At 39.5% G+C, this 144,179-nt stretch overlaps 1 protein-coding gene and 2 long non-coding RNA genes across 5 annotated transcripts in view; 1 reads left to right on the top strand and 2 right to left on the bottom strand.

Moving 5' to 3' along the window:
* The window catches only part of atp2b1a (ATPase plasma membrane Ca2+ transporting 1a), a 73,144-nt gene extending 45,192 nt beyond the window's left edge, over positions 1 to 27,952 (bottom strand). For all 3 annotated transcript variants that reach the window (XM_062064890.1, XM_062064891.1, XM_062064892.1), the window contains exons 1-2: positions 27,802 to 27,952; positions 3,052 to 3,537 (exon numbers count right to left, since the gene is read on the bottom strand). In XM_062064890.1, coding sequence (XP_061920874.1) covers positions 3,052 to 3,244 — 193 coding nt within the window. In that variant the 5' untranslated portion in view covers positions 3,245 to 3,537; positions 27,802 to 27,952. The remainder of the gene's footprint in view (positions 1 to 3,051; positions 3,538 to 27,801) is intronic.
* Positions 27,953 to 52,729: 24,777 nt separating this feature from the next.
* On the bottom strand, positions 52,730 to 131,467 carry LOC133661591 (uncharacterized). The gene is made up of 3 exons (XR_009827964.1): positions 131,324 to 131,467; positions 82,478 to 82,529; positions 52,730 to 53,373 (listed from the first exon to the last, which is right to left on the bottom strand). It is a non-coding gene; the product is annotated as an uncharacterized LOC133661591 (long non-coding RNA).
* LOC133662708 (uncharacterized) lies at positions 89,465 to 90,762 on the top strand. The gene is made up of 4 exons (XR_009828140.1): positions 89,465 to 90,252; positions 90,385 to 90,455; positions 90,536 to 90,606; positions 90,690 to 90,762. It is a non-coding gene; the product is annotated as an uncharacterized LOC133662708 (long non-coding RNA).
* Positions 131,468 to 144,179: the final 12,712 nt, after the last annotated feature.

Raw genomic sequence — 144,179 nt, 5'->3', positions numbered from 1 at the left:
TTGAATTTAAAATCGTTTTGAATAGAGTATCGATTCTGAATCGAATCGTTACCGCCAAGAATCAAATCAAATCGTGCGGTGCCCAAAGATTAATTGCCCTAATGCACATAGTGAGCCCTCTCTTTTACACTGTTTTAAAGTGAGATACATAGAACACAAACACAAGGACATGGCAATTTATCGATGCCGGCAAAGTTATCCAGTTCCTTTTCATTTATTCAACGATGAAATGGTTTATTGACCCATTCATTGGTCCACACTGTCATGAAGACTGACAGGGCATTCCGCAGACATGCTTACCCTCCAATTTTTATATTGTCATTATCTTTTTTAAAGTGAGCCTGTGTCAGAAGTAGTAAGCGTGTGTAAAAGAGTACCGTATTTTCCGGACTATAAGGTACACTTAAAATCTTTTTTTTCCCTCAAAACTCCTTATGTATGGAATAATTCAGGTTTTGCTTACCGACCTCAAAGCAATTTTATTTGGTACATGGTGTAATGATAACTGTGAACAGTAGATGGCAGTCAAACATAAGAGATACGTGTAGACTGCACTATGATGGCAATACGACTCAAGTAAACAAGAACATTTTATATGTTCCATTGAAAATATAGAACATTACACATGGCGCTCAAAAATCTATCAAAATGTTTCAGTACGACTTTGGTAAGCTCTGAAGTCACACCGCTTGATTTGCTTCAATATTCGAGTATTATTATGGTGTGTGTATAAAGTAAGACATTATCTGGCGTTTTTTTTCGCAATATTATGCAAAAGCAACTTTTCTTACCTTCTGGTACCTGCTGATCTATATTTGGGATCTGCATAAATCCTGAAAAATTGCGCAGGTCCGCTTTTGTAGTCCGTGACGACACCATAGTCGATATGCTTCTTTTTGTCTATCTTCTTGTTATTGGACATTCATCTTCCGCTGTTGCCATTTCTAATATAAAGTAGTGTAAAGTTCTTACTTATATTGTCAGTAAACTCGCCATGAAAGCGCTAAAACATACCAGTGTAGTGAGTTTACATTATTCACTTTAGTTAGGAACTTTAGTTATTAGAGTTTATGTCGGACGTTTTTTTACGGGACACATTTTGGGTGTTGTTGTTTCCGGATGAGGAGATGCTGCTTCGTTATTGATTTAAGTAAAGTCTGAATGTCATTAAAACAGTTAGCTACATTTTTTGACACTTCTTCCACTCCCGTCCTTGCACGTTACACCAGTACAACAAAGATGACAGGGAGAACACGCTGCCGAAGGTGAGCCACGTAAATAAGACCGCCCACAAAACGGCGCATCCGGAAGCGACTGTCAGAAAGCGGCTTGAAGATGATCTGTAAAACATAATCTATGAAACATTTGACCAGAGAACCACCATTACATGTTATGTAGACCACAAGGAAGTGTTTTCAATTTAGAAAAAAATAATAATAATATAACTCCTTAAATGTGCCCTATAATCCGGTGGTGCATCTTATATATGAAAAAAGATCAAAAATAGACCATTCATTGGCAGTGCGCCTTATACTCCGGTGCGCCCTATGGTCCAGAAAATACGGTATGTGTTTGTGTGAGAGATCGTGTGTGAGTGTGTGTCTGTACCAGACTGTGTCCATTTTGTGTTGAGCGGTTTTAAAAAGCACAATGTTTAATAAAAATTTGCATAAAGCAAACAAATTGTACAGTTCCAAGTAAATGGTATTAAATCTTCGAAAAGGATTGTCTATCGTATACTTATTAAAGAGAAAAAAAAATGTTAAACTATCTGCGATTAATTGTTAACTATAGAAAAAAATGCAATTATTCACCTATACATATCAATCTTTTGGACAGCTATAATTCTGTGTCATTGCAGTAAGCGTTCTGCATGTAGTTTGTATGTATGGAGGAGCTGTTGCAACAGGAAAGTTGACAAAAACTTATTTGGGTGAAGAAAATGAGCTTGGAAATGTGGAGGATTAGGGAAGGATTGCCTTAAGAGGTTTTGAGACGTAACCGTCCAACTAATTAGAAATCCCTTTTCAATTGTCAAGCTCCTGTAATCCCGCGGCAATGACGAATGAGCTCATTGGAACTGTTAAATATCAAAGCTGGGCACTCGTCGTCGAACGCGCTCGGGATGTTTGGCAGCGCGGGGGAGAGGTGAAGCGAGTGCGCGCCTCGGTTCGTGTCACTCATGTTACAAAGCATGACAAGACTCTTTAAGCGCCGCCCGCCCCCAACATGACACGGTCACATACGTGTTAGAACAACTCACGCCTCTTCCAACAGTCAGCCATTCCTCCTCGCGGCTGCCACCATCGCGCACTGGCAGAAGAGCAGGAGATGGCACATCGCGCCTCGCACACTCATGTCGTTGAGGTAACCAGAGGTGATTCGTGCTGCCATGCAGCGGTGTATTTACGGCATTCCCTCTGGCGAGATGAAGCCGAAGGGAATTTTTTTTCTCCCCTCCTTGCTCTGAGACTCTGCATACAGAGGACTGTTGCTGCGACAGTGAATATGCGGTGCCGTTTTAATCTGGGATCAAACTGAAAATCCTCTCCCAAAAGAGTTCAGTCAAGGTCATACTGGCGATTACGCACTAGACTGTCTATGGAGAGATGCTGAAACACGGAGTCAAATAAACACCCGGCTGGTGAACAACATGGTGATAACAGACTAATTCAGGATCGCCTTCCTCGAAGATGAACTCACTCCTTCCACTACACGGTTGGGTCATGACTTGGGGACCTAAAAGCCTCCTGTTTTGCTGGCCCACAAGTGGGACATCAACCTGGCTGAGGCCTGGTGCTGTGCCCAGGCGGACAGCTGGTCTAAGACGCCCACACCAGAGACCCAGAGGTGAAACAGGAGAGAGGGAGGGTACAAGGGGGCCGTGGACAGGCCCTGTCTAACATATGAGTTTTCCAAGGAAGTGATGTCAAGGTGTCCGGTGATGTGTGCAACATGGCTTATGACACGCCTTCTAAACTATGAGCACACCACATTAGCATTTTGTCAACAAAACATCAGCTTGGAAGCACTAAACTAAGGTTACTTTACCATCTGTAGGTGAGGTTTTTAGCCGGTTGCAGAATCCTTGAACGTCCCCGTATGATTCCCCAATTTTGTTTATCCCCTCAGTGCCTCGCAGTTCCATGAGGGCGCGCAGTTCTTTGAGCGTGCAGCCAAACTCTCCATCATGGTTGGCCTCCACTACGGAGTTCTTCACCCCGCTGTAAGAGTTGTTTGCCATTGTCCCCGCTAGCTCTCCACGTTAATGCAAAGCTTTGAGGTAACAGAAGGGGTAAAAAAAAAGATATATAAAAATAAGTGTCCTGGAAAGGTTTAAATCCTCACGAGCGTGCACACAGAGGTAGCGCCCATAAAAAAGGCGACAAGGCCATCAGAGGCAGCTGGAGTCAGGTGGCAGCGGGTCGAAGGGCAGCGTTTCTACAAAACCAGCCATTTCCATTGGAGCGCTGAGTCTTCCTGGCCTTTCATGGCGTTGGAGAACTCAGAGAGCCAGAGATCACCATGCAGTCAGATCTAGAACGAGAAGAGCAATTATACTGTCAGCAGGCACCAAAGTAAACAGGATTCCACCAAAGAAGAAACCATTAAAATTTGATGCTCGGACAAAAAGTCCCACGTGTTTTCAGAGGCAGCAGTGGATTCTGCTAATGCGGACGAGCATTCACGCAGACGTGTTCTGTCATGCACGTACAGGTACATTGCTCTCTGGGAACACAATTCCCTTCTCTGCAGTCACACGGGCGGTGAGCTAGGACTCGCTGAATGATTACTTCAGGAAAAGCCTCGCGTCAAATCTAATTAAGACTATCTGCGGCATCGGGGAGCTCCGCAGCGCTCAACGCCAGTAGCCCATTGTAACCAGCGGCTGGCGCCCATTCAGCCTCAATATGACACAACTGGGATAGTTAATTCAGAGTTGGCTGGATCTGAACTCATTTATAGATTCCTGAGCAGACAAGAGGACATTAACAATGCTCATCTAAAAAGGTCAGCATCTCTGTGGGACGGGGCACCTTAAAGCTGTTAAGTTGGAAAAACAAGTAAAATCTCCAAATATACAAAACTGGGACACGGATGTTGCACAATAGCGCTTGCTGCACAAAATGAACGCTCGCAGCTTATTCCAGTGAGAATCTTGGAAACTATTCTGTCACATATTGGGATTCTACTTGGAGCCATCTGCTATGGAAAAAACAAGACAACATTTATTATTTATTATGCAGCGTAATTGCATATTTACCAGCCCAAGACTGCAAAGGTAGGTGACACCTACAGTTTATTTGGTTTTCCCTGGTTATTATTGCAGGCTTTAACAATTACTTCTCAGACTGTAAATTCCACAGCATCAACCACCAAAGGCAGCACATTGGTAAGTGTCAATAATGCCTAAGCCTGCTGTGAAGCTTAGACAGGTTTGTCAGCAGGGCACTATTAAAGGTCCACTGTGATGATCAGTTGATTGGCAACACTAAATTGGCCCTAGTGTGTGAATGTGAGTGTGAATGTTGTCTGTCTATCTTTGTTGGCCCTGTAATAGGCTTAGACCGATGTTTTTTTATTTGATTATTTTTACATTTTTTTATTTATTTGTTATTTTTTTTAATTTATTTATTTATTTTCCCCCAACACCCCTCCCCCCATTGTTTACCTGTATCTCACCTTTTTTGAAAGGGGCGCCGGAAGTTGGCAGAACCGTCAGCGATCCTGTTCTGTGTCCCTGTAATGTTTGTCTGATCTTGAATGGGATTGTGTTGAACATTTTAATTTCCCCTCGGGGATTAATAAATTATTTCTGATTCTGATTCTAATGAGGTGGCGACTTGTCCAGGGTGTACCCCGCCTTCCGCCCGAATGCAGCTGAGGTAGGCTCCAGCGACCCCCTGCGACCCCGAAAGGGACACGCGGTAGAAAACGGATGGATGGATGTGATGATGTTATTGTAACAAAGGGTGGTTCAGACACCCTCCTTAGAACCAGCGTCATCTGCAGTGGGCATAAAAGGACTAAAACATTTTTATGTGTAACTCAGACAAAATAGTCCACTGCAGAGGACACTGAATCTCAGGGGGTTATGCACTGCATCTAAACAATACATTTTTGGGATGTAACGATATGAAAATTTCATATGACAGTTGGCATTTTTATCATGTTATTGTTGAATGTAGGACTGCAACAATTAATAGAATACATCGATTAGAAAATGTTTGATTTATTTTCTGTTGCTTCGAATAATCGTTTAATGAAAATGTATCAAATCTGGACCGCAAAGGAGGTCCAAAACTTTGAATACGCAAACATATTTTCTGCACCACCGCTCCAAAAGAGCGCACATGAGAGCGGTGTGTTGAAGCTGCAGATTGTTTGTTTTTTTATTTATTTTTAATTAATACACATTATAAAAGTGCAATTTCATGTTGATGATATGCATTTATTGTAAAAAAAAAAAGAAGGTAATGGTAAGAAGAACATTTTGTGTTTACGGTATTTCAACTACGTTCTCTACAATATGCACTAAGGCTATAAAGTGAGTACCATACTTAATGGAACAAACAATTGATAGATTTTTGGATTAATAAATGTGCTCAAAAATATATACACACTTTGAAATCTTTTAACCAAGTTTTTTTTTTTGTCTTGTGTTTATGATCGCATTTGAGCAAGCTATTGATTAGTGCGATATTAAGCATGTTTATCTTTATACTGGTAATTTTAGTGTCCCTTTTATAAATTTATCACAGTTCCTTTCCTCCCTAGGATGCTAAAGGCACTCCGTGCTGCTGGTGGCTACCCACATGGTGCAAATGGGCCAATCATGAGTAATTAGGGGTTTGGTATCTTGCTCAAGGACACTTAGGGAAAGACTCCCTCTTGAAGCTGAAGATCAAACCAGTAACCATCCAATTAGCAGACAGCCAAAAGCAAAGGAAGGAACAGTAGGCTTTTTGTAGCATTCATTTCAAAAGCTGCACCTCCGCTGGATGCAATTCTTGTTTGCCTTCGGGCCACCATCGCGACACCCCAACCCCGCGGGGTGATGGTGGACGTGCCAACATTTGCTCCGCTGGGAGTTTCGGGTTGCCGAGCCGGTCACATGTCACAACTGCGGAAAATCATTGCCATTGGATCTCCGTGCCCGGCAGCTGGCGCGGTTTGGTTGAGTGACAGTGGCCGGGGTTAACTCTTTGCACGCCAACGCCAGGGAGACTTGACTACTCCAAGACATCCGAGGTTGCTACGACACATGCGGGTGGACATCTGCAGAAAGTGGAGACAATTAAAAGTAACGACGGCAAGCTTCTGCAGAATACAATTCATGCTAAAGAAACCCTCTGGCAGTTTGTACACCTCCGTGAGGCAACTACTCCAAGATAGCAATTCTCGGGATCCACTGCAATGAAGCCGCGTACCATGAGGGGTGGTGGTATTTTTAGCTCTTCCCCGGCCTGCCCCTCCCCCCGCCACTAGCCTCACGTCGAACTGGGTCAGGCCATGCAAATGTAGAGGGTACAAAGCAGAGACACCCGGCTTCTCCTCTCACAGCTGAGAGCTACTTCAGCGCGCACACTGGAAGCCCTACGAGGCTCTCCGACGCTGTCAGGCTGCCAAAAAGCGTACGGAGGCGCATTCAGGTGTCAGCAGTCAGCGCAGTTTTCATCTTCATCCTCTTCTACTGGGATCATGGGGACATTTGAACAAATCAAACATGCCTATTTTCAGGTAACACCTGTTTAATGGTCAGGGTTTCGTTTATTTGAAAGAATTCAACATATCTGAAGAGAATTAGGAAGAAGAAGAGTGTTTTTAATCTACCCCTTCTCGATGTGTACGCAGAATTACTGATGGTTTGGTCACTTTCTAAAAATACCTTAGTAAATGATAAATAACCTGGTTCTCAGCACACAGATTCTGCCATATACAGTGATACCTTGGTTTTTGTACGCCCAGTTTTTTGTCCACTGTGTCAGCTTAAGTATGGCCCACGTATTATTCTGCGGACTCGAGTACCCAAACAAAGAATCCCACACGTTGGTGACTCAGTTTATGTGCTCTTTTTCTTAATTTAAGTTTAACTGCAAAATTGTCCAACATGGGGCCAAAGAAGTTGCGAGGGCCAGCAATTTGATAATGAACGTGAGAAACACTACTGAATTCCTGAAAAAAGCTCAAAGTCTTACCCTAATTTACGAGCCTATTTCAGTTGCCTCTCTGTCAAACACATCAGCAGCAGCTTCTGTATATTTTCATGAATACATTTCTGCCGTTTGGATATTATTTTAATGTCCTTGGCAGACCTTATCGATTCCTTCTGCTTCGGTATGTTGAAGACTAGCAGTGCTACGTTCCAACTGCTTCACCAAGATAGCAAGGTACACATGCTGCCATGTTTTTGATGATTTCTTCCTTCAATTCAATGAATATCATCCACTTCTTCTCACCACTGTCCTCAACACTCACTTTCTTCCTTCCCATGCTTGGAAAAACAAAGTTATGTCCATCTCCAGCTTGGGATGGTAAGTATTTCCTAAAAACTATGTGGCGATAACGCCTACTGCGATAACCATATATATCACGATAATTGATTTAGTATATAAATGATGATAAAACCGTTTCAAAACAGGTTACCTGGTATTGTTACTGTCGATATTTGTATCGACCCACTCACCATTCAAGAGCTTCAGCTTGTGGTTAGCAATTAGCGTATCCTTCTACGGCATGTAGTGTAGCATGTTCAGCTAGTACTCATCCTCCAGTGATGATACTTGCAAGAAAAGTAGTTTATTTGCCACCATGGAAGTGAGAAGTGGCTTTGCACTGCGGAGGCACATTAGCCGCTAGCAAGAACGGTACATTACTTTGAGGACGTGTTTGCTAGATTGTCGGTGTGACATTTGTGGGACACAGCTAGAATGTGCCGTCAACATGCATTATTACGATACAACGATAGTATAAAAAGCTCTATTGTCGGACAAATTTATAATAAATCAACACTAAATCGGCCCGAGTCAGTGAATGTGAATGTTGTCTGTCTATCTGTATTGGCCCTGCGATGAGGTGTAGACTTGTCCAGCGTGCACCCTCTCTTGCACCCGAGTGCAGCTGGAATAGGCTGCAGCCCCCCTGAAACTCCGAGGGTCTAGTGTTACAAAATGGATGGATGGATAGTCTATATTGCACTACCCGCGTAAAACCGGATGTTTTCTGCGTATTTTATGGGGTTCATTCTGACATTCGCTACACCACCTAGTTGTGGGGAAGCTTGCAACTTGAATTTGCACTTGGATTGAATTTGAACTTAAAGTATAACAATTAGCCGAAAGACAACTTGTATCTGAAAACATTTGTATGTTGAGGTACAACTGTACGAAAAGTGACGTTCGCGCCTCTCTTTTTGCTCATTGACGTATTCAAGTTTTTGATAAAAAAGTAAAAGTGAAGTAATGTTAATTATTCAATGTCATTTTTAATTTATGTATTTCAAATTGTTTTCTGTGTATAAAACTACAATTATTCTCGATAAAATGTGCTTTTTGTCATTATTCGAATTCTTGCACATTCTCTTTTTAACTTTTGCATAGTTTTAAATGCTTACTTTACAATTTATTAACTGTAAGGTGTTAGGAATTAGGTTTAAACAACAAAAATAAAATGGACGACATAATGATAAAAATGCTACATTTTAAGTAAGATCTATTTAAAAATTATGTTAATGTGTTTCGTAAATAATAAGCAAATTCTCAGTTTGAATAATTGAGATGCAGTGTTTCCCACACATTCATTTATTTGTGGCGGCCCGCCACGAAAGAATTACGTCCGCCACAAATAGATTATTTTTTTGTCCTGTCCAGCGTCTCAGGCAAATCATATAGTTGATGTAGATGCCCATATAGAATATTCAGATTTACTTTACAAAAGAGAAGTGTAGGATACTTCTCTTGTTGCCTTATTTGCATTTGACCACGACTGTTCTGTTTATTTGTTACTGACTGTGGCAGGACACCTCTGCCTCTGTTTCACTTTATGTTGCTGGTAAATAATATGGTTGTAGTAGTAGGCTAAAGTTAAATTATTTAGTATGCACTAATTAAAGGGGCAGAGCTTTAAGAGACATTTTAGCTTTTATATTTTATAAGATATATTTTTTGTAAGAACCACAATTAATAAATATTTTTCAGTGAATAACTTATTGTTCAAATCTGTATATAAATATGTACATAAAGTGTTGTAATTATATTGTAAAATGGATGGATGGATGGATGGATGGATGGATGGATGGATGGATGGACGTTTAAAACAAAACTGTTATTAATTAGTAAGTATACATTTTTTGAGCCTTTTTAGAGAAAATCATATCATTGTAGTAAATTATGGAAATTACTCGATGATGTCATGGTGACTACGCCCATAGCCACGCCCCCACCGCCACAGGTATCTTGGCAGTTTATGGGAAACACTGAGATGTATTTATTTAAAAGCATTTAAGTTCTTCAGACGCTGCACTAAACTTTCAGCATTAATAGGATGTCCGGAAGGCATGTACGTGCACGTGTTAAGTGTGAAAACGTTACACTGCTTACAATGTTATGCAGCAGCTGCAGTGTTTTGGCGAGGCGGTCTTTCATCAGCGCCGCCTTTGAAGATGAAAAGTGCTTTATGTTTTTTATAACGTGCCGTTTCACGGGGCAGGTCAGAGCCCACAGCCCCCACGCCTGGTCAGACACAGTCTGCCTTTCCATCGGCGGCCTGACCCCGTCATCCCGGAGCTTCATACAACGGGGACACTGTGTACCATAGCCAACATTGTGACACTAGTACGAGTGAGTGGAAGTACAAGGGAATGATAACAAGAACTTGGAAGCTGGCTAAAGAATCAGCTGCACATCAGCTGTCAACCCCACACCGTGGTGTCTTCAAAGTGAACGTTGTTGTGGCAGTGATGTCCGTCCATCCATTCATTCATTCATTCAGGGTCGCGGGGGGGGGGGGGGGGGGGGGGGGGGCTGCAGTCTATCCTTGCTGCACTCAGGCGGAAGGCAGACCTTAAAAATACTGCGCTTGTTGGCATAGTGAATGTCAGTGAACCCCGTACGATCTGACCAAAACATCCAGTCTTACTCGCTGGCATATGCTTGTAGCTAGAGATAGACATAACTTTGTTTTGCCAAGCATGGGGGAAACTGCTAGTTTGCACCATACTGAAGCAGAATGAGTCGATAACACCAGCCAAGGACGTTAAAATAATATCTAAACAGTGGACATTTATCCATGAAAATATGGAGAAGCAGCTAATTGTGTGTTTAAAAGAGAAGAAACTGGAAGGAGATACCGTAGAAGTCCACTCTCCAAGGTAAATACTGTACACTATTGTTACATTACTTCATAAAACTATTGTAGTTGTTTGTACTACTTTATACTGTATTGTTTCTTTATACAATATTTCTTATCTAAAACGTTGTTTTTTAAAAAAAAACATGTTACATGTTAAAATTGTGATGTTTTGGAGTGACAACCATTGATTAAATAGATTTTAATTATTTTCAAAGGGCGACGCCGTTTCCAGTACAAGTTGTTGAGGTACGAGCTGCTATACAGAACCAAAGCTCTAAAGTTGAAGTACTACTAGTGTTGTCCTGATACCAATATTTTGGTATTAGGACCAAAATGTATCTTGATACTTTTCAAAATAAAGGGGACCACAAAAAATGTCATAATCGGCTTTTTTTTAATTTAATTTAGGTAGCCAGGGACTGCAGATGGAAATTAGCTGAACATATCTGTCTTTGAGCTTAATGTCTCTGTGCATTGTCCCTTCAAATAAAGACTAAACTAAACTATTTTAACAGAAAATATTATGATACATTGAACATATGTTTCTTATTGCAATCTGCAATCAAAGAACAGTTTTGGCATTATATAACATAATGAACATACTAGACAACTTTTATTTTAGTAGTAAATATGCAAACTGGGTTACAAAGCTCTTAATTTGGCGGCTGACGTATGCAGTAATGTATTGTGTCATTTTCGATTGTATTATTTTGTCAAAATTATGAGGGACAAGCGATAGAAAATGGATAGATGGATGGATGGATTATTAATCTACTTGTTTATTTACTGTTAATAACTGCTTACTTTCTGTTTTAACAAGTTTTAGCTAAACTCCTGTTAAAATGTAACCAGCACTTATTTTTCTGTTGTTCGGATACTTTACTTAAGTTTTGGGTGGTACTACAATATAAAAATGACAAAATATTTTGTAATCATAAAAATGTTGAGATAATCATTGTAATATGGAACATATACGACTCAGGTAGTTGGTATTGTTACAGTCGATATTTGTATAAATCCACCCATGTGTTTCAATTCAGGGGCGCTAGTTTGCTGTTAGCTATTGTATCCTCCTATGGTGTGTAATGAAGCATGTTTATCCATTCCTCATCCTGCAGGGATGATACGTGTAAGAACTGCAGTTTATGTCACCATGCAGGCGAGAATTAGTGATTTAGAAGTAGATAACACAGCGGAGACCCTTGATTGCTTTGTTTTGCAGAGCGGCACTTTAGTCACTATGTTTCCATGCACTAAATTAGTCTGATTTTAAAAATAGTTTGTTTTTTTGTATTTTCATGTGAAGTCCCAGTGTCTATGCACACTCTCTAATGCAACCATTGGTCATACGCTGTGTGCCTCCCGTACACTGGGGGTCACTTGTTTCCTTTTAGCGCGGATAAATGTAATGCAGGCATCTGTGGCTCCTTACAAATCAACATCTTATCTTTGTTGTACCTGATGTCTGCTGTAATACTGGCACAGATTACAAATAGTACGTCTCTAAAGGCTATGTTGATGTTAAATAGCAAACAACATCAAGAAATTATCTCATATTGCGCTACGTAAATGGCAATACTACCAAGAATATATTGGTGCGGATGCAGGTCCGAAGCAAAGAAAGACCGACGGGAGAGAGTTTTTTCAAAGGAATTTTTGGACGGAGAATCATGGAAACAAAACTTTGGAATGTCTCGGAGTTCAATTATAAGGCTCTGTAGACTGATGGAAGGAGTTTTATATCTGAAAGAAAAGACTGTTTGCGCCCCGGTTAATACTGTTCCAGATGAAGGTTGCTATTGTTCTGGACTATATTGCCAGTTGTGCAGAATACAGATTTATTGTTAATCAGTTTGGAGTGACAAATGCAGCGTGAAGATATGTGTACGCTATGTTATTCGCCTTTAATACACCTGCTTCATTCTCTTTCATCTAATTGGTTTTTGTTCGGGAGTCCGAATTAAGCGGGCATTTTACATTTCCTTAGCTACATTCCTAAATAAATCTCTTTCTTCTTTTCTACCATAGATGCACTTCAAAGTGTTCTGTACTTTCAATTTGTGAAGCATATTGACAGTCTCCTTTTCATTACAATTGTTGCTGATGTTTTGCTTGAACGGGATCTGCTTTCAGGCTATATCCCACGCGTTGAGACTGGTGCATGCGCGATATTAAGGGTTCCCTCAAACGGCACACATCTACTCGAGATATCTGGTTTTCAATTGCATAATCCAGGCGTGTTAGTTCCGATTTTTCAAAAACCGAATATGATTGGATTAAAGGGGAACTGCACTTTTTTGTGGAGTTTTGCCTTTCGTTCACAATCATTATGAAAGATATGATGACAGATGGATTTGATATTTTTAATGCATTCTAAATACTAAATAAATGTAAACAAAAGTCCACTTACAGCGGAGAGAATGGGAGATCCACTATTCCGCCCATAAATTCCGAAAAATAACCATTCAAAAAGCGCCAACAATACTTAATTTACATTGCGTGAAAAGAATATTAACAAAGTATTAGTGATATTATTATTATAAACGCTAAAGCAGACCAACTATTTAGAGCGGCGGGTGTGCCTATGTTTACATCATCAAGTAGTCTGCTGCATCCTTGCTTCCTTGCTCCCTGTAAGTTTATTGTAGATCATAAATCATGCCTCTCACATGAAAAATAAATGGCTGAAAATATAATCCGACAACTTGGGACACTTTGACAGCCATTTCAGACCTGGGACTGGCGAGGACGACACGAAAAGCACTTGTTCTTCTTCATGCCACCACACCACCCGACCCCGTTTCTTCGTGAGGAATTATGAGACATTTTTCCTCTGAATGGGAATATATGAACATCCTAACAGTCGGCATCCTAATGACAGCAGACATTATACAGTAAGTGGTGTTTAATTATGTTTGTTGGCTCTCAAAGTCTGCAGGGAGCATAAATCAGTGAAGAAAAAGAAAAATTTGAAATTAATGCGCCACGTATGCTTTAAATTATCAAAATACGTAAACATTAAATGTAATTATAAATGTGCCCGTGACTACATTAAATACATACTTACATCATGTATATAAAACCCTAATGGAGGTGTTTGGATGTTTTTTAGGGGCTCTATAGGCAGAATTGAACAGCTCCATTGTAAGTGGACTTACAATGGACTTACAAATGTATTTAATATTTCAAATACATTAAAAAAAACATCCAACCGTCGTCATGTTTTTTATAACGATTGTGATCGATAGGCAAAATTCCAAAAAAAGTGCAGTTCCCCTTTAAGGTGTTTCCATTGCTTATTTAGAACCAAGAGAAATTGGACTAATTTAGTGCATGGTCACATACTGAGTGTTTATAGTTTCACCTTTATCATACATTTTTAAACCAATATATGTCAATTCTCCCTCTTCTGTCTCCACCCTATTTCTGTATGTGTGTTGACTCACATGCGCCACAGCTCATATTACCAGCAATGTCACCATGGCCAGGGCTGTACGCTTACCTTTTTCAATAGTAGCACCGGTGCTACCATATGAAAAAAATGAGCAGCACAGAAAACTAAGCTAACCCATAAAAGGAAATATAGATGATTAAATATCTCCACCATGCCTTGATTTAAAAAAAATTGGGATTGATGGGGATCCCAAATACACAAAAACAGATACCAACAAGTAAGAAAAGTAGGTTTTGCATAATAGGATCCCGAGTTAAGAAAAAGCCTTGAAAAATTATAAGAAAAGTCAAATATAATCTCCATCTTCTTTTAAAAAAAAATTTTTTTATAATGAAAAATAAAACATTTTTGCTATGCTCAATTCTTCAGCAAACAAAAAAACAAAAGAACAAAATGTAAGTAAGGTGCCCTGGTTTAAGAGGACATGTTAAAACATCAACAGCAACATGAAAATAATTGACCTTTAATAATTGTGTTTTTATAGGTAAACAGTATTATAGGACATCACACAAAGATTTTAGCAAGGAACACCAACCTGCCAACTGCTTAATAATGCTTTGTGACAGGCTGTGTTCTGAAAACTACCTTTAAAAATGACTTCTGGTTACTCAGTACTTTACCAAAAAAGTAATCTAATTACTAACGGAATAACTCTCTAATGAATGTAATTAATTACTATAGAATGTAATTAACGTGTCACTTAAAAAAAAAAACTTTAAATATCTAGCATAATGCAGTTGATGCCCACTGCTCCCCAAGGGGATGGGTCAAATGCAGAGGACAAATTTCACCACATCTAGTGTGTGTGTGACAATCATTGGTACTTTAATCTTAATCTTGAAATATAAGTTTTTATATGGGAGCAGTGTGTGCGTCTGTGTGTTTGCCTTTAAAAGGCGGTGCCTGTTGCCTAGTGATTTGTGACGTCAGCGAGTCCATGTTCATGCTGCGTTCCATTTACCTCTGAAGTTGGAAGTCGGAGCTCGGAATGACGTCACAGCCGAGTTGTGAGCATTCCAGTTATGAGGTGAGAAATCAAGATGGCCACATGCACAGACTCTATTTTTCACTTGCCTTTTCTGAATATAAACAATTTATGGGAAAATATTGACTCTTACTACAAATTTCAAGCACGGTGGATGAAAGTGATTTTACCATATAAAAACGCCCAACAATACATTGTATATGGCTGATTTACTGCAACAAAAACTAATCAGAAATGCTAATAACGGATATTATAGAATAGGACATCATTGTTTACATCCAAAGCAACAATCTTTGAAAATAACTTGGGGGGTGGTGAGAATGCTTCCACTTTCTGAGTCGGAAATCTGATCTCAAGGGGCGTTCCAATTGAAATTCCAACTAAGAACTCTGAAATTCCGACTTCCTAGTTCAAATAGAACACACCGTAGGTCTGAGTCTCACAGGCATTTTAGTTTGAGTTACGTTTTTAGCTAAGCATGCTAGCAGCAGCAGCTCTTTCGAATCGTTCACTGGTTTTTGTTACCTCTGCATAATAAATACATTGAATGTGCTTTCAATGTGCAAGTTTGTCACTTCAATCATTGATTTGTTGTTCAATATTTCCTCTAACCCTCGTAGTTACTAGCGCGCAGTGCAAATTGTGTCAAGTTTTAAGGTGATGTAAAAAAACCTTGTCTTTTACTGACTAAGACCTTGTTTCTTCCATGTTGGAAGACTGAGTGTCTGAGCTACGGGCTACAGCCTCGCTTCTCTGTGTGTATGGCGCAGGTGGGATGGACACACAGCTTTTGCTGCGCACAAAGTGATCAGTGACACTTCTGCGTCAATCACGTGTCCATTTGGTTATGATTATGGTTTAAGTTTATTTCAAACATGCTATACAGACAGGCGAAACTTTTACTCTAGATTGAGCAAATGGTGATGCTTTTAGAAGCGAAATGCGATGAAACAGTTGAAATCCTTTTTTGCACATGTGCGACAAGTTTTTTTCCCCAAGTCGCACAGTCCATTTTTAGGCGCATTTGCGAGAACATTTTTCGCACTGTACAGCCCTGTTTTAAGTCACTTTGTTTTGACTAAGACTGCAAAATAAGTCACAATTGGACAAAAAATGTGTTGCAAGTGCCAGCAGGTGAGAAACACTATTGAATTCAAGAAAGAACAAACGACTTTGGAGCATGCGTGGCTCTCTCCTTGCGTCCTCCCTCTCCACTCATCGTGATCTTCACCAACTAAAGCCTCCATAATCTTTAATGTTTTTTGTATCCATTTAATTTGTGCACAACTAGAATTATTCTCCATGAAATGTGTTTTGTGTGAATATTTTCGGGTGTCTGGAATGAATTAATTGGATTCACGTTATTTCTTAAGAATACAATTTGGTCTTCGTCGGACCTTCTGGAACGGATTACTAACGACAACCGAGCTACAGTATTGTAATACATTTTTGATTCTCTTTATGGTGTTATAGTGTTTGCTAAGGCTGAAACGACGCGTCGACATAGTCGACGTCATCGGTTACGTAAATACGTCGACGCCGTTTTTGTGCATGGACGCGTCGCATATTTACGTCACACTACCGTCATGGCGGAGCGCAAAGCAGACGGTGCGAGCGAGGGGGGAAAAATCACGCCAAAAGTGTGGGAGTATTTCAATACACGGCCTAATAATGTTGTTGTATGCACACTGTGTCGAGCGGAAATGGCCTATTATAGCAGCACAACGGCTATGAACGAACATTTGAAAAGAAAACCATCAACCATCAACTAGTCAATCGTCCGCGTGAGCATACGTTGTCATCATTACACAAAAACATGAATGTGTCATTTGTATCTGCTAGGGGTGTAACGGTACGTGTTTTGTATTGAACCGTTTCGGTACGGGGCTTTCGGTTCGGTACGGGGGTGTACCGAACGAGTTTCTAAGCTAAAGCTAAAGTCTTAACAAGCTGCTTAGCTCCTTCTGCTTCTGTCTCAGCACGCAGCATTGTCCCACCCACACAACCATCTGATTGGTACACAGAAAGCGCTATCAGCCAATCAGCAGTGCGTATTGAAAACGTTAGCAGCCAATCAACAGTGCGTATTCAGAGCGCATGTAGTCAGCGCTTCAGCGTCGAGCAGATAGGTGTTTAGCAGGTGAGCATCAGGCAGCGGACTCTCCCCAAATGATAATAAACACCTCCCAGTCAACTACTAGTAACATCACTATGAGCCCGTTGACCTTCTAGAAACTTAAACTGCAGCTCAGCTCACTCGCAGTCCTGGCTTGAGGTGAAGGCTAATTACCTCTCAGTTCCAGCCACAACGACCCCTTCTGAGCGCCTATTTTCAGCTGCTGGGAATATTGTAAACAAGAAAAGAACCAGAGCATGTAGACATGCTAACCTTTCTTCATTACAACTGTTAGTCACTCACTGGAATGAGTAGGATTGGTTATTGTGTACTGTGTTGGACTGGATGTTTATTTTGCACATTTTAAAAGAAATACTTAATGTTTACAGTTCTCCAGAATATTTAGATTGGCACTTTTTTGTATTGGATGTTTGTCTTTATTTTTGCACATTTTAGCAAATAAGCAATACTTTCACTTTTGTTGAAATGTTTACACTGTTGTTACAGAATATTTCGTTTTGCACTTTTTTGTATTGGATGTTCATCTTTATTTTTGCACATTTTAAAGCAAAATAAGCAATACTTTTACTTTTGAAATGCTTATACTATTGCAGAATATTAAGATTTGCACTGGATTTTTACTTTTATATTTGCACATTAAAAAGCAAATAAGCTACTTTTAATTTTGTTAAATGTTAAAAGTTTTAAATGTTTACATTGTTACAGAATATTTTGTCGTGTTGTAGTCGATGTTGACTGAGTGGCCACTTCTTTTTTTTTGTAAATAAAAGCCATGCCTTTTGAAAAAACTGGCCTACATTTATTTTTTCATCTTCATTTTAAATAAAAAAATAATCGGTAAAAGGAAAAATAATCTATAGATTAATCGGAAAAAAAATCTATAGATTAACCGATTAATCGAAAAAAATAATCTATAGATTAATCGATAGAAACATAATCGTTAGCTGCAGCCTTAGTGTTTGCATTTCTCAGCTCTTTGTGTCGCACACAGACGGAGGAGCAATCACAATAGTTATATCCATCCATCCACCCATTTTCTACCGCTTGTTCCTTTCGGCATGTCGTATGAGTATGCCGTAGGTTTTGGCTTTACGCATTATTCTGGAGTCTTTCCCTCAATTTATTTCATAAAAGGTGATGTTATCATGTATAACTGGAGGGGAGCGATCATGTAACACTGAGATGCCTTTATTTAGATTTTTTCCGGAGATTCCTATACAGCTGACGCTCCGGGTCTAGTAAAGTTTTGATTGATACAACTTGTGGCTCATAATGCAAGCATAAAATGTAGCATAAACAAGTTGAGCCTGCATGTGTCTTACAGTTTACACAGCACACACGTCACTGAAGGTTACTGACATACAAGCTCTCATGCGCACATCATGAACTAGATACTGTACAACAAAAAGGTGCTTATTGACAACGACCAACATTTTTTTGGAACCCGGGACGCTCATAAGTTCCTGCAGAGCGCACAAGGCAGCTTTGAGCGAGACTGCGATGCCATGGAAGCACCCCCCCACAGGACAGTGTGTATTTTACATTAAGGGGAAATCAGCAGACGTGTGCTGCTGCTGCTGGCCTGTACAAAATATATCAAGTCCGGATTACAAATGTAAGTAGGGGACGGCGATCCAAATGTGCAGCGCGGCCAAGGAGTGTCAAATGTTAGGCGGCTGTGCCATAGAAGCACTGTCCAAAACAAGTGCCACAACTACCTACTAATATCCATTGTTCTGTTAGACATGCAGAACCGGCAATGCTGTCAGACTCAAGAGTCAGCAGCAATGATTATATGAGAGGCATCAATCTTTTTTTGTGTGTTTTTTGGGGTCAATCTTGAGTGACTGCAACAGCGCAAGTTCTAAGGCCTCAGGCAGAGCGAGACAATGTGTTACTGTTGGTTTACATAAATCATTAAACACGCTCTCTGCTGCTCTTAAGGCTGAAAGAGACAGCGAGCAAAAGAGCTTTAGGGGCACCATGATTGAAGAAAATAAGCATAACATTAAATATGGATGCTGATGCTGATAATTCATTGCTGAAGTAAATAAAAACATCCTCAACAGTCCTCATCTTAACACAGGTGCTTGCAAAATTCTCATTTAACCGTCATAAAGTTCTGTCTTGTTCTCATATTATTGAAACTTTTTTCCACTAATATTTTAAAACGTTATGTATTTTCTTGGGCAGCGCGGTACGACAGGGGTTAGTGCATCTGCCTCACAATACGAAGGTCCTGAGTAGTCCTGAGTTCTATCCCGGGCTCGGGATCTTTCTGTGTGGAGTTTGCATGCTCTCCCCGTGACTGCGTGGGTTCCCTACGGTTACTCCGGCTTCCTCCCACCTCCAAAGACATGCACCTGGGGATAAGTTGATTGGCAACACTAAATTGGCCCTAGTGTGTGAACGTGAGTGTGAATGTTGTCTGTCTATCTGTGTTGGCCCTGCGATGAGGTGGCTACTTGTCCAGGGTGTACCCCGCCTACTGCCCGAATGCAGCTGAGATAGGCTCCAGCGACCCCAAAAGGGACAAGCGGTAGAAAATGGATGGATGGATGTATTTTCTTGTATTACACATATTTTCTTTGTTGTTTTTTTTTAATGTATTTTATTTTGATAAAATGACAACATATCCCTTGTAATGTTACAAGCATATTCTATATATTATTTCATTATTTATTTGGACAAAATGTATATTATTACATTTTTATTTACAGTAGTATCTTATTCAAGACAGAAGTTTGCACTTTATTGATCTCAATGTTGGAGACTGTTTATTTGCAGGCAATGTGCAATGCTACATTTTTGTTAACAGAATTATTATTTTCAAGCAGAAGGATTGCTTCCCAAGGAAAGCTCTTAATTTAATTCAACGTATATCTGGCCTAAAAAGAACATTATATAAATTAGAATTTTGCTAAGAGTAAGACGCAGTGTATGCAGTGTCATTTCAAACTACGAGTTGTTGATTAAATAAAAGAAAAACTTTAGAATTTTCTCCGTCATTTGTAGAGGTGGGGGAAAAAATAAATGTTTAGAAGCATCGTAATTCGGACATGGACGATTATAGAATCGATTAGTAAACGTAAATAATCGATTTATTTCTTGTAAATAAAGTAATGCAGACAGTTCTAAAATTTGGCTGACTGCAGCGAGCAACCTCACCAAGAGATCTGACCAGCTCCTGTATTTTAGGGCTTTTATGTTCCAGTTTTGCACACATTTCCATTAATTTAATACATGTGGGAATTAATTTAACTGTTTCTTATTACAAATGCACTGGTTTTTTTTTTTTAAGTTTTACAAGTGATAAACGCTTATTTAGGGAAACGAAAAGAAAAGTAAAACTTCATTAAAAATATATTAAAGAATTCATTAATAATCGATTTTTAATCGAATCGTAGCTCCTAAATCATAATCGAATCGTGAGGTGCCCAAAGATTCCTACCTTTAGTCATTTGTATTCAATGGTATCTTTAAAAAGTAGGGGAAAAAAACTGAAAAAATGGTAAATCAAATTTTTTGTAAAATAAGATGGGATTTTATTTTTAGACCATATCGCCCAGGCCTACACCAACTCCGTTATCGTAGTACTGTGGTAGCTTGGTTTCTGTACATCCAACTTTGACAAAATAATTTGCTAACGTTAATTATAATTCCATGCTTTAGAGACTCTATTTGCAAAATAAGCCACTGTGAGTTCAATTAAATTTGTGAGTGCCAGCACTTTGATAAAGAAGAGAGAAACACTATTAATTACAGGTGTCCCAATCTGATATTGATATTGGTCTGATATCAGCAAAAACAAACGAATGATATTGAGTCCTGCAGCACATTTAAATGTACTCCAATGAGCACACAAGGTTGGTCTTTTCAGGTATTTTAGTCAAGTTATTTACAAAAGGTAAACATGGTATGCTACAGGCTACTCGGAGCAAGCAGCTGCACAACTGCTACGCACACAATAGCATACAAGGTAGACATTCGCAATAGGTGTCATTCATTGAATAATATTTAGTCTTAAACAGCAAATTTGTTTAAAATTGCATATTACTTACACATATAAAGTCTCCAAGGAAGAAGTCTATTAGAAAATGTGTCAGCATCATTCAACTTACTGCGTCATGAATAGGGTAATTTAGTACCGGTACCAAAATGTATATCGATACTTTGATACTTTTCCAAATAAAGGGAACTACGAATTTCAATATTGGCTTTATTTTAACAGAACATCTTACACTACATTAAACACTCACAGTCAAAGATCAATTTTACAAGGTTGAAATATAAATTAAAAGGCACTGAAATGGCATCGACCCTGAAGGGAATGTCTTCCCTGTGCTCCTTGACTACGGTCTGCACCGGACCGAACAGCAGGACAGGTGTAACAACTACATTGTTTTCTGTCACTTTTTATAACTCCTTGTGAAAATCTGAAAGATTATTAATTAAATGTTTACCTAAGTTTGAAGCAAAGGTGGTAATATTAATCGCCACATTTGGCGAGGCGTGTTTTAAAGCAGCTGTTGTAAGTGTAACGTATGGGAGTGTGTGCTCCTTTAAGAATGGCAGTTTTTGGGGTGAGTGACGTGAGTAAGTGAGTGGGCAAGTTGGAAGAGGTAGCGTTAGCATGTGCAGGAGTGTTATTAGTGGTTGTCCGGTTGTGGCCTGTGGAAATTATAAATAAAGTGACCAAGTTGTAACTTATCGACGGCCTCATCATTCCGGCCTAAGAGCGGACCCATCGTGAAGTTAAGGGTGTTATCCCCGACAATACATTGGTCCTGGAGGGAACGTCTTCCCTGCTCTCCTCGACCACGGTCTGGGAGTCGACAAGCAGGAAAGGTGTAAAACAACACTTGCAACGCGTCACCTATATTGTTAGTTTTGAAGCCCAAATACCTCCATATTGCGCTTCACACACCCTCTTTATTAACCAGTAGAATTGTAGTTATTTGCCATTTTTCCTCTCCAAGATGTTATTACTTGTATGCACTTTGTGTGTGCGTTTTGACACACTCAACATCATGCGCCTCGGCTCTGTAGTCACCGCCGCAAAGCGGCATTCAGAGGAAAGAACTGTACCATAACTTTTCAATGATGGTATAGTACCGATTTCAATTGATTAGTACCGCGATACTTTATTAGTACCGGTATATCGTACAACCCAAGTCATGAAGTTAACTTTATGAATTATTGTGACCACTAGGTGTTGCCAAAAAACAAATAACCACTCCACTTCAAATTCAAGACAGCATAAGTCTCTCATAAGGTTAGTGCTTTTACAGGTAGTTTTTAGTACCGATTCCTAATTGGGCCAGTCCTCCTGGACCGTGAAGCTTCTGAAGTGAAGAGTGAAGTGAATTATATTTATATAGCGCTTTTCTCCAGTGACTCAAAGCGCTTTACATACTGAAACCCATTATTTAAGTTACATTTAAACCAGTGTGGGTAGCACTGGGAGCAGGTGGGTAAACAATAATAATAATACCTGGGATTTATATAGCGCTTTTTTAAGTACCCAAAGTCGCTTTACATGTAGAAAGTAAAGTGTCCTGCTCAAGGACACAACGTTAGTGACTAGGATGGTGGAAGCAGGGATCGAACCTGGAACTCTCAAGTTGCTAGCAAGGCCGCTCTACCAACCGAGCCACGCCGCCCGGTTCGATTTCTGGACTAACGGTACAACTACCTGTATTTTTTTATCCACTTGACCGTCACAATTATGACACGCTGTGACATTCGGTTCAGCTGCCGCTGCATACACATAACAAATCAACTTATAATAATTACTAATAGGAAGCTACACCACACAAAAGTTTGTAACACTACAATTCATCATCAAAAGTCCCTCAAAGTCACACATGCGAATAAGAGTTATACAGTTTCAAGGGAACGCTGCATAACTCACGACCGCCTCTACCGCGTTTCATCAAACATCCTCATAGTGATCTATCAATCCAAAGGTTAAAAAAAATACACGCAAAAAAGTGAAAAATTAAAGTAATACAATAATCCATAAAGTTGCTTTGACGCAAGATAAAATCCGCTGGCAGGTCCGTAGTCGCTGCCTGACATCACTCCATCGCGGCATTAATAGACACCTTGTTAAAATGTGTTTCGGTTAGTTATGTCTCTTGACTCTACAACTGGACAATTGAGCATTACACTTGATCACTGAGTCTTTTCATTTTTATTGTTCACACAACATAGACACATACATAGGCCGGTAGCTGTCAACCTGACAAGGAATATCGATAAGGGTATTGTATCGATAAAATCTTAACGATATACTGTACATCCCTACATACCACTCTGAGTTATTTCACTTGATCAAGCCTTTTCTAATATTGTATGATTCCTGCTGATATCGGATTGTTATTGGTATCGGCCGATACTCAAAGCTCCAAACTTGGTATAATGTTGGAGATGAAAAAGTTGTATCAGGACAGCCCCTCTATTGAGTTCAAAAATAACTTTGTAATTATTAATCTTCCCTTTTACATTTTTGCCATCAATAGTTTTTTTTTTAATTAGGGTAAAAGTGATGTTAAAGTACCAGCATAATAGAAAAACAAGTTGACTTTATATTGAAGCAATTATCAAACTAAACCCAAAACCAGTGAAGTTGGCATGTTGTGTAAATGGTAAATAAAAACAGAATACAATGATTTGCAAATCCTTTTCAACTTATATTCAATTGAATGGACTGCAGAAACAAGATATTTAATGTTCGAACTGGGAAACATATTTTTTTTTGCAAATAATGATTAACTTAGAATTTCATGGCAGCAACACATTGCAAAAACGTTGGCACAGGGGCAATGTTACCACTGTGTTACATGGCCTTTCCTTTTAAAAACACTCAGTAAACATTTGGTAAGTGAGTAGACCAAAATTTTAAGATTTTCAGGTAGAATTCCTTCCCATTCTTGCTTGATGTACTGTTTAAGTTGTTTAACAGTCCAGGGTCTCTGTTGTGGTATTTTACGCTTCATAATGCGCCACGCATTTTCAATGGGAGACAGGTCTGGACTACAGGCAGTTATATTCAACTCACGACATGTAAATGGAGTATTATTGGCAGGTTTTGAATGGTTATTTAGAGGGCTTTGTCTGCGGAATAGAGGAGCCTCTATCGACTCCATGGGTAGCTCACTTTTGCAAACATTTATTTTCGATTAAAAATGCATTAAAAAATAGAAAAACGTGTGTTATTGTCTTACATAGGGATTGTGAATGATAAACAGCACATACCTTTCCCATGTTTGCATATTTCCAATATAACTGATCTGCTGTCTAAGGGCATAGAGCAGAGGACTTCCTACAATGACGTCATCAGATGTACGGAAATTGCAGATGTCTTTTGGGGCGAAATATTCAAAATGGCCGTTTGAAATTGTGGCGGTTTGTGGATATTTACACAATATTTTCACATACTTTGCAGTTTGGAAATATAATTAGATATAGTTCAACAGATAAAATTAAACAGTTCTGTACATAAAGTCACCTTAGTTTTCAATTATACTGGTACTTTAAATGTTTACTTATCCACTTTATTCCTAATTTACAATATATTGCGCTTGTACAGCTACAAATATCCTTTAAAACATTTTATTTGAGTTAATATTTTTGGGCGTCTAGGAACAAATAAAGTGTTGTGTTATTTCTTATAAGGAAACTTGCTTCGGTTTTCGTACGATCCGATCTTTGTCTGAACTTTTGGAACAGATTACTAGAAAAAATCAAGGTAAAGTGTGAAACATTGATCTGTAGATTTTTTGGGTAAAAAATGTTACAGTAAAATGTTTGTCTTTTTTATTTACTCAAAATTACTGCAAATGAAAACACTGTACCACTTTTATTTTTACAGCAAAATTCTGACTGAGCTGCCGTTTTTTTTTTACCATAAAAACTAGTTTACCACTAGGCCTAAGCCAATAAATGATTATTGTCAACGTTATTTTGAGACCAAATTAAACATTAATGTAATGATAATACATAATAATAATAATATAATTATACTGACTTGAATGTCTCGTATATTTTAACATTGTAGAATGTAAACGTTTAAATATCTAAGTTAAATAAAACAACCAAATAATACAAATAAAACTTGCTCTGTTAGCAAAATGTTGCACTTGAATAAAAATCACAACCAAAAGCAATGAAACAGGTTAAGGAAGAGGTGGGGATCCTCAAAAATACAAGACCAAAAGAAATATATAAAATGGCTAAATAATATTATTGTGACCGAGATTATCATGGTTATCCTTATTATTGCGATATTGTTAAATGTACTCAAGAAGTACTTATACACACAATAAAGTATTTTAACCAAGTTGTATGTTTTTAAATATCTAAAGCAAATAGACAATATACTTTCTTGGCAGAGGAAACATCAAATATTGTATTTTTGTATTTAAATGTGTTTATCTACTTCCATTTTAATTTGTTAAATTTTAGAATGTTTTTTTTAATAAATGCAAATTGGGTGATCACCTTGTTTTACTTCCGGTTTATGTGATGTCCAAAAGTTAATTTCCTGTTGAACAAACTTCTATTGGTTTTAACGCGATACTGTTGAATATATATCGATCACTTAGTGCAAACACAGCACAGCACTTATATTTAAGGTGAATACTGTATCTTAGTAGTTTAGACACTAGTATGTTTATACAAGTTTAGATTGGGGTATGACGTTTCTTAATAGGGAAAGACGTTGATGTCTCTTGTTTTCATGTTCACATTTAAGATAGCTAGCAAGCTAATGCTAGTCATCCCACATTTTTATCAACGTGTGGTTATCAATCATTTGCATCATTTTAATTTAATACTGTAATATTAACCGTTGGGAGTTTAACCGCGGGTATTATTATTTTACATTATTATATGCATGGAGTACAAACGCTCGAACCTGCTGAAACTGATACAAAGACTGACCGCTATTGCAGCCCCGAAACACCCATGCACAAAGCGATTATCAAGGCTGGCAAAGTTATCAAGTTTATTTTCATTCATCGTACGATAAATTGACTTATCGAATACCAGCCCAGTGTATTTTATTTTCAGAAAATTACAACATACCCCTTTTAACGTTACACGCATATCCTTGTAAAATTTTACAATCATGTAATGTGAACATTCTTCACGTAAAATGTATTTTATTGTACTACAATTTCCCTGTAAAACGACGACTTTATATTCTCAATACTGCTTTTCTGTACTCTTGGGAGTTATTATGAATCCCACATAGCATGCTGCAAACAATTATCGTATGTTTTAACTAGTGCTGGCAAATGATTACATTTTTTTGAATCAGATTAATCGTGATTAATCACATTCAATTGCTTTTGTGCATAATTTAAATGAACTTTGAAAAAATACCCCATTATTTTGACACAAATGTAATTGTATTGTCAGCATTTCAAAAAGAAACATTTCAAATGCTTTACTTGAATGTGTGTATTTTTTAAATCTTTTAAATACTGTTGGGGTGTGTTTTGAAGTGAAATTTGCCAGCGATAAAGTGAAGTCACTTTTCTAAACATTGCACCGACGTACGCATTGTCCATATAACAACCCTCAGGTAACCATCGGCGGTTAAGGTAAAGGAACGTGAACGGTCAAAATAAATTGCACGATTAATCTGTGTTTATACATGATTCATGTGATAATGTTTGGTAAACAATTGCGTGAGTTAACCCGTTAAGATTTACAATAGGGTTGTGAAAGTTAAGTTAAAAGCTGCACAATGGTGTGCACCTTTGCATGATTATGAAAATGCTTAGCTGTCATCACATTACATAATGCCTCACGATAATTGGACCATTGTACAGTGGCACACGTTGCATCACTGAATGGAAGTCAATTAGCCTCATTGTGTTTATATATTAGGACAATTATGCATTAGCAATGCAATTGCAAATGGCTGCATGGGAGCAGACGGCGTCCCTGTAGCAGAAGCAGCCCTGCACCGTTTAATTGGATAAGCAGTGATCCCTTCATCTCGACACCAAAAAGGGGCTCAGTGGCTCCAGAACCACACGAACCAGCAGGTAACGTGAAGGAATGCAAAAAGCGTTCCAACATCCATCACGGTCACGGGAAGAAGGAATTCCTGCAGACCGAGGCTGCAAAGGATGAGGGTATTTTGGACATTTCCACGTTTAGTAGGGAGGTTGGGGCGGGGGGGGGTGTTGCAAAAGTCATACTCGGGTTGACACCTCAGGTGGTCGGGGGAACTTGGATCCACAGCTCGGTCTAAACGTGGGGATCACAAGTTAGAATTTAAGGCTGAAATAACACCCAATGCAGACAACCAATGACAAGGAGTGGGCAACTATGCACTATACTTTCGTGTCATTTACCATAAATCATATTTCGCTGGAAATCTTCCTGACCGTTTTAAAAAAAAAACGTGCACGGTTAGCATATTAGCTGGCGGGCGTTAGCCTATGTTAATTGAAAAGAACACACAAACCCCGCAACACACAGATTGACAGCTCGGGGGTGGGGGGGAAGTCATCCAGGAGCAGAGAATAAGGGAAAGCAAACGAGGAAGGTGCATCGCAGATTTGGGAGCACGCCGGCTGATGAGCCACCATGGCTGGAAGACGAGCCGCCCAATGCCCGACCTCAGTGCCTTTACCCGGGATAGAGAACGTTAGCCACGCTAGCTTGATGAAGCTAACCACCAACTGCAGCGACCGAGCGGCGGCTTGCTCGTGTTCGGACATTGCCCGCCAAACGAGAGACTTCACGGCCGGTAGCTTGCCCTCCGAGGCGGCGAACGCAAGCAGCCCGAGGCAGACATGGACGTGTGGTTATGTCGAAGCGGGAAAGGTGGGCAGAATTAGGAGAAATACTTACTGCTTTCTCTGAGGAGCACCCGGAGTCCCTCCAGCCCTCTCTCTCTCTCTCTCTCTCCCCCTCACTCTCACAGACTCAGAGGCTCGCTCCCCTGGACTGGAGGTACTGGCCCCGCCTACCGTGACGTCACAGCCACAACCAAGCGCGTACACAGAGCGTCGAGAGCAGTCAAGAGAGTTGTGCCCCTCTTTGTCAAGAAAGCTCGCGTTAAAACTGAGGCCACGTGTGAAAAGAATGTACTGAATGTAATAATTAAACCATATTTAATGACGAAAAACATATTTGTATCATGTATCTGTTACAAATCATTTCACAAGATGTCGGCCACAACTGCCGTTATCTGGTTTGTAGGCAAAAGCGGAAGTGCTTGTTGTGCACATCTTGCGTCTCCGTGGTCCCTTTTTCCACAACTCCCCTCGCGTCACAGGAGGCGGGACCTAAGCGGCTGGTGTGGATTCCCATTGGCTCACCCTGCATATCAGTCGCCAATGGAAACGGTTACGTCATGACACATCCATCCCCTCCCTTTCTTAATACTCCCTCACTGCTCTCACGTCGCTGTTTAATAATTATAATAATAATTATTATTACATAATTCAATAGTTCACAGCATCTTTTAACACAGCATGCGAAAATCGCTCACCAATATCTCTTTGCTGTTTGACAGTCAGCACTGACTCCACCGAGGCTCCTCTCCGGGTCCTCCCCCTTGCACCTAATCAAACCTGACGTCATTCTTTCCATGACGTCGCGTTTCTTTCTTCTTCGCCTTCAGTAATCTTTGTGACTGTTTTAGTGATCTATTCAAGCACCGCTGAAATCCAACCAAGTGTATTTGCACAACAATGCAAACAGAGTGCACTTTTTTAAAGTTGTACTTTTTATTTGCACATTTTTGCACGTGTAATTTGTTATGATGCCAAAAAGATCACCGGGTTAAAATTCGTCATTAGTGGTTGTAGATGATAAACAGAGCAGGCGGGGTCATGCTTGGGGTCAAACCTCAGTGTGTAATATACTTGCTGCCTCGACATAATGAGACTTATCATTAACGCCTCAGAGTGCAGGAGTGCCTTCACCACACGGCCGCTCTGTAAACAAGGAGGTGGGGAGAGTTCGACAAGTTAATGCCAGTTTTTGACACTTTTCGGGAACTTCGCCGTTATTTCCAGGTCTGGTGGAAAGACAAAAGAAAAGAAAAGAGGAAGCTCATGAAGGAGGACAGCAAGTTTAGATTTCCTCAGGTTTGCTTGTGCAATCACCGTCAGTTAGATTTGTCAGTGGTAAGCAGTGTTGGGTTAGTTACTGAAAACTAGTAACTAGTTACAGTTACTTGTTACTTTATTTCAAAAGTAACTCAGTTACTTACACCAAAAAGTAATGCGTTACTGTGAAAAGTAACTATTTAGTTACTTTTTTTTTTTTCTTCTTTTTTTTAAAAAGCTCCCATTAATGCCCTTTTAGCCTTCATTTCAGTACTGTTATTGCACTGGAGAATAATACAATGTGTTGATCAACTTGACATGCATTTGCATCACTGAACTCTGCTAAGCAATGTGGTCTACATACAACACACAAAGACAAAGATGTTTTAAAGGGCCAATTTATTTCAGGCCAGAACAAATTGACAAAACTATTTTAAATAGCTGCAACATAACATACATAAGTAACAAACAGCATAATAACAACATAGCTGTAAACCTGGCTTCACCTAAGGAAGGCACACGTGACATACACAAAGCCTAAACAAGCAGATTTGAATTGTTGTTTTGGGCAGTAGATGGGATCTTTGATCCAAGACACAACTTACATTTAACTAAAATGTTCTTTTCTTTGTGCTCGACAAAAGAAAAGAAGGGAGAATATCTCATACTTGCCAACCCTCCCGAATTTCTCCCGATTTCCAGCCGGACTTAAGGCACGCCCCCTCCAGACCTGAGTGAGGACAGCCTGTCATCACGTCCGCTTGGCCAACCAAAAAGTAACCACAGAACAATAGTGTCCTGTGGTTACTTTTTGGTTGGCCAACAGTTTACGTTGTATTGCGCATTCGCCCCCCCCCCTCCCTCCCCCTCACCACACCCAGACACACACACAGAGCGCGCCTCCGGCTTGTGACACAAGAGATTCAGAAGGACGACACTACAGCGCTCCAATAAAACACACTCAGATCTTCTGTTTCTAGCCGATACTACATAAATAAATAACGTAAAATAACGCAGTAACGCATCATGTAGTAACGGTAACTGAGTTACAGAATATAAAAAATAACGCGCTAGATTACTAGTTACCGCCGAAACTAACGGCGTTACAGTAACGCGTTACTCTGTAACGCATTAGTCCCAACACTGTTGGTAAGTCATAAAACAGAAATAATTATACAACATTTATAAGTAGTGTGCGGTAAGCTTGCACCATAAACTTAAACCTACCGTGGAGGCTTAAGTAGCTCCCTCAGCACATTATATATTTAAATTATATCAGCAGTACTAATATGATGTAAATTAGCACTAGGTAGAATAATGACTTTTTTCAGTAAAAACACACATTTTCATTTTTTAATCAGTCCCTACAGGCTTTTTTTGTGTGATTGTTGCAACTTAAAATATCTGAGTTTGCTGCAGCTTTTTCAGAAAGTTGCAGCAAAAGTTGCAATGTTTTGACGTTTATTATTTTTTTCAATAACATTGAATCAACTTGTAATTATATGAGCTTGCTATCAATGTTTTACGTGTTCTGTGTAACCTTAACCTCAAAAAGCACAAATATTGGAAATAAATATTTCATATATGTTTTACTCGTTTTACACCACACGGGCTTGAAGAGGTCATTGTATTATTTTATTTTTTTTACATTTTAAAAAACTTCCTTGTGGTCTACATAACATGTAATGGTGGTTCCTTAGTCAAAATGTTGCATAGATTATATTTCTTCTGACTTTCGCTTTCTGACCTCTTCAGTATGCAACATTTTGTGGGTGGTCTTACATACATGCCTCCACTTCAACAGCATCGTCTTTCCGCCATCTTTGTCGTAGTTTTTAGTGCCTCCATAGCGAGTCTACTGACAGCTATAAGTTAGAACTGTATGCTACTTTGTATTAGAAATGGCAATAGTGGAGGATGCATGTGCATGTACGAGCCAGTCTGCCCCACAACAAGAGGATAGTGAAAAAGAAGGAGCTTATTGACTACAATGGCAGACCCGCAGACCAAAGCAGTTTGGGTAAATTTAAATCATATACGGATAATCAGATGATGTTAGAGATGGGAAAAACGTGCGAGAATATGAAGGCAGGCAAGATTGTTAACTAAATATATCCGCAATGCCTCCAAGGTTGGATTTCAAATTTACAGAACGTATGAAGATCCTAAATACACAACAGCAGGTACCAATAGATAAGAAAATAGGGCCCTTTTAAAAGTTGACACTAGGTGGCAGTAAATGCAAAAATTCAGAGCTCTTTGTCAAATTATTGTACTGTTTTATTATTCATAACAAATAATTAGGGATGTGCTGATTGGTATCGGATGATTTTCGTGAAAAAGTATGTGATCAGTTTTTGCCGATTTATGCCTTTTAATGGCATAACAACAAAGTGTTTTAACAAACGCTAATCCTCTCTGGCAGACAAGCGGCTAAAAGGTAATGATGTGGAGAGGCTCTCCTAAATTAATAATAATCACCTGTATTAAGGCAAATAAACTGCATTTCTTAGCAGCGTAAGAATCATTTTCATGTATTATTATCACTGGAGGACAAGGCTAAACATATTGCGCACTGAGAGAAATCCAAGAGCAGGCTTGCAAATAACCGCTTAGCTATTTTTAGATAACACAAGAAATCAGTGCTTAGTCAAATTTAAGAAGTGTAAATTCAAGCATGTTACAATAAAAAGTAAGAAGTTATTAACAGGAAATTAACAAGAAGATTATTTAAAAGTTACAGAGAGGATAATATAACAACGACTGTTGTATTAGCACTGTCACAGTCAGTACAGGACACGTAAAAGATCCATAAATTGGTGTTTGCGATATTAAGGGTCAACATTTTTATTTTCTCTATCATTTTTCGTTGTTTTTGTTCATGTTTACAAACTCAGGGAAAAAGTCATTAGACACAAAAATATGAGGGAAAAAAATCTAAGGATTTAAAAGAGGAGCACAGAGTAGTTTTTGCTTTTGTTTAGTTGTTGTTTACTATTAATTTTGTTTTGATTAAACAATTGTCTGCAAGGGAACATTACAAGGAACACGTTTGAATATTGTGTTGATATTGGTCAACTGTCAATAGTACTCACCATAAATACATAAAAAAGTGTACAGTAATACATGTGATTGTTATCAGTATTGGTATCGGCTGATGTCACTCATAAATGATCGGTATCAGAATCGGCAGTACAAAACTTAGAATTATTACTAATATTAGTAGGGACGTTCTGATCTAATTACAGAAAGAAACACCTCCAAAGGCTTCCTTATTGTCCGTTTTCTGCTATGTCATGTATGTTCTCCGTGTTTGTTTTACACTTTTCAAAGTGTTTGTTCATCTTAAACATTCATGTATGTTTCAACACATTTAGCCCCGCACAAATAAGAGCATTTGTGAACTAGTGAGGAGCAATCCATAGCGCTAGTTTTTGTTGGTAAATGAGAGATGATGAGTGATGATCATCACACTTCAACATCTCTAACATGTACAGTAAATGTTGCCTCTCTGGGTCAGCATTGGAAATGAGAATATGTTTTTAGTTGTCTTTACCCAAATTATTTATTCTTACATAAAAATAAAAATATACATAGACTAGGAAGTGAGGATGCCGGTGTGTTGTGTGTTTGTTTACTACATTACCCAGAAGGCTTGGCACTGTAAACAGGAACAGGAAATAGGTCTGAACTAACATTTGAGAGGCCTCACACTATTTGTGGAGATACGTTGAATTTGCATGAATTGGCCCAATCGTGACATCACAATTTTCTTTAGGGACTTATAAGTAGCTCCTTCAGCAACAGATAATTAGCACTGCAGGAAGGAGCTCAACCAGGTAGAACAATACTTTTTTTTTATGGCGATAGTATACGCTTTTCTTTTTAAAATACTGAATTTCATAAAAGATAATTTATCTCTTGTCATATAATAACCATAATCTCTGTAAATCATATTCTCGTAATTCAGCAATTATATTCCAGTAATCTGCGATGAGGTGGCGACTTGTCCAGGGTGTAACCCGCCTTCCGCCCGAATGCAGCTGAGATAGACTCCAGCACCTCCCGCTACCCCGAAAGGGACAAGCGGTAGAAAATAGATGGATGGATGGATTCCAGTAGTGTTATTAGCAACATATAGCATAATGCAAACAATTAGCTTACGTGTTAATATACATTAAACGCTACAGAAATGAATGAACAACATTCATAAAGTAATGTAGACTTGCAGCTTAAACTTGAACCTTGTATAACACAGATAAAACAAAGATAACAAGAAGAAGACACAGTCGAAGTGGAGGTGCGTAAATAAAACCGCCCACAAAACGGCGCTTCCTGAAGAGACGGTCAGAGTAGCTTGAAGATCGTCTGTAAAACATTATCTTTGCAACATTTTGAACAAAAGAACCACCATTACATGGTTATGTAGATGCCAAGAAAAAGACCCCTTTAACGGGCTTTATCTTATTACGCCTTTTGTATGTAAATCGACCTGAATAGACCTGAATAGGCCTTATCATCCGGTGCGCCCAATGGTACGGTCCACTGTTCCCTCGCCACTTTGTGGTTGACTTACTGCAGTCTCAGTGCACTGCAGATTTCAAACTACTGTTGAGTACATTTGAGCACCCATCAAAGTGTTCATGTTAAAAAGACATAGGTTTTACAGTTTATGATGTACTTTAAGAGGGAGTTTATAAGTGTGTGAAAAAGCTGTGTGGAGAATTTAAAGTATTTATTGAAAAAAAAAAAAAACTTGGTTGATTTCAATGTGTGTATAAGTACTTTTTGAGCACATTCAAGAATATTGTGACAAGAAGGAAAATCATGATTATTTTGGTCACAATTATTGTGCTAATGAATGTTCATAATGTTACATCCCTAACTGTATAATGTTCATACTTGAAGTCAATTTCACTTTACAATATGGCTATCCTAAACACATAGTCGTTCATCGAAATGTGTTACCGGAACTTTCCATGAAATTAACAAATTTGCACTTCAATTCTATCACACGCTTAACAGCCGCTGCAGGCTCTTTGGCGAGACGCACAATAACGACTGATCTTTTGATTTATCCCCCCCAAAATAAATAATATCCCATCCTTGATGCGGATGGAAATGTGATGTTTCACATTGGGGAGCTCAGTCCTTTAGCCCACAGCTGTTGTCTTGTTTGGTGGCTGGGTTGCCGGGTGGAAACTTGCCATATGCTCCGGAGCATCTCCTGAACTACAGTGAATGTCAAGTGCCATTAGTCCTTGTGCATGCTAATGAGTCGCCGCGTGCTTCGTCACTACTTCTCATTGCTCACACGGCGGCGTCATCATGAGTGACAGGGCGTGCCCGAAAAAAGTCTGAAAGGATGGAAAACAAAACCGCCTACTTTTACAGAGTTTCGGGAATTCAAAAAAAGTGGAAAAAGTATTTGTGGACAAACCAAATTAGCTGTGGTTTGGTGTGTGTGTGAGTGTGTGCGTATGTGTGTGTGTGTGTGTGTGTGTTTGTGTGTGTGTGCTCGTCCCAACATAGAACTTTAATTGCTGGGCCATGCGACAAGCCAGCTTGACTAATAATTAAAGGTTCAAGAGCAAGTGCCACAATGAGAACATGGTTGCTGCAGCTCTTCTTCTTAAATCCTATACCTAAATTGTAGGCTGCCATTTTTTTAAATGTAATTACATTTCATTTTCATTTTATTGGTATTATTATTCAAAACATCGAGTTTGGCTGTAATTCTGTCTGAAGGGATTTAGGAGCCGTTCCATTTCTAACTAGAAATCACTTGGCGAGCACAGACCTCTGCCAAGCCCTGTCTCCTAATAAACAAAAAGTCCTGAATCCGGACTGTAATCCGGATCAGCCCCAAAATGTAATCACATGTTTGTTTCGTAACCCATTTCTTGTCATACTCTGGTGGCTGTTATAGACGTGTGTTGTTGTTTTTTACCACGTGTGTGGTGTTTAAGTTCCTGTCCAGTGCTCTTAATTTGTAGTTTCACTTCCCCACTCAGTGCTGGCTCCCACACCTGTCCCTGATTGGAAACCCGGACACACCATGGCTCCCAATCAGGCTCTTTTATATGTCTGCCCTGCCTGTCTGTCAGGGTCGGATCATTGTTCCTTGTACACGGTTGCCTTTGTTAGCTTTTGAGAGTGTATGTTTTTTTCTACAAAAGTTTCGTGTCTTGTGCACTTCCCTTCTTTTGTTCATAAAATTTTCTCTTACTTTTGTTCTGCCTTCCGGCTGTCGTCGCTGCATCCCTGGTGTCATGCTGCTAACGCCGCTCGCTTCCCGCATCGTTACATTTCTGACACTTCCGAAAAGTTTCATCAAAATGTGACTATAACCTTTTGAGCTATCCATAGCAAAATAAAAGTCACCCACTAGCTTTGTCTCTGTGGGTGGGGCGGTGCCACGAGCATACAATGTTGCAAAAAGCATCCGGATCCACCTCAAAATCCAAACCAAAAATCCAAGAATTTGGGGAGGAAAATGTATGATTCTGGTTGCACAAAGTCCTTAACATGACCACAAATACGCCAGGAGTGAAACTTATTAGAATGGGAGCCATGTTTACTTCTGTAAACACACAACAGCGCATGCTGCAGTATATGACTTCACCTGCACATGCAGGTTACTTCAGGGACAGATTCCGTTCACATTAGTTTAGTTTTTTTTTGTCACGTGAACAGGTTTCACAAAATAATTTACATTAGTCCTTACACCAGGCTGTAGGTTTGTCAAAGGTATTCGTGGAAGTCTCTCAAGACGGCGGATTGGTTGCTTCCGGTTGGCCCTCGCTCATAAACAAATGATAATGGAAGTGTGTGTATGAGTGTAGCATAACTGTAGCTGTCGCGTAACTCCGCTTCACTACACATCTCTGCTTTGCCAGAGAATAAGACGTAGCAGAAATGATCTGTGATGCATTTTAGCCACTTTGTCACTGTATTTAAAGTTAAAGTTAAAGTACCACTAATAGTTAGTTAATTATTTCTTCGGTCAGTGGTCAACAAAATAAACAAACAGTTTTACATAAACAAACAGTTGTACATTCATAAATTGACAATGTTAGTCAATAGTCACACACACACCCACACACACTAGGTGTGGTGAAATTACCCTCTGCATTTGACCCATCCCCTTGTTCCACCCCCTGGGAGATGAGGGGAGCATTGAGCAGCTGCGGTGGCCGCAGCTCGGGAATCATTTTGGTGATTCCACCTCTTGATGCTGAGTGCCAAGCAGGGAGGTAACGGGTCCTATTTTTATAGTCTTTGGTATGACTCAGCCGGGATTTGAACTCACGACCTACCGATCTCAGGGCGGACACTCTAACCCAGTGGTTCTTAACCTGGGTTCGATCGAACCCAGGTGAGTCGGGCTCAGGGGTTCGGCGGAGGTCAAAACACACCCGACTCATCGTGTAAATAAAAACTTCTCCCTATCGGCGTATTACGGATACGGCAACAGCAGAAGTCACACTGATTTGCAGGTGTGTAATTTGTTGTGAGTTTATGCACTGTGTTGGTTTTGTTGTTTGAACAAGGTGATGTTCATGCACGGTTCATTTTGTGCACCAGTAAAAAAAACATGGTAACACTTTAGTATGGAGAACATATTCACCATTAATTAGTTGCTTATTAACATGCAAATTAGTAACATATTGGCTCTTAACTAGTCATTATTAAGTACATATTAATGCCTTATTCGGCATGGCCTTATTATAACCCTGGCCCTAACCCTCTAACCCTAACCCTAACCCGGGGGTCGGCAACCCGCGGCTCTAGAGCCGCATGCGGCTCTTTAGCGCCGCCCTAGTGGCTCTCTGGAGATTTTTCAAAAATGTATGAAGAATGGAAAAAGATGAGGGGGGAAAAAGTAAATTTTTTTGTTTTAGTATGGTTTCTGTAGGAGGACAAACATGACACAAACCTCCGTAATTGTTATAAATCACACTGTTTATATTAAATATGCTTCACTGATTCAAGTATTTGGCGAGCGCCGTTTTGTCCTACTTATTTTGGCGGTCCTTGACCTCACCGTATAGTCTGTTTACATGCATAACTTTCTCCGACTTTCTAGGACGTGTTTTATGCCACTTCTTTTTCTGTCTCATTTTGTCCACCACACTTTTAACGTTGTACATGAATGCACAAAGGTGAGTTTTGTTGATGTTATTGACTTGTGTGGAGTGCTAATCAGACATATTTGGTCACTGCATGACTGCAAGCTAATCGATGCTAACATGCTATTTAGGCTAGCTATATGTACATATTGCATCATTATGCCTAATTTGTAGCTATATTTGAGCTAATTTAGTTTCCTTTAAGTCCTCTTAATTAAATGTATATCTCATGACACATGTAATATGGCTTTTAATTTTTTGCGGCTCCAGACAGATTTGTTTTTGTTTTTTTTGGTCCAATATGGCTCTTTCAACATTTTGGGTTGCCGACCCCTGCCCTAACCAAATAACTCTAAATTAAGTCTTTGTTACTTAGAATATGTTTCCCTAGTGTCCAAAAAACTCTAAATTAAGTCTTTGTTACTTAGAATATGTTCCCCATACTAAAGTGTTACCAAAAATATATAACTTTGTCTTGAATTTGAAAAAAACAAAACATTTTATTTTTGACTAAAGAAGGGTTCGGTGAATGTGCATATGAAACTGGTGGGGTTAGGTACCTCCAACAAGGTTAAGAACCACTGCTCTAACCACAAGGCCACTGAGCAGGCTTAGCAAGTAGAGGTACATATTCAAAGTGAAAGAGAGGTGTATCTTGCGTGTATATCCGCTAATCAAATACAAGCGGTCACGGAAGTATTCATAGAGCATAGATCCGCCACCACAAGCCCAAACCGAGCATGCAGAAAAGCTCTAGAGGCGTGCAAGCCAACCTTTATCACTTCCGTAAGTGCTCAGAAAACAACGCTTAGAGACATTTTTATGTCGTTCAGCAACACTTTGAACACCACATCTTTACTCATTTCACCAGGACACTGAGCACTGACATTCTTACTAAAGAGGAGGATTAGAAGTCTCTTGGAGGACTTTGTCACAGTGACACATAGATTCTGTAACGGTAAGAATGATGTCATCATTGCTCTTATCACATGTTTAAATAGTTATCTAAACATGGAACAATGTCCCACTCAAACCTCCCGAGAAAATGGAAAAAGTCCATCAGCAATTTCCCCAAGACACATATTTCAAAAAGTGACTGGAAAGTGCCAGTGTTGCACTCGCTCAGTTGTTGTTCCTCTTTAGGTCAAAGGGAGCGAAAAAAAAAAAGAAAAGATTCTTCTTACTCAAGCGCCGCGTGAATATTGCTTCCTTTAGGTCATCTGATCTTTCTTACACGACTTTGTTGCTCGTCGCATTTTCCACTGGCTCAGCACTTTGGCACAGGGTGGATGTTCAGGGTTGAAGGGCGGGGGGAGAGCGAGGGGGTGGGCGCTTTTTAGGCTTCCTCCTTTTGAAGGGGAAAAAGAAGTGAGAGACTTATGATGTGTGAGGACTTTCCAAAAGGGCGGGTGAATAATACCTTAGTTCGGAAAGCATGTCACCCTGCGGGTCTTTTTATTGATCACGTTTGGGCTACAGGGGCGACGTCAGTCAGCTCTCTTGCAAATTGCAACAACAAACCTCTCTTGGCTAGCGTGTCATTAGTCTGCCGGAATGACTGTAATCACTTTTTGTCTCCAATTAGCGGATTAGCATGGTCAAAAGCGGGTGGCGGACACCAGCCATTGAAGGGACGAATGATACAGGTGTGCAAAGATCTGAAGGGTGACCTTGTAAGTCCGCCGCACAAAGCCTCGCTTGTGTGCAAGAGGTGGTGGTCGGCGGGAAAGGAAGGCGGAGGAGGTGTTGTTGGTTTAATCGTGAACTGGGCATGTTTGTGTTTCCAACCGCCTCAGGAATTTACTGCAGGCACTCGCGAGGGCAGCTGCGCGGCTACGTCTGCATGGCCGGCAGGACAAAGGCCAGACTTGTGCGCAGAGGGAGAATAAATAAAAAATGGGATGGACAAGGATTTATTGTGAAAGAAGATCAGAAGTAGGCTTGAAATACACCCATTGAATCAAACTAGAGGCCAAACCTCCCCACCCACAGGTGGCGCTATGACCCCTTTTAATCAAGTTTGTGTTACGGGTGTACAGGGGAAGAAGACGGCACAGACAGGAGGGACGACGTTTTAGCTCTATTTATTATATATATATATATATATATATATATATATATATATATATATATATATATATATATATATATATATATATATATATATATACAGAAGAAATTTAGTGTGAAACTACTCCAAATGTGTATCTGCTGTGTGTTACCAGAGTGTTGAGCGAGAGGCGGAAGTCCCGGAGGGGAAAGGCAGGCTCGAAGGTCCGTGAGACAGGCAGGTAGTCGGGGGCAATAGCGAGGCGTCAGAGTCCGTGTCCAGGCGGGAGGTCGAGATCCAAGAGGCAGCCAGGGAACCAGAGGGAATACGGGGAGACAAGACACACTGCTCGTAACGCGGGGAACGGAGGAAATGCTGCTGGAACGACACGGCACAGGATAGCGCACAATGAACACGGAGGGGGAGAAAACACAGAGAGAGAAATAATGCATAAAGCTTGACAGGTTTGGCTTACTGTACAGGACATGTAGCTATGTTCTGGCACTGGATGCAGGTTCGCACTGGCTTATGAAGGCAGATCCTCTCATCAGCGACAGGTATGTTGATTGCTGATGATTGACTGAATGTAGCTGCTTGCTGGAGCTGGAGTGACGCGCGCCGGCGCGCTCTTGGAGGTGCGCCCAGCGCAGCGCACAGATGAATGCCTACTGGTGTGCACCCGGGCCGTGACAGTTTGTACAGAATTCACAAAATCACAAAAGAAGCAGTTTTTCTTTACTTTTTTCATATCCTCATGAGAGTCCTCTACAGTGGATATTTGTGTTTTGTTAAAAAAAAAAAAAGGCTATATTGTAATTCTGACAAAATAAACAAACCAAAAAACAAATATCCATTACGTGGGTGCATCTCATTAAATTAAATACAGTATAAAATAATTGCCTTTGCCAAGAGGTTATGTATTTGATAGGGTTTGTCTGCTAGTTGATTTGATAGACTCAACATAACTCAAACAGTTATGGGTGAATTTTGAGGAAACGTTCAGTAAATATAATAATTAATAAGGAATAGGGATAAGGAACACATGATTTGATTTTGGGGGCAGTCCAGATAATTTCTACGGCGTTAACTTACAATTACGTCACGAGGCTGAACTCTTCTGTGTGGGTACAGTGTGTACGTTAGCGGCCCTACCTACACCCACAGAGACAAAAAGAGTGGATGATTCACTCCATTTATTTAAATCCACCCCTCCTCCTATCCTCAATATCACAACAGTAACTATGATATACTGTATCTACTTTTTTGTTTACTCCCTGTGTTGAGTATATTGTACACCACTCACAAGTTATGTCTGCCTTATAAAACTAACACCAACGTGTGCGCCACAAGAGATATGCACATATATTCTTATCAGTGACAAAACAGGAAAGAGTTTGGAATACCTTTGCAGTAAAGAAGCGACCTGTTATTCATTAATTTACTTTTTACATGCGCTTCTTTACGGCCCCCACGGATGGCAGGGGGATGCGCACAGCTCGTGATCTGCGTGCAGGGAGGGGTGGCCCTGCGCTTTTACATGAAATAGATATGGTCAATACAGACCGGGCTGAAAACATTGGGCTGTCCACAACTGATTACTACATGTAAGACAAACACTTATATATATTTGTGGTTAATGTAAGGGTAGTAACGTTGGGCGTGAGTTGGGAGAGTGGCCGTGCCAGCAACCTGAGGGTTCCTGGTTCGATCCCCCACCTTCTACCAAGTGTCCTTGAGCAAGACACTTCACCCTTGCTCCTTTTTTATTTTTTTTATTTTTTATTTTTTGTATTTTTTTAATGAATTTATTAACCAATCAACAAAACAATACACAACAATACCACAATAATGCAATCCAATTCCAAAACCAAACCCGTCCCAGCAACATTAAGAACAACAATAAACAGAGCAATTGAGGACACACAAACATGACACGGAACAATCCAAATGTAGTGAAACAAAAAGGAACATTATCGACAACAGCATCAATATTAGTAACAATTTCAAAATAGCAGTGATTAAAAAACCCTCATTGATATTATCATTAAACACATTAATAAAAAAAAAAAAAAAAAAATTGAAATTAACAATAGTGTCACGGTGGCTTACACTTGCATCACATCTCATAAGTTTGACAACACACTGTGTCCAATATTTTCCACAAAGATATAATAAGTCATATTTTGGTTCATTTAATAGTTGAAACAAATTTAAATAATGGACCCCATATTCCAATGCCCTTGAGCAAGACACTTCACCCTTGCTCCTGATGGGTCGTGGTTAGGGCCTTGCATGGCAGCTCCCGCCATCAGTGTGTGAATGTGTGTGTGAATGGGTGATTGTGGAAATAGTGTCAAAGCGCTTTGAGTACCTTGAAGGTAGAAAAGCGCTGTACAAATATAACCCATTTACCATATGTGTTTGAAATTATTCAAGCCTTTACCGTGTCTGAAAAAATGAAAGAGGTGACCATTTGTATTAATGAGATTGTAAAGGACTGTTATTTATCCGATATTGATGTGTTAAAACCTCTTTCTTGTTTAGAAGCTACTTACAATATTAACTGTTCTTTGTTCGTGCACATGATACATATTAATAATGTTTGGATGTATTTATTATTTGGTTGCCAAAAAGTGATTCAAAGTAATATTTTGGAAATGACACATCTATTCCCGTGTATAAATTACTAGCATACCCTTAGGAGATGCACAGATGAGATGTGTCAATACCAAATTATTACTTTGACTCACTTTTTGGCAACCACAAAGTTGTAGGTGGGGATTGATTTAATCTTTTTAAAGGATACATCAACATGTAAACAGTACAGTATGTGCTTAATTTTCATATATGTAAGTCCAGCTAGTCATTTATGCACAGATGAGATAAGTATTATGTTAGTGCCCAGGGACTGGCTAAATACATGGCGCTTGCTATTTTGCTCATTTAAGAGACAATCCTTAGCGCACAAGCCCACTAGATCAGCTTTGGGTGCTATCAAGTTTGCACATGTTTTAGTACACAGAAACATTCAGTAGATCAGACCCTAATGATACCGTGATGTTTTTGTTTTATTCCCCCCATGTAAAAACATCACTGCATGTACGCTATCTTTTTCTGTCAGGTCTGGTTTTGGTGGTACTTACCCTAATTTGATATTTCCTCCAGCATGATTTAATTAACAACAAGCTGGCCAAGTTTCCTTCCACTCAAAGACAATAAGTCACGTCAAGTGCAAACTGAGGCCTGTCAGGACGACGACCCATCCAGCCGAGTAAGTGCACGTGTGAGTGACAGAATAATAATACATAGGCACAGTTTCGTTAGAGCCACTGCTGCACCACCTCCATCTGTTTTCCGTCAGTAGCCTCCGTATTTGTGGGACAGCCAGCATCCAACACGTCACAGAACCCAGGGCACATAAATAGACGTGATTCGGTTATAGCAGAGGCTGAGAAACCACCTGAGATCCCGCATTTAGACCACGGGATGAAGAACTGGAGCGAAAGTGGAAAAAAAACCAAAAAAACACACAGCATACCAAAATATCAGGCAGAAGAAAAGTGGAAGCACAAACGAGCTCAGAGAGGAAAGACTGCCTGTGGCCAAGACGACTCTTGCTAAATTGGACGTACCAGACGGCAATTAAAAACTGTTTTCCTAACGTTTGGGTGTTCAATTGGTTACATTAAATTGAGTTGTCGTCCACAGGGATGCGGCCTGGCCTGCATTGGGCACAGATGGGGCAGAGTTGAGGGCAGATCCAATGGGAACTCGGCGCCCTTTACACCCCGTTTCATCTTTCTCGCATTGGAGCTTTACCCCCGGGAGGCAAGGAGGGCAAGAGGAGGAAGAGACGCAGGACATATGCTATTTAGAAGAAAAAACACATGCATGCATGCTAGGAATGCAACGGTTTATGAATAAATACATTATTTGGTTGACCTGACACGGTTCGGGGCACGTGTGTAGATCAGATTATGTTGTTTTTTTGTTTTTTTTACAACTCAGTTTAAAGTGTGTGTGAGTGTAGTTCTGATTACACGCATGCGGGTTGCGCAACATGAGGTGAAGGAGAAGCATTTGTGTTGGAGACATGATGAGCAGACTTTTTTTTAAACAAACAGATATAGAATTTGCATCCGTGGCATTGTTTAAGTGTGCTGTACAGGAGCATGTTGGCAGAGTCTCCAGAAGACTCCCGTATTTTGTCCCAAACACACATCTACAGCTCCAAATGTATCTTGCGGTGTACTCCAGAGATTAATACTGGGACCAAGATTGTTCAATCTCTTTATAAACATTTGTAAAGGTATACAAAAATTTAAAGTTAGTACTATTTACAGAAGACACGACCATACTTGCCAACCCTCCCGAATTTTCCGGGAGACTCACGAATTTCAGTGCCTCTCCCGAAAATCTCCCGGGACAACCATTCTCCCGAATTTCTCCCGATTTCCAGCCGGACTTAAGGCACGCCCCCTCCAGGTCCGTGCGGACCTGATTGAGGACAGCCTGTCGTCACGTCCGCCTGGCCAACCAAAAAGTAACTTTTTGGTTGGCCAACGGTTTACGTTGTATTGCGCACCCTGACGGCAAGTGTGGGAGTCGGTTCTGAAGTATGAAGTAAAGAGACGTAACTTCGTCATCTCGCCGGGTTATTGACACCCACCCAGAATATTACACTGCCCATACCTACGCTACTTCAAAGGCTGTGCTACTGACTGCAAAGCATTGCACTTTCAAATACAACAATGAGTACAGAGGAGTGTTATGTGTGTATATGTGTAAATAAATGAACACTGAAATTCAAGTATCTATTTTATTTATAAGTACAGTATATAATAATAAAAAAATAAATAAAATAAAATTAAAAAAAAAATATATATATATATATATATATATATATATATATATATATATATATATATATATATATATATATATATAGCTAGAATTCACTGAAAGTCAAGTATTTCTTTTATATATATATATATATATATATATATATATATATATATATATATATATATATATATATATATATATATATATATATATATATATATATATATATATATATATATATTGTTATAACTGTGTATAAATATACTCCTCCCCCCTTAACGCCACCCCCCTGCAAATCTCCCGAATTTGGAGGTCTCAAGGTTGGCAAGTATGGACACGACTGTGTTATGTTCAGGAGAGAACACACAGAAGCTAATACAAATAATAACAGAAAAAATTAATACATTCAAGAGATGTTTTGACAAAAACAGATTATCTTTAAATCTCAGTCAAATTAAAATGATGCCATTCAGTAACAGCAGAAGAGAAAGTACACACATACATATAGACGGTGTAGTCATTGACAGAGTAGAATAAATCACATTTTTGGATGTAATAAGATGATAAATAAACTGGAAATTTAATTCAAAATTTACAACATAAGGTGGCAAGAAACACTTCAATAATGAATAAAGCTGAATATGTTTTGGACCAAAAAATACTTCCTATTCTCTACTGCTCACTAGTGTTACCTGAGTCGAAATATGGGGAAATAACTGCAAAAATACACTTCATTCACTAACTGTTACAAAGGAGGTCAGTTAGAATAAACCACGATGTTGGATATAGAGAACATTCAAACAATTTGTTTATTGAATAAAAAATATTGATATTTAATGATTTAGTGCATTTGCAAACAGCAAAATGTATGCACAAAGCAAAATATAACCTGCAACTCAAGAATGTACAACAATTGTTCTCAACAAAAGAGTAGAACTATAACTTTAGAGAACATTTTTACTACAAACTTTTGTATGCACATACAATACTTAAAACCAGTATGTGACAATGAGTTATAAAATGGATTAATAAACAAAGTACTAATATGATCCAGTTTAAAGGCCTACTGAAATGACATTTTTTTATTTAAACGGGGATAGCAGATCCATTCTATGTGTCATACTTGATCATTTCGCGATATTGCCATATTTTTGCTGAAAGGATTTAGTAGAAAACATCGACGATAAAGTTCGCAACTTTTGATCGCTGATAAAAAAAGCCTTGCCTGTACCGGAAGTAGCGTGACGTCACAGGCTGAAGGGCTCCTCACATTTCCCCATTGTTTACAATGCAGCGAGAGTGATTCGGACCGAGAAAGCGACGATTACCCCATTAATTTGAGTGAGGATGAAAGATTCGTGGATGAGGAACATGAGAGTGAAGGACTGGAGTGCAGTGCAGGACGTATCTTTTTTCGCTCTGACCGTAACTTAGGTTCAAGGGTTCATTGGATTCCACACTTTCTCCTTTTTCTATTATGGATCACGGATTTGTATTTTAAACCACCTCGGATACTATATCCTCTTGAAAATGAGAGTCGAGAACGTGAAATGGACATTCACAGTGACTTTTATCTCCACGACAATACATCGGCGAAGCTCTTTAGCTACGGAGCTAATGTGATAGCATCGTGCTTAAATGCAGATAGAAAAAAATAAATAACCCCCTGACTGGAAGGATAGACAGAAAATCAACAATACTATTAAACCATGGACATGTAACTACACGGTTAATGCTTTCCAGCCTGGCAAAGCTTAACAATGCTGTTGCTAACGACACCATTGAAGCTAACTTAGCTACGGGACCTCGACAGAGCTATGCTAAAAACATTAGCTCTGCACCTACGCCAGCTCTCATCTGCTCATCACGACCCGTGCTCACCTGCGTTCCAGCGATCGACGACGCGACGAAGGACTTCACCCGATCACTGATGCGGTCGGTGGCCCGCAGACGGAGGAAGTCAAGGTGAGGACAGCGGTGCGGTGGCGGGCGTTGTAGCTTTCGACGACACCCCGGCCGCCATCAGAGTCGGCAAGAAACATATATTTCCCCAAAGTTATGTACGTGACATGCACATAGCGCCACGCACGTACGGGCAAGCGATCAAATGTTTGGAAGCCAAAGCTGTACTCACGGTAGCGCGTCTGCTATCCATCTCAAAGTCCTCCTGTTTGTGTTGCTGTAGTCCGCCGCTAATTCACCGATCCCACCTACAGCTTTCTTCTTTGCAGTCTTCATTGTTCATTAAACAAATTGCAAAAGATTCACCAACACAGATGTCCAGAATACTGTGGAATTTTTCGATGAAAACAGAGCTTTTTTGTATTGGATTCAATGGTGTCCGAATACTTCCGTTTAACTACTGACGTCACGCGCATACGTCATCATACATAGACGTTCTCAACCGGAAGTTTAGCGGGAAATTTAAAATGGCACTTTATAAGTTAACCCGGCCGTATTGGCATGTGTTGCAATGTTAAGATTTCATCATTGATATATAAACTATCAGACTGCGTGGTCGGTAGTAGTGGGTTTCAGTAGGCCTTTAAGAAACTAGTCAAACTCAAAGTGTTTACAAAGTACAAGGAAAAATAACCTTGATAAACATTTAGGAACCTTATTGATTAATGAAATAATCTTATTCATCTCATTATGTGAATCACAACCTTTAAACAACAATTTATTCATGATACATTTATTGATTGATTGATTGATTGAATTGTTTGTGTTACAGACTGAGCACAGGAAATAAACAAACGAGAGTGTTAGAAATTGTTTGAAATGGAAACAGGGAGAATAAATACAATAATATAACAATAATAATAATATCTGCTTCTTTCTATTCCTTTACTTCATTAAATGTTATAATGAGAAACTGTAAATATGTTGTATGCATGTTTAAAATAAACTAATACCATAATAACCATAACACAACTTGAATGGATATAAAGTATGGTAGTTTAGCTTTTGAAAGGGTACTTCAACTTGAACACATTCCAGCATGTACTTACCATATTGTAATTGTATGCATGTTTGAAATAAACTAGTACCATAAAAAACATAACCATAACACAATTTGAATGTATACTAAGTATTGTAGCTTTTGCTGTCAAAAGAATAACGAGGAGGTGGTCGATCAACAATCACTTTATTAAAACAATCCAAACAACATCTACAAGGGTCTCGCCAGAAGTGCCTACTTTATATCAATTGCTCATCCAATCTCCAGTCAGGACACATTCAATGACGAGCAAACTGTCGGCAAATACAACATTAAAAAAAAACACACATTTGGCGCTAAAAACACATTCACCAGCTGTTATGTGCATTTTGTCCAAGCCAGAAAAAGTGATGACTGGCACATAACACCTCTGTTTATCAATAGTGATAAATTAGATGCACAATGACGTGTATATTATCTCTAAAACAGTGCATAGGAGTTGTCTCACAGAGGAACATCTGCTGCAATCCATCCTGAAAGTCTCAACAGCAAAGAACTTTAACAAACATTGATAACGTCTTTAAGTATCGAGGGCATGCAAGGTAATCCACTGCATTGCAAACTCCAAATGTTGACAGCTCTGTAACTATAGATGACATAATTGATTTTAAGACATGGTAATAGTGAATTCGTAACCCAAAAAAACTATGTCTGCAAATGGTTCTCAGGAGGATATAAAACAATAGACACGTATGTTCCGTCACCATTACCACTGACAAACTGACAAACCCCTAAGCCTGAATTAGAGCGAGAGAAAGGAAGGAGAAATGCAAAGTGGGGGGGACACTATTACCCTACTGTAGCAGATGGATATGTCAGATATGCCTGTATGGCTTTATAGAGATGTTTATAGAGACGCTTAGCGGTAATGTAATGACCTGTGTGTGTGTTTTTGTGTATTGTGTTTGTGTGTGGCAACTACCCTTTTGGTCTGTCTGGGGAAAACTCACTTAGCTGCGGCAAAAACAGCAGGACAACTAAGCAAGCCAGTTTCGCTCACTTGGGTTGTCCAGTCTTCAATGATAGGATTTGTTTTAGCCTTTTGTCCCAATACATTTGACTTGGAGTTCTTAAGAACAGCAAAATCAGAGTTGGGGATAGTGTGGCCAGTAGGGGTGGGCGGTTTAGATATAGACTTGGACTTAGACTTCTTTTATCTTCATTCAAATTTGAACTTTACAGTACAGATAAGAACAACATTTTGTTGCATTTGATCCCAATACCGATCGATCGGGCACCAAACAGTGTCGGACGATTTCTGTGAAAAAAAAAAAAGATCAACCATTGCCGAGTAATGCCTTTCGATGCCGATCACACAAGCTTATACCCTTTGGCTGATATTTAATTATATTTGGTCCCATGGCTGGCAGAGACCGTTAGCATCGAACCGTGTATGTTCATACAGTGTGGATACGCTCCATGCACTAAGGTAATAATCATCACCTCCAATGCAGCAAATAAACTACATTTCTCACGAGTATACCATTATCACTGGAGGACAAGGCTAATCATGTTACACACCGAGTAAGAACAAGCGGGAGCAGACACAAGGGACTGCTCATTGCCAAGCTAGCCGCAAAACTAGCACGAAACAACAGAAGAAATAAGCGCTTAGTAAAATTTAAGTGCAGATGGAAGCATGTTACATCAGAAAGTAAGAAGCTATTAAAAGGAAATGAAGAAGTAGAAGTTAGAGAGAGGATAATGAAATTTTGTATTAAAAAAAAAATGTCTTGTTTAAATTTATGTTATATATTATGATATAGTTTACAAACTCAGGGTCATAGGACACAGGAGGGGGTTGGGGTCAAACGCCAAGGAATTTGAATGACAGGCAATACCGTAATTTCCGGACTATAAGCCGCACCTGACTATAAGCTGCACCAGCTAAATTTAGGGGAAAATACAGATTGCTCCATATATAAGCCGCACCCGACTATAAGCCGCAGGGTTTTGATGTGTAATTACCGTAGTATATAGGGGTTCCTGCTACCACGGAGGGGATTGTCGGGACAGAGATGACTGTTTGGGAACGCAAAGCGTCCCATTTATTAACTATAAATCTTTCAATCATTCAATCAAACTTTCACATCTTTGACATGGCGAACAGCATTCGTGCAGAGTACAAATAATACAACGGTGCAAAGTAATACAAAGTGCTCGCATGTACGTTATCAAAATAACCAGCCTACCGGTATATGAAAAGTCAGTCTTTAATCATTGTGTCATCGTCTTCCTCCTGCGTACTAAAACCCCCGAAATCCTCTTCGTCGGTGTCGGAGAAGAACAGGCCGTATATAAGCCGCACCGTTGTATAAGCCGCAGGGACCAGAACGAGAGGAAAAAGTAGCGGCTTATAGTCCGGAAATTACGGTAGTTGTTTTTGTTTAGATGACATCATCACAGCAAGAATCATACATACTTGTATTAGTTTGTAGTGTGGAATATTAGAAAAGGTTTGATCAATTGAAATTAGTCAAACAGAAACTAATGGTGGGTATGAAAAACAAACCTATTTTTTATTAATCATTTGGAATGGACTCATGCTGTCTTTAAGGTGAAGTGGAATGATAATTGTTTGTTTTTTTGTGAAACCTAGTGGCCACAATAATTCATGACGTTAAACTCATGATGCAAACACGTTTGTTACTGGATGCGCTTCTGCCTTGGAGACTTTGTGTGTGAACTATAATTATTTGATACTTGTTTATATTGACAAATGTGCTGTTTTTGACTGCAGTGTTCTTCAATCTAGCTTGTGTGCTATTGTGTGCTTGGCTGTTGTGTAGCTGCTAGCTCCTAGTAGCCTATCACCTATCATGTTTACCTTGTGTAAATGACTTGACTAAAATAGAAGAAAAGACCAATCTTGTGTGCTTATTGGCGGACATTTAGATGCGTTGCACAAGTAAACACTCTGCAGGACTGCTTGAATTGGACATATCACACATTTTACATGCAAGCCGATATCAACAGATACTTGTTTTTTGCTGATTTCAGACTGATATACGATATCAATATTGCATCGAGACACCCCTTCTAATAACCCTAAAGAGGACAAGCGGTATTGAAAATGGATGGACGTTGTGGACAACACAGCTTTTGGGTCCTCATAGGCCAGACCGCATGGTCCTTATAGCCTAGTTAATGACTACCCTACTTTCAGCTGTAGCCCAGTTCCAGAACCACCCAGAGGAGTCCAAATAAGTCAAAGCAACTGTGAGCTGACACGGGACACCTCGCCCTAAAATTGAGTTGTTGCAGTGCTCGCCTCGGACAGCCAACCTTTTCTTAATACGGCGATCTGCCTGCTGTGCCGAAACGCTGATGGTATGATCAAAATGCTGCGTCCAAGGTCTGGTTGGAGAACATTGGCCATGCTTGGTGATGTGCTCCAGGCTGAAAGAGAATCTTTCCAGTTTATTTCCCGATGTCAAACAGTAGATCGTCAAGTGCAGGAGGGGAGTGTGCGACCCAACACGAGAGGCATCTTGCTAAATAAGGCAAATAGAATGGAGGGAGTAGCTCAGAAGAGTCTGCAAGTTGTCATGCCTGAACTTCATAGTGCTGCACGGGGCCAGTTAAAGTCCACTCATCAGTTCTTTATTATCAAGTAGACTAATAAACACGATCCAACATTTCCATAATATTTTCATCCTGACGTTTACTCGCTTCCAATTTTCCGTTCGCCACCTCGAGACATTGTCCCCGCTCCTCGTTTATGTAGGTCACAACCCAGAAAGACGCCGGCGAGGCTCCAGGGCGGCGTTGAGCTTTTTCCGGGTGGTCGTGGTGCAAAGGGAGCGTCGTTTCTGCGGACTGTGCGGCATTGTACCTGCCTCATCCATTATAGATGTGGCCAGCAATAATGGATGAAACCGATGAGTAACCTGAGGATTCGGAGGGACACGGAGACTGGACTCACGGTCTCCTCTTCCTTCTTCTGCTTCTTCTCCTGTCGTCAGCCTAGCGGCCCCTCACAGAGAACATGACGCCGCCTTGGACACCAATAAACACGGGGACGTGCTAATAAATCTAAGAGCGTAAACAAGTTGCTTCGCATTGGTTAAGAGAGGGTTGACTTGTTCGACGCTATCAGAAAAAAAAACACGCTCAGAACTGTGCAGGTCAACTGAACGGTTTGGAGCATGTGTATTGTTCAGACTATATTTTTTTATTTGTGTTACTAATCAGTTTGGAGCACAGGGCCCTGTGATTTACGCATTAACAGATTTGCGGAATGGGCCAATACAAATATAATCTACTATTAAACGCGGAAACCAAAGACATGTAAGGGAAATCATCGTGAGGAGAAAACAACGTTTTGAGGAGATTGCAGGGTCGTCCCTGGCTAAATTGGGGCCCTATGCAGTATCTTATTTTGAGCTCCATGCCCCCTTTTTCAAACTTTTTTTTAATGTAAAAACAATTGTTAGATGTTTTTTATTATTAAACTTCAATTCACATTGAAGCATGTTTTATACTAAAACTAATTCATGTGAAATAAAATGGTTTAAAACATGTTTTTCTGCAAAACATCAATTTCAACAGATTAATAAATATCAATATATCAATATAATTGATACATTTCTGACTGAGATTATAATTTGGTACACACCTTTAGGGTATGTAGAGTTTAATGGGACAACATTAAATGATTAAATATGTCTTTATATACTTAAATTTATCATAAACTAATTATAATTGGAATCAACTAAATAAATATTTCATTAAATGTGTCATTAATGTATCTAATGGAAAAGTACATTTAATTATTTAACCATTTAATTAATTATTTCAATATTCAATTACTTATTTGCTAGGATGTTGATATATTCCCGTTTAGATGAAAAATAACTCACAATCCTCCCAAAGCAAAAAGGAGGGTGAAACCAAGCGTCTTTTTGTGTCTTTCCTGACATTTCCAGGTCTAAATTGGCTGCCAAAGTTGACCAACTTGTCGTATTATGTCCTCATCCTTCTACTATCGAGTTGAGTTATTATTTATGATTGAGAATAAACTTTCACCAGCTCCGAGGCGAGAAAGCAGCTTACCATCTGATGACATCAACATAGCCACACAAGCTAGTTAGCTCTCTCTGATCACTGCGCCACTAAAAAATAGTTTGTCTGCGTTAGCACTTATAATAACAATATCACTACAACTTGGTTAATTTTCAAGTCACAAAATGTAAATTGAGTATTGTTGCCGCTTTTTGGATGGTTTTATGGGCGGAATAAAGGACCTCTCATTGACTCCATTTTAGGTGGGTTTTTATGTACGTTTATTTACGGGATACAATGCATTAAAAAAATAGATTGTTAACAATAGGCAACAATTCCCCCCAAAAGAGTGCAGTTCTCCCTTAATTCATGACACATTTAAGTAATTATTTAAATATGTATTTTTTTTTTAAATTTTGTCCCACTGACCCTCCATATCACGGCACTGACAAGCATACTGTATATGTGTTAAGGATTGGTGGAAAAACATGACCGCCATCAAGCTAGGTATCTTTGCAAGGCTACAGACAGGAACTACTGTAATGGTCCATAATCATTAATTATTTGTCTAATGTTTATTCACATTTGAGGGTATCTGTGTTAGATATTTGATGTACGTATGTATTGTCCATGATGAGATGCTTAAAAGGGAACTGCACATTTTGCCCATCACAATACTTATGAGACAAGAAGACAAAAGGTTGTTGTTTATTTCGCTTTCTAACATATAAAAACTGTCTCGTTCTAGGTGGCAAGCAAATCCCTTCAGAAATGCATTCAAAAACGGTCAACGATACATCATTTATTCCGTGACCTGTATAATAACCAAACTGTAGCAACATTGTTATTGTATATGCGAACACAGAGAAATTATTTTTCTATCGTAGTAACACATCGGCGTGCTACTGTATTAGCTGTAAAAGCTAACTACGGCAAGAGATAAGCTAGCTTCTATGTCAGAACAAAACAGGTTTGAATTTGTAATGCGCAACACAATGCATACTGAATGAAAAACATGAAAAGTCATGACAGTATCTGTAAAGTATTAGCTCAGGTTTCATGTTTTGTTTGTACACAGCTAGCTCCACAGTGTATGTACTGTAGTGTACGGTGATGTGCTGCATGTATTATGAACAATAGTATAGTGACTCACTCCATGGACAGTTGTCCGTTGGGTCAAGCTGGCTGCAGACTTTTCTAGTTGATTGGGCAATCCATTAATTCGACATAGCTTGGCTCAAAAGTTCCAGATTTGCAGCGTGACCAAATCGTGCCGACCTCACTCTCTGGACTTCCGTTTGCTCCAACGTTTTACTTTCCTCTTCGTGCTTGCTTCTAAAAACAGAAGTTCATCCTCAGTTCATATATTCAGCTTCCAAAATATAAGGTTGTAAATCCTCATTTGTCCAAAAATAGTAATCTTTGTTGTCTGTTACCAAGTCTGCTATGATTACAACTAGGGATGTCCGATAATATCGGACTGCCGATATTATCGGCCGATAAATGCTTTAACATGTAATATCGGAAATTATCGGTATCGGCTTCAAAATCATCGGTATCGGTTTCAAAAAGTAAAATGTATGACTTTTTAAAACGCCACTGTGTACACGGACGTAGGGAGAAGTACAGAGCGCCAATAAACCTTAAAGGCACTTCCTTTAATCACATAATATCTACGGCTTTTCACACAGACAAGTGAATGCAAAGCATACTTGGTCAACAGCCATACAGGGCACACTGAGGGTGGACGTATAAACAACTTTAACACTGTTACAAATATGCGCCACACTGTGAACCCACACCAAACAAGAATGACAAACACATTTCGGGAGAACATCCGCACCGTAACACAACATAAACACAACAGAACAAATACCCAGAACCCCTTGCAGCACTAACTCTTCCGGGACGCTACAATATACACCCCCTGCTGCCCCCTCCCCAAAGAACCCCGACCCCCAACCCCACCCACCTCAACCTCCTCATGCTCTCTCACGGAGAGCATGTCCCAAATTCCAAGCTGCTGTTTTGAGGCATGTTAAAAAAAAAAAAAGCACTTTGTGTCTTCAATAATAAATATGGTAGTGCCATGTTGGCATTTTTTTCCATAACTTGAGTTGATTTATTTTGGAAAACCTTGTTACATTGTTTAATGCATCCAGCGGGGCATCACAACAAAATTAGGCATAATAATGTGTTAATCCCACGACTGTATATATCGGTATCGGTTGATATCGGAATCGGTAATTAAGAGTTGGACAATATCGGAATATCGGATATCGGCAAAAAAGTCATTATCGGACATCTCTAATTACAACACACTCACGTGTTTGTTTGCGTAAGTAGGGACACACAGTAGTAGAAATAAATGCCCCAGAGGAGGAAGTCCCGCTATTGATTAAAATGACCAAAATACTGTAAATATTGAACATATTACGTTTTGTTATGAACTTGTCTTTTACTACATTATATTAGTGTTGTCCCGATAACAATATTTTACAGGTACTTTTTAGAGGCGGTGTAGTACTGAATATGATTCATTAGTATCGCGGTACTATACTAATACCGGTATACTGACAACCCTACATTATATGTAGACTTGCAGCATTTTTTAAACCATCTTTTAACCCCCTCACCCTCCCCCCAAAAACATGCGTGTTCTTGTCTCTCATAACGATTGTGAACTATAGGCAAAATTTCCCCAAAAATGTGTTCCCCTTTAAAGGCAACCGGCTCGCCACAATGGAAGCGCTGGTTTGTGGCTGTAGTTTGAAACTCAATAGTGACGGGTTCAGCCCACCTTCTAGTAGCAATCAATGACCAGCACTTTTGACAGGTGACACTGCGCTTGGCTGAGTAGCGGGTGACAGATGGGGAGCGCGGAGACCAGTGTGTGTGTGTGTGTGTGTGTGGGAGGGCACTATCGAGTCTCATCACACTGACAACGGCACGCTTAGTCACACACCTGATGGACTGTGAGAATACATGTGTGTGTTTATCACAACACGAGCCAGACTTTGGGTCATTTCATTAGAACCTTCCTCTCTTCCAAGCAGTTTGAGTCCCACAATCAAGTTAGTGAGTGGGCAAAAACGAGATAATAGATAGATCGATAGTACTTTATTGATTCCTTCAGGAGAGTTCCCTTAGGAAAATTTAAATGAACCTTGAGGTGTTGCAGTCCAAAAGGATTTCCGGTGGGCTTACACTGCGAAGCTTGGGACAAATCACTGAGACAAATGGGCCAGAAAATGGATAACCGTGCGAGTATATGAATCAGTCGTGTGAGGAAATGTCTCATTGAACTTGTAACAATGTAAGTCTTTGCAGTGAAGAAGAGTTGAAACATGCACAAAAAAAAAGTACTTTGTTTTAAGAAGCAAAGTGTCCTGCACAAAGCTATTTATATAATTATAAATAGTGAAGTGAAGTGAATTACATTTTATATAGCGCTTTTTCTCAAGTGACTCAAAGCGCTTTACATTGTGAAACCCAATATCTAAGTTACATTTAAACCAGTGTGGGTGGCACTGGGAGCAGGTGGGTAAAGTGTCTTGCCCAAGGACACAACGGCAGTGACTAGGATGGCGGAAGCGGGAATTGAACCTGCAACCCTCAAGTTGCTGGCACGGCCGCTCTACCAACCGAGCTATACCGCCCCATATAATAATATAAATAGAAATGTATTGTCTGTCCTCCTAAAATTTGACTATTTTTATTTTTATTTTTTGCATATTTATGTTGCTCCTTATCCCACCTATACTTTACGTCAATTTCCTTAAAAAAACTAACACAATTTAGCTGAAATAATTTTTATTTAAAACTACTGCTGTCAAATGATTATTATTATTTTTTTTTTAATCAGAATAATCACATTTTGGAATTTGGATGATTTGTGATTAATCATGTTTAACCACTCGCTTGCATAATTGTAAATAGCTAAGAAAAATACCCCAATATTTGTACACAAATGCCACTTTATTGTTAGAATGTCACCCAGGGATGTTTTGAAACGTTTTTTTCTTAAATACAAGACTTTTATTTGCACAAAACGGGGTAACAGTTTTATCTACAGTTCTTTCATGCTGTTTTTTGGAGTGAAATTGGACCAGGCAGCGTCTCCTCACACATTTTTGTACTGACGTATGTAGGGCTGCAACTAACAACTAATTTGATAATCGATTGATATGTCGATTATTATTTCGATTAATCGATTAATAATCGGATAAAAGAGACAAACTACATTTATATCCTTTCCAGTATTTTATTTTTAAAAAAAACCCCAGCATACTGGCACCATACTTGTTTTGATTGTTGTTTCTCAGCTGTTTGTAAATGTTGGTTTACAAATAAATAAAAAAATTAAATAAAAAAAAAAGCCTTTGTGCATGCGCATAGCATAGATCCAACGAATCGATGACTAAATTAATCGCCAACTATTTTTATAATTGATTTTAATCGATTAGTTGTTGCAGCCCTAGACCTATGCATTGATCAGGTTTAGGTAAGAGAGAGTTTATACGGTCAAAATAAATTTAATGATTAACCTAAGTGTGTGTGGGAGGGTGTGCGGCTCAGATGGTAGAGCGTCTGGCCCGGTTCGATTACATCTAGTCACTGCCGTTGTGTCCTCTGGCAAGACACTTCATCCACGTTGCCAGCCACACTGGTGTAAATGTCGCTTAAATGTAGATCATGGGTTTCCTCATGTAATGCGCTGAGTCACTAGAGAAAAAAGTACTATATAAATATAAAGCGCTATATAAATATAATTCACTATAATTATAATTCATGATTAGTGCCATTCTTTTTGTGATTATCCACTCATTAATTTTGCAGCCCTTGTTAAAACACATGGAGTCACTCGGTTACATGTATCATTCACATCCAGGCCATAGTAAGTTAGTAAGTTAACTCACTAAGCTTTATTTTAGAAGTATAGCGAAGCCTGCTTTTTTTTTTTTTTTCTTCAATACCCACAGTATGTGGGTATAAACATATATAGACATATGTCCATGAGAGAGGAGGTTGTAAAATAAAATATATATATTTTTGTTTTTTCCACAAATTTTCAGCGACATTTTTTTCCCATTACAAATGAATGGACACTATTTCAAATTACATAATTTCTCAACCGATTCTAACATTCCACCGTCAACACATTCCACTCATCCTGGAATTTGAAACTAACAATTTTCTAACTATTCCCTTTTTTTGCTGCTAATTTTGTAGGTGTAAACCCCAGGGGCAGATGTGTTGGTGCTTAACGCATGCTAACTGTTAGCATGTAAGCATGCTAATTAACATGACGGCTATTTTTGAGCTAATTTTGCAGGTATACACCTCAAAGTTATATGTTTTGATAGTTGACACGTTTGGTGCGAGAACGCTAACGTTAAAATGGTCAAATTAGCTTGCTAGCTTTTTTTTGGCTAATATTGCAGGTGTACACCTCAATGTTATTTATTTTGATACTTGACACATGCTAACGCTAGTAGGTTAGCTTATTTTTTTTTTAGCTATTTTTGCAGATACACACCTCAGTGTCGTATATTTTGGCACATGACACATGCGTACCGTTAGCACGCTAGCTTTATTCTCTACATTTGCAGGTATACATCTCAGTGTCATATTTTGGTACTTGACACAAAAGCACCGTCAGCACGCTAGCCTTTTTAGCTATTTTTGCACGTATACACCTCAGTGTTATATATTTTGATATTTAGACTTAGACTTAGACAAACTTTATTGATCCACAAGTGGTAAAATGGGTTGTACTTGCATAGAGCTTTTCTACCTTTTTTAAAGGAACTCAAAAGCGCTTTGACACAAGGGAAATTGTTCCACACAGTAACTCAGTTACCAAGGATGGAAAGGGTAAGGATGGAAAGGATAATGCAGGTATAAAGTAAACTAAAAATGTACCATAGTAGCAATATAAAATATAACATATGTAATATTTACTTATTTTATATACAGTATATAATATATACAGATACATTATATTATTATATTATATTTTTATATAATATATAAAAAAATCCCAAATACCATGTACAATATACATAAACATATTTGACGAATAGTTACTGTTAGCATGCTAATGTTACCATGTTAGCTTTTTAACATATTTTTGCAGGCATACACTTCAATATTAGTACTTGACATGCTAGCTTTTTAAGCTACTTTTTGCAGGTATACACCTCAAAGTCATATATTTTGGTAATTAAAGCATGTTAATTGTTGGCATGCTAACATTTAATGCTAGTTTTTGTAGCTCATTTTGCAGGTTTACACCCAAGACTCCTACTTGTTGTTACCTGATGCTATCTGACTGGCATGCCAACTATTATTACTTCAGTTAAGCTTCAGTTTTTCGGCATTCGGATGCAATTTCTACCAAAGTCGCTTTTTATAGTTTGTGTATGACATCATCTTCAAAAGTAAGTATATGCACAAATCACAGTCGATCGTCGCTGTGATGGATTGAGAGAAGTCAAGATGTAAACGCATCAACATGGTATTCCCGCAATGCTCACTCAGTTCTCTGCAGGCTTTTTTGTTAATCATCCTCACACATAACAATGAAATTTTGAAAAAAACAAAAACATGTCCAAGTCCGATTGTGACACTGATAATGCTGCTAACTCTCACTTCCATTTGACACCTTCATTTTGCACATTCTGTGTCGCTTCGGGAGACTGTGGCGCGTGAATCCATTAGTCAAAGCGGGAAGCATGCACTCGCAGCTGAGGAACGTCACTGCATGACGGAAGTATGAAATATTGCACACAATTGAGCACATACACAAATCACTGCACATTCCAAGGTCACTTAATAACCACTTTGACTACTCTACTGGAAGTTTTTTTAATCTTACCCAGACAATACGTGGGTATGGAGAAGGTGGTGTCCAGGCAATGAAACATGGTACAGACGTGACATTGACAAGGTGTTTCTGATTGGATCTTTAATTACCGACAGTGACTGATGACTCATTAGTGCTGAGATAAATTGTTCGGAGGTGCGAATAGGACAGTCTGGATCAAATCTAGATGAAAGTCGGTTAAACAGTACAGTGCACAGGAGCATAAGTCCAAATGTTTAAGGGACATTCCGATGAATGCAATCAAAGGGCATGATAAAATTGACTGTAAAATACAATTTTATTGTCCCGTTATGTGAGGTAACCTTCACAACAGGTGATATTTTTTCTTTTTTAACTTAAATTCCTGTGCTCTAATCTAGTGGTTCCTTAACTTTTTTTTAAATTTTTTTACCAAGTACCACCTCAGAAAACATTGAGCACCACCATATTGACAAACATTAAGATACAGCAGCATAGCAGGCCTACATATTCATTAAAAACAAGAAAGAGGTTTTATTTAACAAGTATATATAATATTTTTGGCCACTGTAACATTACACACAGTTTGAACAGTAACACTGTGTTTAAATATAGGAAAATAAAACACTGTACTTTGATTAATAGATATTTTGGCTTACTGCTAGATGTAGCCCACATACATGCCGCAGTTTTGGAATCATTGCTCTAATCTAGGGGTGTCAAACGTACAGCCCGCGGGCCTAGGTTTTATCCGGACCGCGGGATGAGTTTGCTAAGTATTCAAAATGAGCCGAAATTTTTGTATGAGAGAAACTGCTGTTCTATATGTGTCCACTAGATGTCACAATAGCAATTCTTTGTACCTTTGTAGATTAAGCTATATATGTAAAAAAAAAAAAACCAAAAAAAACACGTGTTAGTGCACCAGTCGAGGAAAATGAGCAAACTACATAAATGACATCCTGTAATTTGATTTTGATATTTTTTTTTATCTTGATGGATTGAAAATTAACACCCATGAGTTGACTGATGAACATCATCACATAATTTATTCAGAAAGTATAAATAACGACAAATAAAGATAGAATACTATTAACCGCAACATGTAAGTGTAAAAAAAACAACAACAACATTACGATTTGTACATTTTCAGAATGTCCTTGTTCTATTTTTAAACAAAGAAAACAATCTGTTGTCTTTATTTTTAAGTTATTGTGCCGTGATTTTACCGATCTAAAATAATTTTGTCACCCCTGCTCTAATCATTGTTAACAAATGTTGCTCATTAAGTTGATAAGAAAAAGAAGGGAGTAGTTCATTTTTATAAAAATATTATCAAATAGTTATTGGTCTCGTTTTGTTTTGCTTTGATAAAATAAAACAAAATATTTGGAGTCCTTCTTACCTTCTACGGATTTTGTATGTGAAGTACATCAACTTTCTATCCTCCATGAAAATAATCACCTCCGTTTTGTCTGAAAGACCACTCCAGAGAAGTCTTTGATTTTGATTATATAACCCTCGATATTGGCAGTCACATTCATTCATTCTGTCATCCATTTATCCAGTAATCCAGTCATTCAATCAATCATTCAGCAAAGCATTAAAACAATGTCCTGGCATCTGTCAAAACCCCCCACCACAAATGCTGGCTTCCTCACTAATAAAACATGGTAGCCACATGCATCTGCTTGCTCACCATCGCCACCACTCTGCCCAGTGTGGCGATGGTGCAATTATTTTATTAAGCGTCCTCGGAATGTTGCAGAATTTCTTCAAGCAAGATGATCTCATTTGGATAGTTATTTTTTCAATGTTAACATTTTTTGAACTAGAAAAGACAAAACATAATTATTGACGCCAGTATAACGATTATAATGTAAAGTTAAAGACTAACAGTAAGCATATTATTTGCTGATGATACAGATGTGTTTTGTTCAGGGCGTGATCTCCAGTGCAGAAAAATCAATATAGAACTGGAGAAGATGACACTGTGGTTTGATGCAAACAAATTATCTTTATATTTGGGGGAAACAAAGTTTATAATGTTTGGAAATGTGAAAAACACGAGAAAGTTGAATTTAAGTTGTATGGCAAAACTATTGAAAGAGTAAGTAAAATATTTAGATGAACAAATTAACTGTGTGCAGAAAAGTCTCAAGAAGTATAGCAGTAGTAAGTCAGGAAAAGCAATTTTTTTTAGATAAAAAGTCATTACATACACTCTATTGCTCAATAATTTTGCCATATTTTACTTACTGAATGGAAGTGTGGGGGAATAATTACAGTATGACATTACGAGCACTTGTGAATCTTGCAGAAGAAAGCCATTCAGATAATACACAGAGCAGATTACAGAGATCACACAAACATATTTTTTGTAGAATCAATCTAGATCAGACATTGGCAAATTAAGGCCCGGGGGCCGCATGCGGCCCGTTAAGCTTTTCAATCTGGCGCGCCGGACATTCCCAAATAATTTTTTTAGATCTTTAAGATTGAAACTGTAGCTGCCATTATGATGTGCAGTGATGTTTTCAAATTACCGTAAGTCTTGAACTATACAAAGTATTTCAATGGTTGGAATCTGCGCTTTTGCATGATTTACTAGTTACTATGGTAATCTACGTCACAGCAGCTCAGACGAGGCACCAAGCAGTGTGGGTGGGGAGCGTTTCCACATAGTGTTTCCAGAGCGGCAGGTGTCAGGGACAGACGCGGAAGGAGATTTTTACTACAAAGTTCTAAAGCTTAGTGATATATCAGATATATCAGATCATAGGTGGGTTTATTTTGTACCCTTCACGTTCATCTTTGTTTGTTGCATTTTTGTTGCTCACTTGACTGTAAAATATGTCGATCGAGAGGGGGTGTGACGATCATATGCTGTCAATATTCAGTGTTTTATCGTTCATAGTTAATATTGTAAAATCCCACATTCTTTATTTTTATGTACATTCTGGGTTTCTCATTCAGTAAAAAAATATTAAAATTCCATTCCATTTTTTAAGGCAGTCTGTCATAACGTTTTTAGCATTCTATCAGACATTATTGTGAGGTATTAGTGTTCCTAAAAATAGATATACCGGCCCCCAGACACATTTTTTTCTCTAAATTTGGCCCCCCGGGTCAAAATAATTGCCCAGGCCTGATCTACATGGTTAAAGTTAAAGGATATTGTGGAATTCTTAACGCTACAAATTGTGTACAAGGCTAAAAATAACCAGTTACCTGTAAACATCCAAAGGCTATTTACAAAAAGGGATGGAGAACATAACAGTGAAGAGCAACTCAAAAAGTGTTTGTGTCTCTGTGCAGGGATGTAGAAATCTGGATTAAATTAGGACTGTGGTGGAAAGTGTACAAATTTCAACAAATTCAAATAAACTTTGAAGGAAAATACTTTTGAAATGTATAAATCTGAGGTTAGGGCATTTCTAAACCATTACTGTCATTGTATTGTTTTGAAATCTGAATGATTGTCACTTTATTGTGTACCACTGTAACCATTTAGGGTGAAACGACCATAGGGTTTTTTCTTTTTCCCCATTCCTTTTCAGGCTCATCCGGAGCAAAACAATGTTGGTTTTTGTGTGTTTAATATACGAAGAAGGTGTAAATGTGGATGTTGTACTTGTGTCGGAAATATTGTACACACTGTATCGACTCGGAATAAACAGTTAAATTAAATGAAATAAGCTCTTAAAACTATGGTGTGGCTCAGATGGTAGCGAGCAACTTGAGGGTTCCCTGTTTAAGTTAAAGTTAAAGTACCAATGATCGTCACACACAATCAGTGTTGGGTTAGTTACTGAAAACCAGTAATGAGTTATAGTTACTAGTTACTTCATTTCAAAAGTAACTCAGTTACTAACACCAAAAAGTAATGCGTTACTTTGAAAAGTAACTATTTAGTTACATCTTTTTTTCTTTTCTTTTTTTAAAAGCTCCCATTAATGCCCTTTAGCCTTCATTTCAGTACTGTTATTGCACTGGAGAATAATACAATGTGTTGATCAACTTGACATGCATTTACATCATTGAACTCTGCTAAGCAATGTGCTCTACATAAAACACACAAAGACAAAGATATGTTTCAAAGGCCAATTTGTTTCTGGCCAGAACAAATTGACAAAACTATTTGAAATAGCTGCAACATAATGGCACTTGAACTTGAACTTGAAGTAGATAGGATATTTGATCCAAGACACAACTTACATTTAACTAAAATGTTATTTTCTTTGTGCTCGACAAAAGAAAAGTATTGAGAATTTCTCCTTGTTAAAAAAATCGACTCTTGGCTTCGCCTTGATGTCTTGTTAGTTGTTATGATAGTAGCGTTTATGTGTGTGTGTGTGTGGCCCTTTAAGATATGACAGCATGTGGGTGAGGGACGTCAGTGAGTGAGTGGGCGAGAGGTGCTCTCTCTAGCTTGGTGGATGGCTGCGTCCAATAAAGTCACAAAGTTGCAACAAACCGCCGGCCTCGTCATTCACCCTCAGCTGTAAAGACCACTTCCGGGTAAAGTGAAGGTTGTTAGCCCCGAAGGAACGTCTCCCCTGCGCTCCTCAACTACGGTATGGGAGTCCCCCCCCCCCCCCCCTGCCCCCACCCACACAAAGCACGTACGCCTTTTCTTTTCCACCGCAGCGCTGCCACAAAACATACTCAGATCTTCAGTTTCTAGCCGAAACTACATAAAAAATAACGTAAAATAACGCAGTAACGCATCATGTAGTAACGGTAACTGAGTTACTGAATATAAAAAATAACGCGTTAGATTACTAGTTACCGCCGAAACTAACAGCGTTACAGTAACGCGTTACTTTGTAACGCGTTAGTCCCAACACTGCACACAATAGGTTAGCGAAATAATTCTCTGCATTTAACCCATCACCCTTGATCACCCCCTGGGAGGTGAGGGGAGCAGTGGGCAGCAGTGGGCAGCAGCGGTGGCCGCGCCCGGGAATCATTTTTGGTGATTTAACCCCCAATTCCAACCCTTAATGCTGAGTGCCAAGCAGGGAGGTAATGGGTCCCATTTTTATAGTCTTTGGTATGACTCAATTTTTAGCTTCCGCCATCCGAGTCACGGTCGTTGTGTCTTTGGGCGAGACACTTGGCCCAACTTGTTCCCAGTGCCGCTCACACTGGTGTATGAATGTGAATAAATATTTGGTTGTGGGGGGCCGTCGGGAACAGATTGGCAGCCATGCTTCCATCAGTCTACCCCAGGGCAGCTGTGGCTATACCACCATCAATTGTTAACATGGAGTGAATGAATGATGGGTTCTCAGGTCTTAGGTGTGGAAAAGCGCTATAGCAATCTAATCCATTATTAAACCATTAGAAATTGGGACATTTCTAGAAATAACATTTTAAATCTTGGCAAGTGGCGAATAATTTGCGGTGTGCCTGAAATGGACCAACACACATCTTATGAGTTCAATATGCGTAAAATGAGATTTAAAGTTAAAAAAAGACAGAAATTGAGGTTTATTTTGTGATAAGACAAGCAGAGTGGCACTGATTCAGTGGAATGTCCCCAAAGTTGTTGCAATCATTTGAAGGAAATCCATTCATTCTTCGGCATGAAGAGCTCCAAAGCACGTCCGTGTAATTTTTCACCACAGTTTTGACAAATGACCGTCTGTGAAATTTCCCCCCCCCAACGCCGCCTCTCCGAAAAAGGCCACAACTAAATGTGACGGCGTGACACATTGCTCGCGTCAGAAACTGGAAGATCTTTTTTTTCCCACCCTCTTTCCTGACCAAATCCAGCAGTTACTTTTAGTTTTCAATATCTAATAGTACATCCCCACGGGCTTTGGCTACACGTGCTAATCCAGCGTGATGTGATTGGCGAATATCTCAAAACAGTGACCTATTTTTTTTCCCCCAGGAGGTTAACACGGCTGACATGCCAGCGTGTGGCTTAACTGATCGTATCAAACCTATAAGATGATGCTCTCTTGTGCTGCAATAATGGCATTGGCTGACGGGCTCGCCGATTGTGTGTGCGTTGCATGTAAGACCGCTTGGAGGAGAGCGGGGCTTTTAGTGCGTCTGTTGTACACTATGGCAACACAACAGCGAAGCCCCCAGGGAGGACGTCTAATGGTGGTTCAAAGGCAGCATCATTCACAACTGTTAGCGTCTGCACCTGATCTTCCTGTGTATGTCGTCATGATGCGCCCTCGCGGGGGCACATGGACGAAACAGGATAGGGGGGGGGGGGGGGAATACTTGTACCCTTGAGCACAAAAACACTTTATAAATAACCGGGAGACACATGCATTAGCATTCCAATGCACAAGTTGGACATGCTCAGCTTTGTAGTCCCTGCGACGTGGCAATAATTAATAGTAATATGGAGGTTTTTTTGTCTTTCAGTTTTTTCTAATCACAGTAAGGCAATAGGCTTAGTTTTTAATGTTAGAAACCTTTCCAGATAACCCTCCAATAGTGTTGGGGCCCTGGCTGGGAATTGAACCCACGTCATTTGTATGTAAGGCAGCTGCATGTGTACTAGGACTGTGAATCTTTGGGTGTCCCATGATGCGATTCAATATCGATACTTGGGGTCACGATTCGATTCAAAATCGATTTTTTTTCAATTCAACACGATTCTCGATTCAAAAACGATTTTTCCCGATTCAAAACGATTCTCTATTCATTCAATACATAGGATTTCAGCAGGATCTACCCCAGTCTGCTGACATGCAAGCAGAGTAGTAGATTTTTGTAAAAAGCTTTTATAATTGTAAAGGACAATGTTTTATCAACTGATTGCAATAATGTAAATTTGTTTTAACTATTAAATGAAACAAAAATATGACTTATCTTTGTGAAAATATTGGTTACAGTGTGTTGTCAAGCTTATGAGATGCGATGCAAGTCTAAGCCACTGTGACACTATTGTTCTTTTTAAATTTTTTTTTATAAATGTCTAATGATAATGTCAATGAGGGATTTTTAATCACTGCTATGTTGAAATTGTAACTAATATTGATACTGTTGTTGATAATATTCATTTTTGTTTCACCACTTTTGGTTTGTTCTGTGTCATGTTTGTGTCTCCTCTCAATTGCTCTGTTTATTGCAGTTCTGAGTGTTGCTGGGTCGGGTTTGGTTTTGGAATTGGATTGTATTGTTATGGTATTGCTGTGTATTGTTTTGTTGGATTGATGAATAAAAAAAATTACAAATAAATAAATAAAGAAATAATATAAATTGATTTTTTTTAAATGAGAATTGATTGATTGATTGATTGAGACTTTTATTAGTAGGTTGCACAGTGAAGTACATATTCCGTACAATTGACCACTAAATGGTAACACCCGAATAAGTTTTTGAACTTGTTTAAGTCGGGGTCCACTTAAATTGATTCATGATACAGATATATACTATCATATATACTATCATCATAATACAGTCATCACACAAGATAATCACATTGAATTATTTACAATCAGGGGTGTGGAGGGTAGGATATGTAGCAAGTAGTGGACATAGAGAGAGAGAGAGAGAGAGAGAGAGAGAGAGAGAGAGAGAGAGAGAGAGAGAGAGAGAGAGAGAGATCAGACGGCATAAGAAAAAGTATCTGCATTTGATTGTTTACATTTGATTATTAGCAATCCGGGGAGGGTGTTAGTTTAGGGTTGTAGCTGCCTGGAGGTGAACTTTTATTGCGGTTTTGAAGGAGGATAGAGATGCCCTTTCTTTTATACCTGTTGGGAGCGCATTCCACATTGATGTGGCATAGAAAGAGACAGAATCAATTCTGAATCGCATAGCGTGAGAATCGCGATTCGAATTCGAATCGATTTTTTCCCACACCCCTAATGTGTACCATTACATCACCAACGCAATAATATCAAGTACAATACCAACTGAATTCCATCCACACTACGGGGTACTGGTTTAAGTCAAATCAAATGGTACCATATTTCGATTCCTTTTTCCTTGCAGACTGCCTCTAAGCAATGTTGTAATTTTCCATGCCAACAAAGCAAGCATGCCAGATAGAAAGCATTAAAAAGTAAAGCTCTATTTTTTAAAATGCGCTAGCTCGATTGGATATGCCATAGACATGCTACTGGTTTGCATTAACGATTTCACAAGGCGATTTGAACACCTCCAAATTAAGTAATGGAAAATACAACTAAGATGCACGTTACAGAAGTAGAATACTTACAGTACAAACACTTTGTAGGACTCAAAAGATATTTCACTTAATGGAAAAGACTACTTCCTGACTACAGCAACCCACCCAGGTCAAACTGAAATGAATGACTACTTACTTGCAAATACTACTCAAAAGTGTAAGAAAACTGAACAGCACGGTTATTATTATCAGCTTACCATTAAGTCACATTGAAAAAATGAAATATTATTAGACAATTAACTGTTGTGTTTTTAGTGTGTTCCTGCCTTCTCTTTTTTGTCTGCACCTGTTTTAGTGATTCGTCCTCGGCGAGGGGCGGACCTGGTGACACACCTGCTCACAATTAGCCCGCCAGTATTTAAGCTCGTCACCCACAGCTTGACCTTGCTGGTCATTGTTTCCTGTACTGCGCACGTGCATGTGCCCACTTCGCCTCATGGTATGTTGCTTTCCCTGTCCTGTTATTGCTAAATTATTGTGTTTGTTCCCTAGCCTCCCTGAGGCAGCAAAGACTTTGTGCAGTGCTTGGTGCACCCTGGTTGCCCCTCCTGCCAACCACTGAGGAACCTGTTTTGTTAATATTCATGGTGTGCACTTCTGCCCCATCGCCTTTTGTTGTACCTTTTGGACTTATTAAATTCATGACTTTTTGTATTTTCAAACTTGCCTCCCGTCTCTGCATCCCGGGGTCTCCCCCCTTGACCAATTCATAACATTAACATGTATTAAAACACAAAATGAGGTTCTTTAAAGATAATACTACATATTATACAGCCTCCATCCCTGTCAAGACAAGTCAATGTTGGGATTGTGGATAAATTCTTTAATTTTTGGCCTGCAGCTTATTATTTTATTTTGTATTCTAAAATATGATTCATGAATTAATAATGATATATTGTTAGATAATACACTATTTGTTTTGTCAACAACACAACGCTAAGATGTCAGTGTTTAGTAAAAATTGTTCAGCATATATCCACTTAAATTTGGCATCAAAGTAGTCCACCTTTATCTTTCCATTTAGGTGAAAGTTGTGACCCCGTGCACAACTGCAGGACATTTCATCTCAGGTGTTTGTAAACAGCACGCTTTGGATCAATAAAGTAAACAAGCAGCTACAACACAGCCGGTAATCATATTCCTTCATAGTTAGGGCACGAGATTAGTGAGGTTATGCAACTCCATCTACTCGCATCCCACAAATTTGGTCCAACACGGCCAGTGAAGTGCACATTCCAGTCCTATGAGGAGTCTGCACACGGGAGGCCTGTGGGGGGTCTGTCCTAATCTGACCCGGGTGCAGTGATAACATCATTACTCCCATTTCTGACCAGCCTGCGTTTCCAAGGCGATGAGCAGCTTGAATTCCATCTCGGCGCGCTTTACAAGATGTGTTCGTGTGCTCTTTTACGGCAACCGACGCGTCCATAATGGCCGGGTTCTTCATGTCGAGTTAACATTGTGTGTTTTTGTGCACGCGTGTATGTGTGTGTGTGTGTGTGTGTGTGCGCGCGCATCTGTGAGCTTCTGATTGAGGGGCAATCTGCAGCAAGAGAAGCCAGAGCATTCAGAGAGCCTCAGGGATGGACAGAATAAGAACACATGCAATCACACGGGCTGCAGAGACCGCACATCTTTTTATTCATCTATTTTTCTATTTTTATTACTGCACATATGTAAAATTTCATCAACCTGCAGTAAGACAAACATTTTCACTGTCAAAATTAACGAGTTAACTCATGCGATTACTCACAAAAAATGATCGCATTAATCATGAACACACTTCGATTAATCACGCAATTTATTTTGACCGTACAAGCTCTTCTAGCTTGACTGCTACACGGTCAGTCATGTCCAGCTTTATTTATATAGCACGTTAAAAGTACTTATTTTGACCAAAGTGCTGCACAGGGCACATAATACAATAAAAGCAATACAAGCAATAAAACAGTGAATAATAGAAAAAACAGTAATAAAACACCGTTGAGGTAAAACAATATAAAAACAAGGTGTTATTTGCGGAATGCTTGAGAAAAATAAACGAGTTTTAGCAGGGTTTTAAAATGTTTGAGCAGGCTTAATGTGCAGAGGTAGATTGTTCCTTGATTTAGGGGCAGCTACAGAAAAGGCTCTGTCCCCTCGAGTGCTGAGTTTGGAGCGTGGGACACACAAGAGCAGTTTGTTTGCAGACCTCCATGCTCTGCCTGGGAGTGAGGCTGCAGGGGCTTAGACAGGTAAGATGGGGAAAGTCTATGTAAGGCTTTGTCACGCCAAATTTCTTCCCCCTACAAACCCCCCATTTACTTCTGGGGTCATTTCCTCTTACGTCATTTCCTCTTACTTACGTCATTTCCTCTTACGTCATTGACAGCGATCGATAGCACTTCGGCTTTGACTGCCCGTCGCTGGAAGGATGCTTGTTTTTTTATTTTATTTTTTTATTTTTAATAATATAGCGTTAACAAAACGTCTGTATTAATCGGACAAATTAACTTGAGGATATTCCTGACTGCACATTTGACTCGTGGACATATGCGGAAATGAATAACAGTGTACAATAAGTTAATTAATTATCAATCAACATTATCAAACTTTATTAAAACTAAATGTATTTGTTAAATTCAGTTTTTTTTAGTTCTCTGTGTAAGTGAACTAAATTAAAATTACATTTATGTTAACTTAATTTTTTTTAGTTTCATTCGTTGTTTTTATGCTCAAGTAAGAGGAAATTACGTAAGAGGAAAGGACCCCGGAAGTAAATGGGGGGGGGGAAGAAATTCGGCGTGACAACTTGTTCACACTGCAGGTCAATTCCAATTTTTCTTGCCCATTTGCAACCGGTATCACATTTTTTCATGTCAGTGTAAACAGTGAAATTCAGAATTGTTCATGTCCGATCCAGGCCTTTGGTATGTGGATATAAATAAGATATATTACTATGTTTACATTGCAGGCCAAAGTGGCCCAAATCAAATTTTTTTCTAAATCTGATTATTTTTTTTACATTGCAAGTAAAATGTGAACTTTATCAGACTCCAGTATAAATACACGCAGGCCCCTATTTGGCCCCAATGTGGCCTTGACGTCACTTGCTTGCACTGTTTGATAAAGTTAGAACAAACGATGTTGACCGGATTCCGTAAATTAGCAAGGAAGTCGCTACTACTACTACTACAAAATAAAATAAAAATTGCCACTTAGGTCCTCCCAGTCTCTGAGCCAATTTAAATCTAGGCTAAAAATACATTTTTACTCCCTGGCATTCAAATTCAGTTAGACAGGAAATCTTGGTTGTTTTTATTTCTTGTTTTATCCTTTTTTATTTATTTATTACATTAAATTATTTTAGCTGATATATTCTGCACCTCTTTGAAGGTATATTTTACTACTGTATTTTATTCATCCTTCTGTGTTACGATGTAAATGTGAAACTATGTGCCCTTTTTCTTATGTCTGTACAGTAGTTTGGCCAACTGGGGTTGTTTTTAAATGTGCTATATACAGTAAATAAATAAATAAACTGAGCTGAATACCTTAAAAAATTGTGGTTTTTTTACGTACAAATAAATTTAAGTAATATAATCTATGAATGTATATATATATATATATATATATATATATATATATATATATATATATATATATATATATACTACCGTTCAAAAGTTTGGGGTCACCCAAACAATTTTGTGGATTAGCCTTCATTTCTAAGAACAAGAATAGACTGTGGAGTTTCAGATGAAAGTTGTCTTTTTCAGGCCATTTTAAACGTTTAATTGACCCCACAAATGTGATGCTCCAGAAACTCAATCTGCTCAAAGGAAGGTCAGTTTTGTAGCTTCTGTGACGAGCTAAACTGTTTTCAGATGTGTGAACATGATTGCACAAGGGTTTTCTAATAATCAATTAGCCTTCTGAGCCAATGAGCAAACACATTGTACCATTAGAACACTGGAGTGATAGTTGCTGGAAATGGGCCTCTATAAACCTATGTAGATATTGCACCAAAAACCAGACATTTGCAGCTAGAATAGTCATTTACCACATAAGCAATGTATAGAGTGTATTTCTTTAAAGTTAAGACTAGTTTAAAGTTATCTTCATTGAAAAGTACTGTGCTTTTCCTTCAAAAATAAGGACATTTCAATGTGACCCCAAACTTTTGAACGGTAGTGTATATATATATATATATATATATATATATATATATATATATATATATATATATATATATATATATATATATATATATATATATATATATATATATATATATATATATATATATAGTGTTATATATTTGGGAGGGTTAAAATCTTTTTGGTAGAGGAGACATCAGTGTGTATCAACATTAGCATTATTTTTCAGCTCACATGTAAGCAAATATGCTACAGCGTCAATTCCGATCATTCAACAATCGCTATTTCTTCGGAATCAAACATATATTCATATATTACATAAAGCCTATTATTTGCGCACTATTGACTAGTGATGCACCTAAAATTCGGCCATCGAAAAAAGATGTTGTGATGAAGTATCTACTTCCGCTGGCGGTCTGTATCTTTCCCCACGCACATGAATGACGTTGCTCGCCCAAAGCTGACTAAAAAAAAGTCACATACTTTAGACTGAAGTCACATTTGAAAAGATCAAATTCCAATTGGATCTGGACTACCTCCGGAATGGCCTGAATCTGATGCGAAAAGATCAGGGGCCGTACTTATCAAGCTTCTTAGAGTGCCATTTTACACTTAAGTCCTGAGAATTTGCGAAATTTAGTCCTACTCTCAAACTTAAGAATAAAAGCTTTTTATCAACGTTCTTAAGTCTAAGAATCACTCCTACTCTCCACGATATTTAAGAGACCTTCCAAGATATTTCTTTATTCTTAGACAACGGATTCCCTTCCGTGATTGGTCATTTCTATGGACACAGAAATTACGTCACCTAAAATTCAGTTTACGGCACATAGTAATGTCGTAATTCAGCTCTGAGTGTGACACTTAAGATTCAGTCCTACACTTCGCTGAAAGTGTGAGTAAGACGCTTGATAACTAACTTTTAAGTGCAGCTTTCAGCGAATAATTTATTTACTCTTAAGTCAACTCTTAGCAGACTTCTTGGGAGTAATTCTAAGAAGCTTGATAAGTACGGCCCCAGATTTGAAGCTCTTTGGAGCGTTTAGACTGGCAAAAAAATCCCATCTGTGTCACTTGAAGGCAGAAAAATCTGATTTGGTGTGCAGTGTAAATGGGGTATATATGCATTACGTCCTCAATGTGAACGCTCCCGTGGCCAAGTCGCATTCATCCGACCAGAACGTCATCAAAAAGCAATAAGTGTCATAATTATTTGCCAAAATAGACGATTACAAAATAAATAGTTGACAACAAAGCAGAAAACAGATGAAAATACTATGGTTTAGTAACTCACATTAAAGTTTCATGTTCTTCAAGCAGACATCGAAGCAAAATATCCCGTAAAACTACAAGAGCCAAGATAGTTGTCCTCTTCCTTCTTAATTTCTTTACCATGAATTGATTAACGTAGACCCCGACTTAAACAAGTTGAAAAACGTATTCGGGTGTTACCATTTAGTGGTCAGTTGTGCGGAATATGTACTGTACTGTGCAATCTACTAATAAAAGTTTCAATCAATCAAATCTTCTATGCGCAATAATTTGGTTTATAAAATTGCACAAAATCCTTGAAATTGCCAAAAGTGTGCAAATACTGAGACCGACGAGAGTGAAAGCCATGTTTACTTCCGTAAACACTGCAGTGTGTGCGACATCATGACGTCATGTCTGCATGCGGGTCAGATTGCATTCACATTAAAAAAAAAAAATGTTTTTGTTGTAATGGCCACCAAGAACATCAAATTTGACCAAAACATCTGAATTGGACATCTGACCCTGCAGTGTAAATGTAGCCTAAATATTTATAAACTAAGAACAGAATTTTAAATTGAGCCCAAAATGTACTGGAAGCCAGTGGTGAGCCATGAGCGCACAGGGGTTATGTGCTCGCACCTTTTGGTCCCTGTTGCTGCTGCATTCTGTAACCCCTGGAGGCCATGAAGGGAGGACAATTCAAGGTCGTGATAAAGTGAGTTACAGTAGTTAAGCCTTGATGTAATAAACGCATGCCTTGGTTTCTCAAAATCAAACATTTGGTATGTAGTTTTTGAACCCTGCTTAAAAGCTTCAGTTGAAAAGAGCTACATTTTCCATCTGCTGAGATTGGTTTGGTCAGAGATCAGGGGCCGTACTTATCAAGCTTCTTAGAGTGCCATTTTACACTTAAGTCCTGAGAATTTGCGAAATTTAGTCCTACTCTCAAACTTAAGAATAAAAGCTTTTTTATCAACGTTCTTAAGTCTAAGAATCACTCCTACTCTCCACGATATTTAAGAGACCTTCAGAGGTGTCTTAAGTGGTTAGGAGTTGCCAGCAGGGGATGGCACTGAGGCGAGAGAGACGTGCGCGAACGTTCAGGGAACGGAACAATGTTTTTTTTTTTTTTTAATGACGAGCAGCTGATCAAACGGTATCGTTTAGACAGAGCGGATATTATTTTTGTCACAGATTTAATACTTTTCGATTCTTTGTTGATTTCTGCATGTGGCTGCAGTGGGCTAGTATATATAGAGCCACCCACACCAGTTTCAATTAGTTGCCTAATTAATGAATTGGAAAGAAAATGTTATGACAGTAGCGTATGTGTGTGGCCGTGAGGTGAGTGACGTCAGTGAGTGTGTGGGCGATAGAAGAGAGGGAGCGGTAGCGTGAGTGCCGGCGGGTACTAGTTTGTTTTGTATTATTTTGTAGTTTATTGTCAAAATATACACTCCCATTGTCCACTTAAATATTTCCAAGATATTTCTTTATTCTTAGACAACGGATTCCCTTCCGTGATTGGTCATTTCTATGGACACAGAAATGACGTCACCTAAAATTCCGTTTACGGCTCATAGTAATGTCGCAATTCAGCTCTGAGTGTGACACTTAAGATTCAGTCCTACACTTCGCTGAAAGTGTGAGTAAGACGCTTGATAACTAACTTTTAAGTGCAGCTTTCAGCGAAGAATTTATTTACTCTTAAGTCAACTCTTAGCAGACTTCTTAGGATTAATTCTAAGAAGCTTGATAAGTACGGCCCCAGATCAATGCATACGTCAGTACACAAATGATTGAGGAGAATCCGACTGGTGTGCTTGCTGGCAAATTTCACTCCAAAATACAGCTTGAAAGAACTTAAGATAAAACGTTTAGCAAGTTTTGTGCAAATAAATGACATTCATTCAAGTAAAACATAAAACTAATGTTTCTGGATGACATTCTGAACAATAAAATTGCATTTGTGTACAAATACTGGGGTCTATTCTTAAGCTAATTTCAATCATGTAGCCTGTGATTAATCATGACTAATCCAAATTCCACAATGTGATTAATCTGATTGAAAATAATATTAATTTGATAATAATCATTAATATTCATCAATCATCATTACATAAACATCACGTATGATATAATTTAGGGTCTAAACAATTTTAGTCTTTATTATTCCCCATTTCTTATTATTAATATTATTAGACTTTTGGCCGCCACGCCACCCTAAAACAAACAAATTGACTTCTCAAGCAACAAGCAATAGAAAATGGATGGATGGATGGCATTTGGGTGAAACTATCTTTTCAAAAAGCACATGTAAAAACCTTATTTGAAGTTTTTGACTTTTTATAGCGTGGATGAACATATTTTAATGATGTGAGTGTAAATAGGTTGCATCTTGCATGTTTACACTCCCATCATTATACCTGGCGTTCTACACATGTTCCGGTCTTCCCAGGTGAAAACCAGGACATACAGTAGATGATGCACTCCATCACCAGAAACCACAATATGTACATGTTTATGTCTTTGTTTCATCGATGATGTTTTTCATCAAGCGTTCCAACAGTGGTGTCTTTTGGCCTTTTTAGGGGGGCTAAAGACTTCCTAAAACATTCTTAAAACCACTATAAATAATTTGGTTTTACTTTAAAATGACAAAAACTAATTTTTATATAAAATCGCCAAAATATACGTTTTAATAATCATTTGACCTGTTATTATTCACTTAAATATGAATATACATAAGTCAAGTTTTCATAGTGTAAGGTAAAGATTAACATAATTATGTAGAATTATCATCAGTAGATAGACAAGTTGCCTGTTTTTACTGTGAGAAACAGAAATTAATCTTTGACCTGGCTTCATCACAAACTACAACATATTCACACACAGCAACCGGTATAAAATAACATAACAATAAATAATGATTATATTAATGTTATTATTATTGCATGTACTGCAGAGGTGTCCAAACTTTTTTTTTTTTTTTTACCAAGGACCGCATATTGAAAATTTAAGACACACATTATATATTTGTAAAATTTTTTTTTAAAAATAAGCCACTATATATGTGTCAGATTTGTGTTATAGGTGGCAAAGTATATATATATATATATATATATATATATATATATATATATATATATATATATATATATATATATATATATATATATATATATATATATATATATATATATATATATATATATATATATACATACATACACACAAATACATATAAATAAAAGAGCAAAAAATACTAATGTAATGAGAACAACCTGGAATTGTGACACTAATAACTATATATGCAGTACAGGCCAAAGGTCTGGACACACCTTCTCATTCAATGTGTTTTCTTTATTTTCATGACTATTTAGATTGTAGATTGTCACTGAAGGCATCACAACTATGAATGAACACATGTGGAGTTATGTACTTTACAAAAAAAAGGTAAAATAACTGAAAACATGTTTTATATTCTAGTTTCTTCAAAATAGCCACCCTTTGCTCTGATTACTTCTTTGCACACTCTTGGCATTCTCTCAATGAGCTTCAAGCACACCTGTGACGTGAAAACCATTTCAGGTGACTACCTCTTGAAGCTCATCGAGAGAATGCCAAGAGTGTGCGAAAAAGTAATCAGAGCAAAAGGTGGCTATTTTGAAGACATTAGAATACAGAACATGTTTTCAGTTATTTCACCTTTTTTTTGTTAATTACATAACTCCACATGTGTTCATTCATAGTTGTGATGCCTTCAGTGACAATCTGCAATGTAAATAGTCATGAAAATAAAGAAAACACATTGAATGAGAAGGTGTGTTCAGACCTTTGGCCTGTACTGCATATATGTATGTAGTTCCAGATTTTTCTCATTACATTAGTGTTTTTTGCTATTTTTTTGTCATATTTTTACCATTTTTTTTGGTTTTCATTTTTTTTTGGACAATATGAGGCTGGCCGTAAATAGCCCCTGAACCGCACTTTGGACACCCCTGATCTACTGGGGGTTAAGCCCACCCTGTATTTAATAACTAGCGACGCCTCTATTTTGAACATTAATCAAGGGTCTTTGAACGCATCACAGTTACGTGCTATGAGATGCAAAAGTGAAACTTAATCGTAACTTTGTCTGACGTTGCCAAAAATAGATGTATCACATTTTTTACCGTTCTTTTATGACATCATCATGGTTCCAAAAATGTTGGCGTTGTGTGTGAATGCATAAATGTGAGCTTTGATGCCGTTATGACGTCTTTGTTGAGTGAACCGTGGGTGTGTCCCATGCCGCGTTTGCTGCTACCAGGAGGAATACAGTATTTTGCATTTTTGCAAGGGGGTGTTGGTTCTGTCACATATTCATCATTTGATTCATACAATCTCATTGTTGAAATGTGACTTATAACTGGCAGATTTAAATGAAAGAAAAAGAAACAGGAAAAAAAGTTTGAATGTTCTTAAAGGCCTACTGAAATGATTTTTTTTTTATTTAAACGGGGATAGCAGATCTATTCTATGTGTCATACTTGATCATTTCGCGATATTGCCATATTTTTGCTGAAAGGATTTAGTATAGAACAACGACGATAAAGATTGCAACTTTTGGTATCTGATAAAAAAAAGGCTTGCCCCTACCGGAAGTAGCGTGACGTAGTCAGTTGAACATACACGCAAAGTTCCCTATTGTTTACAATGATGGCCGCATGAAGTGAGAGAGATTCGGACCGAGAAAGCGACAATTTCCCCATTAATTTGAGCGAGGATGAAAGATTTGTGGATGAGTAAAGTGCAAGTGAAGGACTAGTGGGGAGTTGAAGCTATTCAGATAGGGAAGATGCTGTGAGAGCCGGGGGTGACCTGATATTCAGCTGGGAATGACTACAACAGTAAATAAACACAAGACATATATATACTCTATTAGCCACAACACAACCAGGCTTATATTTAACATGCCACAAATTAATCCTGCATAAAAACACCTACGTGTTTGTTATGCTAGCTCCTCTGCTAGCTCCTAGCTCCATAGAACACGCCAATACAATTCAAACACCTGATCAACACATACAATCACTCAGCCCAAAAGACCGTTCACCTAACCCAAGGTTCATAAAGCTTATATATTTTTAAAAAGTTACGTACGTGACGCGCACATACGGTCAAGCTATCAAATGTTTAGCAGCCAAGGCTGCATACTCACGGTACCTGGTATTCAGCTGGGAATGACTAAAACAGTAAATAAACACAAGACATATATATACTCTATTAGCCACAACACAACCAGGCTTATATTTAATATGCCACAAATTAATCCTGCATAAAAACACCTGCGTGTTTGTTACGCTAGCTCCTAGCTCCTCTGCTAGCTCCTAGCTCCATAGAACACGCCAATACAATTCAAACACCTGATCAACACACACAATCACTCAGCCCAAAAGACCGTTCACCTAACCCAAGGTTCATAAAGCTTATATATTTTTAAAAAGTTACGTACATACGCAAAAAAAAGTTGCGCACATACGGTCAAGCGATCAAATGTTTAGAAGCCAAAGCTGCATACTCACAGTAGCACGTCTGCGTCTTTGTCATCCAAATCAAAGTAATCCTGGTAAGAGTCTGTGTTGTCCCAGTTCTCTACAGGCGTCTGTGTATCGAAGTCAAAAGTCCTCCTGGTTAGAGTCTCTGTTATCCGAGTTCTTCCATCTTGACTGCATCTTCCGGGAATGTAAACAAAGAAGCGCCGGCTGTGTACTGTTGTTGCTGACTACGTTCGAAAAATACGTCCATTTCGCACCGACAACTTTCTTCTTTGCTTGCTCAGCTTCTTTCTCCATAATGCAATGAACATGATTGCAACAGATTCACGAACACAGATGTCCAGAATACTGTGGAATTATGAAATGAAAACAGAGCTTTTTCGTATTGGCTTCAATGTGGAAGGCATACCCGTGTTCGCCGGGCTACGTCACGCGCATACGTCATCCTCAGAGGCGTTTCGAACCGGAAGTTTAGCGGCAAATTTAAAATGTCACTTTATAAGTTAACCCGGCCGTATTGGCATGTGTTATAATGTTAAGATTTCATCATTGATATATAAACTATCAGACTGCGTGGTCGGTAGTAGTGGGTTTCAGTAGGCCTTTAAATATCAAAATAGAGCAACCGTTACTACTTGTGTTATAGTTTGAACCTAATCAAACATGTCAACATGACTTCCAATCACAAGAATAACAAGTAATCACTTTTTGCAAACGTGTCACGGCGAGTTATATGCAAATCCCCTCCTACAGAGCCACTTCTGCCACAAGTAGATTGCAGTCCTGTGGAAAGCACTGAATGTGTGTATGTGTGATATAACATCATCCAGTGTGTCCTCCAAAAAGCAAGGAGTGAACAATAGCAGTTAGTCTTAATCTAGCTCTTATTGTGCGCTGTGTAATTGCACAAAGCAGCGCCACAGAGTGCATTTTCCAACCTTTTGACGCATGCTGCAGTTTTCTCAGCTTCTCAAAGAAGCAGCAATTACGTTTGTCCTTGGAGAGAAGAAGCTCGTACGGAATACGTGCGGAGACGCGGCGGCCTTTCAAAGCCACTGTAGATTGTGACGTGCGGTGTTGATGATGTTCTATACACACACTCATTCTGCTTGGTGTTTGTTTCTCCCCCCACGCTATTGCAGGTGTGTTTTGTAATCACGCAGGAAGATCACGTTCATCTGTGTGTCATCTCCCTCAGTGCTCACGACGAGATCATGATGACTGGTCTGCAAACAGGGAGGCAGCAGGTAGGAAAGATACACACACCCACACACACACAAACATACACACACACACACACACACACACACATTGCGTGTTGGGCGACTGCCAGGCCTGCTGGGACCGACCGGTCTCTAAGTAAACAGATGTGCTTGGAGTGCGACTGTGGCGATGAATGTACGCTCGCAGAGTCAAAATGTGAGAAGGAAAGTGAGAAAAGGAGAGAGGATGTGATAAAACAAACGCACACGTGGGACTTGGTGACCTCACACCACGTCTGCAATGGGTCAACTTTGTTTGTTCCATACATGTCGGAGGCGGAATTGTTCACCAAATGTACTTGCAGGGTTGCGAACAGCACCACCAAATCATATATCATATTTATTTTATTGTTTTTTTCCTGCTTTTGATGGGCTAGCAGGTGGATTTTAGGGTCGTGCAAAATAGACACTATACAATATAAACGATTAAATTTGGCCGACGATAGAGATTATATAGCGTCCTTGCTAGCGAGCCAGCGGCTAACGTCCCTCCACAGTGTGAAGCTGCGTCTAAGTCACGAATCCATGCCTCCATGACGGGAAATAAAGTATGTTTATTTCAAGTAACATTATCACTGGAAGACAAGAGACAACTAAGCATGCTACAATACACAACGTAGGGCAGAGTTGGGCAAATATTTGGACTCCTGGGCCACATTGAGAGAAGAAAAAAACGGGTCTGGGGGGCCAATTTGTATGGGTGTATATTATATATACACATTTTAGCTGTAAAAATCTGCTGTACAGTGTGTTTGGGTCCCTTTTTTTTCCCAGGAACACTAATACCAAAAGTCACAATGTGAGATAGAGTTCTAAAAACGTTACGACGGACCACATCTAAAAAACGGAATGGAATTTTACAGTTTTTTTTTTTTTTTTTTACTGAATGGGACTCCCAAAATTTACATTCAAATAAAGAAAGAGGGATTTATAATATTAACTATGAACACTAAAACACTGAATATTAACAACATATGAACGTCGCTCCTCTTTTACTTCTCGGACCAAGCAAAACATAACAAAAATGGAAAAAACAGCAAAATATGAATGCAAAGTGCAATAAACACGTATAATATGATATATTATCACGTAAAAATCTGCTTCCGCATTTGTTTCTGACACACGGGTTTCGGGCTGGCTGCTCTGAAAACCAACCCCGCCCACTCTGCTTTGTTCCTTGTCTGAGCTGCTGTGTTGAGATGACCGTAATAACTCGTATAACACCCAAAAGTGCAGATTTCAACCATTGAATGACTTTTTATAGTCCAAGACTTACGGTAATTTACAAACAGAACTGCACATCATAATGGAAACTACAGTTTTGATGTTAAAGGTCTAAAAAAATTATGCAGAATTCGGCGGGCCGGATTGGAAATCTTAACGGGCCGCATGTGGATAAAAGAAGCCATGCTAACCGTTAAGCTAGAGCTCTTGAATGTAAACAGGGGTAGGGCTCAACAACCATTTTTTATTTATTTTTGTTATTATTTACCACTTCAGGAAATAAGTCTCTGGACAAAAAACAAATTATTTAAATCCGAGCCAATAGTATTTTTGGCTTATGTTTACTTACTTTGCACTATTGACTTAATTTGACCACCCCTTGCCCGAAAAGACAGGTAGAAAAAATAAATCAATCCTGATTTCACTCAACAGAACCGCAACATTTACTAAAATATCACCAGCTTTTAAAATAATTTTGTTCATGAATACATCTCCTTCACTACAGTGCTGGCGATCTGGGAAACTGCCTGTGTTTTAGCTCAATAGTAGTACACTGGTCTCTCACGCAGGGGATGTGGGTTCGAGCTCCGTTCGGAGGTAAGAAAAACCAACGCAGCCGAGAAAGAGGGGGACAGCACAATCGCTAGACCAAGTTGAGCCGTTTGCGACTGACAGCTATTAACACAAATCCTTGCATTCCGCCGTCAAATTCGGGGGGCCCTGGGCTGCAGCCCAGGTAAGCCCGTGCATTAAGGCAGCCTTGGGTAGAGCGGCCGGCCAGAACCTTGAGGGTTCCTGATTAAAATTGCAGCCTCTGCCATCCTAGTCACTGCCGTTGTGTCCTTGGGCAAGACATTTCACTCACCTTGCTCCTAGTGCCACCCACACCAGTTGTAAATGTTGCTTAAATGTAGATATTGGCTTTCTCAATGTAAAATTCTTTAAGTCACTGTAGGAAAAGTTCTATATAATGTATTTGTAATTGTATAAAGTGTAGTTAGAAACATGTTACAACAGAAAGTTGTAACTTTTATTGTCGCCTGGTCACTATTTGGCTTTTAAGTGGCAGCTTTTTAGCGGGTTGTTTGTGTTAGCTGGCCATGCTAACGTTAGCTCTTGCTAACAGAGGAGTGATCAGTCAACTGGGCGGTGCGGCGCTGCCAAATGCTAATGCTAACGTTTGTGTTTACACATTTTAGTTGCATCACAGGGCTTCATAACGTCACTTACCGACTGTCACCCGAAGAAAAGAAAAAAACACCGGATAAAATGTATTCCATTTTACACAGATTTTAAAGTGTTTTATGTGCACAACCAGCCAAATTCACATTAGCTCGCTAACATCTGCTCACCTGTACTATTTACTGTTGTATCATCTTCTTAATATTTATATAATATCCTGACAAGTCACATTTTGCGTAATGTTTTCATGTTGCCAGACATTTGATATCAATGTTAATAAATATAAACGAGCCTGTGTCAACATTAGGGGTATATATACACAGTGGGACACTTTTAATTAAAGCAATACAAGCTACAGGATGAAGTAACAAGATAGAACAGTGTCGGTTAAATAAAAGACACAATGAAATTAAATTTAAAAAATAAAAAATAAACTACTAAAGAGTAGTAGAGTTTGCGTAATAGTAATCTATTTAGCTTGTTGTGTGTTTGTATGAGCCAACATGACCAGGAAGTGATGTCATCAAGCAGGCAACACAAGAACCAAGATCTTAATGTGCTTATCTTATTACTCAGGGGCGGTATAGCTTGGTTGGTAGAGCAGCCGTGCCAGCAACTTGAGGGTTGCAGGTTCGATCCCCGCTTCTGCCATCCTAGTCACTGCCGTTGTGTCCTTGGGCAAGACACTTTACCCACCTGCTCCCAGTGCCACCCACACTGGTTTAAATGTAACTTAGATATTGGGTTTCACAATGTAAAGCGCTTTGAGTCACTTGAGAAAAAGCGCTATATAAATGTAATTCACTTCACTTCACTTCACTTACACGATGCCGGAAGGTTGTCTTTCCAAGATGGGGGGGAATGTCAGGAAGCTTTCTGCAGGTAAGGAAATTATTTAATGTCTATAAATCAAACTGGATACAAAAATAAACAAGACAAGCGTGCTTATAGCATGGGAAGCTAACGGAATAGCTAACAAGAAAGCTTAGCATAACTAGAAAACAAATGGTAAAGCTTAGATCAAGAATACTTAGACGTAACGTGTTGCATGGAAGCAAACAAAAGCACCAGACCGAGTGATGCGAGGGGACGGAATAAATAGCTCTCTGATTAGCGCCCGAGAGCAGGTGAGCGTCCCGGACACCAATCAGAGGCAGCTGAGACAAATGAATAACCATGGCAACCAAAAAGACACAAAACAGGGGTGCTGAAACAGAACATAAACAACAAGTGAATCAAAACGTAAACAAACTATGATCCGGGCAATGGATCATCACAGAAAGTAACCAAATATTAACAGTAAATTAGCAAGTAGATAATAGGAAAAACTAGACATTTCTGCATACATTTTGATGGGCCTGCTATCTGTGTCCTGAACCTCTGGCACAGGGTCGGTTAAGCCGACATACTTTAAAGATGGTGCCGAGTTTACAAATCTATAGTTTTTAGGTTTAAACATACACTATTGGCTAAAAAGCTAGCAAAAACGTTAGCATGCTAACGCTAGCATGTTAGCATACTTCCAGTATGTTGCCAAGTATCAAAATTCATAATTTTTAGATTTAAAAGTAAAAAATGAGTAAAAAAGCTAGCATAAAACATTAGCATTCTAATATAAGAGAAGCTAGCAAAAAAAATTAGCATGCTAACATTATCGCAAGTATGCTAATGGGCATCTAGCTAAAAGTAAACATTGGACAGAAACATCTTTTAGCCAGGGATAAAATAGACAAGTGTGTGAACAAAATGAGATATTAGGCATCAAACTACGTGAAAGTATAGATGAGCAACAAGAGGAGGTAATCTCGCTGCATTCTGCTGTTTCATGAAAAAAAAAAAAAAAGTGAATGGGAAAAGTGGTGTACCAATTCAATGGGCCCAGGTGTATCTATTCAATAGGTGGTTCCAAAAATGAAGTGCCGCTGTAGCCACCATTGTGACCTTCTTGACCTTGTGCTACGCAGCAGGCCCATAATAATAATAATATCCATCCATCCATCCATTTTCTACCGCTTGTCCCTTTTTGGGGTTGCGGGGGGTGCTGGAGCCTATCTCAGCTGCATTCGGGCGGAAGGCGGGGTACACCCAGGACAAGTCGCCACCTCATCGCAGGGCCAACACAGATAGACAGACAACATTCACACTCACATTCACACACTAGGGACCATTTTTAGTGTTGCCAATCAACCTATCCCCAGGTGCATGTTTTTGGAGGTGGGAGGAAGCCGGAGTACCCGGAGGAAACCCACGCAGTCACAGGGAGAACATGCAAACTCCACACAGAAAGATCCCGAGCCCGGGATTGAACTCAGGACTACTCAGGACCTTCGTATCGTGAGGCACATGCACTAACCCCTGTTCCACCGTGCTGCCTTCGAGACACAACATGCAGATGAATATTGCGCTGCGGGCGTGAGAATATGAGATGAATATTGATGAAAAATGACAAAATATCTCACCTGAGTTTGTACTGGTGCCCCCACACTTTCCCGCGCCTGTGGTAATAGTTTTGAGAAAAACTTGAAATGACACAATATTTAATCCTATTCCGAGCCTTTGTAACCCGTTTTAAATACTTTCTATTATCATTCATATGCTAAATAATATATCGTAGTTGCAAAATGCTGCAATAGATATCACAGTTTTGTTGGCTTCAAACTGACCTACTGAATGTAATCAAATGTAGTATTCTTTAAGTAACTCCAACCCTTAATATCATTATTTCTGCAGTGTTTCAATACATTCTGCACACCGTGCTTGTTCTCTTGAGAACCCCCAAACAATTAAATGGTGCGAAAAAGAGATTTTCCTGACCTTTATAACCTCACCAAGTGTGTTTATTAGCATCTAGATGAAGTTCAAATGATCTCAGCTACGAATGGTTTAAAGGTATTTCTGACAAATATGTCACCAACTGGGAATAATTTAATTTTATCCTTTGATTTAATTTATTTCCTCTCAAACACATAATGTTTATTGGCAGTAGGAGTTCATATGTCCTCCGGGAACACTTTAAAATGTGTTTTATGGTCTATTTCAAGTGTCAACACCAAGGCACAGGGGCCACATTTGACCCCCCCCACACACACACACACACACACACATCATTTTAGGTGACCAGCGGAAGCCTTGAGTTAATGTGCATTATTAAAGTACGTCATCTTTTTACTAAATATATTCCTTCTTTCCATTTGGACAGAACAAATGCATGTTCCGCATGAAATTGTATATCTTTTCAACTTTAATATTATCTTATCATGCAACATATATTTTAGATAATATATTTGTATAAATAAATTCATACTGTATTACTTTTTGCAAAAATATAAATATAATACATAAATCAATCAAAAATTAATACTTTGGCTGCTTTTCACCTTGACCTGTGATTTCAAAGGAAGTTATCCAATTTGTATGTGAAAAAAAAAATTCTAATAGGCAGTTATGTAATAATATCTTGAGGTGATTATATATTTATAGTGATACTGTACATATTTACTGTTACAAACGGCCCCCTGAAGGCATAACTGTGATGTGGCCCTCAATTAAAACATGTTTGACACCCCTGGTCTCTATTTCTTTTGTCAGAGTTAGACATTTCTAGAAAAAAAACCTTGTTCTGTAAAACAAATTATTCTGCAGACGTTCTCAGGAGAATGAATGGGCTTCTGTTTTTTCAACATCATATTCAATTTAAATGCACATATGTTTTAGAAATAAAATCAGTTTATTTTATTTTGTAATAATAAACAATCAGTTTCTTTGTCGCTGATGTCACTTGTTATATATTTTCATCATCGTGATGTTTACATTTTTAAAATCTATTTCTGTATTTAAAAAAATTTACAAATCATGATGATGAAACATTTTGACTGAGTAAAATGATGTCTTCATCATTGGTTTAATTGTTGTAAAATGAAAATATGGCTTTGTATTCGCCAACATTGAAAGTCAATTGCTGTATTTTGTCACAACGTGGTCGCAATTTACCGCGTGCATTGTTCTCCCAAGATGCAGACGGAAACTCCGGAGGCAAGGTGCTGGTAAGGACATTTTTTTTTTTTCATAAATCATACAGAATACCAAACAAACAAAACAAACGTGCCGATAGAACGGGAAGAAAAGCTAAGGAAAAGGCTAGTGCGAAAGCTTAGCATATACACAGGTCAAATCAAAATGGGTAACACGCGTAAATTGTTGCATTGCAAACAAGACAGCCAGACTGAGTGTGGCGAAAAACGGGAATAAGTAGCTCTCTAATTAGTGCCCGGCTGCAGGTGAGCATCCCGAACACTAATCAGAGGCAGGTGACACTAATCTGCACCCATGGCAACTAAAACACAAACCCATGGGTGCTCAAACCAGAACTCAGGGAGTCAAACTAAAATAACACATGACCCGGGCAACAGATCATGACATATTTGTGAGAATAGGGGGCAGATATCATACATTTTTAACTTCTTTCTGCTCCTTTTTTTATTCATAATTTACTTTAATGGCATGTTGATTGTTGTTTTTTTTTCTTCTTTTGTTTGATTTTTATGAATTAACTAAATAAATGAACTGAAGTTAACTGAACTTCAGGGTACATGAAGACACAAACTGGTACCTGTTAACTATCCAGATTTCCCATACTTTGCCTGTCTTTACCGTGGTCCTCCCGTTTAAAGGGGCCGTTTGCAAGGGTTACGCGACAGTTTAAAGGGCGCTAATTTGAAAAAACTTTATATCACACCCCTCTTTCTGCTCCAAACGGGTAACTAGGCCCTCTAGAAATGTGTGGTAAAGATGTCTCTAAGACATCGTGACAAGCAGACCAGTCAGTAAGCCTACAACCAGCTTTATACTCTTCAGCTTCTACACACACAGGCAAAAGCGAGAAGCAGCATTAGTCCCAGGCGACTCATGTTAGCTTTGTGCACAAATGTACCGATTCTTACTCAAGTAAATGTAAAAAAAATAATAATAATAATAATTATACAGAAAATACATGTATAACACAGTTTGTTAGACAAACATCCATCCATTCATCCATTTTCTACCGTGATATCCATCCATCCATCCATCTTCCTCCGCTTATCTGAGGTCGGGTCGCGGGGGCAGCAGCCTAAGCAGGGAAGCCGAGACTTTCTTCTCCCCAGCCACTTCGTCCAGCTCTTCCCGGGGGATCCCGAGGCCTTCCCAGGCCAGCCGGGAGACATAGTCTTCCCAACGTGTCCTGGGTCTTCCCCGTGGCCTCCTAACGGTTGGACGTGCCCTAAACACCTCCCTAGGAAGGCGTTCGGATGGCATCCTGACCAGATGCCCGAACCACCTCATCTGGCTCCTCTCGATGTGGAGGAGCAGCGGCTTTACTTTGAGCTCCCCCCGGATGGCAGAGCTTCTCACCCTATCTCTAAGGGAGAGCCCCGCCACCCGGCAGAGGAAACTCATTTCGGTCTTGTCCTTTCGGTCATAACCCACAGCTGATGACCATAGGTGAGGATGGGAACGTAGATCGACCGGTAAATTGAGAGCTTTGCCTACCGGCTCAGCTCCTTCTTCACCACAACGGATCGATACAGCGTCCGCATTACTGAAGACACCGCACCGATCTGCCTGTTGATCTCACGATCCACTCTTCCCTCACTCGTGAACAAGACTCCGAGGTACTTGAACTCCTCCACTTGGGGCAGGGTCCCCTCCCAAACCCGGAGATGGCATTCCACCCTTTTCCGGGCGAGAACCATGGACTCAGACTTGGAGGTGCTGATTCTCATCCCAGTCACTTCACATTCGGCTGCGAACCGGTCCAGTGAGAGCTGAAGATCCTGGCCCTCACTGGAAACGTGTCCGACTTACTGCTGGCAATGCGAACCAAGCACTGACACTGATCGTACAGGGAGCGGACCGCCACAATCAGACAGTCCGATACCCCATACTCTCTGAGCACTCCCCACAGGACTTCCCGAGGGACACGGTCGAATGCCTTCTCCAAGTCCACAAAGCACATGTAGACTGGTTGGGCAAACTCCCATGCACCCTCAAGGACCCTGCCGAGAGTATAGAGCTGGTCCACAGTTCCACGACCAGGACGAAAACCACACTGTTCCTCCTGAATCCGAGGTTCGATTATCCGGCGTAGCCTCATCTCCAGTACACCTGAATATACCTTACCGGGAAGGCTGAGGAGTGTGATCCCACAATAGTTGGAACACACCTTCCGGTTCCCCTTCTTAAAGAGAGGACCCACCACCCCGGTCTGCCAAATAAGTGATATCTAATTATTTATTTTCCTTACCGCATTTTTCGGACTATAGGGCGCACCGGATTATAAGGCGCAATAAAAGGGTCATATCATGATTTTTTTTTTCACATCTGAAACATTTCCTTGTGGTCTACATAACATGTAATGCTGGTTATTTTGTCAAAATGCGGAGGATGAATGCACCACAACGAGAGGATAGAGAACATGAAGGAGCTCATTGACTATGGCTGATGCGTAGACATTTTCAGGACTTATGCAGATCCCAAATACACATCAGCAGGTACCAATAGGTAAGAAAAGTTGGTTTTGCATAATATTGCAAAACAAAACGCCTAAAAGGTGCCCTTTTTGGGGTCCTTATACACACACCATAATAATACCCATATGTTGAAATACAGTATGTCTGACTACAGTATACATAATGCTTGGCCTGCTATCAAGCGATGCTGCTTTGTAGCTTACCAAAGTCGTACTAAAATATTTTAACAGATTTTGAGCGCCGTGTGTAATGTTCTATATTCTCAATGAAACATCAACGTTTCAGTGTTGCTTGCTTTCATGTACTTGCTAGCATCATTTATTGAACAGGCTTCAGCCTACAGTCCACACATATTTCTTATGTGTGATTGCCATCTACTGCTCACACCTATTATTACATCATCTGCCAAATAAAATGGCGGGTAAGCACAATCAGAATTAATACGTATATTAGGAGCTCCAGGTTGGAAAGCGCACTCTTGACTTTTGGGATATTTTTTTTTTTTATAATGACGGACTCTGTCTCACCTGCCTACCCTGAACGCACAACCCTGATTAGCTGTCATTGCATAACGACAGCATGACTGCAAATTGTTAGTCAGTTCTCTAGTCTGCGTGTAATGTATGTAAGTGTATCAGTGGAGGCTCCTCCATAGAGGTGGAGGAGGCCTGGCCTCCCCAATAATTTGAGAGAAGAGAGAGATTTAAAAAAAACAATAAATATATTTATTTTATTTATTTATTTTAACAAAAAACATATTTTTTATTTTTTATATTCATATTATTTTAGTTTTGTTCATAAATCTAAATGTTCCCATGGCTAAAACCCAATATTGCAATTGTAAAGCAACAGGCCAGATTTCCCTATCAGTTTGTATTAAGGGAGGCCAGGCCTCCCCTAGGAAATTAGCTTCTCATAGAAGTCAATGTAATGCATGCTTTTTCATGCCAATATGTGATTGGCCAGATCACTGAAAATGGGTGGGCAACGGAGGCCTGGCCTCACCATGCATTGTGTCCAGGGCTGAAAGATTGACATTTTGTTCGTCCAATCACATGCTACTGGTTCATTTGGAATCAATCCTTTCCTTTCCTAATCAACACAGAAGCCATTTTGAGAATTCGCCAGCCACTTCAGTCAAACAAACACTCGCCATAGTAGCTACGAGTGTCCTATCAACTTGTGCTTTTCAGGAAATTTAGAGAACACCCCTGGCTATCATCCGTGAAGTTTATAGCTCATATAGCCAAATACTTTTGCTTAAAACGACCTCGGAAATCGGCGAGATTCTGGCGCAATGGACCCGGCACATCACAGCAAAAGACGCAGACAAGGTAACGAGGACCCAAGAGAAGTTTACAAGCGACTTTACGACTCCATCCATGTAAGCGTTAAAAATCAGATTGAGCAGAGGTTTCAAAATCTTGAATGTATGAGGTTTATGGAGCTTCTAGATTTTGACCTATATGACTCCTACAAAAAAGAGTTTCCACAGGCAGCATTCACAAGTCTGAAAGATAACTATGGTCATTTATTCGATATGGTAAAACTGAAGTCAGAACTGCAGGTGTTTTACAATAACAAGGACCTCCAGGGCAGCGCTAGGTTGTGTGATTCACTGTGCGCAATGAAAACCAATGAACTGAGCGAAGCAATGCCTGAACTGTACAGACTAATGTGTCTCGTTGCCTCTATCGGGGCTACGTCTGCCGGGGTGGAGAGAAGTTTCTCTTGTCTGAAAAGACTGAAAACGTATGCAAGGAACACAATCGGACAAGATCGACTGAGGAGCTTGGCTATCATCGCACTTGAAAGAAGGATTCTAAAATCTCTTAGAGAGAATCCACAGTGGTATGAAAAGACCATAGACATCTTTGCAGCACAAACAAACAGGAGAATGGACTTTACTTTTAAGTAGGCCTAAATTATTTTTCTAGGCCTAGGCTATATTTCATTTTCTTTTGTACTTTTTTTTAAATTGTTGAAGGGAAACAAAAAGCAGAGACAAGACCGTTTTTGCAATCAACGTTACAGTTTTTTTTAAATCTGGGGATGGATGGCTGAGTTGGACACGTTCTGGATCCACACGACCTGTGAGTATTCTCACTACTTTGCTCTCAAGAAATTGCAGTACAATCTGAATTACTTTTTGGATGAACTGGGTGTCTACCAGTGTTACACCACTAGTTCTCAGTAGTAATAACACTCCATTTCATGTCTCTCAGTAGATGAAGCCAGCTGCAACCCGTAGAGTGGAGTCGTGGAGAGAGCCCCTCGCCCCTCAGCTAAACCAGAGGTGGGTTGAAATCTCTACCAGTGTTACACCACTAGTTCTCAGTAGTAATAACACAAAATTTCATGTCCTGTATTTCTCAGTAAATGAAGCCAGCACCAACCTGTGGAGTGGAGTCCAGGAGAGAGCATGCCGCCCCTCAGCTAAACCAGATGTGAGTTGAACTAATTAGATGTCTCTACCAGTGTTACACCACTAGTTCTCAGTAGTAATAACACTCCATTTCATGTCTCTCAGTAGATGAAGCCAGCTGCAACCCGTAGAGTGGAGTTGTGGAGAGAGCCCCTCGCCCCTCAGCTAAACCAGAGGTGGGTTGAAATCTCTACCAGTGTTATACCACTAGTTCTCAGTAGTAATAGCAGTGTTACACCACTAGTTCTCAGATAAGAGAACAGGGAACATTCCATCGCGAGTGAAGTGAGCAAGCGGAAAAAAATGGCCTCCTCAATTCTGGAAGTCACCAGCCTCCACTGAAGTGTATATAATGTAATCATCTTACTCGGCCGGAACGACAATTTTTACTCAATATATGTGGGAAAAATAGACGTGTGTGATCAATCTGTTTATCTAAATCACTTAAGGTAATAACTCAGCCTGTAGTGTTGGTTTGAAAAATAAAATTTTGCACCACTTACTTTGAGCAGCTTTAAAAAGTTCCCAGCAAATTTCCGGTTTTTAATTTTAATTTTTTTATTTTTTATATAACTTTAAACTTTCGTCAAAAATCCCAACCGGTTCAGCAGGTGACAATGTTGAGGGTAACCACGCTTGGGCCACGGCAATCTACAAGTGGGCGATTGTGTCCTTCTGCAACTCGCTTTCGTTCTTTTATGCATGACGACATGATTATAGTACATCACATTACAACTGCTTGGATTTACATGACGTCACGTCCGGCTCGTTAAATATGCGTGGTGGTCAAGACAGCGTCTACTCTCAATGGGTACAACGCACCAGATAGCTTTTCTCGAAGAAACATGCCCTATGCTTGCATTGTTTTCGGCTGTACGAACCGTTCAAATCGCAAAAAGGATAAACGTTTCTTCAGAGTTCCTCAAATCAACAAAGGTTCTCCGAAAGACGACGAGAATAGTGGCACGTACTCCAATCCAAGGGAGTCGAAGAACGCACCAGTGATCACTAAGTTAAAGGTTTGTTTGAAAAAAATGTATTATACTGTACTCGTTTAGTATTTCCCATTGAAGTATTATCTTGATATTGTTTTAACAAACAGAAACCAAAAGGTCAGGGTCAATAAACTTTGTCAGGAAATGTGCATCTAAGTCTCCTGTCTTGTTTATTTTAGACCATGGATGTCAAACGTACAACCCAAGGGCTTTATCAGTCCCGCAAATAAGTTTTATCCGGCCTGCGGAATGATTTTGCTGGTATAAAAATGTACTTTAATTTTTTGAATGAAAGAAACAGCTGTTCTACATGTGTCCACTAGATGTCTCAATAGCAATTATTTGTATCTTTGTAGATGATGCTACATATGTACAAAATAAACCACATGTTAGTACATCAGTCGAGGAAAATGAGCAAACTACATGAATAACATGCTGCAATTTGATTTTGATATTTTTTTTTATCTTGATAGATTGTAAATTAACACCAATGAGTTGACTGATGAACATTATCACATAATTTATTCAGAAACTATAAAAAATGACAAGGTACAAGGTTATCGTGCCGTGATTTTACCAGTCCGGCCCACTTGGGAGTAGATTTTTCTCCATTTAGCCCCCGATCTAAAATGAGTTTAACCCCCCTGTTTTAGATACAAATGTTGTGGAGTACATGTGAGAACAGTACAAATGTTGTCAAACCTGCTCAGTGGCCTTGTGGTTAGAGTATCTGCCCTGAGATCGGTAGGTCGTGAGCAGAGGTGGGTAGAGTAACCAGAAATTGTACTCAAGTAAGAGTATTGTTACTTTAGAGATTTATTACTCAAGTAAAAGTAAGGAGTAGTCACCCAAATATTTACTTGTGTAAAAGTAAAAATTATGTTGTGAAAAAACTACTCAAGTACTGAGTAACTGATGAGTAACCTGTTCGTTTAATGATGACGGCAACAAATAATACACAAAAACATAAAAATAGCAATGAGCAAATTCAGAGCCAGGAATATCTCTTAAACAACTAAAACAATAATATATATTAAATAATAATACATTAAAATAAAAAAAAATTAAGGCAAATTGAGCCACAATAACTTAACAGCACCATAGGCTCAGTAGGCATTCATTGATTGATTGAAACTTGTATTAGTAGATTGCACAGTACAGTACATATTCCGTACAATTGACCACTAAATTGTAACACCCCAATAAGTTTTTCAACGTTAATCAATTACTTAATAAATGACCAAGTCGAGGTGATCTACCTCATATATACATACACACACATATCATATACAGTATATATAAATACATATATATATATATATATATATATATATATATATATATATATATATATATATATATATATATATATATATATATATATATATATATATATATATATATATATATATATATATATATATATATATATATATATATATATATATATATATATATATATATAACTGCTGTGTACCCGTCCCGCCAAGAACCCACACACAAGCTGGATTGGATGATGTGTTTCTTTACTGGTAGCTGCAATGAGTGATCAGAACGCACATACACACAATATGTGGTTAGCACCTCTGCTGGTGTCGATGTCATTAGCAGAGTACAGGAAGCCTGCCCAAGTACATAACATTTTCATATTTTCACAATTACATGAAATGCAATTACAGCTGTAACTTAATACAATGGTTTTTAACAGTATACTTTTTTCCGTGTGATCGTATAGTGGTTTTAACTTGCTTTTATCTTTACTGGTATTACAATTAATTCAATACAACATATTTTTAACTTGTATTTATTTAATTGTATTTATAACTTTTTAACGTATATATACTGTATATATATAATTATATATATATACAGTATATATATATACATACATTTATATATTCAGTATATAATTTATATTTATTTATTTTGCCGTTTTTGTTCACATGTTAAAGGTGTTTTAATGAATATACATGCATGTTTAACATATAGATTCCTTTCTTTCATGAAGACAAGAATATAAGTTGGTGTATTACCTGATTCTGATGACTTGCATTGATTGGAATCAGACAGCAGTGCTGATAACGTCCACGATTTCAAATGGAGGGGAAAAAAAGTTCCTCCTTGCTGTCTAATACCACATGAAAGTGGTTGGTTTTTGGCATCTTATTTGTCCAGCTTCCATATTCGTTTTTATACACTTTACAAGAAATACATTGGCGGCAAACTCCGTAGCTTGCTAGCTTGTTTGCGCTGGCTTTCGGAAACTCTTATTTTGTTAGCGCAGGCCCGATGGAGCAGCACTTTTATTGTGAAGACAGGATCTGTGCAGTCAGTCTTTAGTCTTTTGAGAGAGGTACGGTTGAAATAAAAAAAAGTGTCTTTTTTCCTTCACACTTTTGATTGATTGATTGAAACTTTTATTAGTAGATTGCACAGTACAGTACATATTCCGTACAATTGACCACTAAATAGTAACACCCGAATACGTTTTTCAACTTGTTTAAGTCGGGGGCCACGTGTGACGGTCATGTGACCGCCTGGCTCTGTTTGATTGGTCCAACGTCACCAGTGACTGCATCTGATTGGTGAAATGGAGTCAAACGTCACCAGTGACTGCATCTGATTGGTGAAACGGAGTCAAACGTCACCAGTGACTGCATCTGATTGGTGAAACGGAGTCAAACGTCACCAGTGACTGCATCTGATTGGTGAAACGGAGTCAAACGTCACCAGTGACTGCATCTGATTGGTGAAACGGAGTCAAACGTCACCAGTGACTGCATCTGATTGGTGAAACGGAGTCAAACGTCACCAGTGACTGCATCTGATTGGTGAAACGGAGTCAAACGTCACCAGTGACTGCATCTGATTGGTGAAACGGAGTCAAACGTCACCAGTGACTGCATCTGATTGGTGAAACGGAGTCAAACGTCACCAGTGACTGCATGTGATTGGATGAAACGCAGGCATGCGTAGATCCTACTTTGAAGGTCTGTCTGACAGACCAAAACAAACAAAGCGTGCATTAACAGATCGATAAAAATCAGTAGCGAGTAGCGAGCTGAATGTAGATAAATGGAGCGGAGTAAAAGTAGCGTTTCTTCTCTATAAATATACTCAAGTAAAAGTAAAAGTATGTTGCATTAAAACTACTCTTAGAAGTACAATTTATCCCAAAAGTTACTCAAGTAGATGTAACGGAGTAAATGTAGCGCGTTACTACCCACCTCTGCTCGGCAGATCTTTTTTTGATTAAGTATAGGGATCTATTCCATTGCATAGTTTGATTGTTGGCTTGGATCTGCTTTTTTGAAGGAAGATCTAGGCCCCTTGTATACTCAGAGTTTGTGCGCTGCTTGCTGCACAACATCCATCTTGGCTTATTTCACTTCCAGTAAGAATGGACGTGACGGAATACAGGCAATATGGTCTGCACCCAGTCCTTCCCAGGTCCGAATAAGTCTGTATAGCTGGCCGATCAGTCGCCAAAATGTGCCTATAAAATGTACTGTGTTTTTACAATGCATTGATATTGTAAATGGAAAAAATGGTGTCATTTTTATTTTTGCAGTAAAATTCAGGCTGCCAGTTTTGTTCAGTAAAGTCTACTGACTCTTTTTGCAGTGCAGAAATCAGCAGTTTTGTGGAGTCAAAAAGCTTAGTTTAGTACAGTTTTGTTTAGTACAGTTTTGTGGAGTCAAAAAGCTTAGTTTAGTACAGTGTTGGAGACAAGGGCGACACAGCTGATTCTATGGTCAGGACTACTTCCTCTCAACGGGTTTCTGCTTCCTGTGGTGTTTCCATGGCGCGGCATACATAAGGGGACAAGCTCCTCTCCTGAGAGAAGCCATAAATAATTGATTGGCAAGTAGCTTAATCAGCCCGAGGCCGCCTGGCAATTCCACAGCTAATTCCACAGCTGGCTATAAATAACTCATTACGCTAATTACGGTACACGAGCACAAACACGGTCAAGCATGACCGCTGTGGGTTCCGACTCGCCGGAGAGTAGCTTCTTGCATCCCACTAATCCGAAAGGAGCTTGTGTGCGTGGAGTTATGTTGGGCCATGAACGATGAACACCTGCTTCTGTTTGCAGAAGATAACACAGACTGGGAAGGTGCATCCTCCAAAACACTTAAAGATCAGGACTCCCTGAGCTTGACAGGCTCACACGTCCCAGCTCTCATTTTGTGATGGGAACGTCTTGTGGACAAGAAGAACGGTCAAGTAGAAGATGGAGAGGCACTTAAGAGACTCAGGAGAGGTCTCTCACCTCTGGGCAAAGCAATAAAGAACTTACTGACTGTCAATGGTGCTTCGGTGTCTACGTTGAGACTATGTCAATGTTGAGACTTCCTGCCAGTGACAGGAAGTGCTGATAATGCACAGAAAACACAACCGCAAAAGGGCACAGTGAAATTGTTTTTAGACGTTAGGGGGGAGTTGACTCATAGTTTGGGCCAAAGTGATAAATTCCTTTTTAATGTTCTTTTGTTGTAGGGCTGCAGCTATCAATTACTTTAGTAATCGAGTAATGTATCGATTAATTTGTTTGATTAATCAAAATAGTAAAAAAACAAACACTTTTCTAGCCTCAATGCGTATTTTAGGGAAAATAGTATAAATACATGTTTCTGGTGACCTTCATCCCTTTTTCTTATAACACACATTCTCAACATTGAAATTGCACATTAAACAAGATAACCTCAACAAATAAGTATATGAAAAAATGTAGGTTACAACTAAGCTAAAAAACAACACCAAAAAATAAACACATCCACACCACTGGCAATAAAGTATAATAATGCATCAGAACACATTCATTGACATTCAAATATGTCCTTGGAAAATAATAAAGACGTACAACATAGAATAAGGCTAATGCCAAAAGCTGCTTTAGAAGTGCATATACTGCATGGGCTTTAACATATGAACAATGCTAACAACATCAATAATTAGAACAACCCCGTGAGTGAGCGAGTGTTTTTAAGATAACCAAAAGTTACTGTTCTAGTGCAAAAACAAATTCTGAGCTCAGACTTTCCCATGGCGTTAGCTGCCAAAATATACTTGTGCCTTGTTTCTGGTTGTTAACTCTGTAAACATGCAGGTTTCTTTCTGGTGACGTGCTGCCTCATCCATGTGGGATTATTGTAAAAATGCCAGCTGCGTTTGACAGGACAAACGTTTCACTACATTGTCTTTTTCAGATTGAAATGATCACAAAACTTTTGATGGCTTCTGTCGTTTTCTTTGGGTCCTTTGCTCTCTTCACCCCTCATCTTTGTTTTTCTTTGAGATATATTGTGCCATTGGCACTCTGCCACCACACACACACACACACACACACACACACACACACACACGCACACACACACACACACACACACACACACACACACACAGGTCACAGCATCATCAGCATGACCTGCAGCACCTGACAGCCCCCCTCTCATGTGCAGAAACAGTGTCTGTAACCTAATAATTTAAATGCAATCCACATTTCTTAAATGTGTATTAATTATACTCATTAAACCAATCAACAAAGCAAAAAAACAAAACAATAATAAACTGATGTTTATTTCAAATGTTCAATAATCAAATTCTTCGATTTTTACAATTTTGCTGTCAGTGGAATCGTCACTATTCACCCAAAATAACACACTATAGCGCATATTCTTTGCATGGTTACAGCGTAGGACTGATAAAACTATTCAAATATTTCTAAAATGCATACAACCTTGTAAACATTTTTGGCCGTGCGGATAAGTCACGTGAGTACAGGGAGAGGACGCACTTTGCACCTGAAAGATGGCTTTACCATGAATTGATTAACGTGGACCCCGACTTAAACAAGTTGAAAAACTTATTCGGGTGTTACCATTTAGTGGTCAATTGTACGGAATATGTACTGTACTATGCAATCTACTAATAAAAGTTTCAATCAATCAATCAATTGGAATCATCCCCAAGAAACAACCGGGAAAAACGTGGGCAAGATTAAAAAAAAAGTTCCAAACAGATAGAGGCTTTCCCCCGCTTGCATTGAACGCCTCACAGAAGGCAGCAGGCAGGATACTCGAGGTCGGCACACTGCCAAGTGTCTACTTAAGTCCACTATAGTCAGCACTTTGTATAGTACATTCAAACTGACTCCAACCCATACAGTAGAGAAACATAGCTACATAATCTCAGACAGTAATTTCCATTTCTGGAATGATTATGAGGAGTATTCTACCAAATTGGTGCGGTTTGTGTGAATGTAAAATAAAAATATTATTTGCTGCCTGTACCTTCTTCCTAAAATGAAACTTTACTATTAAATATAATCATTGAAATCTTTCAGAAATGTATTTTTTTTTTTTTTTTTACATATTTGAGTTACTACTACCAACTATAACTTAAAGAGGTCATACTAGAATTGTTTTCTACATTTAAAACACTTCCTTGTGGTCTACATCTACATAACACCTAAAAGGTGGTTCTTTCGTCAAAATGTTTCATAATTTATGTATTACACCCCATTTTTGAGCCGTTTCTGACTCTGTCTCTTTAGGATGCGCCGTTTTGTGGACGGTCTTATTTACATGCCTCCACTTCGACAGAGTCTTCTCTCCGTCATCTTTGTTTTAGATTTTAGCACTTCCATATTGAGTCTACTGACAGTTATAAGCTAGAACTATACGCTACTTTGGAAGAGAAATGGCAACAGCGAAGGATGCATGTGCATGTACAAGCCAGTCTGCTCCACAAGGGGATAGAGAAAAAGAAGGCGCTTATTGGCTTCAGCGTCGGACTATGATGGCAGACTCACGTAAAGCTCTTCGGGTGAATTTCTACCATATATGGAGATGTTCGCTGATGTCACCATTTGGAAAAATGTCACAAATTGGGCAAATTCCAAACGGCTAGTTTGGATGAAGTATGAAGGAAGGCAAGATTTTTAACAACTAACTCAACCAAGCCAAATTTTCAGGACTTATGCAAATCCCAAATATACAAAAACATCCACTATCCATCCATCCATCTAGTTTCTACCACTTGTTCGTTTTGGGGGGCCGGGGGCGCTGGAGCCTATCCCAGATGCACCCGGGTGGAAGGCAGGGTACACCCTTCATTGCAAGGCCAACACAGATAGACAGACAACATTCACACACTAGGACCAATTTAGTGTTGCCAATCAACCTATCCCCAGACAGTGATGGGCAGTAGCAAGCTACATGTAGCTAAACTTTGTGTCTTAACTACATTTTCCAGTAGCTTAGCTACTTTTTGAACGAGTAGCTTTTACTGTAGCATAGCTACATTTAGACCCAAGTAGCTAACATCAAAGCTACAAAGAGAGGAGAAAATGGACTGCGAATCCAGGCCCCAAAAAATATGGAGAAAATACAATGACCTAGATCAGGGGTCGGCAACCCAAAATGTTGAAAGAGCCATATTGGACCAAAAATACAAAAACAAGCCGCAACCAATGAAAAGCCATATTACATACAGATAGTGTGTCATGAGATATACATTGAATTGAGATGACTTAAAAGAAACTAAATGAGCTCAAATATAGCTACAAATGAGGCATGATGATGCAATATGTACATATAGCTAGCCTAAATAGCATGTTAGCATCGATTAGCTTGCAGTCATGCAGTGACCAAATATGTCTGATTAGCACTCCACACAAGTCAATAACATCAACAAAACTCACCTTTGTGCATTCACGCACAACGTTAAAAGTTTTGTGGACAAAATGAGACAGAAAAAGAAGTGGCATAAAACACGTCCTAGAAAGTCGGAGAAAGTTATACATGGAAACAAACTAAGGTGAGTTCAAGGACCGCCAAAATTAGTAGGACAAAACGGCGCTCGCCAAATACTCGAATCAGTGAAGCATGTTTAATACAAACAGTGTGCTTTATAACAATTAGGGAGGTTTGTGTCACGTTTGTCCTCATACAGAAACCATATTAAAACAAAACAATTTTTTTCCCCCCTCATCTTTTTCCATTTTTCATAAATTTTTCAAAAAGCTTCAGAGAGCCACTAGGGCGGCGCTAAAGAGCCGTATGCGGCTCTAGAGCCGCGGGTTGCCGACCCCCGACCTAGATGAATGAAAACATCCATACATACGGAGAACATTCATGATGATTGGTTGGTGTTCATATGATGAGTCACAATTGGCTAAGGTTAGAGCGAAACATTAAGGACGAGCCAATCAGGGGCAAGATAAGGCGGGTCGTCGAAACTAGTAAGCAAAATCATAACCGTTACGCACTCATGTCTCATGACGATGAGGGAGTCGGAGTCAGAGGGAAGCTTCAAGCTGACGACATTGTTTTTTTTTTTTTCAAGATATAGATGGATGCTGTTTTTTTTACTGTAGGCAGAGAAAATTAATAACACTATAGGGGTGGGCCACAGAAAAGGCAAACCAAAATACAAACCCCATTTCCATATGAGTTGGGAAATTGTGTTAGATGTAAATATAAACGGAATACAATGATTTGCAAATCCTTTTCAACCCATATTCAATTGAATGCACTACAAAGACAAGATATTTAATGTTCAAACTCATAAACTTAATTTTTTTTTGCAAATAATAATTAACTTAGAATTTCATGGCTGCAACACGTGCCAAAGTAGTTGGGAAAGGGCATGTTCACCACTGTGTTACATGGCCTTTCCTTTTAACAACACTCAGTAAATGTTTGGGAACTGAGGAGACACATTTTTTAAGCTTCTCAGGTGGAATTCTTTCCCATTCTTGCTTGATGTACAGCTTAAGTTGTTCAACAGTCCGGGGGTCTCCGTTGTGGTATTTTAGGCTTCATAGTGCGCCACACATTTTCAATGGGAGACAGGTGTGGACTACAGGCAGGCCAGTCTAGTACCCGCACTCTTTTACTATGAAGCCACGTTGATGTAACACGTGGCTTGGCATTGTCTTGCTGAAATAAGCAGGGGCGTCCATGGTAACGTTGCTTGGATGGCAACATATGCTGTTCCAAAACCTGTATGTACCTTTCAGCATTAATGGCGCCTTCACAGATGTGTAAGTTACCCATGTCTTGGGCACTAATACACCCCCATACCATCACAGATGCTGGCTTTTCAACTTTGCGCCTATAACAATCCGGATGGTTCTTTTGCTCTTTGGTCCGGAGGACACAACGTCCACAGTTTCCAAAAACAATTTGAAATGTGGACTCGTCAGACCACAGAACACTTTTCTACTTTGTATTAGTCCATCTTAGATGAGCTCAGGCCCAGCGAAGCCGACGGCGTTTCTGGATGTTGTTGATAAACGGTTTTCGCCTTGCATAGGAGAGTTTTAACTTGCACTTACAGATGTAGCGACCAACTGTAGTTACTGACAGTGGGTTTCTGAAGTGTTCCTGAGCCCATGTGGGGATATCCTTTACACACTGATGTCGCTTGTTGATGCAGTACAGCCTGAGGGATCAAAGGTCACGGGCTTAGCTGCTTACGTGCAGTGATTTCTCCAGATTCTCTGAACCCTTTGATGATATTACGGACCGTAGATGGTGAAATCCCTAAATTCCTTGCAATAGCTGGTTGAGAAAGGTTTTTCTTAAACTGTTCAACAATTTGCTCACGCATTTGTTGACAAACCCTCGCCCCATCCTTGTTTGTGAATGACTGAGCATTTCATGGAATCTACTTTTATACCCAATCATGGCACCCACCTGTTCCCAATTTGCCTGTTCACCTGTGGGATGTTCCAAATAAGTGTTTGATGAGCATTCCTCAACTTTATCAGTATTTATTGCCACCTTTCCCAACTTCTTTGTCACGTGTTGCTGGCATCTAATTCTAAAGTTAATGATTATTTGCAAAACAAAATAATTTTTTATCAGTTTGAACATCAAATATCTTGTCTTTGTAGCATATTTAACTGAATATGGGTTGAAAATGATTTGCAAATCATTGTATTCCGTTTATATTTACATCTAACACAATTTCCCAACTCATTTGTAAACAGGGTTTGTAAATACATAGGAGTGGGATGCAGGGACGCCTCGAGGTAGTTGTAGGGTGTACCCAGCTAATTGACAGATAGTTAATAGTAATGGACCCTTATTGGTCATTTGTACACTCTCAGTTACATTAACTTTGATATTATACCTGTACATGTGGACCCATAGACTTAAATGTAATTAAATGTAGCAAGCTACTTTTGCCGCATACCTTTTAGTGTAGCTTACTACATTTCTCTGGGGAATAGCTTCCCCTGTAGCTTAGCTACATTTAATGGAGAGTAACTTGTAGCTTAGCTCACTACATTTTCCAAGTGGCTTGCCCATCACTGTCCCCAGATGCATTTCTTTGGAGGTAGGAGGAAGCTGGAGTACACGGAGGGAACCCACGCAGTCACGGGGAGAACATGCAAACTCCACACAGAAAGACCCCGAGTCCCCTTTAAGTTTATTTACTATGAAAAAAAAAGTTAACATCCACACTTAAGTTGGACCACGAGTTTTCATTCAGTCCTGTTATTTTTTACAAGTAACATGACCCACAGGAAGTTGCATCGTTCATATCCTCCGCAGGCCATAGGAAATTCAAAAGTATTTAATTACAATGTTTATTTAACTTTTATGTGCAATGAATTGTATTTGATTCATTATTTATATGCAGTGTTTGATTTTCCTACATACAAACACAGTGATGCTGTTTAAACTGTGTGTAATGTTACAACATGGCTATTGTCTATATTAAATAATACCTCTGCCTTGTTTTCAAATGACTACTTAGGCCTACTACTGTATGCTACTGTATTGTAATGTTGGTCATTATGTTGGTACTTGGTGAAAAAAAGTTGGAGAACCACTGACATACAGTTAATATTTAATATTTCCTGCGACGTGGACTCTTTTCAACACCGTGTTGAGACCATGATGACAGAATCGTATCACCGCATGAAGCAGGGGTGTCAAACGTAAGGCCCGCGGGCCGGATTAGGCCCGCAAATAGGTTTTATCCGGCCCGCGGGATGAGTTTGCTAAGTATAAAAATGAGCCGAAATTTTTGAATGAAAGAAACTGCTGTTCTAAATGTGTCCACTAGATGTCATAATAGCAATTCTTTGTATCTATGTAGATTATGCTACATATGTAAACAAAATAAACCACAATGTTAGTACATCAGTTGACGAAAATGAGCAAACTATATACCGTTTTTCTTTGAATTAGCGCCGGGGCGGTAATCAATTTAAAACCTCTTCTCACTCCGGCGCTTACCAAAGGCATGCGGTAAATTTAAGCATGCGCTAATTATTTTAAAACCCTCTTATCACTCCGGCGCTTACCAAAGGCATGCGGTAAATTTAAGCATGCGCTTATAAATTTGAGTGTGATGTAAGGATACCATCGTGACATCGCTTAATGCCGCAATAAAATTTAAAGCACAATGAACGTGGCGAAGTTGGTAGAGTGGCTGTGCCAGCAATCAGAGTGTTGCTGGTTACTGGGGTTCAATTCCCACCTTCTACCTTCCTAGTCACGTCCGTTGTGTCCTTGGGCAAGACACTTCACCCTTTGCCTCTGATGGCTGCTGGTTAGCGCCTTGCATGGCAGCTCCCGCCATCAGTGTGTGAATGTGTGTGTGAATGGGTAAATTTGGAAATACTGTCAAAGCGCTTTGAGTACCTTGAAGGTAGAAAAGCGCTATATAAGTATAACCCATTTATCATTTATTTAGAATCATCCCGGTGTTGTGCCGGATAATGCACCCCCTGACGGGAGTGTTATATCAACTAAAGCCCACACTTAAAGTTTCCATGTGCAAGATTGAATCTATTTAAAAAAGTTATTTAATAAGAAGCCAAAAAGTGCAAAAACAATAATATTCGTGTTGGAGAAGTTGTGAATGACTGAAATATGATATTCGTGCTGCAGTCGCTGCTGGGCCACAACATTAGGTACACCTGCAGACTGCAGCATCTACTCCAAACTTTCGAGCAGTTCCCTCCTTAGTGTTCTTTTCAGCAAATTCAGTAGCTTGGACCTTAAATCCTACCGAATAGCTCTTAATCTTCTTCCCTTTTTGCGATTTCAAATGATTGAAATCAGCCTCCTCCATTTTGAAAATGATGACAGGTGAAGTGTCACTCGTGACGTGACGAGGTTGACCCGGCGGAAATTCTAGGCATATGCTAATTATTTTGCGAAACGAGTTTGACCCGGCGGTAATTCTGACCCGGCGGTAATTCCAAGCATGCGCTAATTATTTTGCGAAACGAGTTTGACCCGGCGGTAATTCTAGGCAGGCGCATACTATATACCCGGCGGCAATTCAAGGAAATACGGTAAATAACATCCTGTAATTTGATTTCGATATCATTTTTTTTTCTTGATAGATTGAAAATTAACACCAATGAGTTGACATGAGATGAACATTATCACATATATTATTCGAAAAGTATAAATAACGACAAATAAAAGTAGAATAATATTAATCACAACATGGAAGTGTAAAAAAAAAAACAACAACATTATAATTTGTACATTTTCAGAATGTGCTTGTTCTATTTTTGAAACAAAGTAAACAATCTGTTGTCTTTATTTTTAAGTTATCGTGCCGTGATTTTACCAGTCCGGCCCACTTGGGAGTAGATTTTTCTCCATGTGGACCCTGATCTAAAATTAGTTTGACTCCTCTGGCATAAAGCAACAGAGCATATACATGTGCTGTTTATAGCTCATTATGTTGAATGACTTTGTTTCGTCACGGCCCACAGGGTAAATATACGTTTACACAAGTTGCAAAGTCAACTCATCCGCTGGTTGCGCCACATGGGATAGGTCTACATGCAAAAAAGAAAAAAATGTCTGATCGTTTTCGGCCCATAAAAGTCACTTCTACATGGGTTATAAAAAAGGTATTTGATGTTTACCAAGCCGAGTACAAAAGAGCTGGAGGTTAAGGGAGAAGGTTGAAAATAACCGGCGGAGATGGGAGGCTGATGAGAGTAGAACTATTTCCTTTTCCTTGGGGGTCATTGCCAAATACGGTCACAGCGCTGCATCCCCACGGCCCATTTTGAGGCGCCTTGTCGTTTGGGTCGAGGTGCATTAGGACAGTTCAGTGCAAGGGTTTTGTTTTTTTTACCCTACAGGGCACATTACTGCCTGATAGTGGGGTCCAAGTGTTCCTTCCTAAAACTTAACAGAAAACTGTGTTAATATGTCAAACCTGACAGTACTTCTTGACTTCACAGTGCATGTATTTGTGTTAGCAAGAGTTTCCACTCCTGCCGCCGCACACAAAGAAGGGAACATTTGTCCAAACATGCATCCTTGCAGTGTTGTCTGCGCTATTATTTTTCTGACAAATACGCCACACGGCGGCGTTGTTGTTACACCCGATGTGAAATTTCTCGCACAGCTCAATAGACACTAACTTCTCTCTCTCTCGAGCCGCATGCGTCTCTTTGGCGCCGTCCTAGTGGCTCCCTGGAGCATTTTTAAAAAAGGATTGAAAATGGAAAAAGATGGGGGGAAAATAATTGTTTTGTTTTGGTATGTTTTTTGCTTGAGGACATCACACAAACCTTCCCAATTGTTAGAAAGCCCACTGTTTAATATGTTTGTGTTTATGTTTCACTGATGAGAGTATTTGGTGAACATCGTTTTGTCCTACTAATTTTGGCGGCTCTTGAACTCACCATAGTGTGGACTTTGTTTGTTTACATGTAAAATCTTCCACTCATTCTTTGTCTCATTGTGTCCACCAAAAGTTTCATGCTGTGCGTGAATGCACAAAGGTGAGCTTTGTTGATGTTATTGACTTGTTGGAGTGCTAATCAGGCTATTTAGGCTAGCTGTATGTACATATTGCATCATTATGCCTCATTTGTAGGTATATTTGAGCTAATTTAATTTCCTTTACTTTTATCCTCTTTATATATAATTTAGTTTTACATGTCTCATGACACATTATCTGTATGTAATATCTGCTGCATTTCAGATAGTTGCTTGTGTGTCATGTTGTTCCAGACCACAGCAAACATTACCTAGCTTGCCAAAGATTGTAACAAATCTTTTAAAAGAAGACAGCCTGCCGTTTCCTTTAACTTGGACACACACATCTATACCTTTGGCCGTTAAAAGCCAGTAATTTCCAGGAGTTATCTCACCTTCTGAGTAGCCTCTGATTTAACTAATGGTTTCTAATGTTGTAAAAATGTGTAGAATAAATATTACATTTCAACATTTCTGTCAACGAAGATTTGCTTGCGACACATAATCATTTTGATAGTAGGCTATTATAGCTAATATAGACACTTACATCATGTGTTGCCTTCATTACAACACTTGTATATGGCTTTTAATTTTTTGCGGCTCCAGATAGATTAGTTTTCTGTATTTTTGATCCAATATGACTCTTTCAACGTTTTGGGTTGTCGACCCCTAGTTTAGTCAAATGATCACAACATTTGGTAGACATTTCAACGGGACTTACAAGCACATCATGGCCGCCATTAAGCATCTTTGCGATGTCACTGGGCAAAACTTGGCAAGTAATAAACATATGTCTAACGATTATAAAACTTTGTATCTATAATCTATGGATGCCAGCATGTCTTTACAAGCATTTTGACCATTACCCATAGGGGGCGACACAAATATTATTTTGTGATTGCAACATCTTTCTTTTTAATAGGACTTCATGAAGTCTGCTTAACAACAATGGGACATACACTATATTGCCAAAAGTATTTGGCCACCTGCCTCGACTCACATATTTTCATTTTCAATTTCATTTTCATTACATTTTCACGCAAATTTTCATTTCCCTGAGGGAACTCTCCTGAAGGAATCAATAAAGTACTATCTATCTACAGTATCTATATGAAGTCAATGTGATGTCGGTCCACCTTTTGCAGCTATTACAGCTTCAACTCTTCTGGGAAGGCTGTCCACAAGGTTGCGGAGTGTGTTTACACAAATTTTCCACCATTCTTCTAAAAGCGCGTTGTTGAGGTCACACACTGATGTTGGTCGAGAAGGCCTGGCTCTCAGTCTCCGTTCTAATTCATCCCAAAGGTGTCCTATCAGGTTCAGGTCAGGACTCTGTGCAGGCCAGTCAAGTTAATCCACACCAGACTCTGTCATCCATGTTTTTATGGACCTTGCTTTGTGCACTGGTGCACAGTCATGTTGGAAGAGGAGGGGGCCCGCTCCAAACTGTTCCCACAAGGTTGGGAGCATGGAATTGTCCAAAATGTTTTGGTATCCTGGAGCATTCAAAGTTCCTTTCACTGGAACTAAGGGGCCAAGCCCAACTCCTGCAAAACAACCCCACACCATAATTCCTCCTCCACCAAATTTCCCACTCGACACAATGCAGTCCGAAATGTAGCGTTCTCTTAGCAACCTCCTAACCCAGACTGGTCCATCAGATTGCCAGATGGAAAAGCGTGATTCATCACTCCAGAGAACGCGTTTCCACTGCTCTACAGTTCAGTTGTGACGTGCTTTACACCACTGCATCCCACGCTTTGCATTGGACTTGGTGATATATGGCTTAGATGCAGCTGCTTGGCCATGGAAACCCATTCCATGAAGCTCTCTGCGTACTGTACGTGGGCTATTTGGAAGGTCACATGAAGTTTGGAGCTCTGTAGCAACTGACTGTGCAGAAAGTCTTTGCACTATGTGCTTCAGCATCCGCTGACCCCAGTTTACGTGGCCTACCACTTGGTGGCTCAGTTGCTGTTGTTCCCAAACTCTTCCATTTTCTTATAATAAAGCCCACAGTTGACTTTGGAATATTTAGGAGCGAGGAAATTTCACGACTGGATTTGTTGCACAGGTGGCATCCTATGACAGTTCCACGCTGGAAATCACTGAGAGCGGCCCATTCTTTCACAAATGTTTGTAGAAACAGTCTCCATGCCTAAGTGCTTGATTTTATGCACCTGTGATTAGGACACCTGATTCTGATCATTTGCATGGGTGGCCAAATACTTTTGGTAATATAGTGTACAAAAGTACAGTACTACAGTTGTACCCAAACTTATGAGTTGAATTGACGCAGCTTGTAACCAAAAATACTGTCAAATATCTTATATCATCGCCCATTGAAATGGATTAAAATCAATTTAGATAAACAAGATTATGTCCATCTTTAGTAATAAGATAATGCTGGCGAGCAAGTGGATGTTCTGGTCGGATCGTAAGGGGTTCACTGTAACATTCGTGACGCCACCTAGCCGAGAGATTGCTCGAATCCCAAAAAACTTGCGAGTCGACATACCACTGTATTTACATTTTATCATGAACGAAACACCTTTGTTTAGTTTAGACACATGAAAAAACTCCAACAGGTGTACTTCCTCATAGCATGTACTCTAGCCTATAGCAGTGATTCTCAACTTGCGGGTCGCAGGCATACTTGCCAACCCTCCCGATTTTCCCGGGAGACTCCCGAATTTCAGTGCCCCTCCCGAAAATCTCCCGGGGCAACGATTTTCCCGAATTTCTCCGGATTTCCACCCGGACAACATTATTGGGGCGTGCCTTAAATGATACTGTCTTTAGGGTCCTCTACAACCTGTCGTCACGTCCACTTTTCCTCTGCACTAACAGCGTGCCGGCTCAGTCACATAATACATGCGGCTTTTATACACAGAAGTGAATGCAATGCATACTTGGTCAACAGCCATACAGGTCACACTGAGGGTGGCCGTATAAACAACTTTAACACTGTTACAAATATGCGGCACACTGTGAACCCACACCAAACAAGAATGACAAACACATTTCGGGAGAACATCCGCACCGTAACACAACATAAACACAACAGAACAAATACCCAGAACCCCTTGCAGCACTAACTCTTCCGGGACGCTACAATATACACCCCCGCTACCACCAAACCCCACCCCCAACCCTTCCCACCGCCCCCCCATCTCCCGAATTCGGAGGTCTCAAGGTTGGCAAGTATGGTCGCAGGTCTTTGCTAGCTGTGTGACGTTCGTGAATGAGTCGAGTCTTATGAACGGCTCTTTGCGTGCGAAGGAAGTCTTTCCACTTCATTTTTCGTTGCCGTGCCAGCAACCTGAGGTTTCCTGGTTCGATCCTTGGCTTCTACCACCCTAGTCACGTCCGTCATGTCCTTGAGCAAGACACTTCACCCTTGCTCCTGACGGGTCGTGGTTAGCGCCTTGCATGGCAGCTCCCGCCATCAGAGTGTGTGAATGTGTGTGTGAATGGGTGAATGTGGAAATAGTGTCAAAGCCCTTTCAGTGCCTTCAAGGTAGAAAAGCCCTATACAAGTATAATCCATTTACCATTTAATACGTCATCCATATGAATTTCTTAACACATTTTCAAATTTGAAGAGATTCTGATTTTTTTATTTTTTTTAAAATGTCAACTATATTTATAAAAATGAAAAAAAATAAAAATATTAAAAAAAACATTCTTCATATTTCACGCCGTTCAAGTTGATGAACAAATTGCGTAGCCACTTGAAGTCATGAAGTGGTGATGTCGGATGCTGCAGCCAAAGCAGTTGGGAAGCACTGACCTAATAGAAAGGCTCACCCTCCTGACCTTTGCCCCTTGTTGTGTTTCTTTGGGACATGTAGCGGCAATGTGTGTGCGTGTGTGTGCGTGTGTGTCTGTGTGTGACGTAACATAAACCCTGACGATGCCCTGATTCTGCACAGCTGGGCTTCTCAGTATTCCAGATTACAATAACATCACCGCTTCGCTCCTCCCCATCCCCCCACTGGATGCAGTGCACGCTCCAGTGAACTCACATCTATTTGCAATACATGCACACTCCCCCTGCCCCAACACACACACACACACTTGCACACACACGCAAGCACACAGTCTAATGATGTCACTGAACTGAACGCTCCTTCTCCATCTGCTCCGAGCATTCTGCTATCGTGTTTGCCTTCGCTCATGTCGCTTCCACTTCGCTCATATTTACCCCTCATCTCATTTCATTTCATCATCTCTCCTTTCCTTTAAAAAAAAAAAAAAAAAAAAGTTCCTTTCCTCTTCCTCGCGGGCTTACAAAGCCCGCCACTGGCCAGATGTCAAACGTTTATTTACACCCAAACACACTCAGGAGCAGAACGCCTTTTTAAAGCAATTCCGCCAAATGTGTTTCTCGAGTCTTTCAAAAAAAAATGTCATGCTTCTGTGGGTAAGGCACATGTGAGGACACACACACACACACACTTGTTGGCTGTGCACCGTGCCAAAGGATGAGATGACAGTGGACTGCAGGGGGTTGAATAGAAGCATTTGGCTGCTCTGATACGAGTGTGTCCGTTTAGGCGTGTGCAGGAAGTGGAGGGTACACACTATCTTTGCTCTAACACTTTTGCATGATTATGTTTGGGCATATGTCATTTGCATGCTTCTGACAGCCGCTTGTACCGTATATATATCACATGTGTACAAGCTTCTAGAGCAGTAACCACAGTAGAGGTGTCCTGATCCCATATTGATATTGAATATTGGTCTCATATCTGCAAAAAGACAAGTATCGGATGATATCGGCTTGCATGTAAATGTGTGATATAATTTCTGATGCAAACAGTCCTGTTTACTTGTGCAAAGCTGGAAAGTCAGTAAACATCTAAACGTCTTCTAATATATTAAAAACAATCTTTGCGAGCTAGGTATCGTTTGCTGTGGTCTATAACGGAACACAAACAACTATCAGAAATGCAGCCTGTATTGCAAACAGATAATGTGTCATGAGACATGCAAATATAAATTAAATACACAGAGGACAAAAGTAAAGGAAATTAAATGAGCTCAAATACAAGGATGCAATATGTACATCCAGCTAGCTTAAATAGCATGTAAGCATCGATTAGCTTGCAGTCATGCACTGACCAAATATGCCTGATTGGCACTCCAACAAGTCAATAACATCAACAAAGCTCACCTTTGTGCATTCACGCACAGCATAAAAAGTTTGGTGGACAAAATGAGACAAAGAAGGAGTAACATAACACATCTGTTGGTTTCCTGTTGGCCCCGCTGTGGACTGGACTCCCGCTGATGTGTTGGATCCACTGTGGACTGGACTTTCACAATGTTATGTCAGACCCACTCGACATCCGTTGCTTTCGGTCTCCCCTAGAGGGGGGGGGGGGGGGTTACCCACATATGCGATCCTCTCCAAGGTTTCTCATAGTCATTCACCGACGTCCCACTGGGGTGAGTTTTTCCTTGCCCGTATGTGGGCTCTGTACCGAGGATGTCGTTGTGGCTTGTACAGCCCTTTGAGACACTTGTGATTTAGGGCTATATAAATAAACATTGATTGATAAACATTGATTGATTTTCTGTGGCAGCGTCGGAGAAAGTTATACATGTAAACAAACTACGGTGAGTTCAAGGATCGCCAAAATTAGTAGGACAAAACGGCGCTCACCAAATAGTAATCAGTAAAGCACGTTCAATATAAACAGTGGGATTTCTAACATTTAGGAAGGTTTGTGTCATGTTTGTCCTCATACAGAAACCCTATCAAAACAAAAAATATTTTCCCACACCTTTTTGGTTACAGAGTACTGAAAGACTTCCTGCAAATAAAAAAAATAAATTATTTCTCTCCACCAACAACATGCCACATGGATATTTACAGGCAAAATGCGACAATATGGTCAAAATAGCCCCCAAAAAAGAGAAGAGCAAAGAGAAGTGAAAGAGTCGTAGGTTCCACTCAATTCTTCATGCTTCATACACTACATTGCCAAAAAGTATTTGGCCACCCATCCAAATGATGAGAATCAGGTGTCCTAATCACTTGGCCCGGCCATAGGGGTATAAAATCAAACATTTATACTTATATTTATACAAACATTTGTGAAAGAATGGGCCGCTCTCAGGAGTTTAGTGATTTCCAGCGTGGAACTCTCATAGGATGCCACCTGTGCAGCAAATTCAGTCGTGATTTTCCTTGTTCTTAAATATTCTGGGTTTGGAGGTTGCCAGGAGAACGGTACATTTCGGACTGCTTTGGGCCGAATGTGAAATTTGGTGAAGGAGGAATTATGGTGTGGGGTTGTTTTTCAGGAGTTGGGCTTGGCCCCTTAGTTCCAGTGAAAGGAACTTTGAATGCTCCAGGATACCAAAACATTTTGGACAATTCCATGCTCCCTACCTTGTGGGAACAGTTTGGAGCAGGCCCCTTCCTCTTCCAACATGACTGTCCACCAGTGCACAAAGCAAGGTCCATAAGGACATGGATGACAGAGTCTGGTGTGGATGAACTTGACTGGCCTGCACAGAGTCCTGACCTGAACCCTATAAAAACACCTTTGGGATGAATTAGAACGGAGACAGAGCCAGGCCTTCCTATAAACACACTCCGCAACCTTGTGGACAGCCTTCTCAGAAGAGTTGAAGCTGTAATAGCTGCAAAAGGTGGACTGACATCATATTGAACCCTATGGGTTAGGAATGGGATGGCACTTCAAGTTCATATGTGAGTTAAGGTAGGTGGCCAAATACTTTTGGCAATATAGTGTATGTCTGTGTAATAGCACAGGCATCAAACAAGCACAGTCAGCAATATTTGTGTTAGTAAGTCAGCTTTTTGATTTCTCATCGTTGCGAGCCTGAATCCGACAACTGGATGCATCCCAGCGGGTTGACTTTGCTCAATATCACCTTTCACATACTCGCCCATAAATACAGTGCGGGGAAATGATATTCCAACATGGCCGGCGTCACTGGTGGGACGTTGACATCATTACCTGTCTCGCTGCCGGGGAACGAGCAAGTGTTCACTGGCCACCACCGGGGCGTATTGCTATGGGGACATAGTGAAGTGGAGATGGAGAGGGAGTGGAATAGGTCCAGTCAGGGCCGCCCATGGCTAAATTGGGACCTTGAGCAGAATTTTAATTGTATACTTTTTGCCTGAAACCTGCATTTAATTTGATGCCATGTTTTGGAGTAAAACTAATTTATGGGAAATAACTTCTACAATAATGTTTTGTGCAAAATACATTTTACAGAATTAAAACATAAAATAGCAAGTCTTAACCCAGAGCCCACAACCCTAAATACCCAAACATACTCGGGTTGAGCGTGCCTAACGCAGTTTGCAGGGCTCTGAGTGTACTCAAAGTGAACCTCCGCCAGGCCTGTGCGCACAAAGTTCCAATTGTATGACCGCGTGGACTTGCTCTACATTATTCAGGTACTTTAGTGAATAATTTCTCTGATTTCAGGTCAATATTCGTAATAAAAGTGAGTGTTGCAACACATCGAATAAGTTCCAGCTGCAATAACACTCCCAATGTGTCTTTACTTTCCATCGTTCGCTTGCGTTGAAGGATGCTAACGAGCTGAATGGTCGACGAGAGTTCCAGGTGCTTATATACATGGCTCTCCGGGAAGTCACCCTCCCATAGTGTTTCAACCAAGAACTGCACGGGCCCGCCACACTCAAACCAGACAGGGAGACCTGGGTGAAGTTATCATTGCAATTATTAAAATAACATTTTTTTGTGCTGCTTTGTGTCAGAAAATGTTTTGTTTGAGCCGTTATGGTTTTTTAAGTTATTGTAAAATACATTTTCTGACTAGTGATGTCATCCTGCCAATCCTCCCCCCAACCCCCACATGTCAAAATCTCCCCAAACGTGTCCCATTCGTTTTTGCTACAGTTTTGTTGGTTTGTGCTGCACAATACTTTTGTCTTGCTATTACAGTATTCATGTCAGTAACATTTTATTAGTCATAACCAGCCTTCCCACACTGTCAAAACCTCCCAAACTTGTCCCAAACATTTGTGATATGTTTGTGCTGAAACGTTGTTTTTTTTGGTCTATTATAGTTTTGATGTTATTAAAGTTTTATTAGTATTCATAACCACCCATGCCCTCACACTGTCAAAATCTCCATAAAATTGTCCCGAACATCTGTGCTAGTTTGTGCTGCAATTTTTTAAATTTTTTTTCGATTACGTTAACATTATTATGTTTTGTTATTAACTATGAGATTATTTTAATGTTTATTCATGTGTTATTATTCATGAACCGCTCCGCCCACGCCCTCATTGTCAAATTCTCTCCATACCTTTTTTTGTGCCTATTTTAGTTATAATGTTATTAACTATTATAGTTTTTATGTTATTAACGTTTTATCATTCATTCATTCATTCTTTCATTCATTTTTTATTTATCTCCTTCATTGATGTGCATTTTTGATCAATAGACAATTAAACTCTAACAACAAAACACATATTTACACACCTATGCTTGAGAAGGAACAGGATGAAGAAAATCTTATAACTCCCCCCATGCAAAAATGTCCATCTAATAAAAAATGTAAAAAAAAAATCCTCCGCACATCACTATGGATGTAATAACACCTTAACACACAAAGACTATAATCGTTAGACAAAAAAATATTTTCAGCACAAAACTGTTGGGGACGAGTCTTGGGAGATTGACAAAATTGGGGTCTGGTATGAATAACAACACATTAATAACAACAAAATTATAGTAGACAAAAAAACTGCACCACAAATGTAGCACAAACAAATGGAACACGTTTTGGGGGATTTTGTTGGTGTTGGTGGGGGCGGGATAACGTCACTAGTCAGAAAATGTATTTTAGAAAAAGTCAAAAACCATGACAACACAAACAGAAATGTTTAGGGAAGGGTTTTTCAACCACTATGCCGTGGCACACTAGTGTACTATGAGATACAGTCTGGTGTGCCGTGGGAGATGATCTAATTTCACCTATTTGGGTTGAAAATATTTTTTGCAAACCAGTAATTATAGTCTGCAAATTATGTGTTGTTGTTGAGTGTCTGTGCTGTCTAGAGCTCGGCAGAGTAACCGTGTACTCTTCCATATCAGTAGGTGGCAGCCGGTAGCTAATTGCTTTGTAGATGTCGAAAACAGCGGGAGGGAGTATGCAGGTAAAAAGGTATCTAATGCTTAAACCAAAAATAAACAAAAGGTGAGTGCCCCTAAGAAAAGTAATTGAAGCTTAGGGAAGGCTATGCAGAACCAAACTAAAACTGAACTGGCTGCAAAGTAAACAAAAACAGAATGCTGGACGACAGCAAAGACTTACTTTGGAGCAAAGACGGCGTCCACAAAGTACATCCAAGCATGACATGACAATCAACAATGTCCCCACAAAGAAGGATAAAAACTACTGAAATATTCTTGATTGCTAAAACATAAATAACGTAAATATCGCGCAAAGGAAGACATGAAACTGCTACAGTAAAATACCAAAAAAAGAGAAAAATCCATTAAAATAGGAGCGCAAGACAAGAACTAAAACACTACACGCAGGAAAACAGCAAAAAAGTCCAAATAAGTCAGGGCGTGATGTGTACACCTACTTTGAGACAAGAGCTATAGTGATGCATGCTTGGTTATGCTTTAAAGCAGGGGTGTCAAACGTACGGCCCGTGGGCCGGATCAGGCCCGCGGACAGGTTTTATCCGGCCCGCGGGATGAGTTTGCTAAGTATAAAAATGAACCAAAATTTTTGAATGAAAGAAACTGCTGTTCTAAATGTGTCCACTAGATGTCACAATAGCAATTATTTGCATCTTTGTAGATTATGCTACATATGTAAAAAAATAAAATAAACCACATGATGTTAGTGCACCAGTTAAGGAAAATGAGCAAACTTACATGAATGACATCCTGTAATTTGATTTTGATATAATTTTTTTATCGTAATAGATTGAAAATTAACACCAATGAGTTGACTGATGAACATTATCACATAATGTATTCAGAAAATATAAATAACGACAAATAAAGATAGAATACTATTAACCGCAACATGTAAGTGTAAAAAAAACAAAAACATTATGATTTGTACATTTTCAGAATTTTCTTGTTCTATTTTTAAACAAAGAAAACAATCTGAATTTGTCTTTATTTTTAAGTTATCGTGCCGTGATTTTACCTGTCCGGCCCACCTGGGAGTAGATTTTTCTCCATGTAGCCCCCGATCTAAAATGAGTTTGACACCCCTGCTTTAAAGTCATATCCAACAATTGCGTCAACAACTTTTTACTGTCAACTGAGTTTCGTTTTTTGATCATTTCTGCTGGTGGTGTGCCTCCGCATTTTTTCAACGCAAAAAATGTGCCTTGGCTCAAAAAAGGTTGAAAAACACTGGTTTAGGGCACCAAGCAGCACAAACACATGGCAGTGTTCTGATAAGGGGGTCCAACTCCACACAGGAGCACCATGACAAGGAGCTATACAAGGCATTCCAGGGGTCGGCGTAGAAACAAGGCAGAAGCAAAATCCAGGCTTAGAGAAGTAAGTGTGTGACCTTTGACCTCAGCGGTGCGTCAAGAACACGGAGGTAAATAGATGTTCTGGTGCAATTGAAAATGAGCTAATTGAGTTTTGCTCTCAGGTGGGGATGAAGCTCCTCTTGCTCCAGCTGGAAGGAGTCAACAGGCAACGGCAGCATCCTGCTGGTTAACTCAGGACATATGGAGACATCAAGAAGATACATGATGACGTGTCGTATTATGTTTGATGTATGCACCTTCTCTGACCCCTTTGACCTTCAGACTCTACAGAGCTGAGCTGGTTTAGAAACAACGTCTTTGTGTCCTCATAAAAACTGTTGGCTGCACGGAAGGAAACCATTTAGCAAGTGGAATACATGATGAGTGGAGCAGATCTGAGATAGAAGCAGACATATATATATATATATATATCTATATCTCCCTCTGGCCCCCTTCCAGGAATGATTTCTCCCCGGGCAGTAAAACAACAAAGACGTGGTATTGATTGGACGAGAGAAGCCAGGAAATTCTCTTGCAGCCTTTAAGGAGCCTCACTGAGGGCCAGCAGAAGGTTGAGGAACCCAGAGAGGGCGCGTCACTCAAGCTCTCTCTCTGGATTTTAATTCACTTCCTGTTTGAGAGCGATAAATAAGCTCCACTACCCTTCATGGCTCAAGCTGGAAGCGTACAGTAACGCCGGCAATTTTATTTTATTTATTTTATTTTTTTCCCCGGATTAAAAACATGGCAGCTGCTCGAGATGGAACCATCGCACAAAACCCCCCCGCCCCCCTACCCCGCAGCTGTGGGGATGTAGCAATAACAAGGACACAGCAGGTAAGTCATTCTCCTCTCAGTGCACCCTGCAACGGAGGAAGAAGAGAAGTAGTTATGTCCGACAGACGGACATTGACATCAATCATCACACAACTGTTAGCAACAAACTGATTTTTAGAGATGCAGTCGTCCATCACCACATCACATTTCCAAATTTGTTTTAAGCATATTCTACATATTTTTGGACAAAATGAAGCATTTTTAAGCAAAAAAAAATGGCTAAATGAAGTTAAACAATACACTGTATTGCCAAAAGTATTTGGCCACCCATTCAAATGATGGAATTATGGTGTGGGGTTGTTTTTTCAGGAGTTGGGCTTGGCCCTTTAGTTCCAGTGAAAGGAACTTTGAATGCTCCAGGATACCAAAACATTTTGCACAATTCCATGCTCCCAATCTTGTGGGAACAGTTTGGAGCGGGACCCTTCCTCTTCCAACATGATTGTGCACCAGTGCACAAAGCAAGGTTTATAAAGACATGAATGGCAGAGTCTGGTGTGGATGAACTTGACTGGCCTGCACAGAGTCCTGACCTGAACCCAATAGATAGAACACCTTTGGGATGAATTAGAACGGAGACTGAGAGCCAGGCCTTCTCGACCAACATCAGTGTGTGACCTCAACAATGCGCTTTTAGAAGAATGATGGAAAATTCCTATAAACACACTCCGCAACCTTGTGGACAGCCTTCCCAGAAGAGTTGAAGCTGTAATAGCTGCAAAAGGTGGACCGACATCATATTGAACCCTATGGGTTAGGAATAGGATGGCACTTCAAGTTCATATGTGAGTCAAGGCAGGTGGCCAAATACTTTTGGCAATATAGTGTATCTACTACTTGGCACTATCAGTTTAAAATTTTGGGTGCTTAAGGGGTTGATTAAAACAAATTCAATTAATGTGTTTTGATGTCTGCTTGTCTGCACTTTTATTCACAATACCTGTGTAAGATAAGCACATGTCTTTTTTTTTTTAATGCATTCTAAATTGTTAAAAACGGCATGTACGAGGTGGCTAACAATGCAGTTAATGGGAGTACACTATTCCGCCGTGTAAAAAAACATCCAAATATTGCCAACAATACTCCATTTACTGCTCAATTTTGTTATGAGCACTAACGCACACAAACTATTTTCAGCGTTTATGCTGCCATGTTGACGTATTGCTGCTGCAACTTTCACCAACTCGCCTCTGAGTTGGTGAAAGTTAATTGTAGATTATAAATCATGCCTCTCACTCAGATAGTAGAAGGTTGTGGCCATAATTCCAGAAGTTGGACAGCTTTGACATTCTACTGAAACCCAGAGATGGTGAGAAAGACATAGACGTTAATTTGCGACACTTTTTTTTTTAACCCTTTGTACAATGCAGACATTGTACAGTAAGTGATTGTTTGTTTTTTATGTTGCTAGTTTATATTTCTTGTTTAGCACTTAGCAATAAGGCTATGTGGTGCTCTGTGTTTAAAGCTTGATCTGATTATCACACAGCTTCTAAAACTTGTAGCTCATCCTTTGTGTATTTAGGCTAAAAATATAAGGTTCTGGATCATGATTTGTCCTAAAGTAATCGATGTTTGCCCTCATGAAGTTTGTCATGATTAGTACTGTTGTTTTTGAAGGGAAAAGCGAACGTTGTGATGCGTCTGTGAAATTAATAAGCCGACATTTGCTAAAATAAACACATTATGTAAATAGTACATGTTATTATGAATGTGCATGTTACTGCACTACATATACTGTATACTTACAGCGTGTGTATGAAATGTTGGAGGTTTTGGGATGTTTTTTTGAAGTGCTTCATAGGCGGAATAAAGCGACACCTATAGGCCCCATTGTTAGTTGACTTACGTTAGTGTTTATTTACAATCTAGAACGCATAAAAAAAGGAAACATAAGTGTTTTTGTCTTTAATAAGGATTGTGAATGATTTGCAAAATTCCCCAAAATGTGCAGTTCCCCCTTCAAGAAAGTGATCCGTCTGGTACATTATTAAAGATAAAAAGATCTGTGACTGAACGCGATTAATGATGCGTTCGCTACGGACAAAATGCGATTAATTGTGATTAAATAATGGAATCATTTGACAGCCCTGATATCAGATTTAAAATTGAAATAGACAGAAACGTAAATTCATTTTGAGAGTGTTACAACAAGAAAACAGTGCAATGGCACCAGAAAAGAAAGGACAAAATACGTCAGTTTTTCTGGGAAAACGTGAAGTTTGGCAAATATATTCACAACGTTGTCGTTTCCCCTCGATGATCTTGATCTTCCTGCAAAAAAAAAAAAAAAAAACGCCTTTCAGCATTCCCATAATCACTATTTTCCTTCCTTCTTCGGCTGCTCTTCCTGCTGTGTTCTTTGTTTATCCGGTCTGCCATAACAGAACCCCCGCCAGGCGGATCTGCATCTGGCGTCTCCACGGAGACATTAACCCCCCCATGGGAGCAAGATCTTTGATATACCGATTGTGATCATCGCACGATGAGAATGCAGTTTTATGAGGACGTATCTAAGAAATGAATGGTAGTAAACCTTCAGTGACACACACACACACACACACACACACACACACACACACACACACACACACACACACACACACACACACACACTTCTTGTGTTTTCAGGCCAGCTCAGCAGAGAGCACTCTGCCGTAATGAGCTGCTCTACTTTCATGGCCGATGGAAAATGTGCGGCACGCCACGCTCCCTTCCTTCGTGCGGCCATCTTAGCCGCCAACGCCTCCGTCACCAATCGGGGCGAGGCCGGCGCCAAAGGAAGCAATGGAAAAGAAAAAAAACACACACCTTCATCAATATTGTAGCTGCAAACCAGGTGAAAACCAACACCGGCCAACATATTCCATGGTGTCATCGGGTGAGCGGATCGTGTGTCTCGGCCTGACATGCCAACATTGTTACCTGAACAAACCATGATGCAAAAATCTCATTCATTATTCACTATCAGCTCCTTTGAAGGGACGCTAGGAAAGGCAGAGCGAGCGTCCAATTATCAACAAGTAGGTCACGACGTGGCCCGAGCGTGAACACGAGCGCCGCCTTGAGCGATTGCAGCCGGGAAAAAAGAATCCTGTAATCAAGAGAGACTGATCGCTCTTTGGTGAGCAGACATTTCACAAATGGCCTCGAACTAGACACAAAACATGCATAAATAATGACGTGCAGCACATGTAATGTTGCGTTTCATCATAGTGGAACGAGGAAAACCATGGCTGGAAGCACTACTTCACTTGACACGGTATAGTACACAGCGCCGCCCCTCCCTGGACACGGACCAAACGCGTGTTTAGGACCACGGCATCCGCTTGGGGCCCCGTTTTGTGTGAATAAGCGCAAGCAAAAATGTCACTCAATAAATGACAGAGCGATTCATATAAAATTTTACCGCAGATGTATTCTTAGCGTTCGCGCTGATCTTTCTAAGGCAGTAGTTTGATCCTCCGTCCTGGTTGTAACAAGAAGGTATACAAAGTTATGTTGAATTTGTTATTTTGTATATACATACATACATACATACATACATACATACATATATATATATATATAGATACACTACCGTTCAAAAGTTTGGGGTCACATTGAAATGTCCTTATTTTTGAAGGATAAGCACTGTACTTTTCAATGAAGATAACTTTAAACTAGTCTTAACTTTAAAGAAATACACTCTATACATTGCTAATGTGGTAAATGACTATTCTAGCTGCAAATGTCTGGTTTTTGGTGCAATATCTACATAGGTGTATAGAGGCCCATTTCCAGCAACTATCACTCCAGTGTTCTAATGGTACAATGTGTTTGCTCATTGGCTCAGAAGGCTAATTGATGATTAGAAAACCCTTGTGCAATCATGTTCACACATCTGAAAACAGTTTAGCTCGTTACAGAAGCTACACAACTGACCTTCCTTTGAGCAGATTGACTTTCTGGAGCATCACATTTGTGGGGTCAATTAAACGCTCAAAATGGCCAGAAAAAGAGAACTTTCATCTGAAACTCGACAGTCTATTCTTGTTCTTAGAAATGAAGGCTATTCCACAAAATTGTTTGGGTGACCCCAAACTTTTGAACGGTAGTGTATATTATATATATATATATATATATATATATATATATATATATATATATATATATATATATATATATATATATATATATATATATATACATACTGTGTATATATATACACACACATATATATATACACACACATATTTATATATATGTATATACATATATATATATATACACACACACACACACAGTAAACACATACATACATTATATGCACACAGTATACACACATACATATGTACATACACACATACATGCATACATACATACATACATATTTATATATATATATTGAACAATTTCAATCCCATGAATTTGTTTTATAAATATAGTATAGTATAAATAAAACGTGAAAGATGTTATGGGGGTCCTACAAATAAAATTATATTTAGGACCCCTTTTTTAATCTTAGGGACGGCACTGGTAGTATCCATCCCTAATGATGGTAACTAATAAAGGAATCCATATAGCAGCTGTAATGAACTTGTGCTAATTCCTTCACTCCAACAATGACAGGCATTACAGTAGGCTCACACACACACACACACACACACACACACACGCACGCACCCATGCCCACACACACACACGGCTTCAGCTACTGCCGCTCATCTTATTGGTCCGAGTCAGAATGTTGTCGTGTGTGTATGTGTGTGTGTGTTGTGTGTGTGTGTGTGAGTCTTTGTGTGGTCTGACTGAGGTCAGGGTTGGTGCACATTTTAATCTGCGCTCTGATTCCAGCCCGCTCCAAGGACTTCTTTGTATCTATTATTTACAAGTGGCAAGACCTTCAAGTATGTGTGTGTGTGTGTGTATGTGCATGTGTGTATGCAGGGTGCACGACAACACAACATGACTCATAATTCTCCTGCATGTTACTTGCTGATATAACGTGTGCCCCTGTTGCATAATCGCACCATTTTAAAAAAAAAAAAGAAAAAAAAAAGAAGTGCGTCATTCTGCACTCCAGTTGCACGACGCCTGAATTTGGGGATAATTGAACGCTGCTGCACGAGCAAATGAACCTTTAGGGTGGAACAGTGGAATTTTGGGGATCCCTTGTGGGATGATGAAGCAGGTGGTGCGTGTGTGTGCCTATCAGGCCAAGTGCCAGGGTGTGTGAATGGCCTCAGTGCTATCTGTGGAGCACAGCCTGTTTAATGAAGAGCACTCCATGATTCCACTGCCAGAACACCAGCAGTGCACCTCATTGTGGCGCGCTGAACAATGTCGCCACGTGCCTCTTCGGGTGTTCCATGAAAGTGAAGCATCACATTTATTGTCACAGGCTCCGAGCAGGCAGACTACTCCTGTTAAAACTGCAGAGGGAGTCAAGCAAGTGCTCAAATCCAGGAGCTAAAGCTTTAAACCGTCCAAACCGCCCCCCCCCCCGCCCCCCATTTTGGACCAATAGGAAAATAGTTAATATGACAAGAGGGCAATGGGGGGAGGGGAGACAACACTTTGTCCAATAGTGGAGGCCCTTAGTCGTTTACTCAAATCTCTAAAGTCCCTCTGTGAGCGTTTATTCAGCCAGTGAGGCAGTGCCATGGCGTGCCTGTGACCATTACATCATGGCGAGCCCAGCCCCGCCACTACCCTTTTACGCGCACTCAGTCATGTGACTTCGCTGTGACATCTCAGAAGCTGCGCCATGCTGATGCGATGATAGATTTGGCGGTGAGACGATTCCTTCGCCGTGTTTGTCTGTGTGTGTGTGTGTGTGTGTGCGTGTGCCTTACAGTAATCCCGCCATGCTTGCTTGGCCACAGAAGTGACTTCCTCACAGCGTGATGGTCAATATCACACCCTCCTGTTTGCAGCTACAATGCATGATCACTTCTTCAGTTAGTTTCCTACAACAACCTCCTTTCCCTAAAGCCGCTTTGCACTGATGGTCATGATGGCCATTGTCAATCAGCATGGATCAGACTATTAGCTGATTTAGGGGGGAAGGACTGCATTAGTCCCAATACTGGTCGTATTATACAAAGCCCACTTTTCTTGCCTGTTAGCACATTTGTATGTATTTGGGATCGTCGTAGGTGCGTGAATATGTGAATTCAAACCATGGTGGCCTTGAGGAGATATTAACAAAACATTTTAACAAGCCTGTCTATGAAGGTTCTCATTCATTCAGGTCATTGTCATCTCAGGGCATTCAATGGATCGCAACTGGACTGCTTGGTTTGTCTTGGAAGACGCATCCGAGTCGGCTTCATCAGTTCGTGCTCATAGACTTAGATTGGTCAGATCTCGTTCAATCTAAGACCCTGTCTACATTAAACCGGATAACTCATTAAACAAATAATTATTTAGCTTAAGCCCCGTTTCGGCCACACTAAATGATCGTTTAAGGTTCCCCTCCCTGGATAATTTTTTACACGGGTAAGTGCGCCGTCTATTTCTTGAATTTCCGACTGTCAGGTTCAAACACTGATGACATCTATTAAACAAGACAAGAAGCAAGGAATTAAACAGAGACATAATTAAATTTGGCTCAATGAGGAGAAACGCGTACACCTGTACCCTTTCACAGTGTTCCAACACGCTCTGACGAAAGATTGTACCTCTCTTTTATTTGGACTTTCCCTGATTACATGGCAACAGCTGTTTCTAAGGGACGGCGGTCGTAAACAGCCATCGCCTTTGATTACAAACAGTTCAAAGAAAAGGTCGTAAAACAGTTCAAAGAAAAGGTCGCCTGAAGGGGAGTCTGGTTCTGCTTCCTGCTTCAAACTGTCTTCGGAGAGGAAGTGACGCCAGAAAGACAGCGCCCCACACAGGAAATGACGTCAGAAAGAACGCGCCACAGTCAGCTTCATAATAAAGCGGTTTCGTAACTCGGAGTTAACCACTGGAAATATGTCTTACTCCTTCCGTCTGTACGGACGCTTGTGGAAATCACACAAGAATACGTTAAGAGAAAGCGATTGTAGCTATTTCGGATACAACACTTCTCAGACAGCAAGAGAACTTTCGAATGTCCAGGTCAGCTGTGATTCTACTTACCGAAAAACTTTGTCCATTTGTCGAAGGAGAGACAACGAGAATGCAGGCTCTCGTGGATGTGATAAAAAAGGTAGCGTGTGCTTTGTATTACCTGGCCGTCGAGGGAAGACTACGGAAAACGGCTAATGCTTTTGGACTGGCAAAGCAGACTGTATCAGTTATTGTCCGCCATGTATGTCGCGGACTCAACGTCTAGGTCCAGAGTATATCAAGTCACCAAAAACGAATGGACAATGACGGTGAAGGCAAAAGAGTGAGGAGTGTCCGGAGCAGATAGCTAGATTCCTATATTGATTGATATAAAATGTTCTTTATCACATTGTTTACTTTCACATGTCCATTAAGGATTTGATTAATTTATGATGGCTCAGGTGTGAATCACACTGGAGGTGACTATGACGTGCGCATTTCCCGCGCATGCGTACTAGGTTGGGTTATAAATATTTATACTCCAAAAACCAGGAGAGTGTGCCTGGGCAAGGATGGTTTCGCCCTGTCGTAGTGAGAAAAACAACTGCTTTAATGCAAATGAGTAATCCTAACTGTCAAAGCCAACGACACTCGTTGAAGTGTAAATTCCCCTCGTTAGCATTGAGGTATTGTGTGGCAGAACAATTACTGTGGATCAACTACTACCAGACCAAAATAGTCGGAATCCCCCGCATAAGCATTCTATTTAGTTCAGTGGTTCTTAACCTGGGTTCGATCGAACCCAAGGGGTTTGGTGAGTCGGCTTCAGGGATTCGGCAGAGCCTCCGCCACAGCGGTCAAGACACACCAGACTCATGAATGGATTAACGTGGACCCCGACTTAATTAAACAAGTTGAAAAACTTATTCGGGTGTTACCATTTAGTGGTCAATTGTACGGAATATGTACTGTACTGTGCAATCTACTAATAAAAGTTTCATTCAATCAATCAATCAATCAATCGTGTAAATGAAAACTTCTCCCTATCGGCGTATCTGTACTGTAAAGTTAAAATTTCAATGACAATAAAAAATTAGTCTGAGTCTTAGTATTATGAATACCACCCAAACAATGTTCCCTCTAATTTTTCATCTGATTTGCAGGTGTGTAATTTGTTGTGAGTTCATGCACTGTGTTGGTTTTGTTCTTTGAACAAGGTGATGTTCATGCACGGTTCATGTTGTGCACTAGTAAAAAAAAACATAACTTTGTCTTGAATTTGAAAAATTTTCACTAAAGAAGGGTTCGATGAATGTGCATATGAAACTGGTGGGGTTCGGTACCTCCAACAAGGTTAAGAACCACTGATTTAGTTGTAAACAAATGACACAAATGCATTTGTGCCATTTCTCCCTGAAGTGCATGTAGACCGTTTTTTCCCCCCTTCTCTGGGATTATATTCCCAGTTTTGATCTTGGATGTCTGGTCACTTATAGCATATAACAATATTATATTACTGTTAAGAAAACTATGAATAATAAAACACGCCAAAACATGTGTCCTTTATCATAGCTACACGTATGACAAAAAAACGTGTGAAAATCAGTGGTATTCAGTGAGGTAAGATGAATTAAATGCGCTGACAGTTCGTTGTTCCTGCCAAATGAATTGCACTGAGTGGAGCGGATCACCACTCCAAGATGGCGGCCCCACGTCTCGTCAGCGCCAGTAGGCAGTAGCGGTTGATGCTGCGTACCCTTATAAGATGTCTATGGTTATAACGTTAGCAGTGAGTTTACAGCCTCACTGATTTAACTACACAGCAAATAAAAGTTACGTTACTTAGCCAATAAATGTTAGCTTACATTCAAAACTTACCCTTCTTTGTGCATCTTCAAATGTCGAACGAAGTTGGAAGTTGTTGCGTCTCCGTCTGTAATCTTCTAACCGCATGTTTTGCATAATGCAATTCGTTTTTTGTTGACCAACTCGTAGTTTATATACCCGAACGAAACCAACTTTGGCATAATTTTTTCTCACTGGCGCGTTGTTTGACAACTCTTCTTCGTTGGTTGTCCTGCAATTTGATTGGATGAATGCTGTGGGATGAAAACAATGTAGATCTAATTTGATTGGCTGTTGTATTGACAGCACACACGCTGACAGACACACGAATACAATGAAAGATACGGAGCACTCCTGAATAACTTTTTAATCTTTGGGTTTTGGGGAAAGTAGCAAGTCTTGTCAAGTCAAAAGGCTCAAGTCCAAGTGAAGTCACAAGTCATTGATGTTAAAGGCCTACTGAAATGAAATGTTTTTATTTAAACGGGGATAGCACATCTATTCTATGTGTCATACTTGATCATTTCGCGATATTGCCATATTTTTGCTGAAAGGATTTAGTATAGAACAATGACGATAAAGATCACAACTTTTGGTATCTGATAAAAAAAGGCTTGCCCCTTCCGGAAGTAGCGTGACGTAGTCAATTGAACATATACGCAAAGTTCCCCATTGTTTACAATGATGGCCGCATGAAGTGAGAGAGATTCGGACCGAGAAAGCGACGATGTCCCCATTAATTTGAGCGAGGATGAAGAAAGATTTGTGGATGAGTAAAGTGCAAGTGAAGGACTAGTGGGGAGTGGAAGCGATTCAGATAGGGAAGATGCTGTGAGAGCCGGGGGTGACCTGATATTCAGCTGGGAATGACTACAACAGTAAATAAACACAAGACATATATATACTCTATTAGCCACAACACAACCGGGCTTATATTTAATATGCCACAAATTAATCCCACATAAAAACACCTAGGTGTTTGTTATGCTAGCTCCTAGCTACTAGCTACTAGCTCAAGCTAGTTATAGCTCGAGCGGGTAATATGGACGGGATCCCGTATATATAACCAGCCAATACAATTCAAACACCTGCACAACACACACACACTCACTCAGCCCAAAGAACTGTTCACCTAACCCAAGGTTCATAAAGCTTATATATTTAACCAAAGTTACGTACATGACACGCACGTACGGGCAAGCAATCAAATGTTTGGAAGCGCGCGGGTGGGACCTGATATTCAGCTGGGAATGACTACAACAGTAAATAAACACAAGACATATATATTCTCTATTAGCCACAACACAACCAGGCTTATATTTAATATGCCACAAATTAATCCCGCATAACAAACACCTAGGTGTTTGTTATGCTAGCTCCTAGCTCCTAGCTACTAGCTACTAGCTCGAGCTAGTTATAGCAAGCGATCAAATGTTTGGAAGCGTACTCACGGTATCACGTCTGCGTCTGTTAACGGAGTCAAAGTCCTCCTGGTAAGAGTCTCTGTTGTCCGAGTTCTTCGATCTTGACTGCATCTTTCGGGAATGTAAACAATGAAACACCGACTGTGTTGTGTTGCTGACTTCCCTCGCAAAATACTCCGCTTCGCACCGACTTTCTTCTTTGCTTGCTCAGCTTCTTTCTCCATAATGCAATGAACAAATTGCAACAGATTCACCAACACAGATGTCCAGAATACATCCAGAATGAGATGAAAACAGCTATTTCGTATTGGGTTCAATGAGGAAGCCATACCTGTGTTCTACTGGCTACGTCACACGCATACGTCATCCTCAAAGGCGTTTTGAACCGGAAGTTCCCCGGGAAATTTAAAATTGCACTTTATAAGTTAACCCAGCCGTATTGGCATGTGTTGCAATGTTAAGATTTCATCATTGATATATAAAATATCAGACTGCGTGGTCGGTAGTAGTGGGTTTCAGTAGGCCTTTAAAGTCTAAGTCGAGTTGCAAGTCTCTTTACATTTTGTCAAGTCGAGTCTAAAGTCATCAAATTCATGACTCGAGTCCAAATCATGTGACTCGAGTCCACACCTCTGGTAAAAGTGATAGCAAAGAAACAGTTAGTGAAATAAATAGTAATACAGAAATGACAATGAGCATTAGTACCCTACAAATGGATTAATACAAATACCAATAGAAATAGCACTATTGATAATGAATAACAACAATAATTCACCTGTATTATCAACAATACAATTGTTTCAAATACAACAATGCATATATGTAATGATAACTGGAAATACAAAAGAAAGCGGTTAAATGGAGGGGAAGAAAGAGAAGCAAACTGTATTAACCTTGTAGATTGTTATAGTAACAATAGGTTAAGCTTGGTCAGTGTGCCATGTGTTACTGTTAATTTCAGCCTTTTCTTATTACATTATGCTTTTTTTACAGTTTTATTTTGTCAATATGCTGCAGGCCAACAAAAGTGGAACTGCAGGCCACACTTCGAACACCCCTGGCTTAAAGTATGCACCCGAGGTGTCAGAGTAACCTCATGAGCTGGCGTTTGAAGCCCGGCGACGTGACATAACAGCGGCATCACTTGACACCGTTAACAAACGACCCCTCCCCTTCCACCCCCATCTCACCCCTACCCCCACCACGCCAACTGTGTGCTCTTTAAAGAGCAAACATCACGTCCGTCCACGTGAACAATCTTACACCTGCTAAAAACAACACAGCGGAAGAAAAACACTTTCATTACGTCGGAGGACACGGGACCATTTGTTGGACGGGTTCAACGGAGTGATCACCTGAGCCGTTTCGGACATGAACTACTTGAAAGTACTTCCGGAATGTTTGCCTACTACTCGAAGGCCAAACGGGATGCGAAACAAGCATCAAGATGTTTTACACAAACACTTAACTTCTACAGGATGCAGAACAGAACAAACCCTAAACTGCGGTAAAGCACACACCAGCGAGACTGAAGCATTGAGACAGCGACAGGAAGTTGTTCTTCAGCAGTCAGGAAACGGAAAATCATTCAGAAAGTTAAAGCCTCCCCTGTCTGAATCGCCCCCTGCCAGTTGTTATTCGCTGAAGGACTTTCCAGGGTGCTGACATAACGTTACATTAACGGATCCTGTGCTCGGGATGACTGACATTCCTGCGAGGACACCCTGGGCATGGGCGGTGTGACTCCAGCCGGGAAGTACCTCCACCAGCCCTCGTCTGCGTGGAACTTCCCCCAGCTGCTCAACTTTACTCCCCATTGCTACGATACCGATACAAATATCCCCCCCACCATCAAGATGCAGCCCTCGTCCTGATGACAGGCGTCTCCATGGCGGCGGGTGATAACAACTCGTCCGAGGGGGGCAGGGTCAAAGGTGGGAACTTAAAGGAAGGAGTCATATGACATTGGGTGGGGTGGATTTAGGTGGTTTTTAAGAGGAGGGGGAAGCCCCCACAAAAGAAGACGGCCAGCTGGTGTGGAAATTCCAGAAGAAAGAAAAAGAACATGTCACTTTATTTGCCCTCCAACATTGCTAAAAAATGATATATACAGTACAGGCCAAAAGTTTGGACACACCTTCTCATTTTAATGTGTTTTCTTTATTTTCATGACTATTTACATTGTAGATTATCACTGAAGGCATCAAAACTAGGACACCTATGAAGTGAAAACCATTTCAGGTGACTACCTCTTGAAGCTCATCGAGAGAATGCCAAGAGTGTGCAAAACAGTAATAAGAGCAAAGGGTGGCTATTTTGAAGAAACTAGAATATTAAAACATGTTTTCAGTAATTTCACCTTTTTTTGTTAAGTAACATAACTCCTCATACTTAATTTCGATGCCTTCAGTGGCAATCTACAACGTAAATAGTCATGAAAATAAAGAAAACACATTGAATGAGAAAGTGTGTCCAAACTTTTGGCCTGTACTGTACAATTGAACATTTTTATTTGAAAAAATAAATAAAATAAAACAGAGATATTGCAAGATTATTGGTCAAGGTAGATTATTCATAATCCAAGTCAGGGTTATCTGCACAGGGTGAATCAAAGCAAATTTGTTGGGGCTGTTGTTGAAACCCTCATGGCAGAAACACATGGCTCATCATAGGAGGGCAGCTTCTACGGACCCCAACTCAGCTTTTATTGTGCCTCTCAAACAGAAAGGAAAATAATCCTTTGAGGATACGGCAGGATAAAAAGCATTTAATACGTACATTCTCCTATTTTGCCACCACATAGTGGAATGCACTACCAACAGACCTTAAAATTCGAACTTCCATACTAAATTTTAAAACTGCCATAAAATCACGGCTCTGCTCAACCTGTACCTGGGGCCGTACTTATCAAGCTTCTTAGAATTACTCCTAAGAAGTCTGCTAAGAGTTGACTTAAGAGTAAATAAATTCTTCGCTGAAAGCTGCACTTAAAAGTTAGTTATCAAGCGTCTTACTCACACTTTCAGTGAAGTGTAGGACTGAATCTTAAGTGTCACACTCAGAGCTGAATTACGACATTACTATGTGCCGTAAACGGAATTTTAGGTGACGTCATTTCTATTTCCATAGAAATGACCAATCACGGAATGGAATCCGTTGTCTAAGAATAAAGAAATATCTTGGAAATATTTAAGTGGACAATGGGAGTGTATATTTTGACAATAAACTACAAAATAATACAAAACAAACTAGTCCCCGCCGGCACTCACGCTACCGCTCCCTCTCTTCTATCGCCCACACACTCACTGACGTCACTCACCTCACGGCCACACACATACGCTACTGTCATAACATTTTCTTTCCAATTCATTAATTAGGCAACTCATTTGAAACTGGTGTGGGTGGCTCTATATATACTAGCCCACTGCAGCCACATGCAGAAATCAACAAGGAATCGAAAAGTATTAAATCTGTGACAAAAATAATATCCGCTCTGTCTAAACGATACCGTTTGATCAGCTGCTCGTCATCAAAAAAAACAAAACATTGTTCCGTTCCCTGAACGTCCGCGCACGTCTCTCTCGCCTCAGTGCCATCCCCTGCTGGCAACTCCTAACCACTTAAGACACCTCTGAAGGTCTCTTAAATATCGTGGAGAGTAGGAGTGATTCTTAGACTTAAGAACGTTGATAAAAAGCTTTTATTCTTAAGTTTGAGAGTAGGACTAAATTTCGCAAATTCTCAGGACTTAAGTGTAAAATGGCACTCTAAGAAGCTTGATAAGTACGGCCCCTGATCTGAACCAAAATTGATCCCCGGCAACTTTCCGAAGCATCAAGCAGGTTTATATGTGAATATAGTGTATATATATTTTCTCATTCTGTTTTGCACACTATTGGAGTCAACATGTGCATAGTCATGTACATAGTGTCATGTACATAGTGTATATACCCCCCCCCCCCCCATTTTTTGTATATATTGTTTTTCAAATCACATGACATGTATACTGTGTATTTGTTTTTTAACGTAATTTTTTAAATACATGTTACAGGTTATATATAATTTATTATTGAATGTATCAAATGTATGAATATTTAATGGACCACAATGGAAACAAGCCTTTTGGCTTTTTGTGCCATTCATTTGCCTTTTTAAAACATTAAATGGATTCAATTCTTTAAGATGTCAATACATTTCTCAATCAATCAATCAATAATGTCCAAATATATGTAAACACAAATACAGCGCAGCAAGGAAAAATCACTAAAAAGGCACAGGGAAAGCTGTGCGTCAAAAAGTTTGCAACAATCTAAATATCACATACCGTGTTCGTAAGTCCAAAACAGTCTCCAAGCAACTCAAACAATGATCCCACAGCCAACAATTCTGTGAGCCCTAATGTGCTCGTTGCAGCAGGTGAAACACATAATCACTAGTCACCAGCAGGTGAGGAGGACAGCACTCAGAAGCGCTACTGCAGTACAACACATACAGAACAAGAAGTGGAAACAGAACAACAGCGCAAAACAGGTAGTGAACCAAAAAAACACAGGTAAACAAAACAAAGACTGACCTGGCGTAACATCCATCCAGCCATCTTTTTCCGCTTATCCCTGGTTGGGTCTCGGGGGCAGCAGTCTAAGCAGAGAAGTTCAGATTTCCCTCTCCCCAGCTACTTTGTTTAGCTCCTCCCGGGGGATCTCGAAGTGTTCCCAACCCAGCTGAGAGACATAAGGCCTGATCTTCTAAGATCCAAATACCACACGCTAAACGGCGTGTGCAAAGTATACAATTGCATGTACAATTAGTGGAAGTGTTGCATGTGATCTTCTAACACTGCATGCACAATTGAAAAGTGTTGCAGACCGCTGTATTTAAACATGCAGCAGACAAATATAATATCTACCACTTTTTATGAGCCTTTTATTTGCAGTCCTGCAGTGCATCTTGAAAGCCACTCGTTTAGCACGCTGAATGTGCACTAATGGAAAATGCTGGCACTACCTGCAAGTGTGCACTCCTGACGCAAGAAAATACATATTGCAAGAAGTTTTTTTCTATACATTGTATAGAACAGGGGTCCCCAAACTTTTTGACTCGGGGGCCGCATTGGATTAAAAAAATGTGGCCAGGGGCTGGGCTGTATATATATATATATATATATATATATATATATATATATATATATATATATATATATATATATATATATATATATATATATATATATATGTATATATATATATATATATGTATATATATACATATATATATATACACACACACATGTATATATATATATATATATATACATATATATATATATATATATATATATATATATATATATATATATATATATATATATATATATATATATATATACATGTATATATATATATACATGTATATATATATACACACATGTGTATATATATATATATATATATACATACATATATACATGTATATATGTATGTATATATGTATATATATATGTGTTTATATACATATATATGTGTGTATATATATATATATATATATATATATATATATATATATATATATATATATATATATATATATATATATATATATATATATATATATATATATATATATATATATATATATATATATATATATATATATATATATATATATATATATATATATATATATTTATATTCCAAGCCCGATGATTTCACGTTATCGATGAGAAAATGCATTTTGAGACAATATGATTTGCCTGAGCGGCTTGGCTATTTTTTTTTTTTTTTTTTTTTTAAACTTGGGACTTCTCGCGGGCCGGATTTTGGATGCTGGCAGGCCGGATTCGGCCCGCGGGCCGTAGTTTGGGGACCCCTGGTATAGAAAAAAACAAACAATCAAAAAATGCCAGCAGACATGTATCAGTTGAATTTGTTGTAATCAGCCCCTTAAGTCATCCGGCAGCTATAAAATGACAAAATGAAGTTGCTGTATAGACAATGCGTCTGATTTTTTAAAATGTGTTATTATTTTTTTATGTATGTTGACAAGCAAACGTAGGACAATGGCATTCTTTCGCACAGCTTTTTTTGTGCAACTGACAGTTTGCACATCCTTGGTAGACGTATTGACTATAGACGCAAAACAGCTCCCGCCGCTGAGTTTTAGTCTTGATAAATCATCAATAAATATCTTTGCATTTTCTCCTCCCAGTATTGTTTGCGTTCTGATGATCAGCATATACTCTGCATATTCATGAAGACGGATCGGCAAATGAATTGTGCTCTTTATTCTGCTCACAGATGCAATCTCATGCGCACAATCTTAGCAGATCAGCTTTGTGTTTGCATATGTTCTAATACACGCAAACCCTTCGTAGATCACGTCCATGCCCACTCTAAGACAGGGAAAGACGAGTTTCTCGGACAGTTAGGGGCACTTATTAATTAGGGCTGGGCTTTTTCATTCCGAGCTTCAGTGCTTTTAATTTTTTCGGCCAAAAGTTACCCCAAAGAGTTTGGGGCCTATTTATACTTACACAAGAGAGTCTGCCTCACCATCAGCAGCTGTTAGACTGGCCCTATGGTAGTCAATCACACCTGAGCCATCATACATGAATCATATGTTATTATTAATGGATGTGTGAAAGTAAACACTGTGATAAAGAACATTTTACAACAATCAATCAAGGGATGTAGATATCTGGTCAGGACACTGTGCTTGTAGGTTGAAATTTGCGGTCCTACTTGACGGCCGCAACCACTTAATGGCTTCACAATAGTTATGGAGTACAAAACTAGACATTGAGTAATCGCTCGACATGCATCGCGGACAATAACCGATAGTCTGCTTTGCCAGTCCAAATGCATTCACTGTTTTCCGTAGTCTTCCCTCGTTCACGGGAGCCCGCATTCTTGTTGTCTCCCCTTTGACAAATGGACAATGTTTTTCTCTAAGTAGAATCACAGCTGACCTGGACACTCCAAATTTCTCTTGCCGTTCCGCTGGCACAACACACTCGTTGACAAACATATTCCACCAGCCCGTCGTTCTTCCAGGCCTTATCCAAAACCGTCGCTCAACATTGCTATGTTGCCGTCTGAGATGCGTTGTATCCCAAATAGCTGCAATCGCGCGTTTCCTTTCTTAAGGTATTAATGTGTGATTTCCACAAGCGCCTGTTCATGAAGAAGAAGGAGAAACACGGGCATGTCTGGATGACTCGCCTCCAGTGTTGGGTTAGTTACTGAAAACCAGTAACTAGTTACAGTTACTAGTTACTTTATTTCAAAAGTAACTCAGTTACTTACACCAGAAAGTAATGCGTCACTGTGAAAAGTAACTATTTAGTTACTTCTTTTTTTCTTGTTTTTTTTTAAAGCTCCCATTAATGCCCTTTTAGCCTTCATTTCAGTACTGTTATTGCACTGGAGAATAATACAATCTGTTGATCAGCGCTAGGATTTCCCAGGGACCCCATCAAGTCATAAAAATGGGGTCCTACAGTACATGTTTGGGGTCCCACTTTTTTGTAAGCGTTTTGAAAAAAAAAAAAGATAAACATATGCATTATCCTGCTATATCTCACATTCTATATTGTGTTTTGGAAAAAGGTTGTCATAAACGTTACTTAATTCATTAAAAAAAAATAATACAAAAAGAAAACAAATTTGTATACATATGTAAATGTATTCAGTTATAAACATTCATTCACTTTCTTCTTTCCTTCATGGATCTAAACTTTACCGCTGCTGGTAGTTTTTTCTATGTTTTTATTTAATAAGTTGTAGGTGTATTTATTCAGTATAAAAGTGTAAAAAGTGTTTTGCTTGGGTCATGAAATGGTGTGCCAGGGCATACATACATTTTATATTTAACGCTTAAATCTCTGGAGTCTACATCAACTTCAGATCTATCCCTCATTTCAAAATGTTTTAGTTTTTTTTAGATATTTTTTTGGTTTGTTTGTTTTCCACCCTTTTTTGTCAAACAAAACTATGTTTTTAATGGCAAACACACACAATATGCAAAATCTTCCACCAAAAATATTTTTCAAAGTGGAATATTTGATGTGAAGTAATCGGAACCTTGGATATAATAATAATAACATTGATTTTGATTCAATATTATGTTTTCAGCAATGACAGCTTGAAAAAAATTGATTAACGTGGACCCCGACTTAAACAAGTTGAAAAATGTATTCGGGTGTTACCATTTAGTGGTCAATTGTAGGGAATATGTACTGTACTGTGCAATCTACTAATAAAAGTCTCTCGCTCTTTCTGTCTCTGCCCCTCCCTCACGACTGCTGCTGCGTGCGCACAATTTGTTTTGTTTTTAACCTCTTCTTTACCCTGAACGTACATTGAAAATACACGCAACCCTAACTCAAAATGCCGGACATATGAGGCATTTAAGAAACTCCGCCCGGACAGCCCCGTATAAGAAGACATGTCCGGGGAAAAGAGGATGCATGGTCAGTCTAGAATATCTCCATGTTAAGAAACATGGCTTCAGCTGCACCATGTCTCGTTAATAAACACAGACACGCCCCCCCACCCTCCCCACACCCACACCCACACCCACACCCAGACAGCGCCTCTTCTCTTATCCCCGTTGTGACACAGGAAGAATCAGAAGGACGACACTGCAACTCTCCAATAAAACACACTCAGATTTTCTGTTTTTAGCCGATACTACATAAAAAATAACGTAAAATAACGTAAAATAACGCAGTAGTAACGGTAACTGAGTTATTGAATATAAAAAATAACGCGTTAGATTACTAGTTACCGCCGAAACTAACGGCGTTACAGTAACGCGTTACTTTGTAGCGCGTTAGTCCCAACACTGCTCGCCTCCATCTTTTCAGTCGTTACCTCCGAGTTACGAAACCGCTTGTTATGAAGCTGGCTGTGGCGCCTTCTTTCTGATGTCACTTCCTGTTTGGGGCGCGGTTTTTCTGGTGTCACTTCCTCTCCGAACTCAGTTTGTAAATGATCAATGAGTCCATACAAAGCTAAGCGCTGGAGTTTCAAGAAATACATGGCACACTTACCCGTGTAAAAATTATCCAGGGAGGGGAACCTTAAACGATGGGTTAGTGTGGTGTTGCGTTTGACCAGATGTTCCTCCAAGTGGGATGTAAAACGCTGGTCAGTCCCAAGTTCCTTAATGACATATCAACTGAACTCAAAAGGTACCACCAAGCACAGAATAGGTATTTTGTATTTTTTATTGTCAAATATTTGAGAATAGAGACCAGCCTCGAACAACACATACGAATGCGCAGCCCAAGTTGATCTGGCCTTCCACAGGCAAAAAGCAACTCTTTTCACACAAAGAAAGCCCCCATCCCCCCTCAACACTGATAAGAAGAGAGACTTGGGGGTTGTGTTCACATTCCTGATGGTTTACGACCCTGTCTAACCAGGCAATCTGAAGACAAAGAGAAACTAACAATATAGAAGTTAAATTAAGGAAAAAAATATGAGCTGATTCAAACATGATTATGAATAAAGAAATAGCTCTTAAACATATGCATTATCTACAGTGGCTTAGGCTAAATAATTATTTGTTTAAGGAGTTATCCGGCTTAATGTAGACAGGGCCTAAGTACCTCAAATAATGACCATCTTCTCCTTAAAGGACCCAAAATGACACCAAACAGGCCCAATGTCCAAAAGTACCCCAAAACGGACTTACCCCTGAAAGTCCTGTTGCTGCAAAACGGTTAAAGGGACGGCGTGGCGAAGTTGGTAGAGTGGCCGTGCCAGCAATCGGAGGGTTGCTGGTTACTGGGGTTCAATCCTCACCTTCTACCATCCTAGTCACGTCCGTTGTGTCCTTGGGCAAGACACTTCACCCTTGCTCCTGATGGGTGCTGGTTAGCGCCTTGCATGGCAGCTCCCGCCATCAGTGTGTGAATGTGTGTGTGAATGGGTGAATGTGGAAATACTGTCAAAGCGCTTTGAGTACCTTGAAGGTAGAAAAGCGCTATAGAAGTATAACCCATTTATTTATCATTAAACATGTACCCAAAGAATTCAGTGGAATCCAGGTTCGGGGACCTTCTGGGTGCCTTTTTGGGAAACCCCATTTATCACTGGGCCCATTTGCTCTTTTGGGGACATTTCTCCTACCTCTTCAGGCTTTAAAAGGGTACAATTCAAACCTTGTGGAGACTCAGAAAAACGGGCTAGGATTAGGGTTGGGGGGGAAAAAACGATCAAGTTCATCTTCTTCCGCTTATCTGAGGTCGGGTCAAGGGGGCAGGCAGAGAAGTCCAGATGATTAAGGTTGCTCGTTCGAAAGAGGTGTTAAAGACGTAATCTTTGTCAAACATGTACAGCAGGAGGACACATCGCTCCTCCAAAGAATGTCTCATTCCACAGAAAGGCGGGTCAGGACCTGCATTATGAAATGTCGTTCACCAGCCACTTTGGGCAGAACAACAACAACAACAACAACAACAAGACGTCTTCAAACAACACGAACCATCCAGTCGTTTTGACTCAGTAATGCCTGTTGAATGCTAGTATTCTTTTTTCCACATATTTTTTTCATTCACATGTTGTGGCGACTTGTCCAGGGTGTACCGCCCGAATGCAGCTGAGATAGGCTCCAGCGACCCCGAAAGGGACAAGCGGTAGAAAATGGATGGATGGATATTTTATAAGATACTCCGCATTTGTTGAGGAGTTTAAATGTGAACATCTAAGATGAGGAACATATTTGATGTACTCGGGGAAGTCCACCTGATCCAAATGTCTTTTTACGTCATCGCTTAGAGCTCAGTAACTCCTCTCCTCCCATCCGCCGCGACCCATGGATATTTTGAGCATGTGCCGCTGACACTCGGTGACCCCCGGGCAGCTGTAAATGAGCTGGAGCGCATGTTAGACTCGTGGAAGACACGTCACCTTTCAGACACTTCTTCCTGTCTGAAAGGGAAGCTCGGAACATGAGCATCATTAAAGTCATGTTATATGTCAGCTGTTGCTATGATAATTCATCAAAAGAAAGCGGCAGTAAGTCTAGAGGTGTGAATGACTACAAGGGTCAAGGGTCAGAGGTTCCTGTTTTATCATTTTTGCTGGTATTTGTTAGTGAGGAGTGCTTGGTACAATAAGTCAGTGTTGTTTTTTTTAATTACATTTTAGTTTAATTTAGTATTATTATATATACTTATGATATCTGAGTGAAAGTATGTATTTTTAATTTTCGATCTACATTTTATTTATTTGTATTTGTTATGGGGATAATTTCCCTTGGGGATCAAAATAGTTTGTCAAAGTCGAAGTCGAAGTCTACGATCACTCTGATGACTGAGGTTTGTTTTTGTTTTTGATCAAATTTTAGTTTAATAAAATATATTTTATTATTCTAATGTAACATCTATACATATTATATATTTTTTATTCATAATATATGTATACTTTATGTATATTTATTGTTTTGTGTGTGTGTGTGTGTGTGTGTGTGTGTGTGTGTGTGTGTGTGTGTGTTATTATGGGGAGTTTCTGGTAGTATATCACTCTTTTTGCTGCTGCCAGGGGTTTGTTTCTGTTTAAAATTACATTTAATATCATGCATTTTATTATTTTAATATTATCATATACACTTATTATATATTATTTTAAGTATATATAATTTATTTATATATTATTTTTAAAATACAAATTATGTCAAAAAAATGTATGCACATATATATATATATATATATATATATATATATATATATATATATATATATATATATATATATATATATATATATATATATATATATATATATATATATATATATATATACAGATATATGTGCTATTAATTTATTATTTTAAAAATGTCTGTCAACATTTCTTTTATTTGTATGTGTACAGGGGAGTGTCTGGTACCTTTTCACTCTCTTTGCTGATGACTGAGGTTTTATATTTTTTTAGATTTTAAATACATTTTCAATATAATACATTTCATTATTTTATGAATATTATCCATACATACATATTGTTTAAAAATATATATTTTAATTAATATATAATAAAAAAAATGTGTGTTAACATTTTTTCATTTGTATTTGTTATGGCCAAGAGCCTGGTACTTTCACTATTTTTCTGCGAATTAGTTCAAAAAAAATAATTACATTTAATATCATACATTTAAAATATTTTAAGATTATTATATATGATAAATATTTGAATTCATTTATATATTTTCTATGTTCTTTGTCTTCATGCGGTTTTTCTTGTTTTGATGCATGTTTTCAGAAAACAAAAGTTAATTCATGATTAAGCTAAAAATAACATTATTATTGGCATTTTTGCAGATTGTACTTACAAGATCAATACTTCCTGATTGTTCCACTGGTCCTAGAAGCAACAAACTGGCTCTCCCCGTGCACATATTCATTGCAAAAAAAAACAGGAGAAGAACACACAGCAGCACGTTGGGGGCCAGGAAATTAATAAGCAGCGAAGCATAAGAAGTCTTTAGTGTGTCTTCAGGCTGCAATGGAACTCTTGACATATAATTGGAGCGGGATGAATGACTCAGAAGGGCAATTCTGCATTCTAATTTACTGCCTTTGTAGGTGATATCCCTCCCGTAAGGTGTCGACTGCTAAGGCATGCAGAAAAAGGAAGTGCAAACCCCAGGATGCTCCGCTTGGTAAGATTGTGTGTGCGTGTGCATGTGTGTGTGTGTGTGTGTCTGACTGTTTGGGTGTGTGTGTGTGTGTCTGTCTGACTGGCGTTGCGTATTGTGTTTGCCTAATGAGTCGTGATCGCCAAAGCTAATGGCTCGTCTGCCATAGTGCAGCTAATGGAGCTCGTGGACGCCAACAAGCTGAGGGTTTAACATCCGTCTATCTCCCCTCCTTAAAGTAGTTGGAGCGTCAATGCTACAGTACTTTTCTTTTATGTACGTTTGTTGTCTGTGGTGACCCGTATAAACCAGTGGGGGTGAAGACGAGGTGGCTGCTAAGAGACACGGCCACGTTGTTGTTAGCATTGTTCATGCTTAACCTGAAAATGGAAGTACTGCTTGGTAAATATAATGGTAAATGGTAAATGGGTTATACTTGTATAGCGCTTTTCTACCTTCAAGGCGCTTTGACACTATTTCCACATTCACACACACATTCACGGCGGGAGCTGCCATGCAAGGCCCTAACCACGACCCATCAGGAGCAAGGGTGAAGTGTCTTGCTCAAGCACACAACGGACTAGGTTGGTAGAAGGTGGGGATTGAACCAGGAACCCTCAAGTTGCTGGCACGGCCACTCTCCCAACCACGCCACGCCGTCCCCGTATATAGTATAATATAGTTACTGATCACAAAAGACAAATACTGCACTGTAATACATAAACAATTTAACAAGGTTAACCCTTGTGTGGTGTTCGGGTCAATGGGACCCGTTTTCATTTTTTATTAAAAGAAAAATGATACAATTAATAAATTTTTCAAACTGAGACTCACTGACTTTGGCTCATTTTCTGTGAAGAACATATATCCGAATACATATTTAATGACCACATGCCATACACCCTCCCTACACATTTCTATTACATATAAACCCGGGGCTAATAGAACTGTGGAAATTGATGTTCTGTGTACCACACACACACACACACACACACACACACACACACACACACACACACACACACACACACACACACACACACACACACACACACACACACACACACACACACACACACACACACACACACACACACACACACACACCACAGGCCTACACAGGAGGAGGACAGACTGTAGGTACACAGAACATCAGAGGGTCAAATGTGCGAGAAAATGAGAGCAGACAGTGTTGACAAACAATGTTGCAACCTTGTGTGGGAACCGCAGGTGCAGAAACACAAAAGAAGAATCCCTGTGGGATGCAGAAACTGGCAGAAATTTTTTCCGTGCAACGTTCATATTGTTGATACTCAGCCAGCGTTGGTGGGTCTGATGGACCCGTTGCATTTTGTGGCTTTTAATGCCTCACAATCAAACACTTTTATGTTAAAATACTGAACAGATGTTTATTGGGATAAGGTAAACATCTGTTCAGTATTTTAACATAAAAGTGTTTGATTGTGAGGCATTAAAAGCCACAAAATGCAACGGGTCCATCAGACCCACAAACGCTGGCTGAGTAACAACAATATGAACATTACACAAGGGTTAAAAGAAAGCTATGTGATGTAGTGAGGCTGCTATATTTAAAGCTTTTTCATTCCTCGCCCAACTACTTTTGGTCATTAACTGACAGCTTCTTTTAGCCGCAACGTCCTTCCGAAAGTTTTGCAAAAGCTGGCTTCACATGACATTCGATGTTTTCAATGTGCGATATCAATGCTAAAGGTAACAGCGACAGGCAAGATTCGCTCTATAGAATTTAGCATCTGCTAATCCCGTACAATAGTAGTGCAACGGACCAAAATTGGGAATAAAATTTGTTGCCGACAAATCCATTTGTCGATAATGACGTCATCACTTTTGTTTTTCCTGGTGTAAATGAATGAGCGACGTCAATAACATTTTGGATGAATTGCTCTTGCCAGAGTAGTCTTAATGCAACATACTTTTACTTGAATATTTCATTAAAAACACTCCTTTTCTTTGTTAAATTGAGTTTCATTCCGATCACTACATTTTTTAGAATTGATTTAAATTATATTGATTACTGCTTACAAAGACGTATTAATTTGGTTTGTTAGAGACTTCTTCCGGCGGGCACTGTCACATGACCAATTTCACTAATCCAACGTAGGCATTAGTGACCTTTGACTCATTTCACAAATCAAACGAAGCCTGGCAGTCACAAGGTCACACGCAAATTCAGAGGTGGGTAGTAAGGAGCTACATGTACTCCGTTACATTTACTTACCGTATTTTTCGGACTATAAGGCGCACTTAAAATCCTTTCATTTTCTCAAAACTCGACAGTGCGCCTTATAACCCGCTGCGCCTAATGTACGGAATGATTTTGGTTGTGCTTACCGACCTCGAAACCATTTTATTTGGTACATGGTGAAATGATAAGTGTGGCCAGTAGATGGCAGCCACACATAAGAGATATGTGTAGACTGCAATGTGACTCAAGTAAACAACACCAAAAGTCTGTATGTTCCATTGAAAATATGGAACATTACACACGGCGCTCAAAAATCTATCAAAATGTTTTAGTACGACTTTGGTAAGTTATGAAACCGCGCCGCTTGATGGATTGTACTGTGCTTATGTTGACTGTCCTTTGCTTACATATAAATGTGACATGTGACTATTTTCATCAGCACTATGTCTGCTCTTGATTTTAGATGCGGAAAAAAAGCGGTATCAGAATCAGAATCAGATCAGAATCAGAATAGTTTTTATTGCCATTTTTTGAGAACGGGTTCACAAACTAGGAATTTTACTTGGTGCAATCGTGCAACATAAACCACATATAACACAGAATAGAATAACATTATTTTTGTAGCAGCTTAATGAGCAGCACAGTTACAGTACAAATAAATATTTGTCAATGACAGTCATTTGTATTGCTAGTTAGCGCATGTCTTAGAACACAGGTGTCAAACTCAAGGCCCGGGGGCCAGTTCTGGCCCGCCACATCATTTTATGTGGCCCGCGGAAGCCCGGAAAAAATGGGCTTCAATAAAATCCTTTTTTTTTTTTACAACTAAATGCATTCGTTTTTTCAATATTGACAGAAAAAAAATCCATATTTTAAACTTTAATATTATCTGATCATGCCAATTATATTATTGTATGCTGTATTGCAAAACTATTTTTGTGAGACAAAAACAAAGAGTTAAATATCTGCTTGTCACCTTTATTTATGATTTTAAAGCAAAAATCTAACAATCAAATGCATATGCGTTTCGATTAATCATAATTAATCACAGGTTATTACCCGCATGCATAATGTAAATTAATTTTAAAAACGCGGCCCTCTGAAAGCAGCCATTCCTGCGATGTGGCCCTCAATGAAAATGAGTTTGACACCCCTGTCTTAGAACATCTCAAGACCAATTCAAAAGCCAATGGCTGAATAAGAGCCACTGAATAAATGAACTCTCTATTATCCCATCAGCCGACGAGTTGCATATAAGTTGTGTCATGTCATTTATCTTTCTGCTTATACGATACAGTGAAAATAGGCATAATAGAGACGTAATGTTGCAAATGGTGATGAATCCAGATCAAACCATTTGTACGATGTGATTAATCTGATCAAATAAATCACATGTTATAGTTATAGTTATGACTGGTATGTCAATTTTAGATCCACAGTATTTGGCAATAACTGCTTTTCATTTGGAGCAGCAATGATGTGCAATGTTTTACCATAAACTGTTCCAGACTGTAACACTTACATTTGAAATTGAACATAAAGATATGTGTGAAGGATCATCAGGTTTGTGGTCGCTAGTTTTGTGTATATAATGAATATTCAATATAGGTATAGTGCGCTGGTATTGTTGATGTTTTATTATTCATCTGGATTTTCAACCTGCTGTCACTTTGCCTTTGCCCTGGGACAACAGATAAAAATTAACTTGTGTATGGCCTGTTCATTATATGTATTGTACATATAGGGTTGTACGGTATACCGGTATTAGTATAGTACCGCGATACTAATGAATTATTTTTGGTACTATACCGCCTCTGAAAAGTACCGGTCCAACCCCCGCTCCATCATCGCCACGTCGTGTCATTGCTGGTTTACCAGCAGACGAGCATGTTCGGCAGCGCACAATCACGGAGTACTTACAAGCAGACACAGTGTGTGGACAGAAAAAGGAGAACGGACGCATTTTGGCTTAAAAACTGACGATAAAGGTGAAGTTTTAACACTGAAACGCCCTCAGGAAGAGATGCTTTAAGATATGGCTAGCTAGCTAGTGGCTAAAGTCCAGCCGCTGTCGGCAGTGTTTTAGCTACATCTAAATCACTACTCATCGCCTCCATGGCGACAAATAAAATAAGTTTCTTACAAGTATCATCCCTGCAGGACGAGGAATAGCTAAACATGTTTCACTACACACCGTAGCCCACCGGCGTCACAATGTAAACAAACGCCATTGGTGGATCTACACCTGACATCCAACAGGAGCGATACTACTATGATTACGTTGATATTTTTTTGGCATCACAACATCTTCTTTCAGTTT

The sequence above is a fragment of the Entelurus aequoreus genome, linkage group LG12 (genome assembly GCF_033978785.1).
Source record: "Entelurus aequoreus isolate RoL-2023_Sb linkage group LG12, RoL_Eaeq_v1.1, whole genome shotgun sequence".
Classification (NCBI taxonomy): Eukaryota; Metazoa; Chordata; class Actinopteri; order Syngnathiformes; family Syngnathidae; genus Entelurus; species Entelurus aequoreus.
The sequence above is the reverse complement of the archived record's forward strand: the minus strand, read 5'-3'. Positions and strand labels throughout refer to the sequence as shown.